General features: G+C 53.1%; 1 protein-coding gene and 1 long non-coding RNA gene across 14 annotated transcripts; one reads left to right on the top strand and one right to left on the bottom strand.

Moving 5' to 3' along the window:
- The first annotated feature begins 38,369 nt into the window (after positions 1-38,369).
- On the top strand, positions 38,370-113,713 carry CHST15 (carbohydrate sulfotransferase 15). Of its 13 annotated transcripts, XM_082721662.1 has the most exons (10): positions 39,676-39,927; positions 61,011-61,080; positions 61,852-61,989; positions 80,746-81,819; positions 82,502-82,841; positions 84,738-84,884; positions 88,201-88,357; positions 102,270-102,426; positions 109,406-109,553; positions 111,162-113,713. In XM_082721662.1, the coding sequence occupies exons 4-10, from the start codon at positions 81,274-81,276 to the stop codon at positions 111,350-111,352; spliced, it is 1,686 nt and encodes a 561-aa protein (XP_082577788.1). In that variant the 5' UTR covers positions 39,676-39,927; positions 61,011-61,080; positions 61,852-61,989; positions 80,746-81,273; the 3' UTR covers positions 111,353-113,713. The 13 variants fall into 13 exon arrangements, with proteins under 13 accessions (XP_082577777.1, XP_082577784.1, XP_082577783.1 ...); XM_082721658.1 differs by lacking the exons at positions 39,676-39,927; positions 61,011-61,080 and adding an exon at positions 38,574-38,815; XM_082721663.1 differs by lacking the exons at positions 39,676-39,927; positions 61,011-61,080 and adding an exon at positions 38,940-39,055.
- Positions 113,714-117,033: 3,320 nt separating this feature from the next.
- Positions 117,034-120,345, bottom strand: LOC309860119. The gene is made up of 2 exons (XR_014309168.1): positions 119,574-120,345; positions 117,034-119,490 (listed from the first exon to the last, which is right to left on the bottom strand). It is a non-coding gene; the product is annotated as an uncharacterized lncRNA (long non-coding RNA).
- Between the last annotated feature and the right edge of the window lie 1,365 nt (positions 120,346-121,710).

The raw sequence follows: 121,710 nt of genomic DNA, 5'->3' as shown, positions 1-121,710 counted from the left end.
CTGCAGGACATGCCCCCTTCTCCTGTGATCCTTGCCTCTCCGTGGCTTCTTTACCAGAGCTGACCCACAGGTCATCGTGGACCTCGGTCTGTGGACAAGTGCCCTTCAGCTCTGCACATGTGGATGAACACAGAGGCCCTTCCACTAAGTGGCCAGAATAATCTGTCACTGAGTCTTTGTGGATGGTAGCGACCCAGAATGCCCTCACCAGGCTCCTAGGTAAATTTGGCCTTATGTGATCAGAGCAGCACAGTAGAATAGGAATGCATGGATGTTGTTACCCACAGCCTTGAGTTTAAATTGCTACTACATCACTTACTGCCCACGTGGGCCTAAGCTCCAGAACTTACCCATCTTGATCTTTTATCACTCTTCTCTGAGAGGACATATGTCCTCAGTGGTTAAATGAGATGGCCCCTGAGTGACTCATTTGGTTAAGTGTCAGCCTTTGGCTCAGATCATGATCCCAGGGTCCTGGGATCGAGTTCCGCATCAGGCCCCTGCTCAGCAGGGAATCTTCTTCTCCCTCTACCCTTCCCCCCTGCTCATGATCTCTCTCTCTCACTCTTTCTCTCAAATAAATAAATGAAATCTTGAAAGAAAGAAAGAGAGAGAGAGAGAAAGAAAGAGAAAGGCAGGCAGGCAGGCAGACAGACACAGGGCAGGGTCTGACACCCTGAGGACCCAGCTAGGGCTGGCTAAGCATGTCTTACCTAGGATCCAAGAACTATTCGAGAGTTGTGAGCTGAGCAAAGCAGGAAAATGAATCTCTGCCCAAGTCTGAGCTGGGGCCTCTGTCTTTGTCGCCGTTCAATGTTATAAAAGCCACGTTCTCAAAGCCCTCCTGTTGGGCAATCATCTGAAGGTCCTGGTGTTCTATATTTAAACTTCAAAACAGAAGTCAGCTCAAGATGAATTTTCTAGAAGCTCCTTTGCAAGACTGGGATCTTATAGTTGGTCTTGTGTGGCCCCGTTTGTCTCTTCACACTCAGAGAAACTCTAGGTTGGAGTCTGCAAAAGGGAAGACTCATAACAGAAAAGGTGCATCTGTTTGTGGGCGATGTCTCTAGAGGGACATAGGACACTCTTGATGGGCATAATCTCTGCAGAAGGGGACTGGCGACCCAGGGTGAGAGGGGTCCTCACCTCGTTGGCAAACGCTTTCATGCTCTGGAGTGACCCTCCTCATTTACAGGAGTTTATTGCTGTTATTATTATTATTGTATGTTGTATGCTGAACAAAAGAAAAGAACTTTGGGCCAAGATGGTGCAGTAAGATTCTGCTTCCAATACCCTGACAGCTTCACTTCTGCATATGTTTGGAGCTGAACAAAAATAAGGGTGCCTGGGTGGCTCAGTCAGTTAAGCATCTGTCTTCAGCTTAGATCATGATCCCAGGGTCCTGGGATAGAGCCCTGTGTTGGGTTCCCTGCTCAGTGGGGAGTCTGTTTCTCCTTCTCCCTCTGCCTCTCCCCAGGCTTGTGTTCTCTCTCTCTCTCTCTCTCTCTCTGTTTCAAATAAAGAAATAAAATCTTTTTTTTAAAAGAAGAACTGAACAAAAATAAAAGAATAACACATCACCGCTTGTGGGGTGTAGCAAAGGCAGCATGTAGAGGAAAACTTATAGCCTTAGCTACAAATTAGTTCAGGGTTCAACTCAAGTGTCTAGAAAGAACTTTGGAGTAAACCTTTTTAAGGAAGAAGAGAATCACACACATAAGAACAGAGTTAACAAAATAGTGAACAAAATATTTAATTGTTATACTTGAGAAATACATGAATAGGGTTTTGAACTTCATTACAATTTTTTACTGCCATAAATAATTTCTTCACTAAATGTGTCATACATGCTTTGTTAATAATTGTGTGGTTATCTGTTTAATATCTGTCTTCCCTGAGACACTATGTATTCTATGCTTGTCTATCCCCACAGTCTGACCCTTGATAGGTGTTCATTAAATATTGCGACTTGGATTAGCGAGTGGAATTCCAGCCCTGCCATCAACGGTGTCCCTGAGCAAGTTATTTTCCTGACCTGAACTTCCTCTTCATGATCTGTCAAATGGGGAGAACAAAGCCCCCCTCACAGAGCTGTGGGGAGAAACAAATTATGTAATGTACTTGAAGTTCCGGCGCCATTGCCGGTACAGGGTGAATAGCCAATAAATGGAGGGAGGTATAATTATGAGTCAGAGAACTGGCTCAGTCATAAGAGTGTAATCAGCCTGCCCTACAGCCCCCAGCTCTCCGAAGGGCGTACTCTGCATTGCTGGAAAGGACCAAAGAGGCAGGCTTGAGTGGGAAGGGAAAATCTGGCAAAAGGGAATCCTGAGAAGGGGTCAACCAGATGACCAGTGCCTGGGACAAGCCTGGACCATGATGAGAAGGATGGTACACCCATCCCTGCCTGGCTCGCTCTGAACTCTTTTTGCTAGAATTCTCTTCCCCCAGACTTTAGCATGGTTCTATTCTTTCAACATATGGGTCCTGACTTGATGTTGCCTCCTGCTCTGGCCATTTGCCTGTTTGCACTAGATCCAGCCCCTTCCCTCCCCTGCCCTGCTATATATCACAGAGCCCTGGGGGAAAATGAGTTTTCCAGGCTTGCTTGCCCACTGGCTCATGGTTAGGTTCGGCTACTGGGAGGTGTTGGCAAGGGATTGGAAGGCAGGAGAAAAGGAGAAGCCAGCATCTTTCTAGCCTTTGTTCCTTGGTTCTGCTTCATGGATGATCTGCAGTGGCTGCTTTAGCTCCCTGCAGTTCAGCCCTTCCCAGATTTGTGTCCACAGGCTCTGGGACATCCCTTCTCATTGTCTCCACTGGGGTTGGTAGTAGCTGCATGTTACTGCTCGTCTCTGGTTAGCCTCATCATCGTGTCTGTGCTTGCTGCCTACCCAGCACCTTTGTAACTAGTTGTCCATAGTAAAATCCTTCTCTTGGGCTCTCTGATGGGGAATCTGCTTTCTCAATGGGCTTGCTGTTAAATATCTAATGTTAAATACCTGGGATTCTGTGACTTTGTTTTGCAATTACTATTGTAATTCAGCCAACTTGGAAATAACCCCAATTTTTGAATTTCCTTGTCCAGAGTCATCAGATGGGTTAATAAAGGTCAGAAATCACTAATCCCTTAGAGTGCTCTGTTCTGCTCAGAGGCGGTCAGTCCTGGGAGGTCACTGCTCTCTATTAAGTGTTCAAGTGTGTGTACTCGTCAGGAAGAAATGGAACCGAGAGGCCATCTCTCAGATTCAACAACGGCCAGACAACACGGGCAGTGTAGAATCCATCCCAAATACCAATAAACACATAATTACAGTGTCAGAGGTGAGCAGAACTCAGCCAAGCTGGTGGGAACCTGCAGTTCTAGGCTGTCTCTAGGAAGACATAAGAGACCTTTATTCATGGGTGCTGGTACCGGGATTACAGTAGAGGACTAAACCAACAAATTTAGTTCTTGCTTCTATGTTTCTATTTTAGTGGGAGACAGGCAGTAAATAAGTAAAAATCAACTCAACATTATAGCTATTGATGGAAATCAGCAGGTGCGTTGATAGAGTAGGGGAATCCTTTCTTGAACAGGGTGTTTATGGAAGACCCTTTGAGGGGGTGGCCTTGAAGTGGGTATCTGATGGAGAGTGACAGGCAGTGGTGCCCAGAGCCCTCCTCAGATGGCCTGGTCACCTCCAGTCTCTTCCCCTGGACTATGAGCTCCCCGAGGGAAGATAGGAATTATTCATGTGGGTATCCCCGACCTAGCACAGGGCTTGGCACAGGGTAGCTGCCCAACAAATGTGAGCTGACTGTTAGGTATAGGAGATCTAGGATAAACATTTGAAAACTTCTATAAACCGGCTAGAAGAATCCCTTTATAAAGGAAATAGCCATCCTCTACTCCACAAAGGCTAATAGTGCCTGCACGGGGTTACCATCCTAAAAGCACTCGCTTCCTTGTCTCAGGAAGCTTGGCAGGACCCACGGGCTGATTTGCACTCCGAGAAGAAGAATGCCCTTCTCTGAGATGCGCCATCAAAACCGTGACAGCAGCCGGAATCAGCGGGACAGCTCCGTGTTTATTGGTTTGGTAGCAACGTCGCAGCGGCATTTTCCGCCAGCTGGCTTCATGCAGCTGTCCTCGGATGGGTCAGAAGTGTGTTTACGTGCCTGGGCAATTCCATCATTTGGCTAATGCCTTGCGAGGGAAGTGGACATTTGGAGGAGTCAGGAAAACAAGCTTTTAAAATACGCAAATAATAACAATGTCTTGTTTCCATATTTACTTACACTTTGTCAGCATGGGTTTCCGAGAATTTAGAAACTGCTCATTTCTCCCGTGTGTTCTTCAGGAGGTCTTATCTCCACTGGGCATAACAGAACTCTCCTCTGCTACAGCAAAAACTAGAAAGAAATCTCTAGCTGCTGTTAGTAAAGAAAGTCATGGACAGTTTAGGACAGAATATAAAGAATTACAAACGCGCAGGATCAAACAGGTCCCTTCTCAAAACACGCCCGTTATCAACTGGCACTGTTTGGTCAAACCCAATCTTCGCACGCCAGCCATTTCCTGATTCCTACAGGAGCCCCTGGTGGCCTCGCGGGTGCCCCGGTGCTGGGGTGAGAGCCCTGGTCAGCAGCACATGGCCCATCGGGGGTCCTCCTGTAGGAGGGACCGTTGCTGCCCACCTCGCGGTGGGCGACCATAGCCGTCCACACTGGCCCCCCAGCATCTAGCACTCTCCTGGCTTGTCCGCTAGAGCAGCAAGTGAACCTGACCTTGTTAGGTCATAGAAGAGGCTGTCTTTGTAAAAACTAAAAAGAGAGAATCTGGGACAGTTGCTTTTCTTACTTTCCCCAGTTTCCTCTTTTTTACCTTGAAACCACCACCAGCCAATCTCTTGGCGAGACTTGCAACCTGCCTTTTCTTGTCCCTAAACTTAGCTTGAGTTTTTCTCCTTCAAGAGCTTTATGAACGAGGCCCTACACATGAAAGTTAAGCAAAATCTGTCCTTCTAGGCAGAGTCAGGAATTCCCTTCACTTCCACACTGAGCTTGGCCATTGCTGTGTGCTCAGTATTTTGCAAAACCGTCTTTGCTTCTCAGTGTTCTTCAGCAGGTGTCCTGGTTAGGGCTTCCCAGCTACTGTGACTCCATTGCTGTCACAGAGAAACTGAGGCCCAGCAAGTCTGATTCCTCATCCAGTCCTGCTTCCCCCCTTCTTCATCCCCTACGGCCATAGATACATGTCACCGTGTTGTTATTGCACTTCAAGTCCCTAGTGAGCCCAGCGCTCTGGGCTTCCAGCTTTACCTGTCCCAGTTCCTCTGTGGCCCAGGACCACTGTGGAGCTGCTGGCATGGTGGCAGATGGGCCTGTGTGCTGCCATCACCCAGGGCCATGGGAGGCCAGGGACCGGGTGCCCATTGTCTGCACCAGCTGACACGGAGTAATCGGCGCTATGAATGGCTTTGAGCTCCTGTGTAAGAAAATGCAGGGGGAAAATAATCTAAAATTGGAACAAGGGTCTCAAGTTTATGTGGTTAGTTGGGAACAGAGCTGAGGGGAGAGGCCAGGACCCCACCTCTGGGTTTAGGGTCGCTCCCGTGCGTCAGGACACCTCTTGGAATTCCCTTCAAGCTGCCTTCCGCCATCTTGCTTTACTTTGCATGAAAAAGCGTTGGTCACATATATGCTTTTTTCATTTTGCTTTTGAAACTCGAAGGTAGAATTATTAAAAAAAGTTTTTTTACAGCCATCGATTTACAGAAGAGTGTTTAAAAAGTAATCACTGGTGAGATCATGATGTTCAGGGTGAAGAGAAAAACCCAGTGCCCCCTCAGAATTTGCTTTTACCTGCAGCTGGCTGACGCCCCGGTGTGTGTGTTTGGGGGTGCGGGCTTTCTTCTTGCAGAAAAGCTCTCCACGCAGCTTCTGGAGGGTAACCCACTGGGAGCCCACCTGCCATAGAAGCCAGACCCTCCCTGGGACATCCCGTACCCAGGCCCCAGACTTTGGGGTCTGACGGTTTTCCCGGCATGCAGCGCCTGTCCCACGGCCCTGAGATCCGACATCCGTAACTGCAGGCGACCACACGCCCCTTCTCCTTTCCAGGCAGCACTTTTGTTTCGTTTTCTGAGATGGCAAATTGTGGGATTAAGCGGACTGCTGGTTTGGGAAGCAAAGGAAGGTTAAGAATATGTCAAAAACACTGAACCAAGTTTAAATGGTGCCACCAACTTCAAAACCAAGCCAGGGGTGCAGTGAGCGCATCATAAACGTTTGTGCAGTGTATGAATGAAAATACCCAATCCTTGAACCACAGGCAGGAAAAATGATCACACGACAGCTGAATTCAGAATTCTCTATTGGAACTTGTTCTTGCTCTAAGAAAAGTGCATGTGCCAATGTTAATGTTTAATATCTAGGAACCTCCAAGTTTCAGCCCGAGGCTAACTAGAAATATCAGTGACTCTGGAGAGATTTGTTGAAGTGACAGCAGAAAAAGGATAGGAAGGGCTTCTGCCCGCAGGTTTGCAAGGAAATCCCAAGACGCTTCGTGAAATGCTATTAGTGATGTTATTTCAAAAGACTTTTTTCCTTATTTAATTTTTGGTGCCATTTTGTTTCCTTCTTTATCTTGTCAGGCTGCTGCTCCCGTCTCCCGTCGTTCCTTCCTATAGTCTGGGTCTGTTTCAGTCCTCCAGGAGCTAAACCATACGGCGTGTCTCCCCTGGGACCTGAAACCTGGGGGTGGGGTGGGGGCGCACCTGGGAGGTTGAAGGAGGAGAGCAAGAGAGACCGGAAAACCCCAGAGGGGAAGGAGAAAAGGAAGAGGCTCTTCCTACCTGCTCCACTCACTCTCCCGCCCCACCACTTGGGTCACGGGGTCTCCCTAGCCACGCACAGAGTCACATGACCTTTCCACACCCTAAGGCACTGGCGTGCACTGCATTCCTGGGTGGCTGCCTCAGTTTCCCTGCTCAGCACTCCAGGTCTTAGCTCAGTCCTGAAACGTGTCCGGAGCTGCTGGAACCCTGACGGGTGACTTGGCATCACTTAGGTCCTTCCCACTGCCCCTGGCCAGCCTGGACAAAGCAGCCTCCTGCATTGCAGAGTTCTTTCCTAAAGTCCCTTTAACTGCCTTTTCGACCCCAGCAGGCTAGCCTTGAGTTCTGAGGTCCTGTGTATCTCAAAGCTTGGCCCATTGTGTGTGCGTGTGTGTGCGCACGTGTGCACGTGTGCACGGTTCCCAGCCAGTCTGAGGCTCACATGCACACCCGGAAAACCACAGCACCGCTCACAACCTGCTTCTCAGAGCTTCTGGGAGCTGCGAACAACACTGGGTCAGTGTCTGCCTTGGAGGCCAAGCTCAGACCCTCAAAACCAGCCTGCTGCTCTTCTGCCCTCTGTATCAGGCCATCTAGCTTCCAGCGGGCTCTCCTTGGGAGAGTGAGAATAGCCGTTCATGAACAGGTTGGTGGGCGGTCCTCTGAAACGGAGGCTACAACAGGTGTATCCCACACTTTATGCCCTGGCACAAGGCCTGGAACTCAGCGGTGGGGGCCTCTTCCTTTAACCACAAAAGGACCAGGTGCAAGTGGATAGAACTCCTTGGAGTGGACGGATACTAGAGGCCTAGGTGCTTCTGGAAACATCTAGGGAGGAACTGTAGGGGGTCCAAGCCAGAATCCGAATCGGAAAGCCCTGTGCTACATTAATTACCCCACTTGGAGATGAGAGCTGTGCTTCCCAGGAAGCTTTTAACATCATGGTCCCAGCCGACTCGGGGCTGCACACAGGGGAGCAGAGCTCGTCAATTATACATGGCCCAGACCTGCGGATCAGGGGGGTCAGCTCAGCCCTGAGTGGTCGGGAGTGGAGGCTGAGCCTCGGACCACGATCCCCTGGGAGAGGGTATGGGAAGTGGCTCATCCCCAGGCTGCCCCTCCCCGCTTCGCCCCACCTTGGCTGTGCCTCCCCGCCCCCTCGGGAGTGACTCAGAGTGAAGAAGAAATCATTTGAGTGGTTGAAGGTTAAAAGGGAAAATAACCGTTGGGAGATCTGTGCATAACGGGGCTGGTTAACGCGAGAGAGCGGAGCGGGGAGTGCTGGTTTCTCCGGGTTTGCTGGTCCCCCCTGCAGGGGCTGGACCCTGGGGTTGGATGTGCACAAGGCTTGTGCTGGAAAAGCCACGGAGGTCTCCTCTATGCTGTCAGTTTGTGGACGAGGTTGCAGGGAAGGAGAATGTGACACCCCACACCGCCACAGGTCACAGGACGGGAGTGTGGAAGGGCAAAACATGTGGAAGAGAGGCGGGGCCCAGAGGGGCTGCTTCAGGACAGCGGGGGGGGGGGGGGGGGGGGTTGGGTGGAGAGAGAAAACACTTGCTCCTCCACATTTCATGGCATCGCAAAACCCGGGGGCCTGAGCGGCTGCTGCTTGCTCCCTGCCAGCCAGACTGTTGAGAGCAATGGAGCCCCCAGGCCTTGCCTCCCGTCCCCCCCACACCTCCCAGTCTGCCTTGAGGGTTTGGAGAAGGAAAGAGGCAGCAGAGAAGTGAGCGAGGAAGCAGACAGGTTGAGGGCAGCAGGGAGTGGAGTTGGGCAAGGGGACCGGATGGGACAGGCCTCAGCAGAGAGGGACAGGCAGCCTCGGCAAGGGGCAGGCTCCAACTGGCCTGAGCGATTTTCCCTCCCTGGGCTGGGCTGCCGCATCCAGACAATGAAGGGTGTTGGGCCCCCTGGCGTCTCAGACTTGCCTGGGGCAGATGCTCCCAGACTCTTTCTTCTCTGGTGGGTTCCAGGTGGTTCTTAGTCACCAATCCCAACGCACCCTGCCCCTGGGAACTGGGGAGCTCAGTCCCGACCCTATTCCCAACCTCAAGTCCCCCAGCCCCAAGAGGAGAAAAAGGGGCCCCACATCAGATCTCTAGACCAGCATCAGAATGGTGATGTGCTTTCCGTCCACTCTGGGGATTGGTCTCAATTTTATGTATTTTTATTGTTAACAGGTTTTATTTGTTTATTTGGCAGGGATTGAGCGAGAGAGCACAAGCAGGGGAGGGACAGGCCGAGGGAGAAGCAGGCTCCCCACTGAACAGGGAGCCCAACCAGGGCTCCATCCTAGGATCCCAGGATTATGACCTGAGCCAAAGGCAGATGCTTAACCCACTGAGCCTCTCTTCTCCTCTCCGGCACAGCCCTCTGCGCCTCGCTGGGGGCAGGGACAGAGCCCAGCAAAGCAGCACTCAGCTGAGGAGACTGAGGACCCCCAGGACCCGTCTGGCCGCCGTGGTCCTGAGGCCGCCCCTGTAGGGGTTTCCTCCTGGTCCTGCATGAGGCCAGGGTCCATGCCCTTGCGTGCCCCAACCATATGCCAAGGCCACAGCCAAATCCCAGGCATAGGAGCCCTGCCTGGTGAGGGGATGAGGAAGGTGGCTAGGGGCAGGTAGGTTAGAGGAGGGCGCCGGCTGACAGCTGGTCAGCGCTAGAAGGAGCAGAGGCTTGGGGGCTGACTGTCGGGGAATATCCCGGGGTCGCACAGGGACAGGGAACACTGGGGCAGTTGATCATTCCAGGGCCGGAGCAGCTCGGGCGGGCTATTGACCACGCACGGTGAAGGTGGCACTACATGGGTGAAAAGGCGGTGGGGAAAGAGCTCGGAAGCCCAGTGTGGGCTTTGCATCCAGTTCACCCTCCGAGGTTGCCTCTGGGGCTCCAAATCCTCATACTCTGGAAGCTGAACAAGGAGTTTTCTCAGGCTCCTTCTGGAGGTTCGAACCGAGGCTGGCCGGCATCCATTGCCCTCCTCGACCATGTGCTGGTGGAGGAGAGTCCCTCTTGGACGCTGGCCCGAGGACTGGGAGCGCATGCCTCGCCCCACGAGCTCACTCCAGGGAAGAGGGAAGACCGTGACCATGACGGTGCTCAGCTCAGGGGTGGGAGAAAGCCAGGGCCTCTAGCTAGGAGATCACAGAGCCAAGCTCAAAACGAGGATAGATTTGGTGTCTGGCAAGAATACTGTCTTAAGGGGTAATTTTTCTCCTGTTATAAATCCATTAGGAAATTAAAAATCTAGGCTGTGACTTTAAAATATGGAATGGAATTTTCGTCGGAGCCCCCAGGTATATATATATTTTTCTGTAAATGCAGAAATCGAATGACTCTAAGTCTCCTCACTGGGGTAACGTTCCCAGAGCCGGCCACCACGCCGTCCCCATGCACGCACTTGAAGCTGGGTCACGTGCTCAGAAACGTTGACAGACAATCTGACAGCATTTGCCCCGGGCCGGGACGGATACCTGGGCTCATGAGTGTAGCAGAAAACCTACTGTGTGCCAGGACTTCCCACCTGCGGAGCCGGGGCCGAGGAGGAGGGGAGGGAAGGGAGGGCGGCCAGCAGGTGGCTGAGGCGGGCGCACGTTCCACAGCTCACAGCTGGTCTGCGAGACGGAGACCCTTTGACAAAGGTGCGGGTCCAACATTCAAAGTCGGGTTCAACCGGGTCTAGTCAGTCTCCGACGAGGGGAGTTAATGTGCAACCAGGTTGAGTTAGTGTCCAACCAGGGAAGAGGGTGTATAACCAGGTCAAGCTAGTGTAGGAAAAGGGCGAGTTAAGGTGTCATACGATGTAAATGTCACAGTATTCCACCATCTAGGGACTGGACTTGTAGCAAAGCTGGGTCTTGGGCAAACTTGAGGCCGGAGCTCCTTAGTGAAGTAGGATCTGCCCAGCCAAGCACCTTGCTCTGTGGTTCTTCCCTTGACGTCCGCGCCCCTCCGGAGGCCTGGGTGACAAGCGGGAGCACATGTGCCATCAGACAGTGGCCGGAAGAGCCAGAGAAAGTGCCCTGGAGGGGCCCGCAACCAGGAAGCTGAGAGCCCCCCAGACCAGCTCAGACACCAGATGCAGCAGACATGTGGACAGGGGCTCATAATGATGATCTGAAATCAAGACAACTATAGTTGTCACATTGGAAGACTCCAAGAAGCACGTAAAAGTGGTATCACGGCTTTTGACCTAAGTGGTTGAAATTCTAAAAACTTATGTCCTGAGGATGAATATCATTGACCTGGAAATTTTCGATTCGATTTCACACACATTTTCTAAGAATGCTGGGTGGGTGTGACTGCGTGGTATGTGTGGTGCATGTGAAGTCTGTGTCTGGTGTGCATGTACTGTGTGTGATGTGTATGTGTGGTATGTGTGCACAGTGTGTGTATATGGTACATGTGTAGTACATATGAGATATGTGTGGTGTACATGTGGTATGTGTGGCATGTATGAAACATGTGGGTGTGTGTGATATGTGTGTGGTATATGTGGTGTGTGATGTATGCATACGGTATGTGTGTGGTACATATGAGATGTGTGTGGTATGTGAGGTGTGTGCACCATGTGTGTGTGATGTGTGCCTATGCTATGAGTGTGGTATATCATGCATGTGTATGGTGTGTGAGATGTGTGCAAAGTGTGCATATGGTATGTGTAGTATGTGTGGTGTGTGAGGTATGCATAGGTTGTGTGTGGTGTGTGTGTGATATGTGAATATGGTGTGTGTGTTGTGTGTGTGGTGTCTGAGGTTTTTGGTATTTTGTGATGTGTGAGGTGTTCATATGGTATGTGTGGTGTGTTTGAGGTGTCTGTGGTGTGTGAGGTGTGTGCGGTGTGCGTATGGTTTGTGTGGTGTGTGTGGTATGTGGTATGTATGTGGTATCTGAGGTGAGTGGGGGTGTGTGAAGTGTGTGTTCCGTGTGTAGTGTGTGGTGTGGCATCTGAGGTGTGTGAGATGTGTGTGGGGGTGTGAAGTGTGTGTGCTGTGTGAGGTGTGTATATGGTGTGAGTGTGTTGTGTGTGTGGTTGCCGACCTCAGAGAAGGGACAAGGGCCCTGGAAACAGGAAAGGCAGAAGCAATTGAACCTGCTGTTTCAACTCTCCTCAGATCAGATAACAGTTTCCTCAAAATATTTTCACACAACTTGGTTGCATTTAAACCCTATCAACAAAGAGACAGCTCCTTGGCAAAGATCCCAACATGGCATTGGAGGTTTAAGAGCGTTAGAAGGAGCTTGTAGATGTGGTTCCCGAACAGAAAGATCTGTCATATAATCAATGAGGCATTAGGAGACTGAATTCTTGGTCCCAGCTCTGCCCCTGACTAGCTGTGTGACCTTGTACAACAACCTCACTGGTTTTCATTTTCTGCAAAATCTGCAAGGTTTGGGGCTCTAAAGCCAAGTCTGCAACAGAATCGTCCAGAATGCCTTCTCCTAACATGCAGGGCGAAGTCACCCGGCAGATCTACGGATTCAGAGTCCTTGGGAACCAGATGCTTAGATTTTTCTAGCTCCTGAAACAAACAAGCCCCCAGGTCCCTCTGGGTCAGCGCGATCATGTCTGTTCTCAGTCATGTCACGTCTGCGCATGTGCCCCACCCGCAACCCTCCAGCGGTAAGTCGGCCACTCTGACTCCTATCTAGTTGCCTCTGCCATGGTCACTGTCATCTTCAGGCTCACTGGGGCATCGTCTCCATCACGGTGAGCGGGAAGGCGGAGAGCCTGGAGGATCCGTGGAGTGTGGATCCCTCTCACGGGGCCACAGTCCCAGCAGCCACATGGCCCCCCTTCTGCAGGGAGCGGAGGAGCCGGGTCCGGTCATCAGCGGCAGGGGCCGCCACAGCGGGCAGCATCCTGACATTCCTTCCAGCAGCCGAGCTCCTGAGCGGTGGTCCCTTTGGCTCCCGCAGTCATCGGGACAGACCTCTCCGCAGCGCGGGTCCAATCCGCCTCCTGTCACCTTTGCATCAGTGTCCCCCCGCCCCGCCCACCCCCGATGCCACACGCTCCCTGCAGCGATGCTACACTGTATGCATCATTCTTGCTGTCCCCCAAAGCACCCCACTCACTGTTTTGTGAAGATTAGGTGCTCAAATGCTAACTGACTACATGACTTATAGATGTGATTTTTAACAAACCCGTTAGCCCTGGGCAGGGAAAGCGGGAGTCCTGGGATCTGCAGACCTGCATTCCATCCCATTCTCTCTCTCTCGAAATGGCAGTCCCTCCCCAAGCCCCGGTTTCAGTGAAATCGGCCCACAGTGAGACCAAGCTCGTAAAGCCGCGGCAAGGACACACGAGGGACTGCTTGTGACGTGCTGAGTGGACTGTCTGGGTGAACAACGCCGTTCGTCTTGGGTTCGTGCCATCTCGAGACGGGCTCAGCAGAGGTCACAGCCACAGGCAGCCGGGACCTGGACAGACGGGCTCCATTTACAACGGCCTGGAAGTTTGGCACCAAGGAAAATAATACCTAGAATGTTCGATACTTTATCTGGGCAGTCCTGCTGACTCTTGAAGTCCGGGTGGTGTAATGTCACTATGTAATTCCTTACATTTATACGGTACTTTGTGGCACTCATCGGCTTTTGACTTCTGTGGTCCTGATTCAGGGCTCTGCTAACTCCTCTGCAAAGGGCCAGACAATATGTAAAGAAATGAATGCGCCCACGCTCCAGGAAAACCTTATTTCCAAGACAGGCAGCAGGCCGGATTGGGCTGCTTGGGGCTCCACGGCAGGTTCAAGCCCAGGCATCATTCTGGTATCATGGGACTCTTCTTGCTGGAGCTGATTGGACTGGATGACTGTCATCCAAGACCAGGGACCAGTCCGATTATTTCCCTGGAGAGATGGGATGACACGATGGACCCCCGAGGCTCGATCTTCTTGTTCGCCCGTGTCCCAGCGCCTCACGGTGCCTGGCAGACAAACGGTGGGCACTTTAGAGAAATTTATGAAACAAAGAGATAGACCAAGCGACCTAGAGGCTAGTCCGTATGTGGTGGAAATTGCAAGATTACAGACACTTACAGCAGATCCAAAAAAATAAAAAATAAAAAGAGAGAGAGAGAGAGAGAATGGGAGAGAAAGAAGAGAAGGGGAGGGCAGAGAGATCGCATGGTCCAGGGAAGTGAGGGAGAGAGAGAGAGAGAGAGACCATGATTGCTAACGACTTCCCAGCCTCACCTGAGTTCTGCTCACCCTTACGTCCACTCTCCCTCTGAGCTCTGTGTGGGTTTGTGCTCCAGACAAGGCACTGGTATGGCGAGGATTAGGATCCCGGCCTCTCAAGCTGTCCCAGGACATGGTCTACTAATCAACAGTTCCCAACCCCTTTTATCCACCAAAAGCCATACTGAAAACCTGGGCTCCCCCAGGAGAGAAAAAGAAGCCGGGCTTCCTGAGAGCGCGTTGCCGAGTCCCGGGTGTCCCCGTGCTCTGCTGGGCTCCTCGCCCCACCTCTCCCCTGCATTCACTTTCCTGTCCTTAGGGGTTGCCCCTTCTGCCTGGAGAACTCCTGGGGGTCAGAAAGCACCCCAGGCTGCCGTGGGCTTGGTTTCCTCTGCATCTGTGAATGGAGTGCCTTGCACAGGCAGTACATTAGCACACACGTATGCACACACACACATACACCCACGCACACGCACACATACCCCACCACCATCGTTTCCTGTTTTTCTCACTCTCGAGCCTATGCACTCCCGGGTCTCCTCCTCACACCCCTAACATCTCCAATGCAAGTCTTCTGGATAATTCTGCAATAGTCAGGCGACGGTCCCAGTTCCCCTCATTTCCTCCTATTGTTTGAAGGGAAGGCATTTGATGCTGGGTGTGTGTGTGTGTGTGTGTGTGTGTGTGAGGAAACGGCTGCAAGTTTCTCCGTTTGCAGGGTTATCGGTGACAGGAAGGCGATTTTAAATTCTAATTCCTGGGGAAGAAACAGGGATGGGAGGCAATCCTGTCTTTTCCTGCTGGCCATTTGTAACACACGGAGCACGTATTCGCCAAATGCCCACCGTACTCAGCCCTTTACTGGGCACCGAGAAATCCTCAAGAGACAACAAAGGCAGCGAGACCTGGACCCAAGTCCGGGGGCAGCTGCCCGTCTGCAGGTGTCAGGGGAGAGGAAGGAAAAACAAGCCACATTTGTCAAGTCTTTGACAAATGTGTGTGTGGGTCTGCCCCAGTGAGCCCCTTCCTCCACGCCACCTGGACGGTGGGTTCCATCTTACAGACGAGGCCGTCGCAGCTCGGTCAGAACCTGACACAGTGGGGAAGCTCAGATCCGGGTCCAGGTCCGCCATGACCGGCTCACCAGACCAGGCTGACTTTGGAAATAAACAAAACCAGCAAAGGAAATAATCCCGCGCACTGGACAGGAGCTGGGAGAGGGGCAGCCGCGGGACCCGCGGGCACATGGAAGGAGTCAGCGTCGCCGAGAGAGAGGACAGGGCTTCGGGGCGAGGAAGCCCCTGGGCGAGAAGTGTCTGGGTGGGAGCCACTCATCCCCACCCAGTGGCTTCCAAAGAGAGGTCCCAGCACGGGGGGGCGGGGGGAGGCTGAGCAGATCCCAACTTGAATTGGGGGCCTTCTCTATGGCCTGAAGGGGTCCTTGACTCAATACACGCAGCTCCCTCTCCCCAGCCCTCCCCACCCCGAGCCTCACCCTCCCTTCTTCTCCCTTCAGGCAAAGCTGGTAGAGTCTGTGTGATGCTGGGCCTCCCTGTGTCTGGAATGACCTTGTAGGTGAATCTGTTTCCCCAGGAGTAAAAAATTACATCTTTTATAATGTGACAAGGGGAGAGTTATCTCTCTCAAATATGTGGGGCCCTGAATAATATATCCCAATGGGAAAGGGCTGTTAAAACATCTCAGGTGGCTGGAATCCCAGCTTGGACCACACACAGCTCAGATAGCGGGAGGAGGCAGGGGGTAGCTCGTCTCCGTGGGCACCGCGCCCTGGTCCCACCAGCCCTGCATCAGGGCCTGCCTGGCCCAGGAATTTGGGGACCTGGGGTCCAGCTCAGGCTCTAACCTGAACTGTGTGTGCAGGACCAGCTGCCTCTACTGCCCTCTGTTTCCCTCTGGTTTAGCGGGGCCACGGGCAGGACAGCCCTTGCCCGTTAGAGTCACTGACGCTCCAGGCCCCGAGACTCGGACTCAGTTTGCTGGAGGTGGGACCTGGTGTCGGCGCATCTAAAAATCTCCACCAGCAGATTCTAATGCCCAATCTGGGACTACAGGACCCTAGGAGTGTCCACCGGGTCTCACATGGGGTCATGGGTCTTAGCCTCTGAAAAGAGAAACCAACGTCTCTGAAAATCAGGATTGTTTTTACGTCTGACCGTCTGTTTCTTTATCTTGATGATAACGATAATCAGAGAATCTGTAGGCAGATTCCTGAGATAATGGCTAATGCTTGCCTATAATTACAGAGTACCTGAGACAGAAGCGCCGGGCAGAGAGTTATGCTGTCCCATGCAGTAGCCACTAGCCCTGGGGGCCAATTTAAATTCAAACTGATAAAAATGAACTAAAATGAAAAATTCTATTCCTCAAGTGTCCAATACCCCCATGTGACGTGACTGCTGCTTTGAACAGGGTGGGTTACGGATGTGTCTGTCGTCACAGAAAGTTCTACTGTCCAGTGCCGATCGACAGACAAGACTGTGGCCCCACCTTGTCACTTTATTGATGGGGAAACTGAGGCCCACTGAGGCTCAGGGCTTCCTCATGGTCGCAGAGCTGAGTGAGGCGGGGGCCCTGGGATCCTGACATTCAGGGCGGCCTCCTCCCCTTGAAGAGAATTCGGGAAAGCCTCAAGGCCTTTGAGACTGCATGTTTCCAGACTCACATCTTTTCTTTCCGACTCCCTGCCTCACCCACTAAAATATAACGCTCAATGTCTGGCCACCTCTGCCAACATCTAGCACACACTGAGAGCTCACATGTTTGTGGACTGACTACATGAAGACCAGGAAGGTGGCCGGAACTGGGCAGGGAGCAGGCACAGAAGGCGCTGCAGGAGAAATCTTTTAAAAAGCAGGTGGTGGCTGAGCAGGAGGAAAAGAAACGGCGGGAGCTGTAGGAGGCGAACCAGGACGGGAACCACAAGTGCCTGATGCTGCCAAGAGCCCCGGATAGGGACCAAAGTGTAAGGGGACGCTGTAGGACAGTCCGTGCCAGGGAGCCTGTGAGGCCAAAGCTCTTGGCTTGGTTCGGGTGGGCCGTGTTTGCTCAGACAAGCAGACAGTGCTGGCTGCATTCTGTCCTTCAGGACCTGCTATGCCAGGGTGTGTCCCAGAGGACATCTGTGTCCTTGTCCTGGGCCCTGGCGGCCAGCAGCCCACCCAGCAGCTGAAGGATGCCCACTGTGCCGGGTGTGGGAAACCGTGCTCCCCTGCGGCTTCTTTCTCTGCAGAGCCGGGGTCTCAGACAGCAGAGGGCACCGGCTCCTTCTGGAGCCCCGGCCCCTCGGTCAGCAGACTGGCCTCCCTGGGGCAGCAGACTGGTGTCTGGGGCTACTTCGGAAGCTGCTGCCATCAGGGGGACTAGGAAAATAATTCTTCCTCTGTGGCTTCCAGCTCTTGGCCACAGGACGTCAGTGCTCTGAAGCATCTTTTCAGGAGGTGTTGATTTTATGAAATATGGATCAGAGCCGGGTCTGTTATCTGAAGAGATGCCTGGTCTGGGTTGCTCAGAAGCAACAGGGCCCTGGGGGTACATCCTCCTCCTCAAGGCCCGGCCAGCCCTGCTCCCGGGGCCCCATGTCCTCAGCCCCGTCCGTCTGCAGGTGGGGGTTAAAGTTCAAATAGAATACATTTCGAGGTTAATGCTGAAAGGTTCTTAAGAAATATTCTGTTTTCTTTGTTGCAAATTCTGCGTGGAACGCGTGACTATTAGGGTTTTGTATGAGGTAGGGACAATTAAAACAGTCACTTAAAATATTCCGGTTGTCCCCCAGGGCCCTGACAGTGGTGTGCTGATGCCATTAGTGGGGGAAGGCAGGGTTCCGGCTGGGAGAGAGAAGGCACAACTTCGTGTGCTGTGCTCTGCTCTGCAAGGTGGCCCAGAAGATCTCATGGTGGCAGGAAGTTGCCCTCACCCCTGTGACACCATTGCGATGTTACAAAATGTGTCTACTCCCCTTCTATCCCTAGAGGTAGGAAGGAAGCGGGGATCACGTTGCTCTCTGAGAAGCAAGCCCTCTCCGTCCTCAGGGACATAGCCCCAAGTGCTGGCGCGTGACAGAGGGACTAGGATTTGGACCTGGACTTCTGGCTCTCGATCGCAAGGGGTTCTGCTCCAACATGCCACAGAAGTCATTCTTTGGGTAGCCTTCCACCTCTTTGAGACTGTTTTCCTATCTGGCAACTGGGTTTGTTGGGGTAGATGAGTAGTCCGTCAACATGGATCATTGCCTTAGAGCTGGACGGGGGTCCCCAGGGGTGGAGACGGGATTGGGGAGCACGTAAGAGTCTGGTACTGGGGTCACCCTGTCTGGCCACAAGCCCGGCTCCGAAAACCCTCTGTGCTGGCAGTGCTGGGGGTGGAAAATTGCTAAAGCTCCCCCAACCATAGCACCATAGAATCTGCGGAATGGGAGTGATGGCATTCTCTTCCTGCACCCCCACCCCCGATGGCTAGAATGGAGAAGGAGCATCCGTATACAGGATTTAGACCAGTGCCTGGTATGAGCAAATAGGAGCATTAATCCCCAAGCACTACTTGTCAGACTCTCCAGGAGCTGAGTGGATATGAAAACATGCCCCGAGATTTCTTCTAGAGAGACCACAGGAATCTGGAGGGTGCGGAGGCCCACCATGTTCTGTGTTTTGCCAATTTAGCTGGGATGGTTGATTTTTAATTCCCCTGGGCCACAGGGTGCCCAGCTACCTGATTAAACACGATTTCTGGGTATGTCTGTGCGGTGTTTCTAGAAGAGATTAGCGTTTGAATCTGTAGACCGGGCAGAGCAGGTGACCCGCGCCGGGGCTGGCGGGCATCATCCCAACCATTGAGGACCTGAATAGAACCAAGATGTGGAGAAAGGCTGCGTTTTGTTTCTCTGCCTGACTGCTGAGCTGGGAAATTAATCTCCTGCCCTTGGACGAGGACATACGGCATTGGCATTCCTTGTTCTCGGGCCTTCGGACTTGGACTGGAATTCACACCACCGGCTTCCCTGGGTCTGCAGCGGGCAGATGACAGATCGTGGGACTTCTCAGCCTCCATCACGAGCCAGATGCTCATAATAAATCACAGTGTCTCTCTTCCTGTATCTGTACCTCTACCTGCACCTGCATCCAGCCTTTTACTCTGTCCTCCCCTGGTTTGTTTCTCCTGGCACCTGTCACCAGTGCGCTACACGCTTACATGTTCCTCTGCTTGTTGCCTGCAGTTGCCCTAGAATCACTCTCTCTGAGGGCAGGGTTCGGTCTTCTTCACTTACCCAGCTGTCACTTGAGGTCCTCGGTCTGTGCTGGTTTAGAGCAGGGGCTAAGTATTTTTTTAAATGAGTGAACGGCTACATTCACAGATGACAGAATGCTTCGTCATCAGTGAGTTCTACTGGTTTTCACCAGCCTCCCTGAGGCTGCTCTCAGTCAGCCTGATTCTGTAGAAGAGAGAGACAGAAACACAGGAAGTTGATTGGTTCCCCAAGGTCGCTGGGTCCGGATGCTGGCAGGTACAGCTAATGGCTGGCTCGTAGTTCAGGGCTCTATCCTTGACCCCACGCTGGTGTCCTGGTGGGAGGGCTTCCTGTTCACCAGCTTTGCAAATGGGCCAGAGCCAGGATTCAAGGAGCAGATGACCTGCTCTAACCCCATAGCCCAGGGCGCTAGCTGTTCTTCCCCCCCACCCCCACCCCGTCCGGGGCTGACTTTCCATTGCTTCTTGAATCTCCCTGGTCTAGCACAGCATCGATTATACGATGCGTTGGTTAAGATATTACATTTGGGGGGTGTAATTATTTCAAAGGCAATTAGGTATTCGATATTTCTTATTCTGCCTGCCAGTAAGAATTAATAGAAAACCTTTCAATCAGGAACAACTGCAAAACATTTTCTGACCCCAAAGATAATCAATATTACCCAGCAGAGCATTCTTCTGTCTTCAGGAGGTACTTTTAAAACCAGAGGGGACTGTTCTATTTCTATATTTCAAAAGAAACAGAAATCTATATGGCTTTTTCTTTCTGCCCATCTCCATGTCAGCTCCAGGGTGCTGGGCAGAGTCCTTGAGGACTCTGGGTGGGACAGTGGGTGATGTTCATGTGGTTGGGAACACTAGTTACCACTTTATCCTGAGCCTCTGACCAGGTTTTCTGGGGTCTGTGGTGGGAATGAGACCTTGAACCTTGCCACTATGTGGTGTGTCCTGCAAGTCCCTGCGGAGCCCGGGCACCTGGAGCCATCTCAGGAGGCGAAGGGAGTTGAAGGAAATTGGAAGGGGGAGATGAACCATGAGAGACTATGGACTCTGAAAAACAATCTGAGGGTTTTGAAGGGGTGGGGGGTGGGAGGTTGGGGGAGCCAGGTGGTGGGTATTATGGAGGGCATGTATGGTATGGAGCACTGGGTGTGGTGCATAAACAAGGAATTCTGTTACGCTGAAAATAAATTAATTTTAAAAAAGGGGGTACCTCTGGAGCAGTTGGTGGGATCTTTACTCCCCTTTGCCACTCAAGTTCAGTTCCAGGGCTGGCCTCGGCCTCAGTTTCCCTTCTGCACAAGGACTGATGTTCTGCGTGCTCGGTAAGGGCCCTGATGTCCTATTCAGCTCTTGCTAGGCTCCTCTCCAGGGTGGGAGCTGTAGATAGGGACACTCAGAACAAAGGTTTGTTATTGGCTCCTGTTCCCTCTATCCCCTCACCCCCCATTTCTCTGTGTTCTGCTCTCATCTGCAGGAATTATGAAGGGGACTCAAATGATGGCAATCAGTAGAACGGGACAATTTTTCATATGCTAATAGGAACAGCTGATCTCAGACCTCCATTTCCATACAACAGGGTAAGGAACACTATAGGGCAATGAGGTCATGGGGGTGATGTAGAGAATGTTCTAGAACAAAGACATCCTTTGCATTGGATTCTTGGATATGAAGAGCCCATTTTCACTGGAACCAATGTAATATCTACACTTGGGAGCCTCTACCCTTTGAGAGAGGGTGACTGTCCCATGCCTTGGGTTCATTTGCAATGCTGGCCGCATAGGCTGCTGTCTTGGGGACACTGTGGGAGTTCTGAAAGCTGATGGAAACATTAACACACAAATCCTCTCAGGAAGAGAGAGGAGGGACCTCAGATCTTTGCAGGTTTGATGTCAGGGACAAATGGCGAGAATGTCTCTATGACCAGCTGAACACGGGGCTGCTGGGAATCCAACCGATCGTTCCCAGTTTCAGTTTGTGAAACTGGGACTCGAGAGGGCTGCAGCTCAGCTGAGCCAGCACAGAAATCCTTGGAGAAACAACCCAGCTGAGCAGAACCCAAAGGCGTCCTAGTGAATCTGTGGAAGAGAAAAATGCGAGGAAGCTGCAAGGGACGGGGAGCGAACGTTCATCTCTAATGACAGACCCGAGTCCCCTCCTCCGCCCCCCCCCATCTGAATGCTCTGCTTTCGATTCCTCTGAAGAACCAGGTTCCTCCTGCCTGCCTGCCACCATCTCACAGCAACCCCCCCACCCACTGCCATGTTACAGTTGGGGAAACTGAGGTGCAGAGCCATAAAGTGACCCTGTCACGGTCATCCAGTCAGGGAATGGCAGAACCACAGCATCAGCTCAGGTACAGGTGATTCCATGGCCTTCCCCCGGCAGAGACGCCAAAGAGATCTTGGCAGGACTCCACAGAGGTCTCCGTGAGGGCCTGGAACATTCGGTGGTCCGTTTGGCAAACATTTAATGAGCATTCAGGGTATGATAGGTGGCCGCCTCGGGCTGCGTGGCTCTTCTGAGTAGCACGCATGGGACCAAATGTCCTAGTTTTGTGATCTGTTCTATCCTCAGTAGTCCCCACACTGGTCCTTCGTGGGCTTCAAGCTTCTGAGCTCTCCCCTGTTGATCATTGGTGACGAGGATAAGGAAGGGATGGCTGGAGGACGTGGTCCTGTTTCTAATCAAGCAAGTTCTCCAATGACCACGTGTTGACAAATCAGGCATGGTGTCATCTCCGAGGGCAGAGAGGGGATGGCACTGTGCTTCTGGTGGGTGCCCTAATGTGTTGGATGTCTGATGGCCTTCCAGCCTGTGACAGCTCTCAGTGGCTGGACGGACAGACGGAACCATGGGTGGTTTCCCATACCTGTTGAAGGATCTTTGAAAGGGTGAGGGGTGGCCTGGACAGGAGAGTCCTCAATTCCTACCAGACTCTAGTCCTGCCTGCTCCTGACTCCGGAAGACCCCTTCTGGAGAGCCCTTCAGAGTAACCTCACGCTTTTTGACCAGGCCACATCTCTCTGTCTCACCATCCATCCCTCCATCCATCCCTCCATCCATCCACCCATCTACCAGCACATTTTCTATTTGTTCTCCACTGGCCCCAGCTCTGGGCAGGCACAGACAAGATACTGTCCCAAAGAAGAAGAGGGGCCCACTCTTCTGTCTCCCTTGACAGCCTTTAGTTGTGAATTTTCCCAAACCCGAGATTGGGAGCCACGAACCAATCATAAAAAGTGAATTCAAACTCAACTGGCTGTCTCAGGGGATCTAAAATCAGGCCAGAGACAAATGCTACCTTCAGCTGATTCTTGGAGGCCGTGACTGGTCAGCTGAGCAGTCATTACAACACAGTGGACAGCACTGTCCTTCTCTCTTCTCCCTGGAGCCTGGCACCACACAGCCGGCCATTAAAGGACAAAATCCAGACTGTCTGCTCACCTGGCACCTCTCCTCTCCGCATCCGAGCCCCTCCTGGAACTGCCCCCCCCCCCCAGTCTTTCACACAGTCTTCCCACTTGTTACTTCGGGGTTGCTTTTCTTTTTGCCCAGGAAGGAAGACAATCAGCATAATGGCTCCCTTGTGCTGAATGTGACACCAGAAAGAGGCCACCAGAGCCGCTTGCAAGCTCCCCTCTTTGCTCTCAGCCCGGTGTTTGTAACGAGAGGCCCAGCTCACCTCCTCGGCCCCCCAGCACAGACGGGTTTGGGGCGGGGAGACCATGTCTGCTCTGATGCCAGACAACCTGTAGCTCAGCCTCCTGCAGGCTGGCTGCGCAGGGCACATGGCCCAACATCTCGGGCCCCGGATGCTCTCATCTAGGAGGGGGATCACCCCATATCTCAGAATCAAATAAGATAAGGAACTTGAAAAGTGCTTTGCTCCCAGGGGAGTGCAGGAATCTATTCTAGGCCTGGAGGGACCAAGCCTTGAAATCTTCATGTCAGGAGGAAGCATCGGGTGAGGACTCTGACCATCCATTCTTCTTTAGTTTTCTTAAAATAAAGGCTCATCACAAAAATCTTCTGCAAAATGAATCGAGAGGAAATATCTAGATCCAACTGCCCTGGAGGGAGAGCAGCCTGAGGGGCATCTTTCTGGCCACAACTTGTCCCTTGTCCCTAGTGCCCCGTGTGCAGCATGCGGGCCACCTTTCCCCCTGAGGCTCTCCTGCATAAAAGGAAGGTCAGAAAGCAAGCGTGATTTGTGCAGACGTTCAGCAAACTTCCCTGAGCACCCACTGTGCTGTTGCCTGTGCTCGGGGCTGGGGGTGTGACAGTGGATGCGGGAGGGACCAGCAGGGGGGGGGGCACCTGGGCTACGGGCTGGCGCAGACCACCCCTCAGCAGCTGGGCCACCAAAAGAGCCTTGTAACCTCTCTGAGCCTCAGTTTCCTGGTCTGCGAAATGGGAACAATGAAGAGTACATATTAAGAGGGTGATTATGAGGGCGAGAGATGTGGAATGTCTATAGAGCGTTTAGATAGCAGTCAAGAAATGACAGATGCCGATGATGGGAATGACAGTGACCATGGTGAAGATGAAGACAAAGGTCCTCCCCTCGGGGAAATCCTCGGATACTCCAGAAGCACAGAGGGGGGCCCTGAATTTCACTAGGGGCCCGGGGAGCAGGCCCCCGGGGGAGGGGGCTCTTGGTTGTGTGATGGGTAGAGAACCGCCAGACTGTCATTGCTGTAGTTGCCACAACCCTCAGATCTCAGGGGTTTGACATGTATGATTTATTCTTGTTCACACAAAGGACTTGGATGTCCAGACTCAAGCTGTCCTCAGTCCCTGGGGCTGCTGTCACTCGGGGTCCACCAGCCCAGCAGCAAGTACATGGAGCACCCACTGCTCTTCCAGGCTTCAGCCAGAAATGCTATCCTACTGCCTGTGCCTTGGCCAGAAACTCATCCTGTGCCCAGTCTAACTGCAAGGGGTGCTGGGAGACGCGGGGGAGCACGTGCACACTCAGTTCACAATGAATGTGTAGCGCCCAAAGGGTGGGGATGGAGAGAGCCTCCTTGACTGGAGGGGCAATATATTCAAAGGCCCAGGGACCAGAGGGAGAGGGTGTCTGGGAAACTGTGAGCCCCTCAGAGGTGCTGCAGTAACGAGAGCCAGAAAGGAAGGAGGGGTTGGGGGCAGGGTGGTGGTCAGGGTGGGATTGTGGGTCAGGCTAGAGAGGTCTGGCTGCAGAGATCAGAGGGCTAGAGACCTGAGCAGGAATCTGCACAAGGGGAGTAGAGGCCTGAGTCGGGAGGCAGGGCGACGGGGCAAAAGAGGAGGGGACCGATCCTTGGGCTGTCAACAAGTGGAATCCAGAGACCAGCTAAAACTTGGGGTGAGGGGCAGGAGTCCGGGCAATTCCCTCGGCGCTTGGGTGATTGCCATTTCCCGAGATGGGTATCAGGGAGGCAGCTTTGCAGGGAGATGAGGGGCTCAGTGGTGCATCTGCCCAGGATGCAGTGGGAGACATCATTCTAGGGTTTGGGAGAGAGACAGGGGCTCAAGAGTGGATGACACACAGAACAGCCTTCCCCAGCAGAGCCCTGCTAGGCACGGCTCAGAGGGGGCTGAGCAGCCAGCCAGTCCTGCGAGAACGAGAGGGAGGCTGACAGATGAAAAAGCACCGTCTGTTATCTCAGCCCCTGACGTTCTGATCAATTTCCAGTCTGCAAATTTCCAATTGGGGGGGGGGGGCACTGGCTGGAGGGAGGACAAAAAGTTGAGGTGCCAATTATGGCAAGGGGAAGTACACTCTTAAAGCAGGGGACAACTGGGGGGCGCAAGCCAGGCCCCCACGTCAGTATCCGGCTTTGTCATTGGTGAGGTAATTGACACATGATTAACCCCCCTGGCCTCTGGTCCTTGGGATGTGGACTGCAGTGTATGGTGAAGGACTCCCTCCCGAAAGTGGCTGTCTCCGCCTGTCCTCCTCAGCAAACAGGAGCTATTCACAGAAGCATCATAAAAAGCCTCGTGCATTATTAAGTAGCCGAGGTACTTTCCTGAGCCCTGAAGTCCTCTGCCGATTTCTTGCTTGCACTCCAGCATTTCAAAGGCTCTTTTCAAGTCAGCAGACACCCACTCTTTGGCCTCTAGGGCTGAAGTCCTGCAGCCCTGAACAGGGAGGCTGCTTCAGGACGGATCAGAGGTGGGCGTTTACAACGCAATCAGAGCTTGCATTTGATTCTAGCCATTTTGCAGGTGGGTTAATGGAGGCGGAGAGGTCTTAAGCCAATTGCCTAGTTCACAGAGCAGAGGGAAGCTAGGGACGGAAGTGCTGCTCTGGCTTCTGTAAATCGTGGCTGCAGGTCCTCTGCGGATGGAAGGAGGGAAGATAGAAGCCTTGCTAGAGGACTCCACCAGAATAATCCCGGCCAGAAGTGGGAAATACAGCCACACTTGTCTGAGCCTCTCTGCCCGGTAGAAAGGCCTGGGTGCCTTTTATGAAACAGAGGACTATTCAACAATAAATATTTCTCACACGGGGCCAGAGAAGTTACCCGGTTGGCTCCTGCCCAGCCTGGCTGAGTCAGCAGGAAATTAGCCAAGGTGTAGAAAGCCTTGTGTTCTGTGGTTTGGGGGTGTTATTTTTAAAATAGCAGGCTGAAAAGCAACAACAACTGAAAAACACACAGGAACGCCACCACCTCTGTGGGTCCCAGACCCCGGAGAAAACGGGTCAGGACCCTGAGGTGCCGGGAACGTGCTGTGGGTGGAAGGCTGGGGGCATGAGGGGGGCAAGCTAGGGACTTGGAAAGGTGTCCAAGATAGAGCTTCCTCAACCTCAGTTTCTTATCTGTGGAATGGGTTGAAGGGAGGCTGAGATTTTCTGCGAAGTAAGGAGGGTTTTAAGGGGCAGGCATTAGCCTGGGATTCACTCCTCCTGGTTCCACTTTCTAGCTGAGTCTAAACAAGGCCTGTCCCCTTTCAGAGGTCATGGCTTCACTTGTAAATGGTGCGTTAGTACTTCCCATAGGGATCTTACTATTTTTTTAAAAAACGATTTATTCATTTACTAGAGAGAGAGAGAGAGAGAGTCCATGAGGCTGGAGGAGCAAACAGAGAGGGAGAAGCAGGCTTCCCGCTGAGCAGGGAGCCCAATGTGGGGCTCGATCCCAGGACCCCGAGATCATGACCTGAGCCGAGGGAGATGCTTAACACACTGAGCCAGCAAGGGATGGGGCTCAAAGAACTGGACCAACACGAAAGCCGGTAAATTGCAAAGCCCTAGGCATAATCACGGCAGTGGTTTTGGTGCTGCCCGGACGGTAAGCTCTTTGCCCGGAGCAGGTCCTGACCGGGTGTGCAGCTGCAGTTGGGACCTTGCCTATCTGTGGGGGACTTTTACCCCAGACTGGGGACAGCTTCTCGGTTGGGGCTTCACAGAAAGGGATTGGTTCTGCCGGTCCCTTCACATAATTAACATTCCAAATGAGAATGATACAGTCATTTCTATAAATATTTGATTCCTCGAATCTTCAAATATCAGCTCAGTTCTCGGGCTGAAGTGAAAGAAGGAATAATTGTTTTTACAATGTCCCAAGCCAGGGAGGCAGCTCTGGGTCCCAGTCACAGCCTGAAAATGAATGCCTCAGTTTGGTCGCCGAGATGTGTGATGTAAACATCCGTGTCAGTGTCTGTGGCTCGTGGGGAGAGCCGCTCAGCTCCTTTGGGGGCAGACATTGAAGGCACTGGCTCCTCAGCCCTGAGCCCCTGAGAGACAGGAGGGAAGCCTCATGCAAAGGTTTGCTTCTAGGTGAGCTCCCCATCTAGGACTCGTGGAGGCCCAGCCCCCAGGGGTTGGAAGAGGATGACTCTAGGCTTCATGGCCAGTGCAGCCCCCCTGGTGGTCACCTGTGGGAGGCAGGCAAGGACCAGGACTCAGGATGCATGGCACCCCCTTCTCGGGTGCAAAGACAGTGGGTCTTCCTGGCTCTGGAATGAGGGATATCAGGCCCGGAGGCCTCTTGGCCCAGGAGAAGTTCCTTCTTGCTTCTTGGCTTGGGTCCCAGGCTCCTCCCTCCTAGAATTCTCCCTTCTGAGGGGCCAACTGGAGGCCGGATCCATCACATTTACCATGGGGCAGCCGGTGGGGACCAGGTAATAAAAGGAATAAACAAGAGATGGCGAATGGCTCAGAATATGGTCATCTGTAAAGACTCACAGCCCTGGTCGGCTGTGCTGACGGTGTGTAAGTGTGTGAATCAGGAGCAGAGTGACTGGTGGTCCCTCAGGCTCCTGGAAGAGACCCCCGTCTGAGCGCTCCAGCCCTTCCACTGCTTATCTGCTACGGTAGGACTCTTGGGTGACATCAGACCCATTTCTGGGTTGGGGACACCTCGAACAGAGCACTGATTCCAGGGGCAAAGGGCCTTACCTTATCTCCTGCTCTGCCACTGGCAAAGCTGTGTGCCTTTGGCCAACTACATGAGCCTTAGTGCTCTCACCTGTGAAATGGGGCAATATCCTCTTACTCTCACCCAGACTGTCACAGCTTAGCTGGTGTCTGGAAGTCACTGGCACAGAGCTAGATAGGTGGTGGTCCACGGACATCAAGTAAATAAAATCTAAAAAAAAAAAAAAAAAAAAAAAGAGGAAGAAGTAGGTGATAAAGCCACCTGCTGTCTCTTCTTCGATCTAGGAGGGGAGGGGTGGACCAGGAGGAAGAAGGCTTTCACTGGTCATTCAGTGAAGGTAGAGGCCCCTGGGGCCCTTCCCAGGGCCAGCTTGCAGCTGAGGGGGGAGGTGTGAGCAACACGTGGGGTCTTGAGTCTTGAGGGGGTGGTGGGAGGGCAATTCAGAGAAGAAGGTCAGGTAGGTGCCCAGGTAAGGGGTACCATCAAGGTAGACTTAGAACCCAAGCTTTTTCAGGGGCTCTCGCAGCTGCTCTGGGCTGTCTTTCCTTACCCCCAGCCCCTCCCCAACCCCAGACAGCACACCCACAGTCACAGATGGGGACACTGCGGGGTTGGAAGGTGACTCAGAGCTCCTCTGTCTGACCACAGGGGCTGTTAGGGATGCATGGATTTGGCCTTAAATACAGCTTACTGAGTTGCTTCTGCTTTGTGCTTACTGAGAAAGATTTAAAATTTATGCCAGTGAGGGGCGCTTGGGTGGCTCAGCAGGTTAAGCATCTGCCTTGGGCTCAGGTCATGATCTCTGGGTCTGGGATGGAGCCCCGAATTGGGCTTCCTGCTCAGCAGGGAGTCTGCTTCTCCGGTTCCCTCTGCCTCCCCTCCCCCACCCTTGTTTGTGTGCACTTATGCCTCTCTCTCTCTCCCTCCCTCTCAAATAAATAAATAAAATCTTAAAAAACAAAAAACTTACACCAGTAAGAAAGCCCACTGAGCCTTGTCCTTAATTCTGATACTTGCTAACCTCCTTGTTAACAAAGACAAAAACCCATCAGTACCGGGCTGGGATTGAACCACTTTGTTTTCTTTTAATTATATTTGCCTTTTCCTGGGTGGCTCAGACGTTAAGTGGCTGCCTTCAGCTCAGGTCATGATCCCAGGGTCCTGGGATGGAGCCTTGCATCGGCTCCCTACTCAGCAGGAAGCCTGCTTCTCCCTCTCCCACTCCCCCTGCTTGTGTTCTGTCTCTCACTCTCTCTGTGAGTATAATAAATAAATAAAATCTTTTAAAAAATAAAGAAAAATAATTATATTTACTTTTTGATAATTTTGTATGGCAAATGATAGTGGCTTTTCCATTTATGAGGAAATGAAACCAGCCCTTTAAAACATGCATTTTAAAAACTCTTTTTATTGTGGACATTTCCAAACTCAGACCGGAAGCTGAGATGGGTGCCTGACGTCTCAGCTGCCGGCATCAATCATCGTTGGCCCGTGGCCAATGTCATTTCTCTATTCCCCCGACTCTCCCCTCACTCATTATCAAAGCAACTCCCAACTTGGTCTGTATATGTTTCAGGATGAAAATTGCTTCTCAGGGAGTGTATTGAAAGAGCGCAATAAGTAAATCATCGAACAGGGAGATCCAGATAAAGCGGAAGCTGAGAGTGGTCAGAATACCCAGGGCCTGGGACCCTTGTTGGGCCAACTTCTTCCTGAGCACATGAGACACGTGGCCCCCATGGGCCCCGGACCCAGGCATGGCACCTGGTTCTTCCCAGCTGTATCCTTTCTGACTGGGGGCTTTCAGAGTGCAGGGCTGTGGTTCCCGGACCCACTCAGGAAGTGTTTGCTGAAGAAATGGTGCCCAGGAGAAACCAGATGGGTGGTTGGCTGAATTTAAAATAACCCCCATCACCTTTGGCCCCAGTGTCCTGCTTATGACTATGTAGGTCACATGGCCAAAACGACCTTGCAGATGTAGTTAAAGTCAGCCTTAAGATAGGGATATTATCCAGCATTACTACCCTCCTGGATTCTCCGTGGACGCAATGTAACCACAGGCACCCTTAAAAGAAAGCAGAAGAGAAAGGCAGGGGAGTCCAAGAGAGAGTAGGACGTGTTGTTGCTGTTTTGAAGGGCACAGGATGCCCTGTGAGAAGACAAGCTGGTGGCCCCAAAAGGAGAGAGAGAAGGCCCGTTGATACCCATCAAGGAAACGGGCACCTCCGTGACCACAAAGAAAAGAGTCCTGCCAACAACCTGAATGAGCTTGGAGGTGGTTTCTTCCCCGGGACCTGTGCACGAGAGCCCAGCCGCCCTGCGTCTTGGCTTCATTCTCACGAGACCCGTAGCAGGCAGTCCGCTCGACTCTGACCTCTAGAGCTCCGAGGCAACAGACGAATGTTGTCTTAAGCTGTTAAGTGTGGGGTAATTTGTTCCACAGCAGAAGACTGATAACAGGTAGTGAACCCTTTCCGTCACTTCTCATGGATGCGTCATCAAGATTTGTATGACCCTTTGGTGAGGGTCCAAGTCCACAGTCCCAAGAGATAATCCAGTTCCACCCTCTGTGTCAGGAGCAGGGATGTGAGGCCCAGAGAGGGGGAGAAGGGCCCCCCCCCAGGGTCTCAGAGCAAACCAGGAGGGTCACCCGAAGCGCAGGACCTAAGCCTGGGGACTTGCAGCCCATCTACCAAGTACCCGAGCGCACCACAGTGCTCACACCCTCCTAGCCACCCAGACCACCGCAGCTGCAGACACACGCTCTCTGGGCTGTGTGCAGGGCTTTGATTTTGCGAAGACGACAGAAGTTCGTTTTCTCCCAGTGCTGGAGGCTGGGAAGTCGAAGATCAACGTGCCCGTCAGGTGGATTTCACACGGAGGACTCTTCTCGTGGCTTGTGGGTGGTCGCGTTTCTGCTGGGTGCTCACATGACCTCTTCTCTGCACTTGGAGAGGGAGAGCTCTCTCTCCCTTTTCTTATCAAGCCACCAACCCCATAGGATTAAAGCAACAGGAAAAGCAAGTCTAACTGGTCACCCCTGGAGGAAGCTGGAGAACGAAGCCATGCTTTTGACAACGGTCACTGAAAGAATTATGCGTTTATTGAAATTGCCTTCTCTTTGCAAACTGTACCACAGGCTGAAACCGTTACAGACAAGGAAAACTTCACTTTTACAGAAGTATTCCATCCGGCCAATGAAGACAGAATCGTGGGTTTTGAATATTATAATTTTGGATTTAGAAGCATTGTTAGCTATTAACATCACAAGAAGAAAGACAACCACAAGTCATGTGCTCCTGGCCACCACCATCCGGCAAGGCTTCTTGCCAAAAATATCTATCCTGAGTCTGACCAAGCCTGTATGATATCTTCTTTTATTTTTTTAATATTTATTTATTTATTTAAGAGAGAGAGAGAGTGTGTGTATGTGCACAGGGGTGGGAGTGGGTGGGGAGAGGGAGTCTAGGGGGAGGGGCAGAGGGAGAGGGAGAGAGAGAATCCCCAGCAGGCTTGCCACTGAGCACAGAACCTGATGCAGGGTTCGATCTCACGACACTGAGATCATGAGCTGAGCTGAAATCAAGAGTTGGATGCTTCGGGCACCTGCGTGGCTTAGTCAGTTAAGCATCTGCCTATGGCTCAGGTCATGATCCCAGGGTCCTGGGATTGAGCCCCGTGTTGGGTTCCCTGCTCAGCGAGAAGCCCATTTCATCCGCTCCCTTTGCTTGCTCTCTCTCTCTCCTTCTCTATCAAAATAAGTAAATAAGATCTTTAAAAAACAAACAGTTGACAATCACCCAGGCACCCCTGTACCTTGTCTTCTTTACCCATTCATCCATCAGTGGCCACTTGGCTTGCTCCCATGTCTTGCCTGTTGTAAATACTGTTGCAATGAACATGGGGGGACCACACCTTTTCAAATTAGAGTTTACACTGGTTTTCAAATAAATACTCAGAAGTGGAATTGCTGGATGGCAGGGCGGATCTATTTTTAATTCTTTGAAGAACCTCCATACTGTTTTCCACAGTGGCTACACCAATTTCCATTCCCACCGACAGTGCAAGAGGGTTCCCCATTCTCCACATCCTCCCCAACCCTTGTTATTTCTGGTCATTTTGATACTAGCCATCCTGACAGGTGTGGGGCGATATCTCATTGTGTTTTGATTTGCCTTTCCCCAGTGATTAGGGATGTTGAGCATCTGTATGTCTTCTTTGAGAAATATATTTATTCAGAACTTTTGCCCGTTTTTAAATCACATGGGCTTTTTCTTCTCTGCTATTATTGAGTTGTATGAGTTCTTCATATGTTTTGAATATGAATCCCTTATCAGATATATGATTTGCAAATATTTTCTTCCATTCAGTAGGTTGCCTTTCATTTTGTTGATGATTTCTCTCATTGTGCAGAAGCTTTTTAGTTTGACGTAGTCCCACTTGCTTATTTCTTGTCTTTGGAGTCAGATCCAACAAGTCATCACCAAGACCAATGCTCAGGAGCTTACCATCTTTATTTTCTTCTGGAAATTCTGTGGTTTCAGGTCTTCCATTCAAGTCTATAATCCATTTTGAGTTCATTTTTGGGTAGGGTGGAAGATAGTGGTCTAGTTCTATTCTTTCACGTGTGGCTGTGCAGTTTCCCCCACACCATTTACTCAAGTGACACGTTGGGTTCTAATGTCATCGGAGCAACTTCTAAGGAGCTGCCTTCTCTCTAGTTTCTACCCAAGACCATATATGGCCCTAGAAATGGCCACTGGTGTTTTCTGATGCTGGCATGACAGAGCTGCTATGTCTGTAGTCCATGGGAAGCCACTTTGGGGAGCAGTGTGTGCATGGAGCCCATGGGTGTGCAAGAGCCAGGAAGGGAGGTGGGCCCGGAGAAGAAGCAGGACTACAACTGCAGGGACTTGGACCATGGCCTTGGACCCTGACTGGCTATGAGGACATGAGCCACCTTGCAGGTGGAATGGAGGCATCACAGCTACGTGACCATGGGGCTGGCCTAATCAGATTTGTGTGTTGGAAGGATCCTGGCTGCATATACAGAAAGAACCAGTTATTGGAGGTCAAGGAGAGGAGGCAGAGAGAGTAGCTAGAGGCTACTGCAGCGGTCCCAAGGGAGAGATGAGATGGGTCCAGACTAGCAGTTCTCAAATTTCAAGGGGTGGAGGTTGGGGGGAGCATGTTAAATATACAGATTCCTAGATACCATGCCAGAGATGCAGATTTCTGGACCCTACTTAGACCAATGGAAATGGAGTATCTGGTACTGAAGCCCAGGAATCTGACTTTTTAAAAATATGTATTTAATTGAGAGGGAGAGAGAGATAGAGTGTGTGCACACGAGTAGTGGGGAGGGGCAGAGGGAGAGAATCTCAAGCAGACTCCCCACTGAGTGCAGAGCCTGATGAACGGCTTGATCCCACAGCCCATGAGATCACGACCCCCTCAGAAATCACGAGTTGTATTCTTAACCGACTGAGCCACTGATGTGCCCCAGGATTTTGAATTTTTAAAACCTCCCAGGCTTCTAAGATGAGCCAGGCTCAAGAAGAGGAGGGTGGCTAATCGGAGGTAAAAGAGCTAAGGATGGCACTGGGGCTTCTGCATCAGGCATCTGGGCAGGTGTGTGGTAGGGACATTCACAGAGATGGCTGTTGCAGAGCTTGGAGTGGGTCTGGGCTGGACCCGGCAGGGAAGCTGGGCAGGCAGGGAGTGCAAATCACGATCAGCCGCTCAGAGCCTCCGCATGTGGGTGTCATTCCCATTATCCTCCCCAGCACTGCTTTGTAACATTTGACTGCATTAAATGCTCAGCCAGGAAAATGAAATTTATTTAGAAGGCGCAGGTATTTCACATCTAGGGCAGGCAACGCTGCTCTAAATTTACCAAGTCAACAGCTCATTTTTGCTGTTGGGTAGATTGTAGATCTTGTGACAGGAACAAGTGAACATGCTGCCGGTTATAAACTTTCACCTTATTGGCAAAATGTCTATTATGCAGCTAAAAACATCTAGCTAATAGGCGCTGCCCTTCAACAATTGGTAGCAACAGAGTCTCAGGCGGTGATAGCAATGACATTATGTCTCTTTCATCATGAGCACGTTCTTTGTATCGCCAATTACTGGCCCTACCTTCGCTCCTGGCCCCAGATACTGCCAAATAAAGAGGCACTTCCCGTGGTGCTGTCGTCGCTCAAATCACCTGGGGTCCTCAACTGATTTTCCTTCCCAGGTTTCTGCCTATGCTTTTAGGATTTCCAGTCTTCATTGGTGGGGAAGACATCTGATTCTAGGAAATAGTGAAAATCAGAGGAAGTTAAGTCTGGGGGGACAAGGCACTAACCAAGCCGGGAGATTCCAGCTGGGTCATTCACCAGACATTTTCTGGGTGTGTCTGCCAGGCCAGGCTCTGAGCCGGGGAGCTGGGAATGTTGACACTCATAAGACCTTGTTCCTGTTCTCCCAGGACGTATAACCCTCCGGATCAGGCTTCTCAGGTGGGAACTCGGAGACAGAGCTGTAATGCCTTCAGGCTGTGGAAGCATTTTAGGAGTAAGGGAGATGCCCCGGGGGGAACAGAGGGGCAGTCGGCAGCTCTCAGGTGCATTCACAGGTTCCAATATTTGTTTCAAGCTGACCATGTTCTTCTCTTCATGCAGGTTTCAATGCAGAGCTAAAGTCTGCTGCTTTAAGAGAACCACAATTTATTATTACCCTAAATCCGGTAGAGGTTTTGGATCGCGTGTAGGAAATTTTCACGAGAACCTAAATTTCACGTCGATTTGTGATGGATTAGCATACCAAAATTGGCGTAAAGTGCACTTAATGGCTGCATTACTGCAGAAGGGATCTGTCTAACCAGAGCATTTCTAAATTTATGAAATTGAAATGCACTTCAGGTTACCGAGCAGTCTAAATTTGTCAAAGTCACGGGGCTAGAGGCTGGTCGTGGCTGGTGGCAGAGATCCGAAGCCAGGTCTACTGAAACACATTCGAAGGGCCTATGCACTGGTCTCCCTGGGTCCCTCGCACCCAGGTGCAGCCCCTCCCCTCACAGGCAATTCCCAGCAGCCCTCCACGCCCATACAGTCAGTACCCTTGGAAACCACCTCAAATGTGGGAACAAGGTGAAATTGAATTGAAACTTCTTCCCCGTCTCTGCTCAAGTGCTAATTGAAAATGAAGGCATTACCTGGTATCTAGGGCTTTAGGCAGCTGACATGGGTTTTCTTTTTTCTTTTTTTTTAAAGATTTATTTATTTGACAGAGAGAAATCACAAGTAGACAGAGAGGCAGCCAGAGAGAGAGAGAGAGGGAAGCAAGCTCCCTGCTGAGCAGAGAGCTTGATGCGGGACCCGATCCCAGGACCCTGAGATCATGACCTGAGCCGAAGGCAGCGGCTTAACCCACTGAGCCACCCAGACGCCCCTGACATCAGTTTTCTTTCAGGAGCTTTTGTATCCTAGTAGGAGGCACTGGGGAGACCCCACATGCTCCAGTCTTGGTGCTCTGACAGTGGGATGACCAGTGGCCAGCTTGTTGAGCCAGGGCCTAGAATGAGCGGGGCTCAAGGCCCGGCCTTCTCTCCTTTCCTCCCGAGTGGTCTGCTGTCCCCACTTTGAAATTACTGGGCCGGTTCCCAGAACTGTGATTTGCATCCCTCCATCCCCAGACAAGGGACTTCCTACAGCAGTTCCTTTTGAATCCATAGCTCTGGAAAATACCAAGCTGCAGCTCTCGAGGTCTTTCTCCCTCCATCTGGAGACACTGGAGGCCAGAGAAGGGCTCCAGATCTCATGGACAGCTGGTGGCAGGAGCAGACGCTGAGTCTTCGGAGCCTCAGTATTTCCCAAGTGCTTACTTAGCACATCCCTGGTGCAGAGAGGGACCCACGCTGTGTTCCCCCCTCCGCTTGGTTCTCACTTCACTTTCCCAACGGGCGTGCCTTCCAGTAACTTGAATTCCTCGGCATTAGCTCACACTCATGGTGGAGGAGGAGACTGTGGTCCTTTCCCCATGTTGTTTGGTTTCTGAGCCTCTGTTTCCTTGCCTGAGAAAAGAGGAGAAGTGATATTGGCTCATGAGGCCGTTGTGAGGGTCACGTGATACGGTCTGGGAGCGTGCTGAGCAGAGTGTTTTCACACGGTGGGGCTCCGTAGGTCCCCACCCAGAGGAGTGGATGGAGACTCAGTGGCTCCAATATTCACTCCGGTGTGTGGCACAGAGCAGGTGTTCGCGGGACGCCCACTGAATGAGTGAGGGAATGAATGGATGTGACTTGGTCACCATGGCAGGTGATCATGGCCTTCCGGTTCCTGATGCCTCTGGGCTGTCTTGTACATACAGAGAGAGTCTTTATTTTAGAAATACTTTTTCACTGATTCAGTTTATCAGTTAAAACAATTACTATGTGATTCTTAGGCACAAAATTATTTTAAATAATGTAGATTTCTAATCACAATGAATATTTTGGAGCTCTTATGATGTCCCAAGAATTGTGCTTAGTGTTTTTCAAACATTTTGTTATAAATTTTCCCACTTGCCCACCGAGGGAGTGTGTCAGTCAGCTACTGTCGTGGTTAGGCTGCGTAACATCCTCTGGCATTCAACGGCTTACAATGAGTGTGTCCCTGCCCTTGCTCATGTGTGTGTAGGTTGGTGGAGGCCATTTGGTGTCCGGCTGTAGGTGGGGTGAGTTCAGGTGTGTTCGTCCTGGAGCCATGCTGGAAGAGGCAGCAGCTTCTTGGGACATTTTCTCATTATGAGCCACCAGAGCACAAGACAGCAAGCCCAGCCCCATAACATGTTTCAGTCCCCTTACTCAGTAACATTCTCTAAAATCTCATTGACTATATAGCAAGTCATATGGCCGAGCCCCAATTCAAGGAATGGGGAAATACTCTGCGTTCTCTTTTGAGGCTATGACAAGGGTATAGAAGTGTTAATACCCCCACGGGATCAGTAATGTGACTGACCACTAGTAGGCGCTATCATCAGTCCCAACGCCAGCCCTGAAAGGGACATGCACTCAGCTAGTAAGTGTCAAGGTATGGTTTGGACCAGGGCAATTTAACTCCTGAATTATAGAGGGGTGTGCACATGAGGGAGAGGATATTTGTTTTCTAAAATGATCTTCATTTTTCCACCCATTGGCTGCCGGTGTCACGTTGGCACCAGCCTCTCTCACACATCCGGCTGTCTATCCATCCGCTCATTCACACACGTCTGGCATTTGGGTGCTCTCTCAACCCTCCAGAATAACTGGCGACGTGCAATTCTTGGGTAATTTTGTGAAATGAACGTTAAGGGCGAAAATTGCCCTCCAGTTAATCTCAGGCACGTGTATAAATACCTTTGGAAAGTCCCTGGTGGACTGCGTATCAAAGTGGTACCGTGATTTTATTTCAAAACAATTTGCTCCGTGTCAACCGTGATTTCTGACACCTGAATTTGAAAGGGATCCGGTGGGCCCAGCGCCATCTCCATAACGGGGTCATGTGTTCAGTTGGAAGGAGGAGAGGAAAGATCGAGGTATGTGTGGCCGTGGAATAATGTTCCACACAGCCTTACAGGAGGGGATTTCCTCCTCCGTGTTTCCATAGAACCTTCCCTGTGTTTGTTTAAACCCATTGCACACTCTGGTCTGACAGCTGCCTGGCCCAGGGCCTCCCTGTACAACTAGCCCTCTTTAACAGCACCCTGCACTGTGTCCCCCGATGCAATTACTTGAGTATATAAACTTCACTGAAAGGCAGGCTTTTCTTGGGAGCTAATAAATAAGCCCCAAAGCCACAACGTGTATAAGACCTTGAAAAATGGCATCATCATCTATTGGGAATTGTGAACCCTGCAAAAAGCACCTCATTGTATTTTCAGAAAAAGGTTTTTGTTTAAAAAAATAATAACGAACACAAGTCACTAAGCGGAGTCTATATGGAGAAACCAATGCCCTCGGAGATTCGGAGGCTGGTCTCTTGCATCAATCTTTCTTCGTAGATTTTATGTGAGGGGCATTTATTTTGCAGGAAAACAAGACACAGTTTTGAAGAACTCCCTTCTCATCCAGCTTCCCATCTGCAGTTATAATCCTCTGATTGTGACCTCTGCATTAGTTGCCATGGCTGCTGAGCACAAGTTTACGACCTCAGGGCACGCTATGGTTTCTGGGGAGTGAGATGAATCCTGGGGCAGTATAGATCAGATTTTCAGAATCATAGGAAAGTGGGGAAAGGCAGGCTCAGAAAGCCCCCTCGGCAGAGGGCCACCACTCTGCAGCACTTAGGAAACACTTTCAGCTTCACTTCTGGCTGCTCTAAGCACGAAGATGCTGGACCGTGGCCATGGGGACATGGGCAGGCAAAAGGCTGTGTGATTGAAGACAAAGATTTTTTTTTTTCTGTCCCTTGGACCCGTTTCCTGAGAGGCTGGGCTTGGTGCTCCAAGCGCCCCTCGAGCTGAGTTTTCCAAAATCCAGTGTCTTTTCTTTAACTGGTGGTATCTTCGGTCAAGCGGCAGGGAGTGGACCACTGGTGCCATTTCCTTAGCCTCGGACAGCCCAGGTGGTTTTCGGGAGCGGCCGCCTCCGGGCCACTGCGGCAGGGCTCCGGGTCCCGCGGAGCACCCCCCCGCCCCCCCGCCCCCCCCCCCCCCCCCCCCCCGCCGAAGCAAACAGGCTGGGCCAAAGAGCCCGGCAGAGCCTTCGCGGGCTGCAAAAACACAACAGAGGGCGCAGAACCCACCAGCGCCGTGGCCTTGCATATCAATGTATGGGCTGGCTGCAGACCGCCAAGTTCGCTAAAAATGTCTCTGGCAGAGCGTCACTGGCGGACTTTAGGGGTTTCGGTTTGCTTCCCATTTAGAATCACCGCATCGCTCAAACCTTGTTTACTTGGAAGGGGAGGGGGCGGGGACCAAACCCACCGCGCGGCGCACACGCCTTGATCTCACATTCCAGACTCGAGCTGATGTGTGTCAGCGCGACATGGGGCGGGGGGGAGGGTTCTCCTCGGAGGTTTCATTCGCCATCTGCACGTCACTCCCAAACTTTTCCTCCCTGCGCTCGGGGAGTCAGGTTGACGCGCCCTGGATGCGGGGCTCGAGGCGCGGGGCTGAGCGCGCTCCCGCGGAGTCGGAGCCGCAGAGGCTCCGGGGTTGGACCCGGGCTTCTCAGGTACAAGTTGGGTGCCAGGCGCCGGGGTGGGGGCGGCAAGGAGCGGCGGGTGGAGGTCTGGCTCAGGGCTCCGGCGCCCCTCCGCGTTCCGGCCGGGCAGCGCGGGCGGCGGCGGGGCTGGGCGTAGGGAGCCCGGGCCGGCGGAGGCTGCGCGCAGCCTCACTCCCCGCGGCGCTCCCGGCGCGGAGGCGGCGGCGGCGGCCCAGGCAGACAATGAACTTGCGAGCGCGCCGAGCCGAGGCAGGTTTGAGCCCCGCGTCCCTCGGCCCAGCCTCCCCTCGGCCCTCCGCCGTCAGCAGCGGGGGCGGCCCCTCGCCGCCGGTCCCGACCACCTCCGGGCGCCCCGTGCGCCGGGGACCCCGCAGAAAGGGCTGCCCGGAGGCGGCGCCGGGGCTCGAATGCCCCCTCTCTGGCTCGAGAGAATGCAGCCTGAGCACGGGGACAGGGGACCAGGAGAAGGGGTGGTGGCGCTGCGGACAGCCGGACGCCGGCGGGGGGCGCACGCCGCGGGGCACGCGCGGGCCGGCTGCCCAGAGGAACAGCCCCAGGAGTCGGAATCTGGGCGTCCCCACGCCGCCCCGCTCTGGAAGCTGCAGGCGGAGGACGGACGGACAGACACACAGTGCTTTCACCGTGTGAGCGCGCGCTGGGGGGAGGTGGGGGGGTGTCGGGAATTCCCCCAGCCAGATGCTTAGCTCCCCCGCGCACTTCGGGGAAGTTTCCAGGCGTAGCCCCGGGCAGGTAAGCGGGCATCCGCTTCTCTCTCCCCGAGTCCGGCTGGGAGCCGCCTGCCGACCTCCCGCTCCAGTCCCGCCACCGCGTTGGGTGGCGGAGCCGGGGTGGGGGCGGCGGGGGCAGGCACCGACGCCTGTGGGACCCGGTTCCGGGAGGGGACACCTCGGGGGCGGGCGTGGGAGGAGACGGGGGCGCGGCCGGGCCCAGAGCGGCCTGAACTTTTGCTCCCCGCCCCCTCCTCCTTCCTCTCGGCCCTCCGCCCCTGCTCCCGCCCAGCTGCGGGCCGTGGCTCCGGAGGCGGCGGGACTCGGGAGTTGCCGGCGCTTCTCGGCGGTGGCGTCCCCCGCCGGCTGGGCGCGACGAGCGGAGCGCGGCAGGTCTGAGCGGCGCTGCGCGGCGGCGGCTGCGGGGAGCCGGGGAGGCAGCGGCCGCGGTGCGGGGGCGACGCTGGCGATCGTGCTGGAGCGCAAGGGGGTCGGGGTGTGTGTGCGGGAGGCGAGGACGCGTGGCGCAATTGACCCTCGTGGAGGCCCCGGGGATGGCGGGATGGAGGCATCCGGGTGAAGGAAACCTCGCCTTTGGGTAATGAATGAAGAGCTGTGAAAGCGCCTTCCGACTCCTCCGGGCGAATGGATTGGCCAGCGTGCGCGCGCGTGTGTGCGTGTGTGTTTAGGATTCGGAGCCGCCTGGGTCCTGGGCGCGGCTGCTGGGCCGCCCCGTCGCGGCCCTGGTGCCCACGTTGCCCGCCCGCCCTGCGCCCTGGCTCGGCCCTTCCGACTGGAGAGGCCCGCGGAGACACCGAAGGCTGGGTTCGGGTGCCGGCCGTTGGCGGCTGGACGTCTGCGCTTCGCGGAGGGAGGTTCGAGAAGCAGGCAGCAAGACTGGGGCTGAGGCTGGCTCCTGGGGGCAGGGGGCATTTTCCGGTTCCCGGCGTACCCTGGGTGAGCTAAGGGCACGGAGTTTGGGGAATGAAGTGGTATTCTCAGGAAGCCCCAGGACGCCCCGCGAAGGCATTTGGCGCGCCGTTCAGTGAAATTGAGCAGGGGGGCTGTGGTTCTAGGCTCCTCCGTAGTGCCCCCAGCCCCTCTTTCTTTATCGGCTGCGGTTGCTGTGAGGGCAGCCACCCAGCAACGGAGCAGAAAGCCACCTTGAGGGCATCTGCATCGCCTGCGGGGTCCGGGAGAAAACTGAGGTCTGGAGATTGGCCCGAAGTTCCTCTAGGACCTTCCCACACGGCTCTCCATCCCAGCTTTCCTGCCCCCAACCCCTTGCAGAATCCTCCCTTACAGAACATGGTACTTATTAATTTTACAAACTGTATGTTGAATCAGGATGTTTTAATTGGTACCTAAATGTGTACCAGACATAGATGATCTTGCTTAAAATACCATGTGAATAAAAAAATCTTTTTATTAGGTAGTTGTTGTTTTTTTTAATCAAGTAAGTTTTTCTCTACAATGCTCGTGGAAGATTGGCAGGAAAATGTTCTTCTTGCTTCTTCCTGGTCTCCTTCTCAGTGTGTATTCGAGCCAGAAGTGGAGCTGCAGGTCTGGCCTTCCCTTCAAGGTCTAGCTCCCCAGGAGAACCTTCTCTAAGGGCCCTGGGAAGGAAATTCAACCCTGTCTGTCTTTTCAGATCATTGCATGACTGCAGTGAGCTGGCTTGTGGCTGAAGCAAGCAGCATTAATTCATCCAGGATGGGGGGTGGTGGGTAAGGGGAGCAGGTCTGTCCATAGTGGGTTACATCTAGGCCTTGCTTTTCTTTGATAACTAGAGCTTGTGACGCCTGAACCGCGGTCTTGGCTGGGGATCCCAGCACTGTCACTGTGGCGTCTTTCTGGGCTGCTTTCTGTACCCTTCTCTCCTCTGTTGCTGCTGGCCCTGGCCCGAAGAGAGGTTTTTGGTTTTCCAATGCCAGAAGGAGAGAAGATTAATCTCTGCATCTGGAAGAGGCAGTGTTTGCAGGAGAGGTTGGGAAGTGAATTGTGATTATTTGGTGTTGGGAGAAGAGCATTAAAAAAACTCTTAAGTTAACCCGCTGGGCCATGGGAACCCCACGCCCTTTGAAACTGCGCTGTCAGAAGCTTTAGATTAGTACTGGGTTGTGATTAGACTGTGGCTGTCCAAGGCCATCTAGGGCCCAGCCAGAAATTGCCCTTGCAAGGGTAGGGGGAGAGGGGGAGGGGAGGGAAATTCTCGAGGTACCCTGAATAGGTGAACCCACGCCCCACATACAAGGGGAAACTTTGACTCAGGCTCAGCCCATCAGAGAAAAACAGACTTGCAGGTCTTGTAAATTTTCAAGAGAATTCTCAAGCATGGATATTCAAGTGTGGGCTCCAATTCTAGAAGTGGAGTAAAAGGTTTGGGGGGTGCAGTGCCAGGAGGCTTGAAGCTTGACATCTGGCCCTGTGTCTGTATTAATGGGAGGAGTGCCCCATGGTCAGGGCGATGGGATACATGATAGGACACACGGCTCACACCTCCAAGGGCTCAGGGACTAAGAATTGGCAGGTGCCCACATGCCTGCAGCCACATGCCAGGCTCCTTCCCGTGCTTGTGGGCCGTGCATTCAGTCAGTAGCTACTTGATGCATTCCCTTCACGTGGAAGGAGACCCTGTGCTCCAACTTCTCGTATAATTTCACTGACCAAACAGATCCTATGGCGGAGCATCTGGGGTGGGTACAGTGATAAGACAGGCCTAGTCCCAGCCCTCGCAGGAGGGGAGCAGACAGAAATGCCTGCACCAGCTTGTCAGATGTTTGTAAGTGCTGGAGGGATTGGGTTGTTGGGAATGAGTCTTCTCTTAGCAGATGTGGAAATTGAGGCTCAGGGTAGTTGGGTGACTTGCCCAAGGTTACACAGCCTGCAAGTAGAAAGTCCGCCTGGGTGGCTGAACCGCAGCCGCTGGGGCCTGTCCTCTTCTCCCACATGCTGTGCTGGAGCCTCTCGGAGGCTCCCAGGGGCACGTACAGTCCTTGTAGGCAGCTCTCACTTTTCCTGCCCTCTTGTTTGGACCCCGACCCATTGCTAATGGGACCTCAGTAGGTCCAGGATGGCAAAGATGCCGTTGGCAACCATGTGTCGGAGAGAGGAATTTTCTTAAATTCTCTGAGTGGAAACTGTGTTTAAAAGTAGTAGCTGGCCCGGGAGTGTCACTTACGTGAGCAGCCAACCAGCGGGCACCTCTTTAGCCGTGTGTCATATAGAAGTGATGCTTTCAGTCATTGTTGAGAATAATGCCACTGGTCCTCCCTTCCGGTCTGTGTGCTGGGAGGCTCGGGAGTGAGGTTCGCTGACTTCCACGAGTGTTTTGTTCTGTCGTGTGAAGCAGGGGATTGTGTTCTCACTTAGCCGGCCAGGTGTTTGGGAGACGGAATGTTTTGACGCGCACGGTGTATTTCTTTATTGTTCTCAAGTGCTAAGGTCTGGTTTCCTTCCTTTACAGTAGGGCCTGGGGAGAAGGTGACCCGTGTTTTCACAGCATGAAACAAAGCCTAAAGGTGGCTCTTACCTAGTTAGTGTATCCCATCTAGATAGCTGGGAAGAAGAGTAAAGGTTTTGTGTTGATTTGGGCCAATACAGATTTTTTTCTTTTTAACCTGTGGGGGTTGGGGAGGGAGACATTTGGCCACGACAGCTGTCATTTGCTGGGTCTCTACTGGTTTCCAGCTGGCCCTGTGGCAGGCAGGTCAGGCAGGTGTCCCCCTTTGTGTCAGTTAGAGGGCGGGGAGGCCGTCGGAGGTCACCCAGACCGAGTTTTCAGGCATCCAGTTGTATGGGAGGAAGGAGGAGAAAATGTTAGGGAGGAGGGAGGGAACGGAGGGCCGGTGCAGACGAACAACTGTGGCTTCCCCAGAAGGGGAGGCGGGTGTGAATCAGTAAGCCGTTAAGTTACGGGGAGGTGGCCGTGGAAAGCAGGTTCTCGGTCTCGGCTTGTTTCAAAGGGGACTCGAGGGAACCTCGAGCCGCATCCCTTTCATCCGTGACAGCGATGTGCAGCCTGGAGGCATGACCTCAGGTGTGGGCCCCGGGCCAGGTGCACGGGGCGGAGAGGCAGCGCTGGGCCCCAAGGCAGCACCCAGTTACAGGGCGAGGCAGCGCTTACACAAGTCGGTTACGTAACGCTGCTGAGAGCGAGGTAGGACCTGGGTAGCGGCTCTGAGCTTGGCCTTCATGCCCCAGCCCGATGGCTGCTTTCCTGTGCGTACGTTGACACCTGCCAGGAGCTTGGCGCAGCGCCCAGCACGCAGGAGGCGCTCAGAGACCTCGGCTCCTGGGGCATTCTCAAGCTCTAGAGCTCCTAACCCGGCACAGAGAGTGTGTCCGTCTCCCTCAAGCTGCACGTACAGCTCTGCATGAAGACTGTAGATCTGTCTCATTCTGGGGTCGGGGCATGATTTCTAGCAAATTCTACCTCAGAGGGCTTCTCTGACGCCTTGTAAGGCCAGGAGCCCCGGGACAGCTAGATCCTATTTGGCAGGTTGCTTCCCCTCCTGGGGCTGTTTCTTCATGTGTGTGAGGACGGGCCGGATAAACAGCTGCTTTGCGACCCTTTGAGCTCACACTGTGGGCAGGCCGTGGGTCCATTCGGCTGTGTTCCCACTTGTCACAATGAAGCAGGGGGCAGGTCGGGCGGGTGTCGCCAGAAACGTGCTGGGGTAGCTTGCTCTTCAGTGTTAACATCTTGAGCCCCCCTCTAAGCTTAAAAGAATCCTGAGCAGTCTTGCTGGGGCCCCCTTGCTGGGGCAGGCTCTCCCCGACACCCGTGTTACATTTCTAGAAGCCGTCCTGGCCCAGGCCTTTCGGGTCTCGGAAGAAAATGTGTTGGCAGATCCTCAGAAGCGGAAGCAGGGTGTCATTATAGTGGAGACCTGGACGCTTTCCAGAATTGTGTTTGGGATGAAAATATTGAAGCGGGCAGCCTAGTCACCCAGGTGCCTGGGAAATACCCCAACGTGGGCAAATGATTAGATGCAGACCAGGCGCAATTATTTTCTCCTGCAAATGTGCTGGAACTTGGTTGTTCCACATTTTCTCTTGAAATGAAGTGTGCTCCTACCCATCCGCTTGCTCCTTGCGGCAGGAATGTCAGTGGTGATCTGGGTGCAGGTAGGCAAGGCCCCCAGGGGTAGTGGTTTGGTCTCTCCCCGGGCAGCCCTGGGTCTCCCTTGTAGGGACCAAGAGCCTGGGCCTGTGGCAACTTTTCAGTGAGCTTGGGACCTGCATTCCAGACTCCGGGAGATCTGGGAAGGTGGATTATTGTGTCCTCCCCTTGCTGAAAGGGGCTGGTGGCTCTGTCTGCTCCCCGTGAGACGTTCAGCCAGCTCCTTCATATTTGCAGTGAACCAAGAGTTTGGTGCCTCGGCGCTGACGTTCTCTGAGCCTGGGTGTTGAATCCCTTGGAGAGCCTAGGAGGGGGACAGTGCAGGTGGTGGGCAAGCCCTGGCACCACCCTGACCAGGGCCGGAGTCCCTCCTCTGTTTCTTTGTTCCATTACTGTGACCCCGGGCAAGGGGCTTAAACTCCTTGTGCCTCAGTTTGCTCATCGATTAAAAGGGATTAATAATTTCTATGCTGTGTTGTGTTTTGAGTATTAGGAGTCATACAACTTAGGGCTCAAGGGGTCTCCCCAAGTTGAGCCCCTCTTCCTGGCATGAAAGAATCCCCAGGTCGGCAGCATATTACAGGAGTTCTGAGACCTCTGGGGAGAGAGGGTGGAGGAGGAAGATGGGTGGAGTTAAAAACGTGGCATTTGTCTCCGAGTGAAGCAGATGTTGGAGAAGGCGGCCAGACTGGTGGGCAAGTGGACGACAGCCCTGAACTGGAGAGCACTGGGCACTTGGGCCCGCGGCCCCCCAGCCCCCTCGCCTCCCTAGGCACAGGCAGAGCTGGAAAAGCGCAGCTTTCCTCCTGCACGGGAAGCCAGCAGGTGCAATGCCTCCTCTGGGTGGGAAAAGGCTGGGCTCCTCACGTCCGGGTCCTCCTTCCACACTTCTGGGACAGTGTGGACACCACCAGGCGGAGACACACAGGCAGAGAGCTCCCCACGTGGAAGGAGACCTCAGGAGTGGCCGGAAGAGTCCCTTGCTGCCAGCAAATAGTAAGCGCTGAGCCCAGGGCCTGGCCCTTGGTGGGGGGGGCATATGGGGCCCATGAGGACAGGGTGGGGGGCACGGAGGTTAGACAGCAAGGCCTGTCAGCTCTGTGTCGTTTTCTGCAGCGTCTGGGACTGATCGCCACAGTGAGATAAAGATTAGCCATGGATTCCACGGCTGCGTCTAACTGGAAGTTCGTTCACCTGGAGTGGAGGTGTGGGCTGACCAAGCGCCCGGCCACGAGAACCTTGTCTGCCTCCGCTTGGTACCCCCGTGGGGCCCCATGGCCCCAGTCACCTTCAGGAAACCTTTGCCAGTAACGCGTCCCGTGTCTGCCTCATCTCCCCTGTGTCCCTCTCTCCCCCATCCCAGTGTTTCTTTCCTCCTCTGAGCTTCTGCATTCTACTCTGCTGAGCTCAGGCTTGAACTCATCCCACTCGTGTCCTGGGTGCGGTCTGCCTGCCCCAGCCCGGTGAGCCTCTCAAGGGGGGTGTCTGGGAGGCCCCGCTCCGAGCCAGGCCCGCGCAGAGTCGGGAGAGACTGCCGTGCCTTGAAGGGATGCATCAATCTAAAAGGATTCTTTCAAAAGCCCATTTTTTCCTGGACTGTTATGGACGTTACGTGGGGCCCCTGGGTGTGCACCCAGAAGACATAAAAGAATCCCCCCAGTTTGGTAGCAAGGTAACAGGAGTTAATGCTTGCCACTAAATTTTTGAAGGCGTCAAGGCCTAATGTAATAACCTTGGATTTCCTGGCATTAGGTTTTGGGCCATTAAACACTTTGTGTGTGTGTGTGTGTGTGTGTGTGTGTGTGTGTTGAGAGTCTTGGGGAGAAGTGTTATGGAAATTCGGTTGGTGTTTCAGAAATATAAACAGGAGCCATCTACTCAGGGAAGAAATGTGGGGGCTGTTAGTGTTTCTTACAGCTGGCATAAATAGCTTCTTTTTACGTTCCATGTGCCTTTGTTTGGAATGTAAATATTTGCATTAAAAATATAAAGTATATCCTGGCGTATATTTATTGGGACCATAATTTCCAAACCCCAGATCAGACTATTGGTCTACAGAGAATTATTTCCTCTGATTTGTGAACCTGTTTGTATAAAAAGTCTTCTAAACGCACACACAGAAGACCATATTTGCTCGTGCACATAAGGGATCTCCAGGATTTTAAGAGAGCGGGGTTGCCCTGGGGAACAGGGACCCAGTACTGGTGCTTCCCAGTGCCCATTTCAGATCATGCTGTCTGTTCCACTGCCGCCACACTGAGGATGGCCGAGTGTTGGCTCAGGTCCCATGAGATCGTCTGTGGCTGCTCTGTCCTCAGGTTCCCCAACATCCAGGTCGGGGGTGGCTGCAGCTGGCTCACTCTGGGTCCCATAATCGGATGCTGGAATTCAGAACTGCTGTTGCTTTAGGATGATGTGGAGAAGAATGGGAGCTTGGTGTCCAGTCTGTGGTCTGGTGGAGGAAGTGGGAAGTTCTTATTTCTGGTTCACGGTTGAACTCTGAAGAATGTTATCTTCTACTAGATTCTTGGGAACAGTTTGACTTCCTCATTTGACTGGGAAGACCAGCTGTGCTTTGTCAGAGTCTTGCTGGAGACGGAGTATTACCACTTAGCTGGTCTCTGCCCTCTTCTCCCGGGTGAGAGGGTGGGGGCTGCGGTTGGACTGGGCCAGGACCTTTGTTCCTGGTGGTGTGTATGTGTGTGTGTGTTGGACGGTGAGGGGAGTTGTTCTCCAAACCCTCTGTGGCAGCCCTGGATGGAAATCCTGTCTCCCAGAGTCTCAAGAAATGGAGAAGTGGAGGTCAGATGGCCTGTTAGCAACAGCCAGCTGGGCAATAGGCCAGCCCAAATCGAGGTTTGACCCCCACTGTTCCATTGTCACGGGGTGGAGGATGGAGGAGAAGGGGGCGTAGGCATTCCTGGCCCCCGGTTCCCTGGTACCAGGGTCCGTCTGTGTCTGCTTCCCAGCCATCCAGGGTCTTTCCCTTGGGTGAGGCCCCCTCCTTCTTGGACACGGCACCTGTTACCTTAGCTCCGGACTTGGCTGAGGGAGCAGGAATCCTCTGTCTTGCCTTCCCCATCTCCACCTTGCAAGGGGCTTAGCGTCCTGACTATAGGAATGTCAGGCATCCCTGTGGAGGGGACCTTTTCCTTTCTTGGGCTCCCTGGATGCTGAGCCCCATGTGAGGGAGGAGTGAGGGCGGGAGGTAGTCTGAGGGGAGAGGCGGGCAGAGCTGGGATTCAAGCCCCCACACTGCCCCGATGGGCCATCCAGTTGGCTCTTAACTCTGACCCATCCATGAACATTCTTGATCCTTTTATCCCATTCCTTATTGTCCGGGCTTAGAAACAGTGAGCCCATAGGAAGGACCCCCTCCTGTGTGTCTGGGTGTTCTTGGACTGTGGGAAGCTCATGGTGGCCTTTTCTGCGGTCATCTTTAGCCTGACCCACCGTGATGCGACCCTCCCTGGTCCTCTGTTGCAGTTCTTAATAAAGATCGTGTGATCCTGGGATGGCCCTGTGCAGCTCCATTGTGAGCCAGTAATCCAAGGGCACTGTTCCGAAAGTCAGAGGAAATAGTTGCTTTTAGGACATGTTGAACTTGCCTCGGCACGTTATCAGTTGGGATAAATACGAGAAAGAGGGACGTTCTGATTAATGAGAGTGGGAGCAGCCCGGCATTTGTGTCGCCTTAACTTTAGAGAGCTATTTGTACTCACTGTCGCTGTCTCTGCGAGAAGTGAAATGCGAGGGCTGGACGGAGGCAAGAGTGGGTGCTCGATGTGACCTCCCCAGAAGTCCCTTCCAGACAGAGCAACCCAACCCCGCCCCCACCCCCGCCACCTGCCCACAGGTAGACTGTGGCAAACCCACGGATCCTTTATGTGGGACAAAATTTGGCTCCGAGAATAAAAATGCTGTACTAAAAGCTAGGTGAAATTTCGGTTGCCATTTGGGTGGCAGAAAGGAAATTTGCTCTTGGCCGTTAAAACTGAAACAAATTGGTAAAGAAAAATGCAGGCCTGCCCACGTTTGAGTCAGCAGTGTTTTCGGTTTATGGAAGGAGAGTTGCCCACTGAAAATCAGCTCTGTACCTTTTGGAGCAGCCGCAAAGCTGCAGAACTCTTTCGGGAGGGGGGTGTGTGTGCACGTGCATGTGGAAGTGTGTGCATGCGTGCGCGGGTGTGTATATTTATCTTACAAAGTTCTCATATGATTTATTTTTAAAAATTACGCAACAGACTCTTTTCTGGTCCATTCAACCTATTCTTTTTTTAAATGGCTTTATTGAGATGTTGTTCGCATACCACACGTTTAAATTAAATCCACCCATTCAAAGTATATAATTCAGTAGTTTTGAGTATATTTACAGATATGTGCAAGCAGCACCACATTTAGTTTCGGAACATTTTATCAACTCAGATGGGAAGCCTGGACCCGTTAGCTCACAGCCCCCTCCAAGCTCAGGCTCAGCGCCCCGCCCCACCCCGCAGCCCCGAGCAGGGAGGAATCTACTTTCTGTCTCTGTCAGTTTCTGTCTTCTGGACTTTTTATGACTGGAATTGGATAACGTGTGTTTTTTGTGGCTGGCTTCTTGCACTCAACATCGTTGACCCATGTGATGGTGTATCCCTCCGTACTGCCGTCCTTTTGATGGCTGAATCGTATTTGTCCTTTTGATGGTCGGATCGTATTCCATTGTTTCGATTGAGCACATTCTACAGACATTTTTATGGACATTGTCTCCATCTTTGGCACCTTTGACTAATGCTTCTGTGTTATATAGAGCTCTCGATATATTCACAAGAAGGTGTTTGTGTGGACACGCATCCATTTCTAGGGTTATAGTTTATGAGTTATTTTTACTTGCTCTTTTTTTTTTTTTTTTTAATTTGCTCTTACTAATAAGATTCCTTTACTTTTTAAATTTTTTCCCCTGGCTTTCATGAAGGCTTTGTTCTCAGGTGGGTTTCAGCTGCATCACTCTGCCCCCTCTGAATTGTACAGCTTGGAAGGGCCTTCAGGGAATAGCCCCACTTTGTAGATGGAAAACTGAGGCCCCCAAGAGACTGCACAGGGTCAGGATCGAATCCTGGTTTTCAGAGTCTGTCCGCTTGCCCTGAGCGTTCTTCCTAAGCTCTTAGTAAAACCCCGGGGCGTCCTCTTGCCTGGTTTGGGACGGACCCTTGGTGACCACCTTACCCGAGCCCGCTGTTGTGACCCCTACAGACCTGACAGGGGCCGGAGAGTGGCTCACCCCCCCATAGCTGCCAGACCAGAACCACAGCTGGTGGTGCCAGTGCCTTCTCGTTCTTTTTCCCTGCGGCAACAGGAGGCCGACGCTTATCCGGGGAATAATTAAATTAGGAACCAATTCGGAGAATGAAATTTTATCTGATCTGGCTGAGCCCATAAACAAGGGGCTGTGGCTGTGACTTCAGGGTACATTATGAAGTTGTTTTTAAAGCATTACATTGGGCCAGAGCATTGCCTGAACCGTGCGGGCCTGTGGGGGCACCTCCTGGGGCCCGAGGGCGGCTGGCGCAGCTGGGGTTTCATCCTGGAGTGTCTAGCCATGTTACCAGACTGGGTTTTCATGTTCTTGATTCCAGGTGCCATTTTAGTTCTGATGCCTCGGTGGGAGTGCGTTAGGGCTGCGGAAAGGCCATCTCTCGAGATCCTCATGGACATATTTCATGTCGGTGTCACTGACACTGTCACGCTCCTCTACCCTGTAGGGAGAAGTGAACTTTGCAGGCAGCTCATGGGCTCTAAAGCAGGGTGCTGCATTAGAACCCCCTTTTCGAAAGCTTTTTGAAAGAAAGACAGTCTCTGGTCCTCTGTCAGGCCTTTGAGGGTGGGCCCTGGGCATCTGTGTGTGTGCGCGTGTGTGTGCCTGCGTGTGCCTGTATGTGTGGGCGACAAGGTAAGCTCATTAGCTGAGAACCATTGATGGGACTTAGCAGTGATTGTAATCATTCTTCTAAGGAGAATTTTGAGCTCTTCCGTGGCAAAGGGGTGGACAGATAATCTGCACCGTGATCCTCCGGAATGAGCCTTTTTGGTCCTCAGTCTGTGTTGGGACTTGGGTAGTGACTGTCTTTGAGTTTCTTGACCAGATTTCCCGGATGTGACCACCTTACGTTTTCCATCACTCTGCTGGCTCTGTGGGATTGTAGGTCCATTTTCCTTCCTTGTGAACTGACCCCCCACCACCTCCACAGCGGCCCAGCCCGAGACCCCGTGGTCTCCCGTGGTGCTTAGCTTCCTTTCCATCTGCCGCTAAAGGTTGTTTATTCCTCTAAGACAGGAAGTGTGTCTTACTCAAGGTTATCTCTCCAGGTTATCTAAGAAGGATGGTTGGATGGATGGATGGATGGATGGACAGACGCATGGGTGAAGGGAAGAAAGGCAGGAGTACATCGGATAATCGAAAACCTTGACCCATAGCGTGGGGATGGCAAAGGTCTTACGGGTTCCCTCGTTCGTTTTCCTGTCTCGCCCACAGCCCTTTTACAGCTGGGGAAGCCGAAACCCGCGGAGCTGAAGCGACTTGCCCCTGATCCCTCAGTGCCGTTAGTGAATATTTGGGAGCCTGACCGTTCACCTTCTCCAGTTCTTCTGACTCAAGCTCTGTACCTCCTCTTTAGAGTCACTCTCCTGGCTGAGGACTTGCTTTGTGCCTGACACTGTCCTAGGAGCTGGGAATGCAGCAGGAGCTGGACAGATTGGGCCCATGTGCTCATGGAGCCTGTATTCTCCTGGGGATAGACAGACAGTGGACAGGTTCACAAGTATCAGAGCACAGAGAGTAGGAAGTGCCCGCGCGGGACAGTGGCTGACTGAGAGATCAGGGAAGGCCTTTCCAAAGAGGGGACATCTAGGTTGATCCTTGAATAAGAAGGCACGGTCAGCTGAAGTGTCAGAAGATTGTCCCAGGCAGAGGGAGCAGCGAGTGCTAAGACCCCAGGAGGGGACCAGTTGTTGGGACCGGAGAGCTGGTCAGAGGACCTGGTTTCTAGCATGCTTGGGTTGACATGCATGTGTTCCTCCAAATTACCATCTACAGCTGGACCTTCTCACTCACTGTGCATCTCGGGGTGAACACTTGTCTGATGCTGGCTGGCCTCAGCTGCTAGAGAGTTTCAGAAACACAGCTAGCAGAAAACCGGGAGAAACCCCATCCTCCTAATCCTCTCACTTGGGTTTGGCTTGTGAGCAGAGGTTTTTTTTTTGTTTTTAGTTTTTTTTTTTAAGATTTTATTTATTTATTTGATAGAGCAAGAGACACAAGCAGGTAGAGCAGCAGAGGGAGAGGGAGAAGCAGGCTCCCCACTGAGCAGGGAGACTGATGTGGGGCTTGATCCCAGGACCCTGGGATCATGACCCGAGCTGAAGGCAAATGCTTAACCAACTGAGCCACCCAGGCGCCCCAACAGAGGTTATTTTTATGTAAACATATGCTCGAGGCTTCGGTGGGATGATCACAGTCATCCACATAAGATGAAAATAGTACCATGATATCCCCAAGGTGCCCGAGCTGCTGATGACTTGAATATGTGACAGCTCTAAGCAGCCCTCTTGTGGGAGGTGGGGGGGGAGACCTTTGGTGGGACAGTGGGGCAGAGCAAATTCCTAGGCTGGTGCGGCCCCTTCCTTGAGCGTTGCTTTCCTGCCTGGCCTTGACTGAGACCCAGGCCTCCCTCAGGACTTGACTTCCATCTTCCACTTTCAGATGGAGGCTCTGCCTCCCTTCCTGTGCTGCCCTCCTGGAGGTCCCTTCCCATCACCGGTTGCAACGTTGTCCCTTGGGGGCCCTGTCATTCTTTGTCCCTTTCTTGCAGTCCTCTCCATCCCCAGTCCAGGTCCTGCCATCATCCAGGTGCTCGTGAGCTCCGTGAATGGCCTCTTTGGTGCTCTGGCCCCAGATCTCCTGCTTCCTCTCTTTCAGGATGCTCTGGGCCTCGTGCACACCCGGAGCCCTCCATGCAGCCTGTGGTCAGTCCCTGCTAGCGACAGGTGGATGACAGTTTTTCTTTTGTGGGAACCATGCCCGAGACCCCACGGGCCACCCTGATACGTAGTAAGGCCTCAACAGATGATTTCTATCAAGTATTTTCACAGACTTTACATCTCTCTCTGGTCCTTCCTGGACATCTTTAAGGGTGTCATGTTGCAAAGTTTTCCTATAAATGTTTACGAGTAGTTGTAGTAGATGTCCAGCTGCATTTTATATTGTTTGTGATTAGTTTTTAAACTCTGGAAAAAACCTATATTTCCCTGAGTTTTAGTAAATGGAAAAATAACAGAAATGATTTTTTTCCCCTGAAGAGCTTGATTTAGAATCATTCCAGATGTGCACTCAGCGTCTCTTCCCAAGTCCTCGTGGGGCTGTCCCGCCTGGAAACTGACTGTATTGACATGCTGAAAACTTGCCGAGAATCCTCCTCATCTTTTGGCATTCCTAGATGCTACCTCATAACTTTGTTGTAGCTTTTTATTTTGAAATAATTTTATACTCACGAGAAGTTGCAAAAAATAGCACCGAGTTCCTGTGTACCCTTGACCCAGCTTCCCGTAACGCTACTGTCTTGTGTAACCATGTCATCAAATCAGTGTTATCAAACCCAGGGGATCGATGTTGGCAAAACACTGTCACTAAGCTGCAGACGAATTCTGCTGCCACTTACTTTTATTAGATGTAGCGATCCACTGCACTTGAGGATTTCATAAACTTCAGTGTTACCATTCATCTTTTAGATCGTCCTTGGATCTCTTCCAACTGGCCATCAATTAATAATATTTTCCATCGGTCGGCTGATACCAGAAAACCCACGATGTGTGCATTTCACATCTGCCATGTGCCCACACGGTGCTCTGTGGGACCATCACCCACTGGGGTGCAGGCCTGTAGGCAGGCTTCGTTCCCAGATCTGAGAGATTCTCAGCTCTAAGGGGCCCTAATAAACAGGGTGTGATAGAGCAAGGAATCAGGAAGCTTGAGTTCAGATAACGCTAACCAGTCGTTGGGTGCTTGTGCTAGCCTTTGTCTACACTGTGTTTACTCTCAGCAGCCTTTGATATAGACACGCCTAACTCCCCCACTTACAGGAAAAACTGAGGCCCGAGAGGTTCACCCTGCCCACGTGCTGGCAGCTGGTGAAAGGTAGAGTGGAACTCGAACCCAGCTAGTCTGACTTAAGAGGTTGCATGCTCTTACCTTACAGTGGGGCCTTCCTTGTTCAGACTTTTGACACTTCTGGTCCCAGTTCTCACTGAGTGCTCTGTGTTTTGGGGCTTGACCTCTCTGAACCTCTTTTAACTGAGGTTCAGGTATGAAGCATGAGGCGTGTGGCTGAGAACTTATGTCATGTCCCTTCAATCCCTCCCTCTCTCCCTTCCATGTCTGTTCAGTTTCCGAGTCCAGTCGGTTTTACCAGTAGAAAACCAGGAGGTACTTTTAAGCTTGGGAAGATTCCCGCTGCCTAGTTTGGTTTGATGGGAGCTTCAATTCCAACTGAATTATGCTCTAGTGTATTTTAATTAAACCGTCTACAAGCCAATCTCTTAAAAATGCGAAATCCCCGCGCAGCACGCTGTGTGTGAGCCCTGCACGCTCAGCTGTGGGTCAGAGTGATGCTCGTAATAACCAGAAGGCGCGTGTGAGGCTGCTCACTGTCAGCCTCTCGGGCCGCATTAATTGTGAAGTGCCACCAACACGAGATAACGGGGGCATTATCAGCAGATACGTAATTGATTTTGCATTCTCCACCAAGGAAGGTTAAAATGAAGCTTGTTTGTAAATGTGTTTAAACCTCGCCGTCCTGAGGATGGCTGTGGAAACTGCCGCAGCGGGGCCGTTGGCGGAGGCCTTCGCTTCCTTTGCAGGCTGTGGAAGGAGCCCGCCGCTCAGCTAAGGTGGAGATTTTCCCATTTAAAGGGGCCAAGAGAGGGTAAGCTCCGGCTGCAAATTTCTCAGAAGGAGCCTCCCGTTGAGTGCCCGGTGGCTGGACTGTGGGATGAGTGTGTGATCGCATTCGTGTGATGAATTAAAGGGCCCGTATTGTTTAAAGCGTTGGGCAAAGCTGGATGAGGAGCAGGGGCGGCCGCAGATCGGAGTTATGACCAACGGGCTCCTGGAAGTGCCTCGGGATGACCTCACTGCTGGTGGGGACAGCCAGGTGCCGATTCCCAGCACCCTGGGAAAGGTCCTTGCTCAGACCCACGATGAGCTTAAACCCGAGACGTAAGGCAGGTATTTGCTCTTTTGTGGTTACTTGAACCAGGGATAAGAGAAGCTCTCTGGTGTGATTTCTCTTTCCTTTGAATCCTCATTCCAGAACTCGTGAGAGATCTTCGCAAGCAGGCGTATAATTTGCAGGGCCCAGTGGCCCAGTGTGACATGAAACTGTGGGCGCATTTCTTAACGATTGCTGAGAATTTCAGAATGGAGACAGCAGAGCATTAAAGCCAGGGCAAGGCCCTTCTGGGCCTGAGGCCTGGGGGACCGCATGGGTTGCAGCCTGGGGAGCTGGCCCTGGGTTTCTTGTAGGGTGTGCACCCTAGACCCACTCGACTTAGAGCCACTGCGTGTATGAACAGCCGGTTGGGAGCGCCTGGAGGGCCCAGTCGTGGCTGCATCACCTCCGTGGGCTCTGTGGGGTCTGGCGGGGTGCCCGACCCCTGTGCATGCTTGAGAGGGACTTGCTGAGCTGGGCTGGTTCCCTGAGCGATTGTTCTGGTCTGCGGGTGGGATCTCCTGTGGCTTTCCTGGGTTCCAAGTGTCCGAATCTGGAAACATCTACCTCTGTGCTTTTCAGAAGAGACAGGCACATGGAGCCAAAGTCCTCTAAGGAAACTTACGGTCAGCTTACGGAACGCAAAACCTCAATGTAAAGTCCTTCTAGATTGCGTGTGTGTGCATGCGTGTGTGTGTGTGTGCGTGCACGTGTGTGTGTGTGTGTGAGTGTGTGTCTAAAGCCAAGATCCTGCTAATTTTTCACCGCACAGTATAAAAGCCTGACAAACAGTGATTAGCCAGGGAGGCTTAATGGATAAAACGTCTTTGTGGCCCTGTGTCTCAGTCCCTAGAGGGGCCTATCTATCCCCTTTTCATCTCTGGTCTCCACTGCTTGGGGCCTGCCCTCCTGGCTGTGGGGGAGGCCCCTGGAGAGAGGCCAGGCTTTCAGGGCCACCAGGACCAGTCACTCTGGTCGCTCCTCCATATGTGAAGGAGGGGGTCGGCCCGGTGCACCTCAGCTAGGGAACTCCAGCACTCGGGGACGGGGACGGAGTGTCTTCCCCGGCAGCAGCAGCGAGGGCTTGGATGGGCCAGCTCTCCTTTGTGTGAAGTCTTTGTTCTCTCCCAGCACAGCCAGCCTGGACTTGCGCGCGTTCAGTGGGTGCCTTTTTCTCTTAGGAGCCAGTAGAGACGCAGAAAGTAGCATCCCGGGGCTGGTTGCCAAAGAGAGCTCTAGCAAAGGGGAAGCTGGCCTTCGCAGGTTTTAAATTGGAACCGGGGCTCTGGGATGAGGGTTAAAGTGATTTTGTACCGGGAGGGAGCGTAGGAGTTGGTGCGGGGCTCAGAGTATGTAGGGATAGCTACAGGATAGCTGCCCAGGTCACTCTCTAGAGCCTTATCCTGGGGAGGTGCTGTGTGCTGGGTTTTCCTCCTTTTGTCCTCGAGCTGTACAGAGGTCGTTGGAGACGTGAGCTCAGAGCAGCTGGAGCTGTGCTGTCCTTTGTCATTACAAGGCCACGGGTCAGAGTGGGGCTGTGAGCTCAAGGAAAGAAGAAGGAACCGTCTCTCCCGCGTCCTGGCTGGGGAGCGGTAGCAAAGCCAGGAGTCCCGTCCTCCTGGAGCCATGGCTGCCCTGGTCCAGCCCAAGAGCCTGTGTTGTGCCCGAGGCTCTGGGATCAGGTCCTCCCGCCCCAGGGAGCCCTTGGCCTGCGTGTAACTTCTTCAGTCAGTAACAAGAATAGCGCCTTCGTTTGAGAGCAAAAGCTGGTTTTCTTTGTTTTCCCTGTGAAGACATCCATGGTCATTGTTTTTATTTCGAAAAGAAAAATAATTAGAGAAAAACCCACAATATGTTTATTTCCTGGTGTGGGAGTCTGAGATCACTTCAGCCATACTTCTGGGTTAAAGCTGTTGGGGAAGAAGATCTCAGTGCACAAAGTAAAAAATGTGAGAGAGAGAGAGAGGGAGAGAGAGAGGAAAAGATGACTGTGCTAGGATCGTCTTTCCTCTCTGCACACCCTGTAACTTCCACGGGGTGGAGACCTTACTTGTTCCGGCCCGGGGCCCGCTCCACACTTAGTGCCACTCTTGCTTAGTGGAACCTGATAATGGATGAATGAACCAGAGACTGGGTTCCTGTTAGGCCTTTCTTGGACCGTGGATTTAAATGGAAGGAATTTGTCAAGATACAAGAAAATCATCCTGTCCTGTTGGAGACATCATGGTCAGTACTTCACAGAACTCAGTCAGTCTGCCCGTTGGCTCCAAGAGGTAGACAATATGACACTTGTTTCATGGAGGGGCAGGCCAAGCACAGAGAGGTTCAATAACTTGCCTGGGGTCCATCAGCTGGGAGAGGCTGGGCTGAGAGTTGGTTCTAGGACGTGCGCATGGCTGGGCTGCAGAAGATGGGAGGGAGGGAGAGAAGTAACGTTCATGCCCAGCCAGATGCTGGGGACGCCTTGGTGTTCCCACTCCGTGAGCCCTAAACCATAGGACACGGGCAAGGATGTGGACGTTGGCTGCTGGCGGATCAGAGGCGGCTAGGACACGTCCGGGCCCTGCAGACTTGGAGCTCAGAGTCTAGTGGACGGACTAGACATAAACACGTAGTCAAATGGTCGTTGAACTGCAGTGGTGATGAGTGTGTCACAGGGGAGACCTTGGGGCGGAAGTGGTGCATGAGCACGCTTGTTGATGTATTGGGTCTTCTAGCCCCGGGTACAGGGGGTGTCGAAGCTGGAGGAGAGTGGACAGAAGGAAGTTTGGGGCCCAGAGCGGAGGGAGGGGAGGCCCCAGCGGGCCCCTGGAGGGGCAGAGTCTGCAGTTGGCGAGTGTGAGGGCAGGGGGACACACAAACCCCAGTGAGGTGCTGGGATGTGTGGTTCTCTCTGTAAGGTTCAGAGAGCGCGGAGTCCTTGTGCCTGGAGAGAGCTGCCACTCCGGCCTTGAGTCCCTGTGTGGGGGGTGGCCCGTGCTGCCCAGCGCCTCCTGCCTCCTGCCGAGAGGGAAGCTGGCCTTCCTTCGGGGATCAGTTAGGTTTCCTGGGAACTCCTTGTCTTCTTGCTCCATTGGGAGATTTCAGAAATTCTCTGGACGTAACTTGCAGACAGGAAAATTTCCAAGGCCAAGGTGAGGACTCAGTGTCTTCCCTCCCTGGGGGGCACTGGCCCCCTTAGCCATGAAGTGGATGGGAGACTGGGGACCCAGTGGCGAGGTCCCTGTCCTGACGGTGCGGTGGGAAGGCTCAGGCCTGCTGTGGACAGTGCAGCCTCTGCCCCAGAAAGTTTTCTATGGAAAGAGGCTGAAAACACATGTGAGCCAGCCCTTCCGAAGCCTGCACCTCGGACCTCACCCCTGCCGTGTGCCTGGCCGGGCCACCGAGCTGAGCAGGTCCCCAGTGCGGCCGAGGAGGGCCCAGGGCTTGAGGCCTCCTGGCCACGTCCACCCCGGAGGAGCCATTTAAGCCCCTGGAAACCCATCCGACCTGGCAACGGTAGGTCATCAGCCACCTGACTGCGAGCTGGGTCATAAAATAAACCCTAAGTGGTTACGAGCGCTGTTGACCCTTCTAAAATGCCAGCAGAACAGGCCTTGGTTTGGCGCCTCTGAAAGGAAGTGGAGTCCCTGTGACGGGAGCACAGTCCCCTTCCTCGGGGCGATAGGGCTGGAGTGCCTTGGGGCATCCGCACCGTGTCTGGCTGCCTGCGGGCCCGTGGCCTCTCTCCTGGTTCTGTACGGGGCAGAGACTGAACACCACCCACCCTAACTTTCTTTCTCTATGAACTCTTTTTTCCTTGGAGCGTGATACCCACTAGCGAGACCCCCCCCCCCCCAGACACATGTAGCTCTAGGGAGTTGCACCAACAGAACAGAACTCACCGGGGCACCCTTAGCCGAGGGCAAAAATAAGAGCAGTGCCCCAAGCCCCGGCTCCATTCTGCTCCCTAACCAAGCCCCCAGCCGGGGGATCCACTGTCTTGACCTCCGCAGCCTCGGCTGGTCTCGCCTCGTCTCGGGCTGGTCATGAACAGGGTCCTGTGGTGCATTCTCCTCCTTCTGAACTCCGTGTGCACAACATTGTGTGTGAGCTTCTTTCCGGGTGTGGCTCGAGCTGTCGTTGGTTCTGTTTTGCAGCCGAGTCAGATTTACCCCCTAGACTGTGGGGATACACTGCCCTTTCTGGTCTGGGGCTTTACATCTAGCTCTACGAGCTTTCTAGCGCATCTTCGATGAGCCTCTGGACATGGAGCTGTGGGCCGTCTCCCTGGTGGTAGGATTGTGGGTTTTTCGGAATGAGCATGCTCGGCCGTCGCAGACGCTGCCAGTTTTCCAGATGATCGTACGGAATACAACTCTCACCCAAATGCGCACAAGTTTCCTGAAGGAAGGGCCTGGAACAAGCATACCATGAGACCCACTCCCCTGTGCCCCCTGCCCCAAACAGGAAGGCCCTGGGACAGTAGCCGCTGGTTCTTCTGCAGAACTGTGTGACCTGGAGGAATGGGAACCGGTAGTGAGAAGGTCTCTCTGATGCCTGCAGAGACACCCCTGTCCCTCCGGGGTGCTGCTTCCCACAGTCACGTGCCACGGGAAGCCTGTCTTTGTACCTGAACTTGGGGATGGGGATTTGTTGGTCCCTGAAAAGAGCACAGAATCCAGCATTTTACTTGGCACCCTTTGGCTGTCTGCTTGCCTTGGGATAAAGGCTGGGAGGTCTGTCTCCTAAGGAGTGCGGGTGGGCGTGGTTATCCATCCGGTCCCAGAACCCGCTGGTTCCGTGCAGGCCCTTCTTTTGTGCAGCTTGAACCAGCGGAATCTTCCCGTCCCGTGTTCAGGGTGGGCAAGGACCTCTTCCTTTCCCCATGGCTGCTGTTCAGTGTGACCTGGGGTCCAAACAGGGGGTAGAGGCAGCTGGCATTTCCTGAGGGTCCCCGTGTGTTGACAAGTACTCTGAGCACGAGTGGGCCGGTCTCCTGTTGCTGATTGAAAACTGAAGGGGAGAAGAGATATGGCAGGGTCCCCAAGGCACCGTCCCCGATGCAGAGCCCTGCTGGGGCCCTGGGTGAGTTCTGAGGGTTGTGCTCTGTCCTGGTTCCACCAGTTCCTGATTTACAACAGCGATGGCTGGATGTGGGAGACACGGAAGGAAGCAAACTCTGTGGCTGTTAGCTTGAGGCCTCAAAGTCCCCTGGGCTATGGGGCACCTGGGTGGTTCAGTGGGTTAAAGCCTCTGTCTTCGGCTCAGGTCATGATCCCATGTGGGATGGAGCCCCACATCTGGCTCTCTGCTCAGGGGAGCCTGCTTCTCCCTCTCTCTCTGCCTGCCTCTCTGCCTACTTGTCATCTCTGTCTATCTAATAAAATCTTAAAAAAAAAAAGTCCCCTGGGGTGACTGTCTGCCTGCCTTCCCCTGTTCCCAGTATATCTACCCAGTAGTAGATCTGAGGCAGGGCTGGGCACCTGTGTTTTTATCTAGTGCCGTAGGTGAGTCTGAAGACCTGTTGTGGGGAACAGTGGCTTCCCAGTGCCTTTGCTGGGAGGCTGGGTAAGGCACGGACTGAAGGAGGTCTGAAACAGTCCTCATTTTAAGGAGCTCAGGGTCCTGGACAGCCCTGTACAGTAGAACTTTCTGTGATGATAGAGATACACTGTATCTGCTCTGCTCACACGGTTATACAGCCACACATGGCCAGTGGGCACAGGATAGGTGGCCAGTGTCACCAAGAAGCTGTTTTTAATTTTAGTTAATTTAAATGTTAAAAGGTATCCAGTTCAGTTATTGGAAAACCTTTTTAGGAATGTTTGGAGCAACTCAGGCATGTAACGCTCCTTTTTAACTGTACGTTTTATGAACTCTGAATATAGAGCAGGTCCTTCTGGGGAAAAGTTAGCATCCAAATTGAGATGTGACTTAAGTGTAAAATACACACTGATTCTGAAGACTGGGTATGAGAAATACCGCAAACAGTTTGGTTAATTGCTCTGATAGCGTGTACATGCTGAAGCGGTAATGTTTTGGATATGTCAGGTTGACTAAAATACATGAGAATGAACTTCATCTGGAACATTGAAGCGTGGGCGGTGGCTCACATTCTCTTTCTGTAGGACACGCTGCTCTGAGGATGCTCTCTCTTCCTTGCTGGGAGAGGAGCCAGCGGCCAGGTCACGGGAGGAGGTGAGGGCTGCCCGCCATCTCCTGCTGTTTTGCTCACCTGAAAGCGGGGTTTGTGGCTGATTACACACCCGGCCTACACGTGGCCTCAAAGGTCCCTTTTTGAAGGAGGGGCGAGCCCTTGGTGCGCTGCCCGAATGCCCCGCTCTTCCTGGGCTGCCTTTGGAAATGAGCATCGCTCTGATGTGTGCCCTGAAAGATAGTGCTCCGGACACGGAGCCACACGTGTGTGTCCCAGAAAGTGGGATGGATTTCATTTTGGCCTGGTCTTGGCGCCTGTGTTTCTGGAGGCGGGTGGGAGGCCCCTGGAGGAGCCCGGGCGGGTGTGGCGAGCTGGGGCGCGCGGGGGAGCACCGGTGTGCCGGCGGGCCCTGCGGCTCAGCAGCGCATTCTCACCCCCGCTCCCAGCCCGTCTGTCTTACTGCCTCCTTTGTGGGATTCTGGGTGCCTCTGCACCTGGCCTGGGAGCCCCCCACACAGAGCTTGTGGGGTTCACTGCGGTGGCCCTAGCTCGACACGTGGGCCTGGTCCGCACAGGGGTTTGGTGGACTTTGTCAGATGGGTTAATTCGGAGCTTGTGTCTGAAGGTCCAGTAGGGCCCTTGGAAGTGGGGGATTGGCCTCCCTTAAGTGAGACCCCAGTGGGTGGGCGTGGGGGCCCTGATGTGGGAGTGGTTAGGAAACTCAGACAAACGCTGTGCCTTATTCTAAAATTCTAAGTGCAGGTTTCCTTTTTTTTTTTTTTTTTTCTTCTGTCTAAAAACTATTTCAACAGCATCATACCCACTACCCACTGAAGGGAGAAGCTTCCCACCTGTGCAGAGTTCGGTTTGTCCGCGGGTCCTTCCTCTGCCGTTTGTTCCCGACAGCACCCTGGGCCACCTCGGCATTCTCTTGTCGCCCCAGGAAACAGGTGGGGTCGTGTGTCCAAAGTCGGAATGGTCCCGTGCTAGTGGGAAAGCAGAGGGAGAGAAACCTGGGGCTCTCTGAGGGGAGGATCAGGGACTGGTTCAGCAGGGACCAGCTGGCCGGCTGGGGAGGGCCTCAGGCTGGGCTCTGAATCGGGTGTCCCTCAGTGGATGCTTGTGGATGATATGAGTCCTGGGTCCTGGGTCCTCTGTCCTCTGCTTGGCTGTTTAAAGCCAGTGACTCAAGTGTCTACATCTGAAACCATGAACTTCCTGGGAAATACCTGCTCTCTTCAGTTGCTACCAGTCCATAGGCTCTGCTCTCTGCTGGTTCGAGGGTCTCCTTATGTACGTGGACTTTGATGGTGACATCACAGAGTGGAGTCGGGGCAGCGGGTGACTTGCCAGGGCCCCTGGGCCCCCGACAGCAGTCTCCTGAGGACCAGACTCAGTGACTCGTGCCGTGTGACACCGTTCACACAGCCTCCTCCCCTTGTCATCCGCTCCAGCGGCTGATGGGGGTCCGGAAAATAGCAGGGATGAACTTGAACTTTGCTAGACTCGTGTCTCTTGGCTGTATTGATGGTGTGTGTGGCGTTGTTTTGTATGAGATCTGAGCTTGTGGGATTCGGTCGACCCCAATTCTTCCTACATTTGGGAGTTTTAAGGGATGTGGGAAATCAAATGGGATTTTGGTCTGTGGGAGTTTGCACCTTTGCCGGGTGAAACTCAGCCCCAGGTCTCCACGGGAGGGGCCTCTGGGGCATGGTGCTGGGCCCCAGATGTCTGTGTGGGGCACATAGATGTGTGCACACAGATGTCTGTATGGGGACGGGCCGCCTCCCCATCTCTGAGAGGCGGAGTAGCCCCCCCGCTCCGCCCTGACTGGTCATGTCCCTCCAATGTCTGACTGCAGCTGAGCCCAGAGAGGGACTTGCTCCTACCTGTTTGGATACTTCCTTCCTAGCTTGGATTATCTCTCTGCTATGCTTTCTTTGTGGGCTTGAGGGCCCAGAATCAGACCTGCCACTCAAAGATAAAAATGATCCTGCTTTAATCATTTGAATTTGTGTTTTTAATGAAAACTTTGCAGTTATTCACAAGGTCTTATTTTTTTTAAAGATCTGTTTCCTCTGTCTTTCTGGCTTTTTTTTTTTTGGTATTTAAGACTATGGCCATCAAGGCATTGATATGAAAGCAGAATTTTTTTTTATAAGAGCACAGCAATTCTGTTTCAACTGACTTAGAAGACATTAAAATGTATGTGTTTTGATCTTCTTTTCCTGGATTAGAATATGAAGGATCCGTTGTTGCAACAGACAGCAAAGCAAAGTAATTCATTCTGATGCATTTCAGCGAGCCAGCCTTCTAGAAGAGGCCAGAAGGAGGCGCGGAGCTGAGCGAGCCAGAACAGAACAGACCAGAGACCTACCTGATGTGTCAGCAAAACCCGGACCCAAAGAGCAGGAATACTAATAGGAATGGGAATAGTAGTAACGGGGGCGATGTGCTGTCGTCTAGTCGAGGACGTAGGGGTGTGCCCGGCTCCTTGCTCAGCACCGTCCGTGGATTCTCTCAGTCCTCCCTTCACTTCGGTTAGACTAGACATTGTCATTATCATCTCCGGTTTCAGATGGAACTGAGGTGGGCTTGGGGTCTTGGAGCCAGAACCAGAGCCCCAGCCAGCTGGATGGGCCCTGTGCTTGTGACCACCACCCGGCTCCCGAGCGGGGGGCATGCGGAGCCGCTCATCCGTGGAGCCTCTCGCTGCCACCCTTGGCTCTGCCTGTGGCCCCTGGAGCAGGTGAGGACAGGAGGCAGCGACTCCCGGAATCATCCAGATGCTCCTTTTTTGCTTCCATTATTCTAAGAACTCAGGCGAAGGTTCTGGGAGCTTGGACGTTCAGTATCTGGCTAATTGCTTCATTTTATAAGTTTAGATGCAACTTTTAAGGAAATTTGAAAACTTGGGGCTCCTGAGTGGCTCAGTTGGTTAAGCGATGCCTTTGGCTCAGGTCATGATCTTGGAGTCCTGGGATCGAGTCCCACATCTGGGTCCCTGCTCAGCGGGGAGTCTTGCTTCTCCCTCTGACCCTCCTCCTGTCTCATGCTCTCTCTCATTCTCTCTCTCTTTCAAATAAATAAATAAAACCTTAAAAAAAATGGAAAACCTGACTCTACTTGGGGGAAATGATGTTACCATATATCTAATTTTGTCTCCCAAATTCCCGACAGCCGAGGCTTCCAGTTCGGAGCTCAGCTGCCCAACACGTAACATCCTCCCACGGCCCTCCTTGTCAGACTCGAAAGTCACCTTAGGTTTTGGGGCAGCCTCACCGACCTTTACCTGTGAGACGAGAGCTTCAAACCAGATGGTGTCACAGGAGTCCGGCGCTGTGCTGGTGGCTTCTGCGCCCGATGGGAGGGCAGGTGTTAGAAGGTCCACACAGATATCAGCTCTGGTCTGCCTCCCTCCGCCCGGCCCAGCCCCGGTGACAGAGCAGCTGGGGCTGAACGAGATGCTGCCATTTCCCTGATGTGAATGGAAATGACCAGCCAGAGCATAGCCATAAAAGATAAGCATCTTAGAGCTTCATGCTACCTCTGAACAATGTTCCTAATTTCTTCTTTGAAATCTCCCAAGAGGATTTTAAAGAGGCTTGAAGTAGGTTGCTCAAAGGAGTCCTGGGAGTCCTGGCACGGTGGCAGGTCCTCGTGTGAGTGCGGAATGTGGGGTTCGGACGGCTGCTGTCCCGTCGCCGGGGCTGGGGGCCTATGGGCCCAGTGACGCTCGGAAAAGGCCAGCCAGTGACTCTGGGATGTGCAAACAGCTCCTCTGCACCAGCTGCAAAGCCCCTTTGTGGGGTGGCAGGCGGGGGGTGGGGGCGAATGAGGCAAAAGCAGGGGGCTGAAGCCGAGGTGTGTGCTAACGCAGGCTCTGTGTCCAGAAGGCCCTGGAGCCTGGGGGGGGGCAGGGGGAGCCACCCTGAGGAGGGAGGTGACCTGCAGTCTAGAGAGGGTGCCGCCCTGTCCCAGCTGAAGCGGCCCGTCTCTTCTTCAGGTAGTGAAGTGAGCGCATTTGGCCATCCCCCACACCTCGAGGGTTTGTTCCCCTCCTGCAGTTTAGCCTCGGGTTTTATGGGTTTTACAACTATGACGGCAGAAAGGGTGTGAAAACCTCAGAAACACTGAGTCAGCCACAGACGGTCCAGCCAGGTCCTAACTGTTTGTCCTCAGAAGGTGGAAGGTCATCCCGGTGCGGGGACATTTAGAAAAAAAGATCAGCCCCCATCGCTGTGTGAAAGTGTCCAGTCGTTTCTCCCAGGCGGCCTGGTGAGAGGAGGCGTGGGTGAGGCCTGGGAACGGAGGCAGAGGCAGGGACAGACATGGCCTGGCGGCCAGGGTGGGAGAGAGCCCCGGGTTCGAGCCCCAGGTCGTGTGAAGCAGCCCGGGTTCCACCCCCGTGCCCGTCTCTCTGCCAGAGCCAGTCCCCGCTCACAGGCCCTGCCTGCCCCAGCCCTGTCCCGTGCCACCAAGAATCCTTTAACCCCGAGCTAGTTTCCCCCACCCATAAAACCCAGTAAGTCCCCCAAATTCATGAAATGGAGGAGCGCATTGAATTATAGAGGGGATTGGTATTTTCTCTCTTCCGAAGTAGAGAAGGGGGGAGGGGAGGGGCCACAGAAGAAAAAAGGAAAGAAAGAAAGAAGGATAAAGAAAGGTAATCGGGATCTTTAGTCCACTCTCCCTACTTGACGTTTTTGAAACCTTTTCAAGCCCTTTACAGGAAGGGAATGAAAGCGACCCGGAGGGAGCAGGGGTCTTTCTTTCTTTCCTTTTGTTGTGAACGCAGTCCTGGGATTTGTGGCATTGTGCAGAGAGATGGTGGCATCCAAGTGTGTGCAGAAATTTGCCTGAAAGGGGGTTGCAAGAACTGAAGATGGGTAAAAACGGAACGGAAAAAACAAACCCCTGGCCGCAGATAAGAATCCTATAATTTACTAAGACGTATCATTTTGTGTGTTCCTAAGCATGAAAGCTAATTTAGAAAAACGAGGGTTGTACTTGACATTGGAGGGAATGAGATGCCGTCGCAGGCCCCAGTGGCCTTGGCTTCTGCTCCCGAGGAACTGGGGCAGTGGGGGCGGCTCTTGGAGGCGTGAGGAACCTGATGCCGAGGGGGCCCGGGCCAGCCCACGGTGCTGCGGTGGAAGCCTGTGCCCGCAGCCGGCCCAGCAGACACCAGGAGGTGGGTTGACGTAAGGACTCATCCTAGAGAGGCAGAATTTCACCGTGCAGAAATTTGAGTTCTATTTTAAACACCACCCCCCCCTGCATTTATTGGGAATTCTCTATTTGCGATGTGCTGTATTTTTATATGTCTCCTGCCTCCTGCCTCCCTTTCTCATATTCTTCCTTTAGGAAATAGTGGTACGAGTGAATGAAGAGGCATTCTAGCTGCCGTGGAGATCCGGTACATGGTCAGGGTCGGGGCAGCCCAGGAAGCACACACAGATGGGAGCTGGAAGGGGTTGGATGGATGAGTGTGGGGTCCGACTTGGTATGGGGTCGAGGGAGGTCCTCGGCGGACATCTGAAGGGTGACCGGAGTTCGTGAGCCAGTGGTGTTGGGGGAGGTGGTAGGTGGCCTGGGGAGCTGGGGGGTGGCAGTGGGATAAACGGTAGAGGGGTGGAGGGGGCACCCAGGGCCTCTGTTTCTCCCTTTGTCTTCCTATAGCATGGTGGGAGAGTGCGTGATGTCCCCCATTTACAGCCCAGTGGCCCAGAGCTCCGAGGTTAGGTGGCCTGCCCCAAGTCATCAGCTGGTGTGGTTATTTCAGGATCTGGTGGTGTCCCTGGGCTGCAGGTGCCACCAAGCCCCGTGCTCTGCTCAGCCCCTCATGCTTTCCTGTGAACTCCAGGTCCAGTGCTCTGGCTTTGGTTCCACAGCCTTTCCTGGGCTTTTGCAGGGATGAGGAAAGCATCACGTAGGCCCTCGCGTTGTGTAGAAGAAAAATTCTTACTGACTGTGAGCATGAGCAGCCTCGAGGTCTGAACAAGTGTGTGTTTTAGCCAAATATTTATTTTGCTGAAACAGAGACCAGAAGACTTCTTGATAGCGAGTCAGCCATAAGGACTTCGTTAAAGTCATTTTTTTTTTTTTTAAGTTGAGACTTTTTTTTTTTCTCTCTGAAGACAAGTCCTGACCTTTATAACGAGGCCTGAAGGCTTTCCAGATCTTTATGAAAAAGATTCCACTCTTCTCTGGGTCATTTGACCAGGTTGCTTTGTTTACAACCTTTGTTGTTGGGGTCCAGAGACCTGAGGGTCCAGAAGTGTCTCGCAGCCCGGCTGGCTGATTTCCTGCGCAGTGTAGTTCCCTTCTGTCTCCCTGTCCTGCTTTCCCTGCTTGCGGAGAAGAGGCCTCTCTCCCGGGCGAGCAGCAGCCCCTGTTCGCCAGCCAGACGGGCAGGGAGGTGGCTTGCGAGAAACAGAGGTGTTCTAGGAGGACGTAACCTGTGCGATGACACTTCAAGTTTTGAAACTTGGAGGGTTTTTGAAAAATAGAGGCCGCTCAACACTTCGAGAGTATCTCCGCTTCATGGAGAAGAGAATTCCTTGTCCGTGGCTCGGCCGTACCCACGTTCCGTGTCTGGGGGAGATACTTGTCTCGATAACACCTGCTTGACCTGTTTCTTTTACTGAGTTGGGTCTGTGGATATGAGAGTGCAGGGAGGTTACCTGAAACGGGTTTCTTCAACGTCTAAAGGAGGCTTTGAAACCACTAACTTGATTGACTTGAGTGACTTGATTCCTTCTGGAGGGTCTCTCCGTCCATCCGAAAAGCAGTGCTCGTCTCCGAGGGTCCTGGTGGCACTGGGGTCTTCGTCATCGTGTCACCATGGGCAGGGCTCCCGTGCAGGCCTATTTCGGTCTCTTCAGGCCCGGCCCATACGAAGCCTTTGCAGCTTTCCTCCTTCCTGCCTCGCAGCCAGACTTGGCTGGGTCTTCACACACAGTCTGGCATCCCTCCCCGCCGAGCCGGGATCCCTGCAGCAGTGGAGGGAGGGAGAGGAGGAGGGGAAGCAAGGAAGGTGGCTTGGTTGCTGCTCCCTGGGCGCCGGGTGCCAGCAGCTAGCACCCTGCGTGGATTACCCCCGAGTGCCTGGGGCGGTGTGGTAGCCGCGGCCGGCGTCCATTCTCCAGGTGAGCAGACTGACGTCCAGAGGGGGAACAGTGTGCCCAGGGGCGCACAGCGACCAGATGGGCATGTGTGTGCTCACATACATTTTCGTCTTTTTTCTCTGCCGCTACGTTCTTCTTTCCACGAGGCCCATGGGCCCATTCGATGCCTGTGTGCTCCTATGACGCAGGGTCCTGGGTCTTCATCGTCGAAGTCTCATTTGGCATCAGCAAACAGCACAAGGCAGTGTCCTCCAGGGTCTCCTTTTGCTCAGGGACCCCTGGTGCTCTTTTGGCCAGTGCGCCGGCAGGATTGTAAATTATAAATGAGCGTACCCGCTCCGGGGTTTCCACAGCAGTGGTGGGAAGGCGGGGCGCACTCCGAGGCCCACGTCATTCTGAGATGGAGATGGGATTTTTTTTTTTTGTTTGTTTTGTTTTAAATGACAGTGGAGCATTATGGTCAGTCCAGTGGGAAGACGCTGTCCATGCAGAGGTGACTTGGGAAATGCCGAGATGAAGTGGGGCTTGCGTGTAACGGCCCGTTGGTGCTGTGCACAAAGCCCTTTGTGCCGCCAGACCCTGCCTTGAGGGGCCCTGTGGCCTCTGTGCCGTCCCCGCAGGCCACCCGAGCTGGGGATGGGGACAAGAGTGCACTCTTTTCCCACAGAAGGGGAAACCAAGGCTCAGAGACAAGAACCCCTATCTTGGGGGTCTTGGCTCGGTCCATTTTCCACTGGTCATGCCATTTTATTCCATAGTTATGATTTTATATTTCATCTTTACTATCTTTGTGGTGACAAAAGGAATGCTTGTTCTATGTGAGGAGACTTGGAAGGCAGATGGAGACGTGTGAGTGGAGAGCAAATCCTTCCCACAGTGCACCCCCCGGCTGGCGTGAGTGTGCGTGTGCAGAGACAGGCAATGTGGGTTCAGATTGTGTTTGAACCCAGCTCTGTGTCTTATTTGCTGAGTGATTTAGGATAGGAGACATCACTGCCCAGAGTCTCAGTTTTCTTATCTGCAAAATGGGGCAATTACATGTACCTTTAGCACAACCTCGTCATCAAGGGAGATGGGAGGCAGCACAGTGCCCGCCACAGAACAGGTGCCGTTCCTGTGGGTTCTCCTCCCCCTGCCCAATGGCAGTGCTTCTCAAACTCACCTCCAGGGCACCCTGAAGGCAGAAGACTATTCCCAGTGGGGTGCCCCAGCTGGCGCCAAGCAGTGTGCAGACGGCAAGGCAAGCTGTGACTCTGGGCAGATTCTGTAGCACTTAGTGATAAATCTGAGCTTAACTTTACTTAAAAGCAATGCTTTTTATGTTGGAAATGTTTATATATTTTGAACATGGGGGCTTCAAATTGTCTTGTAGCTTCCTGCAACCCTTGGCGCACCTGCCCACACCCCTGGGGGCTGGTGTACCCCCATATCCCTGGGGGGCTTGTGAACCTCCCCACACCAGTGGGGTCCGTACACCCAAGCTGGGGTTGGTGCTGGAGTGGTCCTCGCCTCTTGCCACAGCTAGTAAGGGCCAGGCCCGTGGGCCGACAGTGAATGTTCATTGCCTGCAAACAACACTCTGGAGAAATCCATCTCACCTTGTCCTAAAACACTCCCTTGGACATGGTGATCCCATCAGATGGTTCACTCGTCTCATCAAAAAGAAATAAATTCCAAAGAAGTGTTTTCAGGAGGTTCTTTGTATTCAAGGGTTAAGCAGATTCTTATTTTGCTTATCTTTGAAAATAAAACAATGTTTAAAACTATTCAGATCAGCAAAGCCATCTGGTGGGGAGTACGCAGCTGCTCTCCATTCAATTGTGCTGCCTTTAATTTATTCATTGAAGGGTGCCGCTGTACATCTGCAAAAATCCTTATTTGCACTTGGTTTTGAACATGTGAGCTATGTGTCTATGCGAGACCTCCCTCTTCTTCGCCCGAACTGAAGGACATCTGGGTTGGCTCTCCCCTCTTCCTGAATTCCGGTCCGAGCCGGCGGGAGGGTGCTGGGGACTCAGCTGGGGCAGAGCCACCTGGCTCCTTTAGGCCCTGAGATGTCATCTCTGTGCCTTATACTTGGAGCTGCAGCTACTTTTCATTCACTTTGCTGTTTGTGTTAAGGGAACACTGTTGAGTGGCAGCTAGAACCTGGCAGGGGCTGGAACCCTTGAAAGTGTGCAAAAAAAAGAAGAGTTAATAGTATATCGCATAGCTAGGTTCCTGATTACTGCACCATGTGCCGTGTCTGCTTTGGGAAGAAGAGGATGAGGGTCTGAGTGGTGCCGGGGTTTGCCTCCAGTCAGTGGCTGATTAAGGGGCTCAGCAAGTGCTCTGCCCAGGCCTACTGATGCCCAGGTCTGCTGTCTCTCTACTCTATGTCATAGGGAGGAGGAGGGATGCAGCATCTCGTTCTCCGGGCTGCAGTTTCCCCGTCTGTGAAGTGGAAATGCTAATCAAGCTTTCTTCTTAGATTGCCATGATGTATAAACAGGGCGATTTGAAAAGTTCCAGCCTGGTGTCTGGGCAAAAGGAAGCCCTACTAAGTTGGAGCTCATGTCACTGGTATTGTTGTCACTACGTGGCTAAAGCTCTGTTCTGGGTTTGCTTCTTCACTTATTAACTTAAAAAAAAAAAAAAAAAAAGAAGACTTAGTGTGTACGCATCCAGTGCCAGGCACAGTAGATACCGAAGCTTGTGTGGGAGCTCTGCACTGATTGGAATTCGGGGCTGAGCATCCCTGACTCTGCCCTGAAGAGCTTACAGGGAGACAGGGTGGTGGGTTGGCCGATGGCTGCTCTTACAGAATCTGGCGGCCTCAGTTTCTAAGCAGGTTTCTCCCAGAGCCGCTATCTTACCCGACGGTGCAGTGTGGGAGCGAGGTCCTGAGCTCTGCAGCCAAACAGGCCTGCAGTTGCATTTTGGTCCTGCTGCTGGCTAGCCATGGTGGGGCTCTAAGTATGCGTTCATGCCAACTGTGCCTCAGCCTCCCCTATGTAACACAGAGGTCGCAGTGCTGACCTCAGAAGATTACCATCAAGAAGGGAACCCACGTTAGGGAACCTGGGTGGCTCCATTGGTTGAGCGTCTGATCTTGATTTTGGCTCAGGTCATGATCTCAGGGTTGTGAGTTTGAGCCCCGTATTGGGCTCTGCGCTCAGTGCAGAGTCTGCTTGAGATTCTCTCCCTCTCCCTCTGCCTCTCCCCACCCACACTTTCTGTTTCTTTAAGAAAAAAAAAAAAAGAAAAGAAAAAGGAAAGAAGGGACCTCACATGGTGCATTCATCTTCTGGGGTCCCTGAAAACCGTATTTTGGGTCTGCACAAAGGGTGATATTTAAGTTTGCGTTTTGAATGCCTTAACACAGACTAAACTTTGTTTCCTTGAAATTCTTTACCTTAGGCAACTGTCATTGCTTTCTTGCAAAGGGGCATTAGGCACTCAGGTTTCGCAGCAGGTTGTGGAAGCTTGTCTCCAGTAGGTTCTACCTTAGTAGAAAACCGCTGTCGGTAGATCTATGAGTCTGAGTGGGAAATCTAGTACCTAAATCTAGTGTGGATTTGCATTACCCCTGGCAGTAAGAAAATGAACCATCGGAAATCGTTTTCCCTCCCCACTGGTTTCAGAGAAAGAAAATTGTCAGCCGTGTCACAAAGTCCTTGCACATCTTGTACACATTGAAGTCATCGTGTGATGCAGCAGCATGAGCATCAGAGTCTCCTGTCCACCCTTCCCTTCTGAGAAAATCCTCTTGTGCTGCACGTGGCAGAGAGACAGGGCTGTCTGGCTCTGACCGTATCAGAAAGCCACCAGCTCAGAGGAATATTAAAAAGATCCCATTCGGGACGCCTGGGTGGCTCAGTTGGTTAAACCTTTGTCTTCAGCTCAGGTCATGGTCTCAAGGTCCTGGGATCGAGCCCTACATCGGGCTCTCTGTTCAGCAGGGAGCCTGCTTCCTTCTTTCTCTCTGCTGCCTCTCTGCCTGCTTGTGATCTCTGTGTGTGTGTGTCAAATAAATAAATAAAATCTTAAAAAAAAAAAAAAGATCCCATTCTTTCCCCTCCTCCCCCAGCCTTCAACCGGCAGAGATCCGTGGGTCTGCGTCCCTGTCTTGAGGTGCCTCTCTGCTCCGCAAAGCAGAGCTGGTTCTCCTGGGGCTGGTGGGAGTGGAGCGTGGGGGGCTGGGGACAGCCCTTGAAATGGGATATGTGATTCTGAGTGTGGCCATGTTTCTGGAGATGGTGTTCTAGACTTCGATGGAATGTTCCAGAAGTCCTGTATTTCACATGTTGCCTCAGCAAATGCAATCGGTGCTTGATAAATATGTGCTTAAGGGTGTGGGCTAAGGAGAAAACACTTTTGTGTCTTTTGAGCTAATTGTGCAGCTTTTTAAATTTTGCCTAGCGTAAAGGAGGTATGCCCCAGCTTCTTAGTGCTTGCTACAAGACCACTGGCTTCTTAGCAGCCGTAGAAGACATAAAAATGATGCCAGTGGGTCTGTATCAGGGAAATGGTCCCTTCAAATCCTACACCTGTGAGTGTCTGGGCTGAAAGAGGTCGTGCCGGCTCCAGGTTTTACGTACAAGGAAACAGGCCCAGACTTATGGTGACTTGCCGTGGGTGACCAGCGAGGTTAGTGACCAGGACTGGAGGGAGAACATGCCGGGGAGCACTGCTCAGGGGCCCCTGCACTAGCTTGCTGCCTCATTGGGAAGGTGGCACTTTTGTGGCTATAAAATTTCAAAGCACAGAGTAGAGGTTCCAGTCTTTTCCCTTTGATGTGCAAGAATAAAAGGGGCTTCCGTCTGCCTCCCCGCCCTATGGGGCCCTTTCCATTCCTCCCTGCTGTCTTAGCTTCGGCGTTCTGGGAAGGGACCAGGCCCCCCCCCACCGTCCGCTGCCCCACGCTTGGCACCAGGCCAGCCTCTGCAAACCTGGTCCCTATCCCACCGCCCCCCCCCCCGCCACTCCCTGTCCTCCCGTGGTGCCCGTCATACTTTGCAGCTACAGAAGAGGCGCCTGCAGGATGAATAGGGTCTGAATTACAGAGTCTGAAATGAGACCATTTAAGACTCGAGGCCGACAAGGTCACTGAAGGAGGTACCTGCCTTTCCCCACCATGGCCACCTCCCACACGTCCAGGGCCGCCTGTCCTGTATCTCTGTGCAAATCTGTTCTTTAGAAGAGAGTTTCTGAAGGGATGGGAAGGGGCTGGGAGGAACGTCCAGACTGTCCGAGGCCAGACTAGGGTGATGGTGGGCAGGGCTCCCCGTTGATGAGGTGCGAGGCGGGGTTGGGGGAGACAGGGGTCAGGGCGCTGGCTCTTTACGAGGAGCTGCGTGTCCTTGGGGAAGTACAGAATCCCACTGGGCCTCGGTTTTTTTGTCGTGAAATGCCTGGAGGAGCAGGTACCTGCGGTTTGGATTCCCTGGAGTCCGTCCGGGTGGTGACCTGGGGCCCGACTGCCCACCGTCCTTGCGGTGTTCCAGGTCTCTCATAGCCTGAAGGACTTCACAGTCAAAGTCCCCAGGAACCCTCCACCAGTTCCTTTCAGCTCTGACCTCCCATCCGTAAAGCCGTTAGCTGAGCCCAGCCCTTTAGACCTTTGGCAACAGGCCCGTTTCTGGAAGACTGACCCTTCGTGGTAAGCACTGAACAGGTTATGGATGGAGGAGCCTTGTGAAGGGGCTGAGCTTTTCCCAAGTAGCACCTCCAGCTGTCTTAGACTCCCCACAGCTCCCCATCTTGGTGTCCAGGGCACCCGAATAATCCCAGTCGGGTCTGCTTGTTAGTATCTCATTTCTGCTGTAAAACTGGGCTGTTCCCTCCTCCTTCTCTGTGCCGCCGCTTGCTGCCCCTGCTTCTTTGCATTCATTGTTTCAGATTAGTTGCAGACAGGAAAATAGGACACCTGTGCCTAGCATTCTGTATACATCGTAGGCAAGTCGGCCTGGAGCAAGGGCCTGAGAGCTTCTCCTAGAAGAATGCAAAGAACACCCCTACTAGGTCTGCCAGGTGCCAAATGCCGGATGAAGCTTTTTATATCTCCTATCTCATTTCGCCTTCACGTCCACGTGAGGTGACACAGATGGTTTTGCTCCCATTTTACAAATGAAGGAATAAAGTCATAGGATGGTCATTTTCCTGAGATCACACAGCTGGCAGGGAGAGGAGTCGATGGAAATGCAGGTCTGCCTCACTCCAAAGCCTGTCAACACTTTGGATTGGTCAGAAAACATTTTTGCTACATCCCAACTTTCTACCTAGTTGGGAATCATGCGGCCTCTAGACCAGATGCAAGGGAGGCTGGCTGTGTCCTGTGGAGATCCGATCACAGAGGAAATGCCTGTTTCTTCCCTATTTCGTGGGACGTAAGACTACATACTGTATGGCATGAAAAATAGTTATTATTAACAACTATGTTGATAATGAATTTACAATATAGTCAAGGATGCTTTAAAACTAGTTTTTAAAAACTGCCCGTGTTCTCGCTGACACACATTTTGGGCACACCGGGAAGACCCTGCAGGTCGCACAGTTTGAAGCCCCTGTTTTAGACAAAGCACAGAGGAAGTGTCTCTGTCATCGCGGAAGGGGCAACCTGGCAAGGACATCCGAAGGACTAGGCTCTAGGAAGGGCTTTGCTCAAGGAAGCACTGAGGAAATCACAGCGGACCCAGAGCGAGGCAGGGAGAAAGGTGTCTTTATCAGGAAGTGGGGAGAATGGGGTCAGTAGTCCAGATAACAAAGAAGAACAGCTGAGGTTGTCATAAACCCACATTTTGCCAGAAAGTGACCTGGTGCATGACATTTGGGCAGTAATGTCTTGTTCGAGAACAGCTGCCATCTGGGTTTCCACCACTGTTTTGGCATATCTGCTTTTGGCATTAGCCAAGGGGTTCTATTAGGCAAAAGCATTGATTCAGTTGGGTCTGGGTCTTTGGATGAATTGCTTTGGCCTCAATCGCTCATGATTCACTTTGCTCATATAAACACACTTTTTGGAACTTAAAAACAGAAAACTATACCGGTTTAACTTAGTAACACCTAGTGCTTATAACCTGTGGAAGAGTGTATCCGTTAGCTTCTATCACGTACCAAGCCCCCCACCCGCAAGCGCCGCCAAGCCACCATGTTGTTCCCATGGTGACGGCAGAGGTGCAGAGGGTGAGTGGGTACATGTGATGAGTCTCAAGGCCTGGGCTTGGGACTAGCACGTTGTCACTTCTGCCTCATTCCATCGGCTGAAGCCAGTCTCTACACTCAAGCTAAGGGGCGGAGACTTGTATCCCTGTCTTGTTGAAGTGGCTGCACAGTCATTCATGTGAAGGAAGGCAGATTGCAGGGAAACAGGACAGGAGAATTAGAACGATTTGCTCAATGTCAAAGCTGCATCTCCCACCTCCAGCACCCAGGCTCCAGTTTTGTGTGTGATCTGTTACTGTCAGGGATTTCTTTTGAGAATCCAGAGGCCCAGATCACTTCGGGGACTTGCCTAAAGTCTCCAGGTGGACACCGCTTTGGTGTCCTGGCCCACAGACCTGCTGACTGGCTTCCTTCCTCTGACTATAGCCAGTGAGGATCATTGAGGCTTGTTGTTTTATTCTGGTGATTGACTGCATTGTGATCAAAAGCTTAAAACTCCAGCTATAAGGTTGAAACTGGTCATCTGTTGTTTGTACAGGACTCTCCAGGCTTGCTGTTTCGGGGACAGTCTTCTATCTTTGAGTTAAATATGAGACATGTTCCTTCTTATACTTGTTGATGAATGTTCCTTGAAGAAATGTATTTCCATATGCGTAGCCCAAAGAGAAATGTCAGCAGTTAGACATGCTAATCAGAAGAGAGCCTTGTGTTTTAGTAAAGGTCACTTAAGACCCATCAAATTTTTTTTCCCTTAAAACATTCAAGTAAAATAATGTAATTAGCTATTTTTTTTCCTTTCTCCTCCCCGAGGGCAGATGTAAATGGTCTACCTAAATGAAGCTATTTATTTAAATCCATCCAGATTTCTTTTGAAGTTTTGTACATCTTTCTTCTGCTGTATCAGCTCATAGCTACAATAATTTAATAAGTTTTTCCTAGGGTGAAATTGGATGCCCTTTATCGATCTTACACCGAGGGGGCATTCAATTACTTACTCTAAAGTGGTATTTCTGGGTCTCTCAATTACAATTTTGTTATAAATGGCTTGCTAATGATGCTTGGGGTGCATAGGTTAATAGGGGGCATCCTAGCCAAGGCTGGGTAATTGAACGCTTTCTATTTTGGGATCAGTCATCTGATCTTGCACAGGGGTCCGGGTTCCCACACTTGCTGTCTGCCTCTATCGGGCACAGTGCTGAGCTGGGGCTGGGAAGCGAGCTCACTGAAATGTACACCTGAGTACTTTGGTTTAGTACCCGCACAGGCGTGCCAGGGGTCCTGACTCATCTGAGTCGACAGGCACCAAAGTGGGAACATTCCAGACAGGTAAAGCGCAAGGGATGTGTGCTGCTTGTTTTTTTTAAGGAGCACTACCTGAGTGTTCGGTTCCTGTGGCACTGTTCTCAGGATGGTCTGCGGCGTTTGGGAAAGGCCAGTTCAGGAGTATAACAGCAGTCCCTTTTCCCTTCAACACAGTCATATTAATTCAATTTTTCTTCACTGGATTATGTTGGTTAATACGTCTTGTAAAGGTCCTTTTGAGAGAATATGTGGCGTGCATGCTTTTTTGCACTTGGACAAATGTCAGCCCGAACTCCTACCTTCCAGACCCTACAGGATCTGGCTTCTGGTTCCTAGCCCCCATCAGTCCCAAAGCCCAGGGTTCTGTCCTCCTTGGGGGGGGGGGGGCGCTGGGGTTTACTCCCCAGCTTCTGTCCTTCACAGGGTCTTTACTTCTCCTGAGCCCCATGTGGCTGGCTTCCTTCTCATCATTCAGACGTTACCCACCTCCCCCAACTACTGTTCTCTGGACATCCTGCTGCCGGACCCCCTTTCCTGTTGGGATGCAAGTCTCACCTGGGGATGGAGGTCAGTGTACAGAGCACCCCCTGACTACAGCCCCTGACTAGATCTGGGTCTAGTGCTGCATTAGAGAAGGCCTGTCATCGCGGTTTCCTTGTACTTTCCCTTTGTGTTTCCTTCACAGCCTTCATCGGTGCCTGACATTGTCGTGGTCATTGGCTCTTGCCCTGTAGCCCCTAACTCCTGGGAACATACAAGCTCCAGGTGGGGAAAAGCCCCTCTGTCCTGGTTTCTTCTGTACAACTCCCATCCATTCAGCCATGGCTTGGTTTGGAAGCCTCAAAACCCCAGGCCCTGCACTGACAAGGGCCACAGCCGTGTGTGGGATATGGTCATAGGGCTTATTTTTAATCGATATCGTCAAGGGGTGTTTCATACTAGATACTGGTCATATGCTTCAGTAAAACTTGTAGGGTAATTTTATATTGTTTCCCCATGACAACAAACTCCAACTCTCCAGACACCAGCTGAATTGCCCTACAATTCAGTTTAGTTCTGATCGTAACTACCCAGAGCTTGCACAGACCCCACAAGTTAAGGGTTCAGACCTCCAGGATTACCCCACTTCAGATGCCGGTTACAAGCCTCGGGGTCTGAAGGCTACCCAGCTTCTGTCTGATCTAGCTGCCAATTCCAAGGTTCCCACAAGGCCCTCCTTAGGCCTGATAATTCCTTATACCCATGCTGAGAATGCAGGAAAATGCCTTATTTACTATTATCAGTTTGTTATAAAGGATACAACTATGGAAGAGCCAGAGGGAAGACACGCCTGGGGCAAGACCTGGGGGGAGGGGCATGGAGCCACCCTCCCAGCACCTCCACAAGTTCACCAGCTAGAGGGCTCTCTGAATCCTGTCCTTTTGGGGGTTTTTATAGAGGTTCTGTTACATAGGCATGATTAATAAATCATTGGCCTTGACAATTCACTCACTGGCCTCCCTGGAGGTTGGGGAAGTGGGGCTCTAAGTTCCAACTGTCTAATGGAGGCTTGGGCTTTCTGGCCATGAGCCCCATCCTGAAGCTATGAGGGGGGTTTCCCAACAAGAGTCATCTCATTAGCATAAATTCAGCTGTGGTTGAATGGGGCTTGTTATGAATAACAACAAGATGCTCCTCTCACTCCTTCACTGAGGAAATTCCAAGGGTTTTAGAAGCTATTTGCTGGGAACTGGGGACAAAGACCACATGTTTATTTTGTATTCTGTTCCCCTCTGTCTTCTGTTGGCTTTGGGTCTCCATGACCCAACCGCACCTCCAGCACTACCTGCCCCAGGCTTGCCCCTGAGAAGGGATCTGCCCAACAGAAGAACAAACAAGTGAATGAGTTGTCACCCCAGGTCTCAGCTCCCTGTTCTGTGTTAAGAAGTGAGACGAGTAGGTCTGGCCGGAGGGTGCAGCCTGCCCCGGGGAACGAATGTTTGGGCTCACCACGTCCTGGAGCCTGCCTCCCTGTGGAGACTGTCAACTTCCCCAACGACCCAGTTAGTTGGCTTGTAAGAAGAAACCTGTGTTTTTGTTTAGGAATATTTTGCCCATTCTGTTGGGTCCAGATTTTGTACATTCTTGTGTTGGAGCTTCAAAGACTCTGTTTTTTTTTCTTTTTAAAAAAATCTAATTAGACTTTCTGCAGCCAGAGGCACAGAAGGGTGTGAACACACTCCCCACTGAGATCCTGGTTGGAGCCTCCTTTTAGCCCCGTTTGGCCTTGTCTTCAACATGTAAAAAAATGTTTTCTTGGCTTAGCGATAGGATTTCCAAGTAGGGGATCTTGCCCTTTTGTTTCTTTGGTTTAGAAGAATTGTTTGTACCAAGTGATGGGTCAGAGGTGGTTGAGTGAGTGGGAGGCAGGGATTGGAGCCTTGAGGTTCCTGTCACGTCCCTCCAACTTCTCTCAGAGATGAGCGGGCGGCAGAGCCCCGGGTGTTGGCCTCGTTCCAGAATAGTTTGCTCCCGCACACCCCCACTCCTCTGCTCTTCCCAGAACTGCCTTGACCCCAATCTCGGCCTCCCTTAACTAGCATTTCTCAAGCTGGTGCCTTGTGACATTAGTGAGAATTCCATGGCCAATTATGTTGTGGAAATGTTGCATCTTTTAGCTTTGTCCTGTGGACTCACAGGGATCATCAGCATATTCAAGGCCCCCAAAGTCCTGTTGTAAAGAAGTCTGATTGTGTTCATCTTACCTTTGCCTTGACTAATTTAAGCACAGAGCACATATCAACAAGATGCAGAACATTGAGAGGGAGACATTTTAGGAAGCGCTACTTGGCTTTTTCTTGGTCAGCCTATTTTGATAAAGCAGGGGCCTTTCTGTCCAAGAGAAGGGAAGGTTCCTGCTGGTGAGTCCTCATTGTTCAGCCTTCCAACCAATACGAGCAGGCTTTAATGCAGAGTTGGTTAATCCTACCTTCTCTGGGGACCAATAGGATCGTTTGAGGGCTGTGTGTGTGTGCCAAGTTGGAGGTGAGTCTACGGCCTTTGGGTAACTCTCAAGCCCTAAGGAAAAATAATGGGATAGGATCTCCCATCTTTGATTCCACTTTGAACATTCTTGGCATTCACTGACAATTAAAAAACATAATCTTAATGGTCACTGATGATGCTGTTATGAATGCTGCCTACCTTTTAGGGGATGCAAATAACTATGGGTAGGCATTAAGCAAACTCTTTATGTGCATTAGCTAATTTAATACTGGCTTCAAGCTTGTAAGTGAGGTACTCTTGCCCTGATTTTACTGGGGAGGGAGGCAAAGCTCAGAGACGTTATATGGCCCCCTGGAGGTCCCACAGCTAGTTAGTGGTGGTCTGCCGTTATTGGAAATGAAGTCTCCTTTTTTGCTGTTTTTACAGCATCTACAAAGAAGTGTCATCATTTGGGCAACAATACATTTTCTAACCACAGAATTCTGTTAATGGATTTTTAAGAATCATGTTTTCCCCAGGATGATGAAAGTGAAAAATGATTTCAGGGTCTGAGTGTTATGTTACTCAGGGGAATACAGCACGTTGGGTTTAATTGCTTAATAACTTAAAGTCAAACGGTTTTTTTTTTTTTTATATGATGCACTCTACTGAAGGAGAGAATCATTTCAGTGTTTCTAAATTTTCATTAACTTTTGCCTCCTAAACCGATAATAAAGGTTAGTTCTCGGTAACAGACTATGGGTGCTATTGGGAGAGAGGAAACATATTTTCTCTGCATACTCCTCTCCTCACTGGGCTGCTTCTTGGATATTTTGTGGATTTAAAAGCACGGATACTTAAGTTCATCTCTCAACTTAAAGTCACTGACCGTGCACGCATCTGGGAACGACTACGAAGTCTTGAGATTCGGAGATCGGTACTTAGCTGTGGTGTGGCTGGGCATTAGAGGATCTAGGGGCTGTGCAAAAATAAGGTGTTTGACGGGGAGCTCCAAAAGCTCTCCTTTTATCCCACGTGATTTTCTGTGACCCAGCAGAGTGACTGAAACCTAGGAGTGGAAAAGAGAACTTCTCTCCTGGGAAAGTGATCCCAGGGTTGTGGCTATCATCACATCATGTAATAAAACCTCTTTTCTTTGTTGTTCAGGTAATCTGACATTTTAAAGATTTTGCTCCCCCCCCCCCAGGAGGAAACATTTTAAAGGAGTGTGGGATGTAGAAGAAGAAATCTTCATGGGGCTCTCCAAGGATGGCGTGCCAACCCGTGCCTCACTGAGACCATGAGCCCTTCCGATCTCCTGAGTGTCTCCATGTCCTCCAGTGAGAAATCTTACACTTCATTTTGTGCCATGGGAAAAACCTGAAGGACAGATAGACTCGCTCCCACACTTTGGGGACTTTTCCAAGCTTGCAGGGCTGCTTACAGAACATGACAGTAGGAGAGCACCTCTTTCTGTTGTCTTTTGGAGTTGAACCAAAGAAGGCCCTTCCTCTTTCTCCAGGGCTTTGGTGCCTGCTCATTTTTATATTCTATTTGTGTCTGTTGCTTGTGCCTTAAGACCATCTTATCTAATCAAAAGACATCCTTAAAGTTTTTCCAGCACTACTTGCACGCATCCGGGCTCCCCAGGGGCTTGCCCATGGCTCTGGGGGCCAGCCATCCAAGGGCATTACCATGAGGCACTGTATTAATTGCTGCATCCAGTTGTTGCCCAACAACGAGCACAAACAGCAGGTCGGCTGCGGAGGGGGCCCCCTTCACGGTCACCCCGAGTGCCCCGCCTGCAAAGGAGAGAACAAAATTGTGCTCCGCGTAGACGGTAAGCAGATGAACTTGCTTGCTGTCCTCGAGGTGAGGGCCGAGGGGAATGAGAACTGGGGCAGGTTTCTGCGCTTCAAGAAGGGGAAGCGATGCAGCCTCGTGTTTGGATTGATGATCATGACCTTGGTGATGGCATCTTACATCCTTTCTGGAGCCCACCAAGAGCTTCTGATCTCCTCGCCTTTCCATTACGGAGCCTTCCCCAGCAATCCCAGCCTGATGGATGGCGAGAACCCGAGTGACACGAAAGAACATCACCACCAGCCCTCTGTAAATAATATTTCATATGTGAAAGACTACCCAAGCATTAAATTAATTATTAACAGCATCACCGCCAGGATTGAGTTCACGACCAGGCAGCTCCCAGACAGAGAAGATCTCAAGAAGCAGGAATTGCACGTGAGTAGCCTTGTGCTAATCTGGATTGATGGACGGATGGATTGATTTTTAAAAATAGATGCTTCCTTTTGCTGTCACCATCTTTGGGAAACACAGTGAAGAAAAATGACCAAAAAATTTCTGAGGTGTGCCTCACAATTGCGAGGGCACTGGGTGAGGGCTGTGTGTTCACGATGTTTACACCAAGGAGGAAATTCGAGGTATTGGAGGCAAAGCTAGACACACCCAAGAGCCACCGCATCTCAGAATTCCATTGCAGGGACTTGACTCGCTGCCATGGTGGTTCAGCTTGTTTTTGTAGATCACCATCATCCTATTTCTATTGTGCCCTAATTAGCATTTTTGTCTCTAATGGTCATTTAAATACACAACTAGGGAAGAGATTCCAACTGTGAAATTTAATTAGATTGCGGTGCGTGCCGGCGTGTGCGTGAAGGCTGGATTTTGAGGAAGCTTTTATCTTGTCTCTCTAGATTCTAGTTTTATTTTGGGCTAAGGAAGAACACGGCCTCGGCCATGCACCACGTTTGGCTTTATTTCAGTGTTTCCCCTTGTCAAATAATGATACGTCACATGTGGACACCGTAGCGGGGCTCGGGGCATGACCGCGGCGTGGTGAGAACGTGTTTTTGCTAACTCCCCGCCTTCGTCGGTCTCTCCCTCCTTTTCTCTTTCGCTGCAGATGTTTTCGGTAATCCCCAATAAATTTCTTCCAAATAGCAAGAGCCCCTGTTGGTACGAGGAGTTCACGGGCCGCAACACCACCGACCCGTACCTGACCAACTCCTACGTGCTCTACTCCAAGCGCTTCCGCTCCACCTTCGACGCCCTGCGCAAGGCCTTCTGGGGCCACCTGTCGCACGCCAGCGGGAAGCACTTCCGCCTCCGCTGCCTGCCGCGCTTCTACATCATCGGGCAGCCCAAGTGCGGCACCACCGACCTCTACGACCGCCTCCGGCTGCACCCGGAAGTCAAGTTCTCCGCCATCAAGGAGCCGCACTGGTGGACCCGGAAGCGCTTTGGTGAGCGCGACGGGCGGGGCCTGCGTGTGGGCGGGGCGAGCCTTCCTGGCCCCACCTCCTGTCTCTGTCCTCCGTTTTTCAGCGTTGCTTCGCCCCTGTCGGTGGGGGGTGGGCGTGAAGGTGGTGGGGGGAGGAGAGCAGGCAGGATGCTCAGGGACGCCGGGGAGGCAGGGCAGGAGGTGAGGAAATACCCCGAGAGGCAGAGAGCAGGCGGTTGGCTAGTTCCGGGCTCCCCGCACAAATACCCACGGGGCTGGATGCAACTCCCAGCCATCCGGAGAGCATTTATTGAGTGCCAGCTGTGCAGGGCAAGGGGAAGGGTGCAGAATAGTGGTTGTTCTTGCCCTGAAGAGCTTTGGTACACCTGCCAGTGGTGAGTGGTAAGTGCCAGATGCCAGGTGGGCATTTTTCTGGGGCTGTCCCCACCCCAACTCTGCAGTGTTGTCCCCAGGGCTCCCCACCCCAGAGGGACACTGCAGGAAGAAAGGTTGCCACATGGGGTGAGTTTCAAGCTTCTGGCTGGCTCCTTTGAGAGCTGTGAGTCTTTGGGCCTCATTTTTTTGTCCGACCTGCTCTGCCCCTCTGCTTTAAGCTCAGAAGGAAAATCACATGGACATGATTCTGGGTGACCATGGACATGGCCCCCACCTAGCCTGAGCCATTCCACAGCCCTCGGGTCACTGTTTCCTCTTCCTAACCTTTTCCCTTCGGCCAGGAGACGTTCGGTCACTTTGACAAATGCCAGAGCTGGGGCAGGACTCGAGGGCGTGTTTCATGTAAAGGACTGGTTTCTTAGAAGGGAATTTTAGAAGTTTTCCTTCGTGGAGCCTAAGTTGAGACCAAGTCCTGCTTGTTTCCTGACAAATTGACTTAATCAATTTGATGTTTTGATGTTCTTCCTGGAGTGAACGAACAGAAGGGTAAATGTGTCTTTTGTGGTTTGGCCGAGGCAGCTGCGGGAGCCTCGGCGTCATGTAGCGTGCTCTCCCTGCACAGGTCACCATTTGCCCTAATGAGAACCAGCTTCCTACTGGCGCGGGGGCGTGGTTGTCAGATCCTTTACTCAGAGTCTCCTTGAACCTCTTGCTCTTGGGCCCTGGGACATTTTCTCTCCACTTTCCGTTAACCTTGGTAGCTGTGGTTTGGGGGCAGTGTGTTGTTAATAGAGTTGCACGTGAAATTGACCCACTTTTAAGCCAAGGGGCAAATTTCAGCTGCAATGACCAATGGCAGAATAACTAGTGGGTTCAACCACGTGTCCCAGGATTCTGGGATGATTACCCTTGTTTGGATGGACAGACAAGCTGCTTGATCAAACAGGCCAGAGATAGAAGCTCAGATAAAAACTCTCTTTTCTGGGGAACTTGGAGGGCTAGTCTGTTAAGCATCTGCCTTTGGCTCAGATCATGATCCCTGCATCAGGCTCCCCACTTAGTAAGGGAGGCTTCTTCTTCCTCTGCCCCTCCCCTGCTCATTCTCTCCCTCTCTCTCAAATAAACAAATTAAAAAAAAATAATAATTCTCCCATTCCTGTTTGATACACTGTGTGCGTTGCTGTTCAGCCACGCACCCCCCCCCCCAAGTGCACCTGTCAGCCAACCCCAAGCCTGGCCCTCCAAACAGATGCATTGATCGTTCTCTAACAGGTGTGTCATCCTGGAAGCTGCCACTTGCAGCTGAATGCTGGTCCTCACCCCCTGAGTGAGCAGGTGAGAGGGCGGCCAGTTTGCAAATATTCTCACTTCGAGCCCCTTCTGGCAGCTCCCATGGGTAGAGCCTTGGCTGCTGCAGCTGGGCCCCTGGGGCCTTGACATCCCTCTCGGCCCCTCCCCAAGAGGCCACCCCCCAGCAGTGGCCACTTCGTCCTCAGTAACTCCTGCTTCTTGGTTCTCGTAGGGATTGTCCGCCTGAGAGATGGGCTTCGGGACCGCTACCCCGTGGAAGATTACCTGGACCTCTTTGACCTGGCTGCACACCAGATTCATCAAGGCCTGCAGGCCGGCTCTGCGAAGGAGGAGAGCAGGATGACTAGGATCCTTATCGGTATGGCTTCTGGGGGGGTCCCCAGAGGGGCTGCTCCGGCCTGGAGCCAGCTGTGCGTTGTGATCTCTTAGAGAATCTGATGCAGTTTGCATCGAATTTCCTAATGAGGGTCAGCGTCCCCCAACGAATCCTTCATACCTGGGCACTTTTCAAAGGGAACCATCTAGTACCTTTTCAGTGGGCCTTTAAAATGCCACAGAGCTATATACCCTGACCAATGTCAGATATCATGAAATTGGGAAGCCAGATGCTGGGAGAGGGGGCCCACTCCCACGGGGCACCCTCTGCTCTGGGGCTGGCCCGGCTTTTGCTCTGGCCCGGGGGACAGTTGTAGGATGCCTGCCCGCTTCCTAACCTGGCCATCGCTCTTAACACTATGTAAAACGTTTACATTACTGACATAGTTTCTATAAAACAGAAATGTTTAATGGACTTTTTTAGTTCTGTGGAGGCTCCCTTGTACCTGAAATGGTTTTTTCTAAAAATTGACATTTTTAAAAATTTAAGTTAAGCACACATGGCTGGGTTTCTTTTTATGATGTACTAATCTAAGTTTGGATGGAGGATCATAAGAACAGTTAACCAAGGAGTCATTGATTTACTACTGTGGCTTTTGGAATCCTTGGCCCCAGGACCCTGGGAAGACAGAGGCCATCTCTCCAGAAACAGATATAGCCCTAATGCATTGTTGGTGACTAATTGCTGTTGAAAAAGCTGAGCCATTGTCAGGTTAATGCCTTTAGACATTCACAATGAGGTGGCTTGATTAATAATCTTTTTTTTTCTTTTTTTAGTTCACAAGAACGTTTTATAAAAAACCTACCTAATTTGTCTTGGATTCAGCTTAGGAGAAGACATTTACCCACTTAGACCTTCTGAAAGAGTGAAGTCTGGCCACATATGTTCCTTAAATTTATTACCTGAGGCAGTAATCTGCTGTTTAATTTTCCTAAATCTATTTTATTTTGATTCTCCAAACTTGATGACTCTGTTAGCAACCAAGAGGAATTGGAATCAACCATCTGAAAGATGGCTCTTTGCTCTTGACTCTTCCTGTCCTAGGAGAGAGGCTTACATGCCTAAGTCCTGATTTATTTGTTGTTTTGTTTTTTTAAGGCAAAGAAATGAAGTTGTGAGAGGCGGATGAGGTCCTATACCACCCTGGCCCTGATGTGAATTGGCTACTAGTTACTTTCTTGCACCCTTGGGTCCACACACCCCAGATCACAAGTCTAATTAATAGTTGTTATATTCATATATTTGCGTCATGTGACTCCCACACCGTATGCCTCTGGGAGAATCTTGTGTTCTTATGAAAGAGCTAAAAATATACATCTTAGGGCTAGGAAATTGAGCCCAAGATAATGAATGAAAAAGGAAAGCTTTAGTTTGGTTTTCTAATTTTACTTACTTCTAGATTTAAAAAGGAAAATTAGAGAAAAAATTTGCCACTCTGGTATTTACCTAAAGCAGAGTTTGGGAAGTTTTATGTAGAGGAGAGGCGTGGGGAGAGCTGGCACCTAGCCACCAGCCTGCTCTGGGCCACGTGACGAGAGTTGTCTACGTGTTCCTGAGTTCAGCCTGCACATCTGTGCAATGGGCTGGTTGGACCAGCTCCATTCTGGCTCTTCCCAGGCCTAGAATGTGATTCAGCTCTGCTTCCGCTTCCTCTGATGAGCTCTTCGGGAGAGCAGGAGGATCTTCTTCTCAGCTCAGGGGTCAGAGAGAGCCTTTCCTCAGTGGTCTGGGCTAATGGCTGGGTGACAAAGGATTCGAGGGGCCGGGTTCTTGGGGGTGGGGCTCTAGACACACTGAAATGTCCCTGCCTGTGTTCTCATGGTGCCCTGCTCTGCCTGTCCACGTGTTCGCCTGGGGAGCTGGTTGTGTACGGAGTTGCCGCTTCCCTCTAGATTATAAGGTTGGAGAGGAGAGGGGGTTGGCTGTCTTATTTCCCTCCTATCCCTAGTGGCAAGCACAGTGCCAGGCACCTAGTAGACACCAGATGAATGCTCTCTGGATGAATGGATTTGAAATGAACAGAGGATGAGAGGATGGATGGACAGATGGGTGGACTTGTGGATGGACAAGTGTTTCTGTGGTTGTAGAAGTAGTCCATTTATGATATTTGACAGAATTTTGTCAATTTCGTTTCAGATAGTTCTCTTGTTCTAATATTCTTGTATTCACTGTGAGTAGAATTTTCAAAGGACTTCTGATTGACTTGTCTCTTCTGTATCTTAAGGTATTATCTTTCAAAAAAGAGAAGAAAGGAAAGACCAGAACAGAAATGCTCACCTCGATGTGATTGCACATCCAACAGAATAGACAGGGCTGGCCAACTCCCTGCTTTATTGTGATGCACTCATCACTGATCAAAGACACTAGTCTTTTGGCTCAGATTTTCCCTGAATAAGTGACTTTGAGATGTATCAAATGCCCATGTAAAATGTCGGGAAATTGAATTTGTATGTAATTGATCGATTTGCTTTTCTTTCTAAACCTCTGATGAGTCTTCTGAAAAAAAATAAAAAAAAAAAGTCAGGGAATTGGTTCAAGTATCTGAGTGAGAGATGTTGAAATGTGTGGATCTTGGTCGCATGACCGCCCTCGACTGCGTATCACATTTCATCCTTCATTCATACAGACCACAATGAGAAAGGGCTGGACCCATTCCCTGTCCACTCAGTCAGCGTGGACTGAGTGCCAGCTGTGTGCAGAGTGATGGGGCGTGTGGGCACGTAGGACACAGCACCTCTAGACGGAGGTCCTGTGAGCCTTCCTGTAAAATCTTCCTCTTGCTTGGTCTAGATCATGCCTGGGGCCAGCTGTGGGTTGTGATCTCTTGGAGAATCTGATGCAGTTTGCATTGAATTTCCTAATGAGGGTCAGCTTCCTCCAACGACTCCTTCATCCCTGATGCTTTATCAAAGGGAACCATCTAGTACCTTCTCAGTGGGCCTTCAAAATGCCGCAGAGCTGTGTACCCTGAGCAATGTCAGATATCATGAAATTGGGAGGCCAGATGCTGGGAGAGGGTTTTTTGTTTTTTGTTTTGTTTTGTTTTTTTGTTTTTTAAACATCTCCTGGAGAGGAACTGGGAAGAAACAGGTGCTCACTGTTGCCCACATCACCTGGATTTCCAGACAGAGAGCGCTGGGTGGGAGCAGGGGAGATCGCTGGGGCAGAGAGGCCTTGCCAGCCACCTCTTGCTGAAGTCCCATGTGCTCCCGTTGGAGCCTGGTTTTGTTCCTTGCACAGGATGCCCGTGGGAGCCCCTCACGCAGCGCTGCTCATTCTCGGGGTTCTCTGCTTCCAGGGGAGGCCAGCGCTTCCACTATGTGGGACAACAACGCCTGGACCTTCTTCTACGACAACAGCACGGACGGTGAGCCGCCCTTCCTGACCCAGGACTTCATCCATGCCTTTCAGCCCGATGCCAAGCTGATTGTCATGCTCAGGGACCCTGTAGAGAGGTGAGCACTTTGGGTTTCTTGTATTTGGGGCGAACAGGCAGTTTTGAAGGACAGCCTGCCTTCTCATCACGAACAAGATCTTCCTTTTTTTTTTTTTTTTTTTTTAAATAAACAAGCTTAACTTGCAATGTTACTGCTATTTCCTATGTAAATGTTATTGTTGGTGCGATCTCCACTGGCTCTAAACAAATTGAGGATCGTTTTCTTAGACCTTCTGACTGTGGTCTATGCACCTTCAGCCTCTGGCCGGTTTGACCTGGGGACATGGGGCCCTCCTTGGGGACTGTCAGGGCGTGTGAAACCCCCTTGGAATCAGGGACATCAGGGTTTGCCGAGGGGTTTGGCTCCCACGATTCCTCATGTCCCGACCTAGGCTAAGGCTTTAACCCTGAGTGTTCTGTCAGCTCTGAGTGTTCTGTCTCTAGCTTTCCTGGGAAGACCGAAAGGAGTTGATGATGGGCAGGGCCGCTTTGCTGTAAGAAAGGCACAGCTCGTGTGAGACTGGACAGCGTGGGGGTGGCCGGGCCGGCACGGGCAAAGCTTGAGCCATAATGAAGCCGGTGGGGATGGCGGAAGATGGGGGCTTCCAGACCATCACTTAGCGGGATGGTCTGTGTGGTATAGTCCCATCAGAGAGGGGGGCCCTCAGGCCACTCCAGGACCCTCAAGGAGGAGTCCCCACCCAAGATGAGCAGTCCAAGTCTGTGACAACACTCCTCCTGCTTTGAAATCAAGTCTGTCTCTTGGTAGCATCTTGCTGGATCCGTTTCTTCCCTGTAGAGCTGCAGAGACCCAAGGGTCACTCTTCCCAAGTGGGAGAGGCTGCCGGGTATTGAAGCAGACCCGGCCCTCTGTGTCTCGCTTTTCTACCTACCTCTTGTTAGGGGTGAATTGTGCCCTTCCTCAGGATGCGTTGAAGTTCTAGCCCCACCTCTCGTACGGGTGCGTGTGATCTTGTTTGAAAACAGGGTCTATGTAGATGGACTCATGTCAAGATGAGGTCCTACCAGATTAGGGTGGCCCCAACGCCGGGGGTTGGTGTCCTTGTGAGAAGAGGACATTCGGACACAGGGAGAGCGTCATGTGATGACGGGGGCAGGATTGGAGGGACATGTCTGCAGGCCAAGGTACGCCTAGTGTTGCCACCTGGCACTGGGAGCTGGAGGCAGGCCTGGAACAGACCCTCCTGCAGAACCCCCAGGAGGAACCCCCCACTCGGATTTCAGACTTGCATTTTTCAGAAGTGCCAGAGACTAAATTCCTGCAGTCTGTGACAGTGGCCCCAGGAACCTAAGGGACCCTGAATACCTTCCCTGGATGGGTGTGCATTTCCTTCCGCACGTCCTTGCCAATGGCAACAATAAGACATGTGGGGGGATCTGAGGAAGTACTGGAAAGCTACAATGAGAACTGTTATAAAAAGCACCTATAGTCTCCCATCTGATAGCTGTTATTTATATCGGGTATGTTTTCTTCCAGACTGCTTACCTGTGCAGCTAAGTGCAATGTGTGTGTGTGTGTGTGTGTGAGAGAGAGAGAGAGAGAGAGAGTGTGTGTGTGAGTGTGTGACACACAATAGTAAGCACATACAGTCTCACATGTCACTTCATTTGTTTCACGCCGTTGCCCCCCAGAAGGACAGGCCTTCACGTCCCCGCCCTGCTTGTTCTCCCTGAATTTCTCTCTCTGTCCCTTCAGTAGAGCTCCCTTGCGGCTGTGAATGGGATCTGGTCAGAGGGGAGCTGGATTATCGGCCCCATCTCCGTCCCGGCAGCCCTCTTGGTGCTACGCCACAAGACACATCTATGTGCCCCAGATGGTTCCGCTCTGGTTCTGCCCCTCTCTCAGCCTCAGGAATCCATCTGGTCTGGTGCTCCAGCAGCCGCCGCCCTTGGCACAGCTCGCCTCATCCTACCTGCTAGTTCCCGCACTTTGGAGGCAGGAGTTTGGCCCTTCTGCTCACGGAGTGGGTTGGTCCCCCTCAGGCTAAGAACAGTTGACACAAACCAGTGGTGCTCTCACGTAGACGTGATTATGTAACTGTCAGCCTTGAAAGGAAAGGCTCAGTGACTAAGTGACCCCTCGCTGCCCACTGAGGTGTTTTCACAGCTGCTCTGCCTCCCTCCCCCAGACAGCCCCCAGCTGTAGTTCACAAGGTTGGAACATTCTCTCAAGAGTGCGCTTTCTGCTCACTGAATGTCTTCCTGTCACATCTCCCTGGTTCCTCGTTCTGAGGAAGGTCACTCTGCGCCTCAAACTCAGGGGGCCCAGACAGTGAAAACTGTGACATTTTGTCACTCCCTGGGCGTAGAGCAGTGGGAACTGGTCTCTGGGCTGTCTCGGTGTGTGTCAGTCCTGTTCTAGGCTGAGGGCATGGGGAGCTCATGGCTGGTTGCAAGACAGGAATGGCTGTGGTTGTTATGGTCTGTGGATCCAGCTGGAGCAAGAGGGAATGAGCTTCAGGTAGGGAAAAGTCATTCTGGAGGAGGTAAAGCCAGACTAGGTTTTGAAGGATGAGTAAGAGTTTGCCAAGTCAACAAAGAAGGAACGTGGTTGAGAGGAAGAAGCATTCTGAGCAGGCAGATCAGTGAGGACAAAGGTAAAGACCACAGGCTCTCTTGTTGGAGAGCGGAGTCACCTTCCCTACATGTGTCCCTCCCTTTCTGCAGCCCCGATTGAACCTCTGAGAATACAACGGCCATAGGCGAGCCTTTGAATGGGGAGGGCCATGGCGCCACCCAGGTTCAGACAGTGAGCCAGAGGCACGACCTACCCAACTTGCCTCTCAGACCCAGCCAAAAGCCTGCCTTCCTTTAGAAGGCTCAAGGGCCACAAGATGTCACCAAGTAGTCACCCCTTTGTTTGCTTGCTTGCTTTCTGGGTCAAATACTCCATTTATTATAGGACCTGAAAGTGAAGATCTCTTGCCTTTCTCATCTTCAGTGGTGAAAGTTCATCAACTCAGACATTATTTTGAGCCCTGACCACACACTGGGCATGGTGCTGGGTGCTGTGCACGCACATGTCCATGAAGGCCCACCCAGGGCTTACCCTCTGGGAACAGGTACTTCTACATAGAAGTGAGGCCCTCCCTCTCTCACAGTGGACGTGGTGCCGAGAAGGGGGTGGTGGGATGCCGTGGTGGCAGTTGCCTCAGGAGGCTGAGCCAGTTGTTAGGGTGCCTGCTACATTAGCCATCAACTGCTATGTAGCAAATCACCCCAAAACTTAGCAGCTTAAAACACTACACACTCAGGATTACACCATTTCTGTGGCTCAGACTGTGGCACAGTTTACTGCGTCCTCTTCTTCAGGATCTCTCCCAGGCTTGCAGTCAGGGCTTCTGCACGGTGGTGCCTCATCCAAAGGCTTGACTGGGGAAGGCACTGCTTCCAAGCTCCCATGCTCTCAAGCTCACTGGCCAAATTCAGTTCCTCAGTGGCTGTTGGAAGGAGGGCCTCCATTCTTTGCCAGCCGTTGGCTAGAGGCTGCCCTCAGTGCCTTGCTTCTGGGCCTTGCCAGCATAGCTGCTTGTTTCTTCAGAGCCAGCCAGGGAGAGAAACAGCGGGCAGGTCGGAAGTCACAACCTTGTGTCATCTCACCACTGGAGTGTCAGCCTATGACCTTGACCATGTTCGGTTGATTTGAAGCACGTCATGAGGGCCAGGCCACACTCAAGGGGAGGAGATGGCGGGGTGTGCATGCCAAGGAACAGGGATGGTTGCCTACCACACCTGCTCCCCATTTCTCTGTCTGACCATCCAGGAGCCTAGGCCCCAGTGGTGTGACCAGGAGCAGAGAGGCTACAAGTACGTCACAGTGTCGAGGCAGAGCCTGCACATGCACAGCTGGCGGGGGGCGGCGGGCATTCATGCACACAATGTCTGTGTGGGTTACTGACAGCAACAGCCATTCCATTGCTTTTTAAACATTGATTTAAAAAAGTATGCAACAATAGGAATTTCTGTTTTGAAACCCATGACTCATAGCCTATCTTAAATGTCTGGCTTATTAGCCATCCCAGCCAGAAAGGAAGATAGACACTCAGTGTTTAGGTTTTTTGAAGAAACAAACACAAACAAACCCCCATTCCCATTGGTCTAACTGGGTTACAGGCCATCAGCCTGCTTGGGTCATTCCATGACCTTGCTCTTCTGCAGGGGAAGTTGCAGGCGTTGCTTTCTGCCAGTGGGATTAGGCTAAACTGTTCTTTCCATCTACAGATTGGCAGGGGTGGGTTGGAGTTTGTTTCTAGTTTCAGATTCACATTTAACCTTTTTTCTAGAATTGATCCAGCGTAGAGGGTTGTTAAAGTGTTGGGATTGCACACAGAATCAAACCAATCACTTTTAACTTTCCAGAGAGAGATGTAAATGGTACGTTTGTTGTTCCCCCTTCTGGAGGAGAACAGAGGAAGAGTGGAAGGCGGGTTCTCATGGCCAGAAGGGCCAGCCAAGTTTCACACTGCAAGTTTCTCTACGTAAGAGATAATGACAGCTTAAAAAGTGAAACATTTCTAGGCCAAATTGGCCTAGTTAATTAAAAAGCAGAATTTTTCTTCCTTTAGTTCGACTCTAAAGTGGGAAAGACTGTTCTTTTCACCACACCTCCCGGTAGCTTCCCGCCTCTTCATGTGTGAGTGGTTGACGGAGTTGGCCTCGTAATTCAGAGGCCACCGTCATTCACCGGGACAAATGGCTGGAAGGTGTTGACATAGTTCATTCAGGGGACACTTGGAGTGGGGTCACACGCCATCTGTTAAGGATTTTACCGTGTCTGTATTTTGGGTTTAAGTCTGTGCATCGTCTTACTGCCGGGGAGGGCAGTGACCAGCGCAGGATGCTGGGTGTTGCTCACGTTTTAGGATGATGGTCAAATCGGGAAGGAGACCCGAGCTCAGTTAAGAACGAGAACTTTATTTTGACCTGGGCACCTTGAACCTTGACTCCTGGGGCATTGTTTCCTTCATCTGCTTGTAGAAACTGACTTTTTAACAACCCACTGGACTGGGTCAGTAATTAATCTATGATGATGCGTGAGGAAAGGAGAGAGTGAAGCACTTAATACAGTGTATCCGTTTGCACGCCCTTGGTCATTCGGACAAAGTAATGAGCGATGCTAAGCCTTTGGACAGGAATCCTGGTTTCATGGATTTTACTCCATCTGCAAAGTGGGTGGTAGGATGTATGGGTAATAAATGGCAAACCAGGGTCACCTTGATAGAATCATAGCCTTGGGGGACAGGAGGTCCAAGCTCTGCCACTGACCTTGGGGCAGCTACTTAACCTCTCTGTGTCTCATTTCCTTTTTGGTGAAATGGGGGGAAATAGTCCTGCTCTTAGGGTTGTAAGAGTACCTTAATATATGTAACGTATTTAAACAGTGCTGGAAAATGCAAAACATTATGTAATTGGTAGCTATTATTACTAGGTCACAGTAGTAGTAAATACTAACAGTAATGTGAGTGAGTGCGCATTTGCTCACTATACACAGTTATTGGACACCTTTGAAGGGCTGGCAGTGAGATGATCACTGAGGGACAGAATCCTTGTCTGGCCTCCCGGAGCCCGTGTCTAATGGAAGGGGTGGGGACGGCCTCAATTAAGTGACCTTGGCATTAACTCCAGGCTGCCTCTGTGGTAAGCCCTGTCCAGGCATTGCCTCATTTGTGCTTGGCAAGCCGGTGTGTGGGCTCGGTGGTGCTCAGTCGCCTACCCACGGTCACCTAGTTAGTAGTGTCCAGGCTGGGGTTGAGCCCCTGTCGGTTTGACTGAGGACTTGAGCTGTCTTCCCTATCAGAGGCTGGTCCTCGGGACGCAGAGGTGGAGACAGCCGTGTGCGTAGGAGGTTTATGGGGCCCGTCGTGGGACAAGCTGGGGCGGGGGTGGGTGCCGACAGCGTGAAGGGGTGGGCCGTGACGCAGTCGCACAGAGGTCTCCCTGATGCCAGCAGGAGCCATGTGGCTGGGACCGCCCTTCTGAGATAGCGCCGCCCAGGCCTGTCCTGTCCGGCAGCCACTGTTTACTGTCTGTCGTGGGGAGGCCTGCGCGGAGCAGGTCTTTCCTGCTGATGGCAGACGCTGCATGGGACCATGAGCCACAAGCAGGATGACTCCCCACTCCGGCAAGGCTCTGTGAACGAGCTCAGATGATAGGAAGCCGCGCCCACCCAGGCTTCTGAGTCCCTGTAGACCTCTTACCCGCAGCAGGAATTTCTCTCGAAGTTCAGCCTGTGCTGAAAATCTTCTCCAAACAGCTCAATGTCTCTGTGTCCCTGGAAGCACTGATGTCGTGCCGTGGACACTCCCTGCAGCGGGGGAGGTGAGCTGGCACGCCGGCGTCCCATGACAGGCTCTCTAGCACGTATTTGCACCAGGATTAGAGGGCTGGCTGTTCCCTAGCAGGGGTGCATCAGTTAGTAACATCTGTGACCGTTTTTTTTTTTTTTTTTTAAGATTTTATTTATTCATTTGACAGAGAGAGAGAGAGAGCGAGAGAGAGTGAGCGCAAACCGGGAGGGGCAGGTAGAGGGCGAGGGAAAAGCAAGATCGACGTGGGGCTCCATCCCAGGACCCTGGGATCATGACCTGAGCCGAAGGCAGACGCTTAACCCACTGAGCCACCCAGGCACCCAACATCCATGATCTTAAAGGGAAATTCAGGGAACTCTGGGCAAGGGTTGGAGTTGTGGTGGGGTGGAAGCCACGGAGCATAGAGGTCGTGAGGCCATGGATTGATTCCACGCCCTGCAGCGGCTGTCTGCAGGAGACTAGAGTGTCTCTCAGTGGCCTGTTTCCTGGAAATTTGAGGCATTTTGCGTCTCAGAAGCTGTCTGTCTGGGTGTCATTTGCATGTCTTTAATGAGCCCTAAAAGTGGTGTGAGGTCACGCTCATAGGGCTGAACTGGGAGCCACCCCAGGACCAGGGAGTCAGCCTCTGCCATCGGAGCAGGAAGGTGAGCGGGTCAGGACTGGCCAGGGCAGTGCGGGGGAGGCTGCTCAGTACACTCCCGGACCTCCAGGTCACTTCAGAAACCTTGGATTTGTGAGGTTGGCTAGTTAAAGCTGTTTGGGGGTATGTGGCCATGGCTGTGCTCCGTGGTGGTGTCCCCCAGCCTGGGATCCAGGCCTGACTTGGCCGCTGCTTTAACCAGGGGTAGCCCAGCGAACCTGGGTGCTTCCTTTTCTTCCCTGCCAGAGACACCTGCTGTCAGGATCACCAGGAAACTGTGTGAAAGTGCTTCGTGAACCATGCCAGGCTTGTAGACCAAGGGGATTTCTAATCTCATCTCTGAGAGGTTCTACGCTTGGTTCCATGAACGTTGACCAAGTACCCAGACTGGATGCTCTAGAAGAAACAAAGGTGAACCCAGAACCCTACTCAAGGGAAAGGGATGACCCAGCCCCAACACAAGCCCCATGGGCTGGAGGTGCTGCGTCCACGTGGACACGTTTAGGCCCAAGCCTGGATGTTCTTCTCTGGCAGAAAATGAGCCTCAGCAGTGTCACCCATGTGTACGGCTTCAGGTGACTCTCGACTTTTCCTCCAAGGGAGCCGGCCTGGTCAGTCCTGCTTGGTTGTTCCTCATGATGGGAAAGTCACAGCTCATGATTCAGTGAGACAGAAGGTCCTCCTTCCTGGCCATGTTAAATGGCCTTTATTTCCCTGTAGGAAAAATATACGTAATCATTATTGATGGCACCATATCAGAGGTCAGGAACTTATTGATTTGAACGTGGGTGCCGGCAAATGGAGAATGATGAAGGGACGCTCTGGATTTCACTTTTGTAATCACCCTTCAGGTGGCTGCAGGAAGACGGAGATGTCACGGGGTGGGGGGCTGAAGCGGAGGACAAGAGCGCGCCCACGTTTTGGAGGCTCCTGGCTGAGGAACTAGGGCCGTTCCCATGTGTGTCATTGAGAAGCCGGCTGGCGGGGGCTCTGGGTGCACAGCGACGTCTGGGCCAGGACAGCCTGCGTTGAGCCCCGCCCCCCAGGAGCCGTCAGCTGCTCCCCACCGTCCCCACCTCGGGGTCTGCCCCCAGTCGTTTCTCACAGCCCAGCTCTCCAGATGTCTGGTGCGTGGAGCAGTAGCTGGTAGGGTTGGCGCCGCGCGGGCTCTCGAGACGCAGCTGATGCAGTCAAAACTTCCCTGTGCCTTGTGGGCCTGGGATCGCCGTGACCTCTCCTGTGAGCCTCCCTGGGCACTGGCAGGTTAAAACCAACAGCAACTTTCTGGGGGGATGCGGGTCTCCTGGAATTGGCTGGTGGTGGGGCTTGTGCAGCTGTGTGTGTCTGCTAAAAACGACTGAATTGTTGGTGTGTGGATTACTTCTCCATTTTAAAATGGTACGAACAAAACCATGACAAGAGGAGAACAAACCAGCCTCCCTGAACTAGAGGCATTGGAGCTGGAACCTGCCTGGGTCTCCTGGTTGCAGGGAGGCCGACCGACAAGCGTGTCGTCATTGAAGAGCTAAAACCCTTAAAATCTAATGAGCTGTTGCTGTAGCCAAGGACTGTCCTTTTATGCAGGTGCTCAGAGGTCACTCTGGGAGCTCTAAGATTCTAGAAAATACCTGAAAACCTGTTTGTCGCTGCTGTCATTGTCGGATGCCCAGTGGGGTGCTCCGCAACCACATCGGCTTTCCCTGGGCAGCGAAGCTCGTCGTGTTGATCCCGAGCATTTGTTTGTTTGCGGCTCTGTGACGCGTCGTGATTGCTTTTCTGTTTGCTGCCACTTATTAACTGGTTCTCAGCATTCCGAATCCCCGTGTACTTCCGACATTCAGAACATCAGAATAAAACCCCAAATTCTCTGGCTCTGGTGGCTCGCACCCTGCTCTTGTCAGCTGTTGGTTGGGCTCCATCCCTAAACTCTGAGGCCGGGGGCCGGGGCTGCGTTACCATGCGAGGCTCCCTGGTCTCTCCCAAAGCGAGTCTTCTCCTCCGGAGACAGGGTGAGGACACTCAGCTTGTGTCCGGGGGCGGAGGGGGATGCAGGTCGTGAGCACAGAACGGGGATATGCATGTAGTGCCCAGTGCAGGGCCTGGTGAGGGGCGGCGGGAGCAGGGATGGAAGCCATGAGGATGGAGGAGCTGAAGGCCACAGCTCTTGTGCGAGCCTGGCCCACGAGACCAGCCCACGGAGTAGGGGCTGCCCCCGTTGTGGCGGCGCTCGGTCCCCCCACCTCTGCTCACATGGATTCGGAGTGACACCCTGTCAGTGTCGTTGAAGAGAATGACCACTGGCCTTGGTGTCACTGTCTCAATCTTACATGGTGGGGCCTTCAATGGTGGCCCCGACGGCCTCTTGTCTGTCCCCCTGAGAGAGACGTGGTCCCTTCCAGAGGCACCAGATTGAGGGAGCCACCCCCCCACCCCCCCACACACATTCTCCCCCACTCCCTCTCGCAGCGGTGCTGGCTCCCAGGACCCCCATACTGCCCAGGCAGGAGCTGAGCGCACCTCCATGAGGGCCGACTCCCCTCGTGGGGCTGAACCCCACGCCTAGCAGCCTTTTCAAATAAGCCTAGCACAGAAGGCGTGGAATGTATTTGGACTTATATTGGGAATTGTTCTTGGAAACAGTCGTGGACAAATGTAACACCATCTGTTTGGGATGGTTGAGGAGGAAGGAAATGAGGTGGTTCAGCAAAAGGGGGCTCTGCAGCCCCTAAGCCGTAGGGGGCTGGCTGGGCGGCAGGGGCAGCCCGCACGCACTCAGCCTCGCCAGCCTTGACTGCCCCTGGGCTGGGGCCACTCACTTCACACCGGACTGTCCCAACTGGAGACTTTTTCCCTTGCCTCAAACCAGTTCCCGAACCTTCTACCCACTGGTCAGGCCATCCTTCAGGAGCAGCGTTCAGGTCTGCTTCCAGCCCCGGACAGCCTTGTAGCCCTTGAAACCTATTCTTCCTTCTGAGTCTTGCTCCTTCGGATGGAACAGCTCCCCCCACACCCCCAATTCGGTACCTAGCACTGAAGCAGGCAAGCATCCTTTGGGGTCCCGACCTGCCAGGAGGAGCAGAGAGTGACACCCTTCCTCATTCTCCGTGCAATACCTTGGTTAACGCATCCCGAGATTTGCACAAGTGTCCGGCAGCTCTGTGGTGATTCATTACGAGGCCAGCTTACATCTGCTGTGTGTTTTCCCCGCTGGCTTCTCCCCCTACGTTATCATTCTACAGTTGACTTGAAAGACCAGAATGTGGATGTTTAGATTTATCTCTTGTTACCTGAGTGTGCCTGCTCCAGCTTTTGGATCCTTTTTCTTGATACATTTGCTGCCCTTTTCAGCATTTTTCTTAATGGCTTTAAACTATCCAAGTGGCTTTCAGTCATCCTTGGTCACTACCTGGTCCTTTCTCCCCTGAGAGTAGCTACAGGGAAATCATTGCTTTTAGTATTGCTTCTGTTCTTGTGAAGCACGAGTCTCATTCTTCAGGGGTATAAACAGTGCTCCCCTGAGGGTGAGAGCTCGTGCTTTTCCTCTGCCTTCCTTGCGTCTCTGTGGGAAAGTGACCTGTGCCCTTATCCAGCTGCACGCTCAGGACTCTGCCAGGGTCTCAGGGCAGGGGAGGGGTGCTGGCAGAAATGACCCCTCAGTCTTCCTGGCAGTGGGGGGTTAGGACCAGCATGTGTTGCCTGGGGCTGTTGCAACAAATTCCCATAAAGCTGGTGGCTTCAAGCAACAGAAATGTATTCTCTGGCAGTGCTGGGTGGGCTGTCTAAAGGCCAGGTGTCAGCAGGGTAGTGTCCTTCTGGGGCTTCTGTGGAAGGGACTGTCCCAGGCCTGTGTCCAGCTGCTGCTGGTAGCTCACAGCCCTGGGTGGTCCCCAGCTTGTGGTATCACACCATCCTCTCCCTCCGTCTGCATGTGGCCTTCTCCCCGGCACCTCTGTCTCCTTTGTCAGGACACTGGTCACTGGATTTACAACGCGCCCTGTATCCACGATGGTCTCATCTCAGGATCTTCAACATAATCTCGTTTGCAAAGACCCTGTTTCCAAATAAGATCCCATTCACAGGTACTGGGGATGTATTTTGGGGGGATCTACAGAATCCACATAGGAGGGATGGCCGTTCCTTGTGATGAATAAAGTCTCTGCGCAGATGTTTTTGGCAAAGTGGAGCATGAAGGACATCGGCTTATAGATCTACATCCTGGCGCGCGTGTGGGTCCAGGGAATCCTGAGCACATTCTGTGGGTAGATTTGGGGTTCCTGGAGAGTCTGAGGGACCAGGGACAGCCCCCCTCTGCTCTACTGAGAAAGTAAGCCTGGCTTGGTTGTGATAGGCTTTGACCCTGACTCCCAGAAATGGGGGTCCTGGGTTCACTTCACCTCACCTCAAACATGAAAACACATAGTCCTCTCCCTCCCAGGGCTGACCTGGCCTGGTTGGAACATCAGGCACGTTCCAGTCTGCGCCCTGCGATTACTTCCTGATCTCTAAAGAATTGTATGGAATCAGCAGATTCTTCATGAAGTTACTTGGTGTTTAAAATTGAGGCAGGTTTCGGGGTTCTTGTTTTATTCATGAGCCAAACGTCCACAAGAAATGTTATAACTACAGAATCAACTCTTCATATGGAAAGCTTGACCCAGTGGTTGAGTTTTTAGATAGCAATTTATGCGATAGAATTCTGGTTCCCCTAAAGAATGTGGGTAGTCCTGTAGGAGTCCTGGGGAAGAACTTTGGTCTTGGATTTCCTATTAAACACAGATTTTGATGACAGACACTCGGTACAGAGGAAGAGGCACTGACTTGCTTCTACGGGCAAGAGTGCAGCCATGTTGGAGAAGTCGGGGGGTAGAAGTATGGCATCATGGGAGGGAGAACTTGAGTCCTTGGAGCCAGGGGGCCACCCCACATCAGCCCCGTGTTCCCACAAGCAGGCCGAGGTTGGTGTGTGAGGGGAGGGTGCGGCAGGGAGTTCCCATCGGAGTGGGCATCGGAAAGGCACCAGGCAGAAATGAAGAAGGGATTTTTGAAAAACAAAAAGATGAAGAGCTTAGCCTCTTGGCAAGCAGAGCAGGAAAAGGTGTGGATATTCATAACCCAGTTCCGTTAAAGAAAGGAGTTACTGGGTGACGTGGGATCCCGGTTCTGACGTGGGATCCCGGTTCTGCTGTGTCCCGTCTCGCCCGCTGCTGTGGGTGCTTGGAATCCTCCGAAGGAGGCGACTGGAAAAGTGCCACCACTGTAGTCGGTGACCTGACTCCATTGGATGCAATCTGATGCCTTGTATGTTTTCAAAAATATAAAATGTGTGGATATGTGCTTGAGTAGGCACAGGAAATTTCCGGCAGGGTATTTCAGCAGCCGATAATGAAGGTCCCCTTTGGGGAGCAGGACTCCCAGTTATGGCCACTGGAGACACTGGGCAGGAGGATGTCTCATGGGGCTGTGTTTATTATGCTGCTGTAACTCATCTCATCTTGCTGGTTGTTCATGTGATATAAGAAAAGAAAAACCCCGTGCTTAAAAAAAAAATCTATCTGTAATGCAGAGTCCAGTAAAATATATTTGCAGAGGATTTATTGAAGGAAGGAAGGTTAGAAGGAAAGAGAAAGCAAGCAAGCAAGGAGACCCTTATCCTGCCACTTGTTCAAGGCTGGAAGGCAGGCTTTATTCAGGACCAGTTGTGGGGGGTTGGGATACAGCATGGGGACAAAGACTGACTTCAACTCAGGCACAGCAGGGAAAAGTGGGGACTTATAGCCAAGGAGGAGGGGTTGGGGGGTTGGAAATTACTCAGGACATATCAGGGTAAGAAGGTTGGTGTTTTGACCAACCCAACCTAGCAGGATTCTGGCTAAAGGTGGGCTGGGGGCATCAGACATCTCCTGGGTGTCAGTGGGGACCAGAAATTCACCACCCAGTGAGGGTGATCAGATATCAGAGTATGATCAGATATTAGAGGGTGGGGAATTTTGGCTAAACCAACCTCACTGGATTCTTGCTGAAATTGGGCAATTCAGGAATGGATGTGGTCATCTACAAGGTGAGACCTAACTGGGAAGAGGTTTAGAGGATCCCCAGTAAAGCTCGGTCAAGGAGCGGCATTGCCGGGTCCTGGAAGACACGGCACGTCCGTGCGGAGGGATCCATGTGAATGGACCCGTGAACGTGGACAAGCAGGGTTATGGGACTACATGTACATGTGCGAGTGTTTTTATATTGTGTTAAAAAATAGGTCCCTAAAATCTAGAAAGATAACATCTCATATTTTTTTTTTTTTTTAATGTTTGGAACGCCTGTGGAATGGGCAGGAGTTTCGCGAAGAACTGTAATGTAAAAGTGACAGATGCTCTCGTTGCTTCAGATGGAGGAGAGAGAATGGGAGGAGCATAACATTTCCAGGGCCTGTCTTCGCTCTTGCACAGTTTCTAAGCTCACTGGGACAGGCAAAGCAGGGCTGTGCACTCAAGAGGCTGGAAAGAGGGCGCCTGGGTGTCTCAGTCATTAAGCATCTGCCTTCAGCTCAGGTCATGGTCCCAGGGTCCTGGGATCGAGCCCCGCATCAGGCTCCCTGCTCAGTGGGAGGCCTGCTTCTCCCTCTCCCACTCCCCCTGCTTGTGTTCCCTCTCTCAGTGTGTCTCTCTCTGTCAAATAAATATATAAAATCTTAAAAAAAAAAAAGAGACTGAAAAGAAGAAAGTACCGGTGGCTTGTTTGGGGCCAGTATAGATGAGTCTGAGTTCAGGAGAGCCTGGGTGGCCGTGGCAGGGGTGGGGAGGTGTGAGAGGGTACAGGAAGGTTCCCTATCCGCAAGGGAACAACGAGAAGTGGCAGGGTCCTGATGCATGAGACGAGGTCATGTGATTGCATGTTGATTGTCATTGTCACGCAAGGAGCATGATTTCCCAGTCCTGGGCGGTAAAAATATCCCTTTATTTTATTCACAGGTTGTACTCTGACTATCTCTACTTCGCAAGTTCGAATAAATCTGCCGATGACTTCCATGAAAAAGTGACAGAAGCTCTGCAGCTGTTTGAAAATTGCATGCTCGATTATTCCTTGCGTGCCTGCGTCTACAACAACACGCTCAACAACGCCATGCCTGTGCGTATCCTGGAAGCCCCCTCCCCCCCAGCACAGGCGCCTCGGTGCTTATTATGCAGGCGGCATGGTGGATGGGATGGGAGCACAGAGACACAGAGAAGCGTCTGAATGTGCAGATGCCTCTCCCCATGCCTCTGAGTGGTGGCTAATGCACAGGCAAATACACGGACGTAAAAACTGTAAAAGGGATGGGCCCTTCGAGCGGGCACCAGGTGTCCTCAGCTGATTTCTCTAGTACAGTACTCTCCTCTCTCCTCCCTCTGAGGGAATGAGGGTGCATTTAGGAAGATTACCGTGTACTGAGGCTCAGAAAACGCACTGTGCAATTAGGATTGGAGACACGGGGACCTGCTCACAAATGGCCTTGAGCACGTTCTCCAGTGGTGGATGGTTCTGGTGGCTTAAAATATTGCCAGTCGGTGACTCTCAGTGTTTCTTCAGTGGGGCCTAAACAGAAAAATGTTTTCCCTTGATTTTTCTTTTCTTTTCTCTTGTTCATCTTCTGGATGATAGCTATATGTTTGTGCCTTCTTTTACACAAAAGAAGCTGCTGGTGGCGAATTCAGCACACTTTGGCTCAGGGTGGTTTTCTACGCACAGCTCCCAGGTCACGTGAGTGCCTTTGTAGTAGATTAGTGTGGCAGGAAAGCCTTCCACGGTGAGGCCAGTGCTGCCCCTGCCCCAGGGTGTGCTGCTCTGTGGAGCATATCATGTGGTAAGGCAGACATGAGCTGGAGGTGGAGGCTGGGAACCCCCTGGGCACAGGGAGTTCAAGGTCAGGGGGGTTCACTCCTTCTTTCTTATTATCAAGGCTGTCCTCTCTGGAAGGCAGGGTACTAGTTCCTGTAGGATGCATCGGGCAGCGAGTTGGATTGATGCGCTCCTGCCGGAGTTTTTAGTTTGTCAGAGGAGCTGCACACAAGGGCACAGATCCGCACAGAATCTGGCCAGGGGTGTAGGGTAGAGGTGTGGCCTGTGAAGTCAGATGGTGCAGTTCCCAGCCTGAGTGTTTATTAGCTGCGTGACTCTGAACAGGTGTTTCAGCTTCTCTGAGACTCAGTGGCTACCTCATAAAATGGAGTAGTACCGTTGCTTCACCCGGCAGCTGTAAGGATCAGAGCAATCGTTCGTTCACATGGTGAACAGAAATAAATAATCCTTTTCTTCCAGCCATCGTAGAGTCATTGGTTGGGGCCCTGTAAATTAGACTGATGAAAGACAGATGTGCAAGGGAAAAAAAAACCCACAAGTTGATTAACGCATGTGTTGCAAATACACTTGTCTCTGATGAGTAACTCAGAGGAATGGTTAGAACTCAGGCTTATATAATATCTTAACAGGAGAATGATACATTTGTAGCACGGTGACCAGACAAAGGGAAAGGACTTTGAGTTTCTAGGGCAGCAGACGGTGGGAAGGCAAATAAATGTATGCGGGAGGTAATGGCTGGGAAGGGCAAGCTTTAGTGAGGTTTGTTATGTCAGATCCTTAGTGCTGTCTTAAGGCTGGCAGAGGTCTAGAGCTGTCTCCAGTGACAAACTTTGGTCCATCCTGATGGAGGGGGGGGGAAGGGCCCCCTTTCAAGTTAATGTACTGCTTGTAGGCCAACAGGGTAAGGGCAGAGAGCTCTTCTTATATCTGTGTTTCTTAGTTGCCTTCAGCTCAAAATAATCCTGATACCAAAATGGCATATTTCAGGCAGCGTATTCTATCCTGCCATCCTTCATGCGCATTCGTCGTCTTGCTGTGTCTGGGCTGGGACTGTAGCCGTGGCAGGACAGGTGTGTCGCCGGGTCCCGGGTGAGTGACATAGAGGCTGGGGTAAAAGCAGAGGCTATCTGGACACAGATAGCATCAGGGGGACTTCCCAGGAGAGGTAATGTTTGAGCTGAGGTCTAAAGGACGAGTCGTCCAGGGACATGGAGATAGATGTGCAGGAGAGGGGAGCAGGCTGTACAAAGGCCGAGGGGTGAGCTTGGAGGGTGTTTGCTGCAGCCACCCCAGTATGTGGTTGTGTGGATGGTGGGGTGATGGCAAAAGGGAAGTGTGAGCCTGCATCCCCAGGAACCCGGTGAACCTTGGAAGTCTGGACACATCCTGAGGGAGACGGGTCCCCAGGGAGGGCTTAAGGACAGGATCTATGTAGCCGTTTTGCATTTGAGAAAGATGCTCGGTGTCCTGGGTCGCCAGGGGTGGGAGGGGGATTGTCTCCCAGAGACAGGACGGCCAGGATGGGGAGGGATGGGGTTTCTGGAAGAGAATTGGTGGTGGAGACAGGGTATGAAAAAATGGAAGTTTCTAGAAGCAATTAGGAGGAATAGTGGAAAAGATGTGTAGGTGGATTGGATGAACCGGTGAGATCAGAGGGGGAAACCGTGTGTTTTCTGGCTGGGGTGCCAAGTACAGTTTTTGCTTCAAAATGGCTCTCTTAGCTGTTGCTTTTTAATCCTGATTATTTATGACCACAAGGGTCATCCATGCAGGGCCTGCTGGAGAGAAGAGCCGCTTTCTAGAGATATTTCCTAAAAATTCAAAGGCGTGGCATGAAATGGGGACTGGCCTCACTTACAGCTGAGGCTCGATTCGTCTCCAAAGGCATATCTTGGGTGCCCATCCCGTGCTTAGTACCGTGCCCGGTGCTGGAGGACACCCGAGCCAGGGCACGGCCTGGAAGAGAGGGAGGGCACGAGGCAGGATAGGGCGGGCTGAGGTGACTTACCCAGCTAGCATGGTTCAGAGAGGTGCTGGAGCCATCCTCTCCCAGAGCTGTGTGGCACGCTTGTCAAGAGACAGACTGGTTACTCAGAGACCAGTAATTTGGAACAAAGAGAGGCCCACGGGGGCTGCACGGCCTGGCAGCAGCAAGAAGTGCAGGCCGGGAAGTGAAGTCCCAGTCCAGGTGGATTCTTGGTTTCGTTATTGTATCGTAGAATGTCAGGTATGCAGAAGCAGGGAGGGAAAACAACTCAAGAAACCATCAGGTGAGGGGCCGCCGGGAACTGTGTATGTGACTGTCCGCATGGATCCTAGTGAGGATTAACGAGGGGGCTGGAGAGGTTGGGAGAGCGGACCTCGGCAGGCCCAGCCATCTCATCTCCCGCCGTCGCTGGCTTCAATGCGCACCGATGGCCTGAAGACTTGGATTTTGCCACACGTATAGAGCTTTTGCCATGAACGCGTGTTCCCGTTCTTACTGTCTCTTTTACCCGCTGAGGTCTTGCTTTTCCACATCCCTGGCGGTGTGACTACTGAGCTCTGTCTTCAGGTGATCCCGCAGACACTCTGAAAGGGAGGCATCGGTGTGGGCTTTCCCTCCCGGCCTTGGATGAGGAAGTGCTTGTGCCGGCTGGATTTGGAAGGGCAAGGCCAGGCAGGGAGCTCCTTCCTGGGGGCTCATTTCAGGGGCTTCATGTTGTGTGTCTCTCATGGAGTAGTGAACATCTGACATAAACAGGGTGAAAAGAATGAACACCCGTGCCACCGGGCACTCTGTCTCTCCCAGAGCTGTCCGGGCCTCCAGCCCCTCGGCACCCTTGCCGGGGAAAACAGGACGGCGGGATCCAACCTTTGTTCACTCCCGACGCTGCACTAAGGCACCCTCTTGAGCTCTCGTGGTACTCCATGTTCTACCCTCCACGCTGCCCTGAAATCTGTGCCCGTGTTACAGGTGAGGACACTGAGGTTCCCAGACATTAACTCTCCCAACCCAGGCACTTAGAGCTGGTAACAGGCCTCATGTTTGTCCCAGGTCCTGTGGCCTTTCAGACTCATGGCTGGTTAGCTCCCAAGGTCTAAACTGGCCTTTTGCACTTAGTCTCAGTTTTGCTGCGGATGACGAGGTGGTGGCTTAAGCAGTCAGAGAGAGATGCCCAGGGATAGGATGGGTAGACAGGACAAGGGTGGCGGGTGTCGCGGGTCACAGACTGGCTTTACTCTTCAGCCCCTGGCCAGCTCCTGCAGGAAGGGCTGGTGGCTCCAGACATTGGTTTCTTCAGCAGCTCAGCTCCACATCCCCTGCGAGGTCCAGGCTCCAGGCGGCCAGGGCCCATGTTGGTGACATAGCAGCAAGTCTCCATTGGCTCATGGGCCACCTGGCATGCCGTGTGCACGTGACTGTTTGCAGAATGAGCCAGTGAACAAGCGAGGAGTTTTTGCCACTAGCAGATGGCAGATGGGCTGGGTGGGGAGTCCCACCTGAACCCCGATTGGGAACAGAGAGGCTCGGCATAGTGCCTGTCTGGGAAGAGCCTGTATCCACCTCTCCTTGGCTCTGTCCCTGTGGGGGAGGAAGCCCTGGTGGCGGGGACCCTGAACCAGCTCCTCCTGCTGGTGGGTGCTCCCAGCTGAACTCGGCTGGCCCTTACCCTCCCTGGGCTTCCCTTTCTCCATCAAGAGTTGGCTGGGCAGATCACCTCAAAGGCTTTTCTTAGCTCTGAGATTTTGTCATTTTTTAAAAAAGATTTTATTTATTTATTTGTCAGAGAGAGAGAGAGAGAGAGAGAGAGAATGCACAAGCTGGCAGAGAGGCAGGCAGAGACAGAGAGAGAAGCAGGCTCCCCGCTGAGCAAGGAGCCTGATGTGGGACTTGATCCCAGGACTCTGGGATCAAGAACTGAGCTGAAGGTAGTTGCTTAACCAACTGAGCCACCCAGGCATTCCGAGATTTTGTCATTTTAGATCTATCAGACACTTCCCCTAAATACCCTTTTTATCTTCATTCTGTTTTGATTCTCTGGCCTCTGTGGGGGAAAAGGCGAAGAAGAACTCTGAGGGGGCCTTTCGTAGGCGTGTCTTAGTGGCGTCCCGTTGTAGTGGTGATGCTGCATGAACCAGAACGTATCACTCGGGGCGGCCAGGGCTTCCCTGGAGTGGTAAGGGGGTGGGGCGGCCTGAAGAGGGGGATGTCTAGGGGACCAGGGAGCCTGCCGCTGTGGGAGCCAGCCCACCTCCCTTCCCCTGCAGAACCCCCTCCCCCACCAGGGCCTTTGCCACCCGTGAGGGAAGACCCTGCCGCAGGAGGGCCTCAGCCAGCAGGTCTTTGTCCTCCCGGGAGCGGCTGTGCGGGCTCTGTCCCCGACGGGCACAAGCAGGCTTGCTGAGAAATAGTCTGTCACATGTGGCCAGGTCAGGTGTGGGTTCCTGGTGATGCTATAGGGCCCCACCTTGTCGCAAACATCAGCCTTTCATTCTAGAAAGTTCTCAGGTCCCAAAGGTAGGTTCTCTGGAAGAGATGACCCTTGTGAGGCCGGTCGTCCCTGAGGGGGCTTGGCCATGGGGCTGACAGGAAGTGGAAATGCTCTGGGAGGCCGACGACTTGAGGAGACCTGCTCATAATGGTTTGTCTGTGTTGAGGCAACGCACACAGGATCTCTGAGGCTGGCACACACTCAGGTTCTCTCTGGCTTTGGCCCAGCTTGGGGTCTTTGTTACGGGCTGGCGCACAAGGAGGCGACATCCGGGGAGCTGGCGGCACCTAATGGGTTTTGGAGACACTTATCCCCTCTCACTGTTCTTCCTCTGCATCCTCCCACAGGACTGGAAAAATAACGAAGTGGGGGAAGCATAGTGGGAGAGGGATCCAGGCAGTCGGAGCCCGGCCGGCCTTGTGCGGCAGGGATGACGGAGGAGCCTGGGCCTTCAGCTTCAGGAGCCGAGGCCCAGAGGGGCCGGCTGGGGGCTGAGCACAAGCCAGACCAAGAGCTTGCCACGCTGGGGCTGTGGGGGGGCAGGGCGTGGGGACCGTTTTCATGGGTGGCAGCTGAGGGCTGGCTGCTCGGACACTAGATGGGAGCACCAGTGACGAGGCTGTGACCGCGGGGCCTCATCGGGGTGGCTGGCGTGAGGCTAGGCAGAGGCCATGGAGGGAACCAGTTGGGAAGGTCGCCGAGGCAGAGCAGTAGACAGGAAGTGGAGCAGGTCTGCAGGAGGAGAGGTGCGCAGGAGAAGGGGCAGCAGGGTGGAGGGGGAGGGGGCTGTTCCCTCCGCAACTGTGAAGTTCACGGGAGGGTGCCAAGACTGCTCTCCTTTCTGACGTGTTTGTAAGTCGGGGGTCCCCGAAACCACTTCTGGGGTTCAGTCCCTGGAAGAATCACGGGCACACTGAAGACGGGTGCTCGCGGTCACAGCAGGGAGGGGGACCCATTAAAACCCATGCAGGGAAGCACGTGGTCTGCAACAAGCATTCCAGCCAGGGAAGCCCCGCCAAGCCTCAATGGCCACACTGTGTCCTGGGGCACAGTCACTTACTGTCTTTACTGTCCAGCCCCTACCACAGGTCAGATTGATCCTGTGTCGCCAGGAGCCCCTGTCGTCACGCATGCTGTTTACTGTCAGGTGGCCCCATGTCCCAGGCAAGCAAAGATACTTATCAGGCAGGATATCCTAGGTGACCCAGAGGTCACCTCCCAGGAGCCAAGGACAGGGGCCAGATTTCCCTCTGGGTGGGGTTAATTGCCAGGTAGGTGTGAGCAAAGGCACAGGCACATGGGGACCCGGACATGTGACTGCCTAGAACAGGCTGTGTTTGGCCCTCCGAACCCTGGTCACAGGGTTCGGATGGCCCCAGGCGCATGGCCTTTCCCTCACCTGGCTTGTGCCTGAGGCGTCTTCATGGCCATCGTGTGCTGGGTGTAGGAGCAGGAGCGGGCAGGTTTCAGTGCAGAGAGAGAACGTTTGCCTGTTCTGTGTGCGGGCTCGACCTCTTCCTGCCTCTGAGTCTTCCTTCACTCCTAAGTGTGCCCCGCTGCCAGCTATGGGGTCGTTGTGAGGGTTCCGTGTGGCCCTGAGCAGGAAGCATTTGTGTGGGGAGCTCAGAACCCTGAGTGAGGACCCAAGAACGCTCAGGGCTCAAAATCCATCCTTTGAAGGCAGCTGTTCACTTGGATAACTCGGTGTTGGCTCATACCCGTGCCTGAGCACTGTGGGGAAAGCGAGGAGGGACGGACCCTCACATAACGCCTGCCTCCTCCTTTGGTTCCAGGTGAGGCTCCAGGTCGGTCTGTATGCCGTGTACCTCCTGGACTGGCTCGCCGTCTTTAACAAAGAACAGTTTCTCATCCTCCGCCTGGAAGACCACGCGTCCAATGTCAAGTACACCATGCACAGGGTCTTCCAGTTCCTCAACCTCGGTAGGAATGTCATGGGGGAGAGCGTGGGGCAGACACAGGCCGTGCACCCAGCGCGGCCGAGGTGCTCACTGAGTCACAGGCAGATTCCGTGTGCCGGGCCGGGCCTAGCTAGCTCAGTAGCTGTTTGCCAAGTGCAGGGCCTGCAGCTGGGGTAGAGGGGGGTCCCTCACTGGGGAGCTCTCAGTCCAGCAGAGCGAGACGGGAAAGCCACAGCTCGGGTCATCGAGTAACTGGCAGAATAAAGCAGGGGAAGGGTAGCACCCTTGCCGTAGGTTCACACACGTGACTTGGGGTCCCAGCTGCTGAAGGAGGGAATGGAAGGCTTCCTGGAAGGCATGGTCTGTGAGCTGGGCCTTGAGGACGGGTGAGAGGTCAGTGTGTGGCTGGAACAGTCCTGCAGAGGCCACAAGCCTCAGAGAAGGGAATGGACAGGTCATCGCATTGTCCCAGGTTTTTGGGGACCCCTGGAGTCGGGGCCGCGTAGTTGAGCAGCACGTCTAGGAAGGTTAGCTGCTCCTGGCCATGGTGATGGCTGGCAGGATGGGAGTGTGGACACGGAGTGCTGCCCATGTGGGTGGCCCCCGTGAACCACTCACTGAAGATCTAGAGCAAAGTGCACGTTCTTCCCGCGGCCCCATCTAATAATCTGGCCTGGGAATTCTGTTGTTGAAATATTTCTTGACCCCTCTCTACCCCAGCTGCAGTACGTTGGCCCGCCACTAGTCTTGGAGTCCTTCTGTCGTGGGTGAGCTGGTGGCATGACGCAGGTGATCACTTTTCCCTGTGACGGCCCAGAACCATTTTTCTTTGATTTGACCCCTGGTAGATCCTGCTGCATTGATGAGCTTGTCTTTAGTCCCTGAGACAGGAAATGCCTGTTCTGTTCCTTCTATTATGCACATCTCAAGGATACTGGAATAGGGTAATCTGTGTAAAGGCCAAATCCCGAGGGCATGAGCAGTGATCTGGTTGGTTAAGCCGCGGAGAGGCCTGTGGTCTAGAGGGCTGGGGATAGAGGTGGCTTGTTCCTGGGCTTCTCTCCCCACCGGTCTCCTGGTGGCAGGTGGGCCCCTTGCGGCTCCTGGGGTCTCTGGGCACAGGTGGCCTCCTCCCGGCCCCCGTGGCCACCATACAGCATGATACACAAGGTGAACTATGGCGCAGCCGCAGGCCCTTCACATCAGCAGCCTGAAGCGGGAACGACACTGGCAGAATTCGGGCAGGCTGGTTAGCAGGAAAATCTAAGTGCGGGGACCATGCCAGGTGGGTCAGACAGTTATCCAGGGACAGGCTGACGGCCACGAGAGCCAGCCCTTTGTGGCTCTGTGGCCACGAAAGCAGGCAGGGAGGCTCGGGTGAGGCTGCATCCCCTGGTTCCCGCCGCACGTCTGAGGGCAGGGGTGCAGCCCCCGGCCGGACAGTCCCTGCTTCTTCACAAGGGCCCTTCCGCGTTCCGCCCTCAGGGGCTTCAGGGTGGATCCAGCCGGAGAGTTTTCATCCCCCAGAGCTTCGGGGGAGCTCCTGTCTCAGCACGAAGTGGGCCTGGGGGTTTTGCAGGGTTTCTTCCTGCCATGCCTCCGGCCTCACGGGAGCGTTTCTGTGTTCTAGGGCCCTTGGGGGAGAAACAGGAGACCCTGATGACAAAGAGCCCCGCGTCCAATGCGCGGCGACCCGAGGACCGGAACCTGGGGCCCATGTGGCCAGTCACCCAGAGGATCCTGCAGGACTTCTACGGGCCCTTCAACACCAGGCTGGCCCAGGTGCTCGCCGACGAGGCGTTCGCCTGGAGGAAGACCTGAGGCCGAGCTCCCTCGGCGGGTTCCACTGCGCCACCATGGGAGCGTGTCTTCGGGGGCGGGCAGGGGGGCCCTTTCACTCACAGCCTGGAGAAAACCCTGGGATTCCTCTTCCCCTCCCTAGGCACGTGTGTAGTATAAGCATTTGTTGTGTGGGATAACCTGGCGACTGACCCTCACAAAGCTCCTCTGTCCGAAGCCACTGGAAACCCCACTTGGGAAACCGTTCCCTCCCGCACCAGAGCGGCCAGGCTGTGGGGATGAGGTGGGCGGTGCCACCTGGCACCATGGCAGGGGACTGACTATGCTGGGAGCCCCATTGAGCACGCCGAATGTCATGTCACCATGCCGGAGGTCATGTCACCAGGCCGGAGGCTGTGTCGCCATGCCAAAGGTCACACATCACCATGCTGGAGGTCAGGCTACCACATCAAAGGTCACGTCACCACGGTAGAGGTCACACTGCCACAATAGAGGTCATGTCCCCATGCTAGAGGTCACATCAGAGCAGTGCCAGCATTTACACTTGGTTCAGTTGTGAACACTGTTCGGGTCAGTACCTTCATTTGGGCAGAGAATGGAGGCTCTTTCCTTTTTTCCCGTTTACTCCAAAGTCCACCTTTATTCTCTTCAGTTGTAAACCCTGTTCACTGCACTTTTGTGAGAGAGAAAACAGTCAATTTTTGGCAGCACATTTGTTTCTTGGACCATCTCCCATTCTGTCCTTGCATTACTGAGGTTAAACTAGAAATGAATGTTTGAAACCACTTTCTGCATTTTGTTAGCCATAGCTCTCTTTTCTGCCTCTTTACGTGTTTCCTCTAGGGTTTATTCCGTTTATAATCAGATCACAAATTTAGTTTATAGTTGGGAAGTTTTCGCTGTTAATGCCAGACTGAGCAACTTCCAGGAATTGAACTCTTTGTGGGAAGTCTCGGTATCTTGGGCCTTCTGCACGCACTCAAGGTCACCGCCAGGCCTGGAGGGTGTTTCAAGTTTTAGTTCTGGCCACAGACACACTCTGTTGCTCTGTCTTCCTCCCCAGGAATGAGCTCATTATCCACATTCTCCACCACATGCGGCCAGAGGCCTTCACTATGTTCACGGACTACAGGATGCTCGTGCTCTGTTTCAGAAACACAGAGAGTGAGCTGTACATGGGCCGAGCATAGTATGCTGGGATTCTTAATAGAACTTTCTGGGCCACTTGGCAGCTTGGTTTACCAACGGATGCAGTAAAGGTCTCGTCATGTCTTGGAAGTGATGGGGAGAGATTGAAGAGGACCCTGGAGCCCACTTGGCACACAGCCCCAGGCGCAACCTCACTGAAGCTTTGGCCTGGTGTGTTTTCAAGGGAGGTCTCCTGCGAACCAGAGCTCTCTGGTCAAGGTCGCTCAATGCCAAAGTCAGAAAGTGCAGCTGCCTCCTGTCCGGCCACGGCAGACAGGCCTATTCGCTCTGCTCTCCAGCCCTGGCGCCACTGTCTTCCTGCCACCAGGAGGCGGGATGCGCGGGCCGTCGGCACGGGGTGGCCGAGCTCTTCCTGCACCGGAAGGGGCCGTGCGTCCTCCACACCCGCTGTGTGGGACGGTCCCCGTTTGCCTCGCACATGGAGCGGAGCCCGCGGGGGAGTCTGGCTGAAGCCCGGCGGGGGCGGGGCGCTCTCACGGGAGCGTGCGTGCGTGCGTGTGTATTTATTTGCAGGAGGGGGTGTGCGTGTGCGTCTGCTGTGTGTGTGCGTGCGTGTGCGTGTGCGTGCGTGTGTGTGGTGCCTTTCCTGGGCGGGCTGCCTTCCGGGTGTGTTGCTGATGAGACGCCTCCGCCCCAGACACAACCTTCTCGTGGATTCGTTTCTCTGCCGACGAACTTGTCTCGTCCAGTCCACGTTTTGCTCTCCCACCCCAGCCTCGACCACAGCGACGGCGGATTCTCCTACGCACTCCTACGCATGTGAACAACATGTAGTGTAATTCTGCTTCTTACAGAAGTATTACCGGAGGTATGATTTCCAATGTTATTTGGTTTATCCTGCAAATCTTTCTGTACGCGCAGGCCCAGCCCTTTGTGCCAATCCGTGCCATCCGGTTTCTCCCCCGGGGCCTTTCTCCAGAGGCCGTATCTGTCGCCTCTGCTTTCTCACGTCTGGGCCTGGTTCTCCGTGGCGGCCCTCGAGCCTGTCGTCCCAAACCAAAGTGAAAGGGAGCATTTCTCATGACCTGGTATTGAAGTGACTTTGTGTCCCCAACGTTGCGTATGGAACCGTGTTCAGTTGTACACCGCTGGTAGCGGAAGGTATGTTAAGTGAGCCCAGTCACGCTGTACTTGTGTTCATATTTCACATTAAATGTGGCCCCTGTGACTGTCGCGGGGGTGCCGGCCATTCCTCGCCCTCCTGATCGCCTGTGGCCGGTTCTCCGTGGCATCTGCTGCGTACAAATGAGTCTCAGAGATCATTTGGGGTCTCACCTGCGGGCTCTGCGCACTGGGTGAGGGCACCTCCTGCATATGGTGATGCAAGAGAGGGGGTCACAGAAGGGAGGGCCCTGACGTGACTCCCCGCTGAGCAGCCTGCCGTGGGTGCATTGGGGTGCCAGGACCCGCCCCCATACAAGCTCATGTGGGCATCAGCCTGTGCACGTGAAGATGGGGTGACCGACCCCAGGCCCTGCTCCTCCCGGACGCTGCTTTCCCTCATTCCTGGGGCCGGGGCCTGGGCCCGGGGGCAGTTAGTTGGAGACTCCTGGTGGCATTGGCTGTGTGTCACTGTCACTAGACCCTCCAGGTCCCCTGGCTGCACTGGGCTGGAGGAGATGGGATGGTCTCCAGTTTGGGGTTCTGGAGGCCTGGGCTCTCCTGAGGCCAGTGTGGCCCATGGCTTTGTCCCCTAGTTCTGAAAAGATCCTCTGGGGAGAGTCTCTCTCCCAGCACTGCCCCCCAGAGTGGTGTGGTGTGCTGTGTGAAGGGGGCCAGTGAGTCCAGACCTGGAAAGAGGAAGACCCCATCTCTTGATGAGGGAGCCAGGAACCGCTTGGCTCTGCAGAGAAAATGGACCTGATAGGAGAAAGGGGGCGGGTGGCCACTGAGGGGCAGGAGGGACAGGTGAGTCTGGAGGTTGGTTGAGTTCCTATCCCGGGAGCCTTTCCATAACCCCTCTCCTGTGTGGACACCCACCCCTACTCAGGAACCAGCTTGCAGGGAACATACTTATGGAGACTGTGTACGCCTTCGTGTAAATCTCCCTTTGGAATGACCTCTTCCCAGAGGCCCCTGTTTGGGAACTGAAGCAAAGGCAGTGCTCTGGAGGAGTTTCTGGCCTCCGCGAGCAGGGAGGGAGAGGTCTCGGGTGTGGGCTGGTGGCTGTTTTCCTGTTGCTCCAGAAATCTCACCCCGTGGGTAGCTCCCCTGCCTGTGGGTGAGGCAGAGCCTGTTAAGACTCAGGAAGAATGACCTTCTCAGAACCTTCTAGGGCCAGGCTTCTGCCAAGCTGCCAGGAGAGGGCAGGCCCACAGGTGGGGACCCAGCAGCCAGAGCCGCAGTGGCCCTGGGGACCTGGGTTAGCCACTCTCTGTTGCTGGAGCACATTATGCCACACTTAGGCTTAAAACAACACAAGCTGGTTATCGGGGAGTGCTGGAGGTCAGAAATCCACAGTCAGGCTCATGGGGCCGGGGCCAAGGTGTGGGCCTTGTTCTTTCTGAAGATGGTTGGGGGTGGGGTCTGCTTCTCTGGCTTTTCCAGCCTCGGGAGGCCCCCCTTCCTGTCGTTGGTGGCCACTGACCCTGTCCTCAGTGTAGCATCTTCAAATCTCTCTCTGACTCTAGTTCTCTGGTCATGTCACCCTTCTCTTGACTGTCCCCCTCTCCCCCCTCAGAAAGACTCTGGTGACTACTCTGGGCCTACCCAGATGAGGCAGGATCTTCTCCGTCTCCGGGGCACGTCTGTGAAGGCCTTCTGGCCACGTGAGGTGACTTATTTACAGGGATTAGGGTGCGGACACCTTTGGGGGTCACTATTCAGCTGACCACAGGAGTGGGTCCAGCCAGCCAGTCAGGCCATCAAGGGAGTCGTGCCCCTGGCCGGTCCCTTGCAGCTGTCCCCTGGGGGGGCCTAAAGAGATGTGAATGGGCTGGCGGCTGCCCAGCAGAGCACCAGGCTTCATGACAGGTCCGTCCCAAGATGGTGGTGCATCTTTCTGTCCAGCAGGGTCCTGCGGCTGGGGTGAGTGGGGCAGGCGGAGGCAACGTAGGGCCAAAGACACACTTTTCTTCCAAGGTCACATCGTAAGTCATTCTTCTGTGTGCTTCTCCAAGTGAGCCCAGGGGGCCCTGGCACCAGATAGAACTATTTCTCCCTCTCTGAGCAGAAGTGATTTCTGAGTGCTTGCAAGTTCTTTTTTCTTTACAGTTGCTTTCTCGGTTCCCTAGGAGACCACAGCAGCCACGTGGGCAGTTGTGAGTTTCTGAAGTTCAGCTGTTTCTGAGTTAGTCATACTTCAAGGGGAGCAGCTTCTAAAGGCTACAAAAATAGTTTGCTTGGTTTCTGGTCCCTGAGAGAGCCTGGGGGCCGTGACCTCTGTGGTTTCATGCTCCGGAGGCAGCCCGGGGAGGATGACCTCCAGACTCTCTCTCCTCGGCCATGCCTCCTGGCCCCACGCTGGACTTAAGTCCATGACCTCTATTTTGTCTCTGCTCCCAAAGCCCCGCCGGGGCAGTCGGGACCCCGTCCCCAGCCTTCCTGTCCTGCCGCCCCGCTGCCACCCTCCATCCCCTCCTCTGCTGACCTGCTCCAGTGCCAGGGCTCTGAGGGCTGTGTCTGCCCTGGGCTCTGCGGGCCGTGCACGTGGCCAGCACCCCCCCCCCCCCCCGCCCAGAGCCGCAGGCCAGGGCTGAATGCTGAGGTGGAACCTGCGTCTCTTTGTGTGGCTGGGGTGACACCTGGCCCTCCTGAGAGCGGCTGCATCCTCACGCCACGGGCCCCTGACAGGACTCAGGCCCGCCCTCACGCCCTTCACCGCTGTACTTAGCGCTGGCCAAGGAGTCACTGGTCCATTCACTGCCGGACAGTGTTTGCTGGCCGCCCCGGGGGCGGGGCACAGAGGGGACTATGAGGCCCCCCCCCGACAGTGGGGGATTCCTTACTGGGGGCACAGCATGCGGAGAGCAGGGAGGCACTGGTGCTCCTGTGGCTTTCTGGCAGGCACCCTCGCTCTGCCTACTCTGAAAGGCCCCTTAAAGTAGACTCTAGAAGCAGGGAGGTCTATGGGAGGCTGACTCCTGGGCCTCCCTGAGAGGCATGGCTTTCCCAAGACCTCATGGTGGCAGACAGTGGGGACCCAGTGAAGCCAGGAAAGGCCGGGTCTGGGGTACCATGATGGGAAAGCATCTGGCTTCTCCCAGGTCGCCATTCCTCACCATTCTGCCACCACAGTGATGGGCCGACTGGCACCCACCGGACTCTGCCTCCAAGGAGGGACAGTGTGGGATGGGGACCATGAAATGAACGTAACTTTGTTCTGCCAACAGCTCTGGCCGCACAGTCACCTGACCTCCCACCTACAGGCTGAGGGACGCCAGGGGGCTGGCTGGAGGGGCCTGCAGAGTCATCGAAGTGGGCTGCCCTCCCCCGGGCTCAGCCCCGCACCGGTGTCTCAAAGGCACCCAGGGACACACATCAGCTAGAAAGTGTGCACAGAGTCAAAATTTAATTTTTTAGCCAATGTTTCCTGAACACCCAGTTGGTGCAAGGCCCTGGGCCGGACGTTGGGGTGGGCTGCACTGGGGGCGGCTTGTTTGCTCATTTGCCGATTCTTTCACCTGTTCATTCACCAAGTGTTTTTGGGAGCGCTGCCGCGTGCCGGGCCCTGGAGGCTCCCAGGAGAGCAGACCCAGTCCCTGTCCGCGTGGACCCGGGATCTCATGCCGCAGATCCATACGGACCAGAGCATCACCTCCGCGATCTCGAACATCAGCAGCCCCGGGTGCCGCCTGCTCCTGCCATGACCCCCTTCCCTCCCAAGGCCACTCCATTCCCTGTGGGGCCGCCCCCTCTGTGGCAGAGACCCAGCCTCCCCCAGATGGCACGGGCCCCGATGCCAGCAGCTCTGAGCTCACGGGAGCTGGCAAAACAGAAAAGATCACACAGGTTCATCTATAACAGTAGAAGAAACATTTCCACAAAGATCTCCTGACCGGATTCTGCGTACAGTAATTCAGTATTAGAATATCCCTGTTTTGGTAATACAGGTCCACTCGTGAGAAGGTAGAATTCCTCTGGGGGTGGGTAAACTTCCACTTAGCGAGCTTCAAAGCGAATGCCCCGTATCCCGTCTCCTGCAAAATGTAAAGACGGTTCCTCACTCATCTCTGGGCCCCGCGGCCCTCCTGAAGTGCTCACCCTTGGGAAGCGCTACACTCCTAGCCCCCAGAGCAGTGTCTTCCTGGCTCCGCCTCTGCTTTCTGACCTTGAAATACTGGGGGGTGTCCTACGCTCAGTCCTCAGCCCTCTGAGCTAGCTTCACCCCTGTCCATGGAACCAACAGCCATCTCCGCATGGATGACCCCCAGACCTCAGCCCTGTGCTCCGGACTGGGGCGTCTTGCTGGGTCACAGCATCTCCAAACTAACAGAGCGACCTGGCGACCCAGAGCCCTTGGGGTGTGACCCTGCCCCACTGGGCTGTCTCTCCGCTGGGTCCCACCTCAGTCTCAGTGGCCAGCCCGTGTAGATCAAATCTTCATGCTCCTGTCCAGTCGCTGCTGAGTCTCCCACTGATGCTGGAGCCCACCTGGCCTGCACTCCAGCTCTTACAATCTGTCCTGCACAGAAGGCTCCGCCCGTTGGCCACCTCCTTCAGGTCCTCCCTCGTGCCCACCCTCCTGGACCAGCTCGTCTAAACAGCCACTCCCTACCCCTCGCTGAGCCACTGTCTCTTACTCCTCTCCTCTTGCCCACTTCCCAGAAGCCACCGTTCTGCTGCCTCTGCCCCCCAATCCTGACCACTACTTGCCACCATCCCTGTATGAGTCATGGTTTCAGTTTCTGTATTTCATGATGCTTTGACTTCTTAAGAACTTGTTGAACCCCCAGGGCGCAGCTGTGTCCTAGAGATGGCAAACAACTCCCTTCGGTGTGAGCCTCTGATGTGCAAAGCAGCCAATCCAAGCTCCCTACTCCAGACCACCTCCTTTACGGGTCACCCCGGGGCTGGGTGCCAGACAACAAGGACAGCCCTTAGCCCAGAGTCCAGCCAAGTCAAGTCATCAAACTGGCCGGTCCCAGCCCTGTGTAGCCTAATTGCCCTCTGCACCCATTTCTTCCCTAGAAACCACAATAGAGACTCTTGGCTCCTGGCCCTCCCTGCTTGTCCCCCACACGGCCCTGTGTGGCATGGCATACCCCCTCCTCTGGGGAGCTGTGAGTGAGAGACTGTGTCTTCAGGGGCACTTGTCTCCTGGCCTTGCGCCTCACACTGTCTGAATAATAATGAAACCTACATGAAAGGGCACCCGGTAGCATAGCTGGTTGCACATCGACTCTTGGTTTTGGCTCAGGTCACCATATCAGGGTCCTGGGATTGAGCCAGAACCTGCTAGTTTCTCCCTCCCCTTCTGCCCCTCCCTGTGCTTGCTCTCTCAAGTAAATAAATCTTTTTTTGAAAACCACCTATGTGTAAAAAATCCCACCTCCAATGGTGGGACCCCCTCAAGCTCCCTGCCCCCCACCCCCATTGCAGCTCTTTCCCTGAAATCTGCAGCCAAAGCGACCTTTTACAACAACCCTCCAACCATGTCCCTCTCTGCCCGGAAACCCTCCTCAGGTGCCCAGCTTGCTTGGTATAAAATGCGGGAGCCCTGCCAATACCCCTGGGCCCTCTTTGACCCAACCAGCAGACTGGCCCCTGAGCCCCCAGCCACCCCCACTCACCTGGCCCCCTTCTGGTCCAGCGCTGACCTCACTGCTGCCCCTCAGGCACGTGGAACCCTGCCCTGCCCCCCGCCCCCTCCACCACCAAATGCCCTTTCTGTGCCGGACCAGGGCTCGCCCTTCCGGGCCTTGGCAAGCCTGCCGACTTCACCTCCTGGACATGGGTGTTGGGAGGGGATGGGCTGGCTGGGCGGGTCCGTATTCTGGCAGCTTCTGTAACTGCAGATTAAACAGGCAAGTTGGATCAGTGGGAAATCCTACCGAACCATATAAACATTTTTAAATATTTTGGTTGTGCTTACAGTATGTAAGGTATGTCGGGTTGTGTGTCTTTAGTAAAAGGGCCAGAGCCTCTCCTGCCCGCGCCGTGCTGCAGATAGGAGCTCGGGCGGGGGCTTCCAGGAGATGCCGATGAATCAGTGCTGGTTTCCGGTTTGGGTTCCCCAAGGGGCGCGGGACCGGGGACGCGGCTGCCGGGCCGTCTGCGGGCAGAGTCCTTCCTCACTTGTGTGCTTGTTCTCAGATTAGCTCCCTCGTCTGTGCCAGGACTTCCTGCAAGCTCCTGGGCCGCGGTGCAGAGAGCAGCTTGTGTTTCCTTCTTGCACGTGTTTAGTGCGCAGCAGGGGCTCCCCGGGGGGCCGGGTGCTGGGGATCCTCGACATCCTTTCGGGAGGTGCCCCTGTCCAAACCGGAGGCATGGTCCCACCAAGATGTCCCTTGCCCTCACGCGCTCCGAGTCCTTCTCGAAGGTCCAAGTGACGCTGACTGGCGGCTCCGGCCCGGCCGCCGCCGCTGCTCGGGCACGCGCAGAATTTACAAATCCGTCCGCGTGCGTGTCGGGGGTGGTGACCAGTGACGGACGGAGACCGCGTCCCCAGACTGTCTTGGGAATCTTCAATAATTTTTAAGAATATAAACGAGTCTCAATCCGACACACTTTGAGAAGGGCTGCTTTTTCTGTTTAATGAAATAGTGCGTTTCTGAGGTCAGACCCGGATTCGGAAATAAACATGACCGGTTGATGGTAAACAAAACCTCCCCGAGAGCACTTTGCGGAAGGCCCAGGAGCCCTGAGCATCGGCCAGGATGGGGGCCGGGGGGTGGGGTGGCGGGGGGACTCAGAGACAGAAGTCTGTCCACTGGGGAGGCGGGGTAGGTGGTGGTGGCCAGAGGAATCTGGGTACCAGCTGTTCACTGAGCATGTGCTGAGCACCAGGCCCTGTGCCAAGGGCATCTTCCAGCGGCCCCTAGGACCCTCCCCTCCGCCCCAGAAGGGAGGGGGTGTGGTCATCCTGGCCTACCATCATTCGGATGGGGGAACCGAGGTAGGAGAGGGTCCTAGTAACGAGCCCCAGGGCCTTCAGCTATGAAGCAGCAGAGGTGATTCTGCGTCTTGGTCTGCTGGTCTCCAGGACCTGGGTCCTCACCTGCCCACCTCGGTTCCAAGTCCCTGAACTTTGAGTTTCCAAAGATGTGGGTGGAGGGGGGTGGTCCCATGGCTCTCCTGAGTCTGGGCTGGGAGGCTGATGCAGGCACTGGGGTTGGGGTCAGGCCCTGGGGGCATCCTCAAGGTCATTTCCTTATGGAAACAGTTGAATGGATCCACACGACAGCCCCCCTCCTCTCTACGTGCCTCCTGCCCCCTGGTGCCCACCTCTGGGGACACTGAGGCAGAGACTCAACCCTGGCCTCCTGCCTCGTCTTCCTGCATTCCCTTCTGGGTCCTGCATCTACCTGGACAGGGGCAAGTGAGCTGAGCAGGCTGCGGGCCTCCAGAGGAGCCCCTGACTTCTTAGGAGGGTGAGCAGGTGGGCCTGCCTGCTCCATGCACCCCGCCCACCTTGGTCTGAGGCTTTCTCCAAGCCCCAGAATCCTGGGCTGTCCCGAAGCCAGCTCCAAGGTTAGGCAGAGGCCCCCTGTGGCCGGCAGTAGCTCCTTCCGCTGTGAGTTCGAGTCATGACTGAGGAATGGGGAGCGGCCGCCTCCCCCTCAGGGCTGGCCTCCAGAGCTCCGAGGGGCAGCCAGACATCTCCAGTTAGGCCCCACCGTCGCCATGGAGAACATTTGTTTACTCCTACCTCCAAATGAGATAATCTGGAGAACTGCCATTTTCTGTACTTTCAACATAATGGAATTCAGGAAAATTCCAAAGCCAAGCCAGCCCCCAATTCTAAAGACCTAGGGACCTAGGCAGCCCGCAGAGACTTCAGGATGTGGGCAAACTTCTCTGTCTGACCTCTAATCTCCTCCTTCCCCAAAGAGTGTATATCTCACCGATGCACATTTTCTCCTTCTCTGCCTTCGCCCAGGGTTTTACTTCACCAGCAGCCCCCCCACACACACACACTGTTCAACTGAGTCAGCATCTTATTTCACCCCGAGGACAAGTTCAAGTGTTGCCTCCTCCTCCATGATGGCCTCTTGGATTCCACCCTCCCT

The sequence above is a fragment of the Mustela nivalis genome, assembly GCF_964662115.1.
Source record: "Mustela nivalis genome assembly, chromosome: 2".
NCBI lineage: Eukaryota > Metazoa > Chordata > Mammalia > Carnivora > Mustelidae > Mustela > Mustela nivalis.
The sequence above is the reverse complement of the archived record's forward strand: the minus strand, read 5'-3'. Positions and strand labels throughout refer to the sequence as shown.

What these genes read in the sequence shown, in the direction of transcription:
- CHST15 (XM_082721651.1), top strand. Translation starts at nt 81,274, where the DNA reads ATGAGGCACTGTATTAATTGCTGCATCCAGTTGTTGCCCAACAACGAG. An exon ending in TCAAGAAGCAGGAATTGCAC is followed by an intron (nt 81,820 to 82,501) that starts GTGAGTAGCCTT and finishes CTTTCGCTGCAG; the next exon opens with ATGTTTTCGGTAATCCCCAA. An exon ending in CGCTCAACAACGCCATGCCT is followed by an intron (nt 102,427 to 109,405) that starts GTGCGTATCCTG and finishes CTTTGGTTCCAG; the next exon opens with GTGAGGCTCCAGGTCGGTCT.